The 107189-nt window shown below is 41.3% G+C and overlaps 4 protein-coding genes across 4 annotated transcripts; 3 read left to right on the forward strand and 1 right to left on the reverse strand.

Annotated features, from left to right (window-relative positions):
- The first annotated feature begins 4736 nt into the window (after window positions 1-4736).
- LOC131680980 (complex I assembly factor ACAD9, mitochondrial) lies at window positions 4737-6984 on the forward strand. Its single transcript, XM_058961690.1, has 4 exons — window positions 4737-5719; window positions 5781-5943; window positions 6007-6331; window positions 6394-6984. The coding sequence occupies exons 1-4, from the start codon at window positions 4849-4851 to the stop codon at window positions 6916-6918; spliced, it is 1884 nt and encodes a 627-aa protein (XP_058817673.1). The 5' UTR covers window positions 4737-4848; the 3' UTR covers window positions 6919-6984.
- An 8079-nt stretch (window positions 6985-15063) lies between these two features.
- LOC131680984 (BTB/POZ domain-containing protein 9) lies at window positions 15064-18060 on the reverse strand. The gene is made up of 4 exons (XM_058961694.1): window positions 17903-18060; window positions 16593-17519; window positions 15698-16527; window positions 15064-15642 (listed from the first exon to the last, which is right to left on the reverse strand). The coding sequence occupies exons 2-4, from the start codon at window positions 17419-17421 to the stop codon at window positions 15415-15417; spliced, it is 1887 nt and encodes a 628-aa protein (XP_058817677.1). The 5' UTR covers window positions 17422-17519; window positions 17903-18060; the 3' UTR covers window positions 15064-15414.
- An 11138-nt stretch (window positions 18061-29198) lies between these two features.
- On the forward strand, window positions 29199-82749 carry LOC131680992 (TATA box-binding protein-like 1). Its single transcript, XM_058961702.1, has 4 exons — window positions 29199-29846; window positions 72684-74161; window positions 74221-74473; window positions 82036-82749. The coding sequence occupies exons 2-4, from the start codon at window positions 73076-73078 to the stop codon at window positions 82470-82472; spliced, it is 1776 nt and encodes a 591-aa protein (XP_058817685.1). The 5' UTR covers window positions 29199-29846; window positions 72684-73075; the 3' UTR covers window positions 82473-82749.
- Window positions 82750-88406: 5657 nt separating this feature from the next.
- Window positions 88407-93851, forward strand: LOC131676084 (uncharacterized). The gene has a single exon (XM_058955212.1). The coding sequence runs from the start codon at window positions 88407-88409 to the stop codon at window positions 93849-93851; it is 5445 nt and encodes a 1814-aa protein (XP_058811195.1).
- Window positions 93852-107189: the final 13338 nt, after the last annotated feature.

Here is a 107189-nt window from a genome sequence, read left to right on the forward strand (position 1 = left end):
GCTCGTACTAATGTATTCGACTAGGTAGAATAAATAGAGAGACTACGGCAATTTAAAGACCTGTTTCCCTTTCAGTAGATAGAATATTTATACGGTTTTACTCGACCGAAACTAATCATAATTCATACACCATAGACAAAAATATTGCGAATGAATAAATTGAGTTCCTGAAGCAAATTGCTTTATATATCAAAAGAAAATATCCAGTAGATATAAAAATTTACCCTTCTGTTTGGGAATAATTCAGCAGTACAATCTTATAGTTTACAATCTTGCCTAAAATAAAAGCACTCAGGGAGCCGGAAGCGATATACGAAGAATAAGTAGAATCATAATAACCTTGTATGGAGAAAAGAACTTAGTTTGGCTTTCTTTCATTTACAATCTTGATTAAAAACAGTATACGGAGTGACGTTTTTGTTTATTCTTATATATTATTATGCTTATTCTTTATATATAGTCATGAATTGTTATGCGCCCGCTCCAAGTAGCATGCTAGCATGTTTAGATCTCGTACCGAGGGTATCCATTTTCGCCGCTACAAAGCGGCATGGTCACCGATACAGATAGCAGACGTTTATCAAAGCTGCGTACGCTGGTACACGTTTCGCTCGCAGTAATCTCGTAATTTGCACTACCATATAGTAGGGCCCTCCACTGAAAGAATGCAGAAAAGGAAAGCTATCGTTACCTGAATCCAAGGAGGATGCGTGGCATTTAACGAATAAAACATGCGACCGAAATTTAATAATATATTTTCAGTACAATAAAACACTATCAGTAGTAATCTTAGTCAGTCTTTTCACTACATAATCTTCCTGTTCGTGCTATAAAACATCTAGATCAATCTCTTGTAGTTTCACCACGTATTACACATAATAGTCAAATATTTTAAAAAAGCTTTTAACGTGGTTTTCACAGTGAAAAACGATATATTATTCTTTCTAGAGTGACATTATCAGGCACTATTTCAACCGCACATCGCTCATCAACCATTTGATATTTTTTGCTGACATGGTATTCAGTAATATTTACCATCACCAGCTTACTCGGTCAAACAACAAAATATACTCCACAAGCGCTTCCGGAACTCGTTCATGCTTCGATTGTGATAAACATTTTTCAATGCATGTTTTAACTGGAGAAAATAGACTTGAAATGAACAAATTTTATTTACTGCATTTAATAATGTAAACAAACTGAATTTTTCATCTCTTTCCGTCTGCTAATGGAGTGTATGATGACACACGAAAGAAAAATTGATAGGAGAAAAAGAGATGCTCGATTTGTTTTGCTCTGATTTAGACATATACACAGGGTTGAACATAAGTTCCACAGCGATCCACAACGTCAAAACGGAACGGAATCGGAACGGAATTTCAGCTTATCTGAGACTAAGACTTCAGAAACCACAAATTATATCGAGATGTCTAGTTAATGAAATTGTAAACATCTTCTCGGAAATCCTCAGCGAAGTAAGTGTTTTAAACTTAAATGAATTACTTTCTACTAAAACCTTCGATTTCAGGATAATATGAAAAATAGTCCAGCAAGTGCTGACCGTTATGACCAGCATGTAAGGACCAAATAATACACCCTGTGCAATACTGAATTTCTAGTTTCCCAGTTCTTTGAGCAGTTTCCCCGAGGCATGGCATATTACGTCGTTTTATGCTGTTTTCGTTTTTTAATTCGGTTCGGGGTAAATTCGTCCAAAAAAAGAGATTATAACTACTAGAGGGAGCGAAGCGCTACTGTTTCCATGTGGTCTCGCTCTAGCATATTGTATCCCATTACTTTGACAGGTGTGTACCCGGGACAATATGTGTCAAACTAATGGGCCTAGCATATGTAGGAGCGAGATGATGAATTATCAGTGTTAACAGCGACATGCGACCTCTAGTAGTTATTATCTCTTTTGTTCGAAACCTTCATTTTCGTAAATATGAGAGCGAACCTACTCTGATTTTGTCCTGATGTGCTTTTAATAGCCACCACTTGCACTACAGAATTGTGTCTAAGCTCCCAAGCGGTATCTCAGGCATCGGAGAACACTGGTAATATGACCTGAGCTTCGGTCGGATGATGATGAAAACATTGAAGCAAACAACGATCTGATCTGCTGTGTCACTTCACAAACAATTTGTAACCCAAAAGAAACGGCGGTCTAAAAATAGCTTTGCTTTAGGCAGTTTATAAGGCTCTCAAAATGCGTGTCCCAGACGGGGACTCGCCAAAACTCCAACTCCTGGTAAGGGAGTCTTGGAGCGAGCACTCAAGGCTTCTTTTATTCACTGAGTCCCAGGGCGTTGTTTCTGCGGAGGAGATTTCGGACGTGTAACCACTTCACGAAAACGAAATAAATACCTTCTACGTTTTATTGTGTTAAATCGGTGGTGGCTACACAATGGGATGGCGGGGTAGTCTGGATCAGCGGCACCGATTGTTCATCTTAACCACGCCATCATGATGAATTTTATGAAGGCAGCTGACCTAGACGGCGGGTTCTGGAAATATGTGAAAGTACAAATTAAATATTTTCCTTATGTTCCAGATGAAATCACTCTTACCTCCTCCATTAGATGTCGGTGAACCCCACATCGGAACAACTCATGGAGTACAGAATATTACCACCAGTGGCACCACTGCCTCCGTCCGATCTATCAATATCTATAACGCCCCTTTATTTCATTCAATCGTCAAGTTTGAGTGGTGTTTGCGATCCTCAGTTTCCGTATGCGTTGACAACGATTGATGAGGTGCACACTAATGGAATTTTTGTTTTTAACAGTGCACTACATCGGTGTAGTCGCTGCTATAAGTTTGGGCAGATTTCGATTACTTTTATCGTGGATCGGAATAAGGATAATACAGGCGGTTAGTTAGTTAGTAAGCCTCACTTGGTACTTGTAGCCACTATTCAGAGCATCCTATTTGCAGAATCACGCATTAATACATTAATGCTATCACCCTTATTCTTGTTTACGACGAATGCGAGATTCGCTCGAAAGCGGTTCGAACTAATAGTAAGCCAGTTTGATTTTACTATTATAAACGAGAATACGAACCACTTTCGTTCGAATATCGCATTCGTCGTAAACAACAATAAGGAATCTTTGAGGAGCTTTTTTTTTGCTTAGATTTTACTTATAAAGTTGCTCTGTATAATTTTCTCAAAATTCTTCAAAAGGTCCTTTGTGCAAATAAGAGCCTGTCTTTAGCCAAAGATGTTTATTCTATTCATCGCACATATTGAACGATCTTAGGGGTGCCCCGAGCTATAACAAATTATCGAAGTTTGATCAAATGAAATTAATCTGGCGGTATGAACATTCCATGTCTTATGTAAAGATACTTCATTATTAATATAAATAAAAATAGCAATGCATATTAACAGGGAAGTTTTATTCACAAGGACTAAGATTTTGAGCAGTTCATTCAATTCACTTGGTCATGCACAGAGGTGCAAGTCAAGACAGCACAACCATCATGTGCTATCGGTTGAGATAACTAAATATCATTCACGGCTGACCGTTGATCGACATCCTTGTTATTGAAAATCTGCACAGAATTGGTGATAGAACATTCAATTGGATGATTCGCTTAGGTGGAAAACAATTATTGTCCAACCGCTGGTCTCGTTTGTCCCACATGTCTCAAACCTTGGTCATTCATTCTTGTTGGAAACTAGCCGTATACACTGTTCTTTGTTAATGAAGATTCTCCAACAACTGTTTTTTCGAACGTTGAGCAAATCTGGAAGGTCTTATGTTACCGGTGAGTGTTATGATGCCTGCATAGTTTTGGTTTGCCAAAGATTGTTTTGCAGTGGAAAACACTAGTGTTATGAATCGAACCGTGTTTTTGGTTTACATTTTGCATCCTTTGCCGCATGCCACGTCCTTATTGCTAGGAGTTATCAAGACAAGCGCCCTCACTTTGCGTCCGCTGCTGGTAGTCGTGCTGTATCGTTGTCTGACGCAGCTACTCGGCGGTGATTTGTATCACTACTGAAACGAAACAATTAAGCACTTATATTGGATTTATTCAAAGCAAACTTACCTATGCCACTTCGGCATTTTGTGAACTGGCAGGCTAGAATTTCACAAGATTCCGGCCAATTTAATTTGGTTTATTATTGTTGTCACAATATTTTCCTCTGTGTAACCGGGGGTTACAGTTATTAGGAAAATATAACAACTCATTTATCAGTGCTCCGAGTTTCCTGCATTTTGCTTCAAATTTCAAATTTGACAGTTCCAGTTACCTCAGTCACTGAGGGGTAGTCAGATTTGTGATACAGTTTCGGAATGCAAGTGTCTCGTCGTGTCGTTGGTTAGAAGCTGACTCAGTTTTGCTTTAAACAAAAATTACATTAATGTTAGGTTTGTTCCGCAGCACACGAAAGTTGCTCCGGACAAACAGGAGCAAAAAATAGTTACTTCTTTTTACTCCAGTTTGCTACCAGCACAATTTTCTCCCGAGTACTCCAGTTCCTGGTGCTGGAACAAACCCATTGACTTCCTGTACGGATGGCATTAGATGGGTGAAAAGAATTCGATACTTTAGTATTGCTTCGGTAACGTGTAACAGCTCCATCATTGCGCCATCTGCACGCCGACACACGGTTGGATCTCTCAGTTCGTGACACTGAAATAAAATTCTTTAATTAAATTTAAAGTGAGCTAACCTCACGGGCGTCAGTTTCATAACAGAGGTAACATGACAGCTGAAAATGTGTCACCTCAGTTTTGTTTTGAAACCCGCATGATGACCGAAAGTGCTTTACTTTGATTGAATAACGAAAATTTGAGTCGGAAGGGAAAATAATACTAATTTATTGCAGCTATGTTGTCGGTTATAAGAACCGGTTTAGCAGCACGACTACGAGGCAACCTTCCGTCATCATCCCGATGGAAATCAACGTTGACCTCGCAAAAACAGACCGAAGATTATGGGAGTTCTGATGGAGACATCAAAATTAATACAAAACCGGAACACCAGCGACTGGATAAACGGGAACCACTGATGAAAAATATGTTCGTTGGGGTAGTTGATACGGATCTACTAGTGTATCCGGAATCTTTGAATCGTGACGAACAATCCCGCCTTGTTTCGGAACGGAAGCATTTAGAACAGCTACTGAAAAATGATGAAGCGGCGAATTTAGAAACATTGACCAAACGTGCCGGTATTTTTGGTCTACAATCCCCTCTTAACTATGGTGGAAAACAGTTGATTGAAACGGAGCTCGCTTACTTCAATGAAATTATTTCCAAAGATTTCCCCACGGCGTTGATTGTTGGACAGCATAATGCAATCATACAGCTGTTGAATAAGTTCACCAGTGACCGGTTGAAAGATAAATGTTTGGAGGAGCTAAGCAGTGGACAGAAAATAGTCAGTAGTGCTATGTTAGAACTGAAGGCCCCGAATGGAACAATGTTTAGCACATTGGCTAATTTAGGTACGACTAACAAAAGTTGGTTACTTAACGGTAGCAAATCGTTTGTGCTGAACGGCGACAAATCGGGTTACTTGTTGGTGTTTGCGTCGACTAAAACTATTGAACATATGAACGAAAATGATACGACAGTAACCGCTTTCCTGGTGGATGCACATGCAAATGGCGTTAAACGTACGAGCCTGGACGAGACGTTGGGATTGAATGGTGTTAAACAAGCAACGTTTACTTTCGAAAATGTCGAACTGACCGACGGTAAGATGTACTTGATGTTGGCATCGATAACTGATAGATGATTGCTGTTTTTTCTCCGCAGATGACATCGTGGGAACCGAAGGAAAAGGTGCCCAAATACTGGTAGAATTGCTGAAGTCTACTCGTATTCAGACCAGTGTTCTTGGTGTACAGATGATGAAGAAAGTCCTGAATAAAGTAACCAAATATTGCATCGAGACGAAATGTGGTGACGGGCATCTCATGTGAGTTCCATCTATATCGACTTACGTGATAGATGTCTAAATTTTATCTATTTGCCATAATAGGGAAATTGAGAATATTCGGGAGGAGTTGTCACGATCACTGTGCTCCATATACGCGGCAGAAAGTATGATCTACCTAACTTTAGGTCTGCTAGATGACTTTAATGGTCAGGATACCGACATGGAGGTGGCCATAACGAAAATTTTCACTACGGAAAAATTGCTTCAGCTGACTTTGATGCCACTTCGATTTATCGGTCCCCAGGCTCTTGTCAAGGGTAACGAATTCGAGTCCGTGCTACGAGATTCAATTCAATTTGCCAACCATGCGGAAACGCTCGATTCGATCAAACTCTTCGTTGCCCTTACAGGGGCGCAACATGCTGGAGTAAATTAAAACCCAAAGAGTAATTTCTTGCTACTTAAATTCTCAATATTATTATATTCTAGATGGCTTCTTATAAAACAATCAAAAAGGATCGCAACCCAGCGATGAATCCGTCACATGTTTGGTCGAAACTCTTCGAGAAAAACACTATCGACACACCGAAGAAATTCATCAATCTAGAACATTATTTTCACCCATCGCTGGAACCTACCGCAAATCGAATCGAATTGTCCATTGCGCGCCTCAAATTGGCAACTGAATGTTGCTTGTCACGACATGGCATTGAATTGATCAAGCGCCACATAGAGCTAGTTCGGTTGGCCGACATTGCAGCCCTCATCTATGCGATGGTAGCGACCGCCAGCCGTGCATCCCGTTCGTACTGTATAGGACTGGCTCATGGCGATCAGGAGATTCATTTGGCGCATGCGTTCTGCTTGGAGGCGAGCGAAACTGTGAAACGGTTGGCCAAGGAACTGGAACGGGGTCAATTTATAACGAACGATTCCAATTACGATGCGATGGCACGGTATTTCTTCCGCCAGAAGGAGTATTTTTTTGAGCACCCGCTAACGAAAAATTATTAGGTGATATGTATAGAAAGTATATAGTACTAATAGAAAGTTTTAAAAAACTTTTGAAGGATATAAATGTGACATTTCCTTAATGTTTCATCCAATCAGTTATTGAAAAATTCGTTCGCATTCTCAGTCTACAAAGAAAAATGTTCTTTTGAATTGCCCTAACTGTTAAAAAAATACTGGGGTGTTGCAGCCATCATTCGCCGTTGACATACAATTGAGCTTCTTTGGGAGTATAAACATATTGCCACATGGGCGTGATATCCACAAAAGTTATGATTCATTTTAGTCCTCATCAGTAAAAATCAACTTCTGTACCATCGGGACATTAGTCCCGAAAAGTTGTTTCAATGTACACGTTTCTTAGTTTTAGTTTTTAGCTAGCGGCGCAGTCAGCAGCTACTGACGCGGTCAATCCGAAACACAATATATCAGACTTAACCGTCAGTTAGTTTGTGCACTAATTGCATAAATCCAGGGGTTTAGTCGAATTTAGGTCCTTAGTAAGTATGAACATGCTACAGAGTCATCTAGGGAATGTCCGCAAACTAGATTCGCCGAGAACCAATAAGTTGCCTAGCTTCATCCCTTTCGGTAACGCTGTGCGGAAACCTGGAAGCAGCGAACCTCATGTAGCACCTTATAAATCCAAAGCTCGTCGACGAGCTTTCTGATGGTGAGAAACGACAGATTTTTTGGCGGAAATATTTTCAGATGCTTGCGAAGCGAATGTGAACGTGGAGTACAAGCGCTAGAGGTCAATCCAGGAGAGAACACGCAAAAGGGAGAGAAGCAAAATGTTACCGTAATGACATCGAACGACGAGTTTGACACCATGTCAGGTTTGTCAGTTGAACCTAGCTTATTCCGACAGAGAGAAAATTTCCCGAAGTCGAGCCATCAGCCAAGTTTCGAGGTCGGTTTGGTGATTCCAGTGGAGCAAGCCGTTCGGTTCGCTGGTGCTCCGACGACCGAAGCGGGTGGTGTGTAGTCGCGATCTACACAGCCTAGTCCCCGACGGTGAATCCTGCTTTCGCCGACGGAGAGTTCCCCGGTGGAAGAATTTCTTGTAACACCGATTCTTCTTCTGTTTTCGCTATATTTTCCTCGGGCCTACCGGTAGGGTGCCGTGGTCAGTCCGGCGGCTGAGGGTGAAGCGTGGCGTCCGGTTCGCTGTCGCCCCAGCGACCCATACCCGGCACTCTTTCGAGGTCTACTAGACTAATCCCCAGCGGTAGATCTAGCCTACTCCGGCAGAGTTTCCCGGTGGTGACTGTTCTTCCGAAACTGTCGCTCGCAGTCATGATCTGCGTCACCACTTTGTTGATCGCATTCCACGTGATTACGTCACTTATCATTTTGTGTACAACATTATCCTGGTTGATGTCCGACCCTCCCGTTTTAAGCATCTCCCAGCGTAACGTTTCGAACCTCCAACATTTGAAGACCACGTGCTCCGGTGTCTCCTCGATGTTCTCACACTCCGGGCACAACGGAGGCGTTGCGTGTCCGATCCGATAAAAAGGACAGGAGCTGTGTCAGGTGGATGCTCACCTCAACGTGCTTTCTATTGAACCACGTCGACATGTTTATGATCAGCCGGTAGGTCTACCTTTTTCCGTAGCCACCTTGCCATCAAATCGACGCACACCCTCTTCCTCAAGTTTCTCGGATTGTATCACTCAATATCCTCCACCAGGGTGATGCAGATGGAGATTATTCCGGTGATAACGCATACGACTTCCGACGATATTTTTCTGTACGCGCTCGCGACTCCTACGGTCATCAGCCGGAACGTCCTGATCAGCTTTTCGCGGTTCCGCTTGGTTTTCAGCGCCGCACTCCTGGCAGGAACGCCATATCGCAATACCGTTGAGGAAACAAGAGATAGCAGACGTCTCGTGCAGCTTTTCGTATTGCCGACGATTAGCATGATCCTCCCCATTGCGTTCGTTGTCTTCGCTGACTTTTCGCAGGCGTGGAACCGGTCTTCGATTAGTTTTCCGAGTTTTCTGAGTATATCCAGCAGACATAGACCTGTACGAGGCGGGATCGCTCGGTAATTTCCCTGGTTTTAGCAGCATCATCAGCTTCTGTATATTTCACATTTCAGAGAAGTTGCCATAATGTAAACACTTCTGCAGCACCATCTTGTACATGTCCGGATATAGCAAGATCACAGCGTCCAGTGCCATGTTTGGTATTCCATCCGTACGGGGGACTTGACACCGTCTACTGCATGACACCAGTTTCTTTGCGGCATTGTGGCGTCACAATCCTTCTTGTTAGATCAGTCCCATCAACATTCTCGGTCTCACTGTCCGGCCGAAGTGCCTCAAGGAAGAGGTCAGTCACTTACTAGCTAGCCGGTCGTGCTTCTCCGCGCTGAAGCAGGGTTCCTTAGCTGATATTGTAGCGAATCGCCTGGTGGTTGCTATGGATAAACTTCTCTCACACTCTTCAGTCCAAGTTCTCCGTCAGTGAAGGACAGAGAATCCCCAACAAACAACGTAAGCTGAACAAGCCTTTGGTACAAGAGGTATTTAAAGTCCTTTTCCGGGACAGTTTCCTGCCACCATAACTGTGATTGTTTAGAGCGCGTGCGACAGTGCAGAGTACTGTCGAAAAGTGCCGGCCCGTGGTCCGGGTATTCAATAAAGTGGTGCTGGATGCCGAAGTGGGACAGCGAAGTGACAAGGAGTTTTCGCTTCCCCGGCCAACCATTAAAGATCATAAGCATCCGGCCCTCTCGTTGTAGAGGATAATCCGAACGAGCCTTGCTCTCCTCTACAGCTAATAGCCAAGGAGAGTGAAGCAGGAAGGACAACGGTTCCCTCTGGGAAGGGCACTGCAGTCACTTCCGGGATTGCTTTCGGCGAGGAAATTGATCCGGCGATAGTTTGCCAACGTCGCTAGAGAGGTTCCAACAAACGAGTGAAGCTCACCTCCCTAGCTAAACGCTAAGGACCGCTTCCGTAGCAGTCAACGACATGCCGGGAGAACTCGGCACTTGTAGTCCGGGCCGGTCGGATGAAACCTTTGCCATCCCGCCAACAGCAGCAGATCGACAAGCTGCGTAGAGTGCACAGAGCAACAAGAGCATTTGGAGGAAATAAAAGTCGGTAAATTTAGCTTTGTTTACCTTTTTGTTGTATTACGAAAATCCGAAATTCTTGTAGAGGCACCTAGGCCGCCCAGATAAGAAGCATCCGCCGGGCAAACAAGAATCCGAGTAGTGGGCAAACTGTTACTTACCATTGAGTGACCTAAAATTTCTCACGGAATTTCACGAAGAATTTCACGCGGAATTTAACGTGGAAATCCTCACTGAATTTCACGCGAAATTTAGCGATGAATGCTCCCCGGAATTTCACATGGAATTTCTCACGGAATTTCACGTGAAATTTCGCGAGGAATTTCCCACGGAATTTCACGTTGAATTTCTCACAGAATTTCACGCGGAATTTAACGTGGAAATCCTCTCGGAATTTCACGCGAAATTTCGCGAGGAATGTCCCACGGAATTTCACATGGAATTTCTCACGGAATTTCTCATGAAATTTCGCGCGAAATTTCGCAAGGAATGTCCCACGGAATTTTACGCGGAATTTAACGTGGAATTTCACGAGGAATTTCACGTGAAATTTTACGTTGAATTTCTCACGGAATTTCACACGGAATTTTGCAAGTAATTTTACGTGCAATTTCGCGCGGATTTTCACACGGAATTTCTCATGGAATCTCGCGTGGAATTTCATGCAAAATTTTGGACAGAATTTCGCGAGGAATTTCGAACGGTATTTCGCGCAGAATATCACACGGAGCTCTATGCGGAGTTACACGTGGAATTTGACGAGAAAGTTCGCACGGAATTGCATGCGAAATTTCTCACGAAATTGCGAGGAATTTCACGTGGAATTTCGCGCGGAATTTCACGAGAAATTTTGCATGGAATTGCACGCGGAATTTCTCACGGAATTAACGAGGAATTTCGCGCGGAATATCACGTGAAATTTCGCGAGGAATTTCTCACGGAATTTCACGCAGAATTTCGCGGGAAATTTAACACGGAATTTCGGGAGGAATTTCACGTGGAATTTCGCGAGTAATTTCACGTGGAATTTCGCACGGAATTTCGCGCGAAATTTCACGTGGAACTTCTCGCGGAATTTCGCGCAGATTTTCACACGGAATTTCACTAGAAATGTCGGGCGGCATTCCACGTGGAATTTCGTACGGAGTTTCATGTGGAGTTTCATACGGAATTTTGCGTGGAATATCGCATGGAGTTTAACGCGGAATTTCACACATAATTTCACGCGGAATTTCGCGAGTGATTTCGTACGGAATTTCGCGCAGAATTTCATGCGGTACGGAATTTTGCACGGAAATTCATGTGCGCAGAATTTCACGCGGAATTTCGTGTGGAATATCACACGGAACTCTATGCGGAGTTTTACACGGAATTCTACGCAGAATTTCATGCGGAGTTTCGTACGGAATTTGGCACAGAATTCACGCGGAATTTCGTACGGAATTTCATGCGGAGTTACGTACGCAATTTCGCGCGTGCTAAAGTCTTGATCTGCTTTTTTAAATAAGTGAGATTAAGTCATGATATTAATCAGGATAGGAGTGTTATTCCCAGGTACACTAAATTATTGTTTGAAAGTAGAACTGAAAAAGAGAGACAAAGCAGACAGCAAAAAGGAGCATAACTGAGACTCTACCAAAGGTGCAAGAAGATTGCGCCACGGTCTTAGTCCAGAATAAACAACAGTCCAGAATAAACAACACTCAAAAATATGTAAACGTTATGCCTATTGATTTACGTATAGATTTTTGCAATTAGCGGAGGCAGATAGACACTATATTTGCTGGCACATAAACCTAATGTGTGTACAAGACATATTAGTCTTACATTCACATTCAAATCTGATTCTATAACAATACGCACATATAACTTATGCGTGCACATACATAGTTTATGCAGATGATACATAGAAGGTGTGTGTGCGCGTGATAACATTAGCATTTCTTCTTCATATGGATTTTAAGTGGTTTGAAGCAAATAGAATTAACGTTTGGTTGTTTTCAGTGAACAAACAAAACAAAGACTTATTTCAACAAAAATAGCGAATAGTATTTCAAATTTATTCCACTCGTTTTCTCAGTTTCACAGGAATCGGGAACGGAAATGTGGTCATGGCCAGTAAAGCAGGCTGCCTTTTTAAAGTTGTAGCAAAGATCGTAGAGTAATCGGGATAAATCATCATCGAGAAGTTAACCCTATGCCATACCATGAAAATTAAAATCTCATCGATGCCGGGAGGAGTTCCGTAATACAGTCGTGATTCGCTGGTTGGACACTTTTTAACTGGACCACTTTTTAGTAGGACCTCCGCTAGTTGGACCATTGTCCAACTAAAAAGCATCTGAACGTCAAAATCTCATGTCAAATTTACTTTGACAATTAATCTGACAATATTTAGAGATGTGAACAGATAAATTTACACTGCCAACATCTCCTTTGGAGAGTTTTTGTCATTTGTCAGTCGGTCCAACTAGCGAATCAAATTCGTTAGTCGGACAAGGCTGTGGCCCAACCAGCGAATCGCGACTGTATCACAAAGTGGCTGGTTTTCAACCTAGGTCTAACCACAGATAACAGACGTTTAGGCTCGATTTGAATCGTGTGACGTCGAATAAATAAGACGTCTGAAACACGTTTGGCAAACGTTTGTAGATGGCGCAGTGATCGATACAAAGCAGTTAGAGTGCAGCTGTCAAACACGTGTAGCAAACGGTTGCGCAGATGGCAATAGTGAAACACGGATTTCCAACGCTTATTAATTTGAAAGTTTACACAGGTTTTTGAAGAAATTTTGTTCTAGCCTAAACATCTGTTATCTGTGGTCTAACCAATCCAGCACTAAGTTGAATCTATTGTTGAAATGTCAATTGATTTTTGGTGTTCCTGGAAGCGTTGGAAACTTTTTGTCTCTTCTGAATTTAGCAGGTGCTTTGCTTCGGATTTATGGCAGAGCTTCCTGGTATATTTAGTGGCCTTTGGCAAGAGAAAAAAATATTGTTACGAAGACTCATGCAAACGATTCTTGTCGAAGAATACGCAAAGAAGTCTCGCCAAAAGGTCACCCGACACTAGTTTGAAGGTCCGGTTCGATTGTTACTCAATATCTTGGCTCACTAGAGCCAGGGGTCATTGAACCAGACAATCCCGTCCTTCAGTAGATCCACGCATGTTAAGTTCGAATCGATAACTACACTATCGATCTCAACTTTGTGAGCGGGTATGTAAACGCGTTAGATCTTCATGAAAGTCTTGTCGCCAGTAACGTCATTTGTTTGCTCTAGACAACATATCACAATTCTGAGCTTATCTAGGCGAACTTTCGAGATATCTGGCACAGTTGAATATTTCTGCGTCCTGCGGAATATTAGAATATTTCTCGGATTATCTTTGATCCGAAAGAAGATCGGATACGGTCGAACCCAGTGCAATGTTGATTTGGAAATGGAAGCTCGGATTTTTTGTGACGAATCTTGTTCGACATCCATGTTAGGATCATTTGGGTCAATTGAGGAGTACGCTTAATATACGGTAGAGTGGCAATATTTATGGTCTTTCTGAAATATCAAATCGAACATACCTCAAAAGTATTGGTACCTCGAAAAAAGTCCCCATGCAAAATTTGAGCGCAATCGAAAAACAATATCATGATGTCGAGATCTGGTGTAATGTTGAAAAATGTCTTTGTGGTACAAGGAATATTTTTGAATTGAGATGGGGCTTCTTGAGTTTGGAAATGCAGTTTTTTGTATGCCAAATGTTTTAGAAATCAACGAAATGTCAAAATCTTGTGTCAATTCGAAAAATTAACAAGTTTTTTGATTTTTTTTGTAAAATCTCAGTCTAAAAATTAAAAGTATGATAGCATATACTAGATCCTAGTTTCATGCAGTTCTAAGACATTTGGCATAGAACATAAATTAAAAGCAGCCTTTTCAAACCCCAATATCAACTCAATTCCAGAATTTTCCAAGTTGTATAATGGCTACCTTAAAACAAAATTCAGAATGGCAGTAGTTCTCTCGTTTCATTACATCCTAAGACATTTGGCGTCAAAAAATCGAATTCGATTTTGGAATATTCTAAGGGACCTTTTGAGTTTTTGAAGTGAATATTTTTGCACTTCGGCTGCTTTGCGCAACCCCTTAATCGCGTCCGATTGAGCTAAACTTTTTTTTGTTGAGGTGCGTCAGGTTATTAAATTCGATAATCACCTATTTTCCATACATGCCACTGGCACTCTAATATACATTCGTCTGAATAGATGCTCCCTCCGTCGCCTTCGAACACCTAGCGTCAACTGATTTCCTAAATATTTGAAAGATTTGTGGCTGGAATTTACATGAAATGAACAACAGTCAAACATGAATTATGTAGGGAGTAGATGGGCCATTTCCATGTACACAAATTATCATTTGAAGATCGAATTGAAAAAGAAAGCCAAAGTAAACACCAAAAGGGCGCAAAACTGAAACTCCGCCAAGGGCGCCAGAAGACCACGCTACGGCTTTGGCGGTATTTTCCGTGCTTGTCCAAAGAGCAGCAAGAATCGTAGCGCTATTCGGCGCACGATTCGTCGCATTGTATTTCTTATGGGATTAATGACAGTTTATAAAAAAAGGTGGTGCAATTTTGTGTAAAAACCTTATTGTAAATAAATCATACGAAAACCTGAAAGTTTAAAGTAAACAATTAGCACACATTAAACTTGGATAATACATATTTTTCGACGTTTTTCAGCATTTATTACCAAATGCACTAATTAAATTCGTCGCCTCAAAATGATTTAACGGCGCGTTTCCAATGACACGTACAATATTTTACACGGAATCTCACGTGGAATTTCCCGTGGATTTTTACGCGGAATGTCGAACAGAATTTTATGCGGAGTTTCGTACGGAATTTAATACAAGTGAAATTCAACGTCAAACTGAATATTTCGCTTAAATATAGCTGATTTTTACAGCCTTATAAAATTTAAAAAGGTTCAACGAAGCGGTCAGTTCTTCCCACTTTTATTTTCGGGACTTCTTCTTTCATACAACAAAAATACTGGCAAGTAGGATAGGTAATGCGAACCAAACACTTTATTATGAAAATCCCTTATTAAATATGCATATTTTATTTCTATACCTCCGGAATTAAACAATACCGAAACAATCTATTCGCAAAGATAAATAAACTATACAATTGTGATGTACATACTTGCAATCTAATGGCAAGCGAGGCTGAAGCAAATATTTAGTAAACTTTCTCCCAGTTAAACCTTACAAGTTTTTGAACTTCCAGCCGAACTTTAAATTGCAGAAGCCAACTGAAGATTGTATTTATTGATCGAAAGCCGTTTCCCGTGTATCCCGAATGGGCTTCCAACGAAACCGTTTGAAACAGAAAAGAACCCACGAGGGTTCCTAATCCACCAGCTCTCTGGTAGAGACCGTACTCTCCCGACTTGTACTGGGATGTGGTTCCGTTGATTCCGGACTCGTGGCTGCTGATGGTGACAATGTAATGGCACCGCCTGCCGTCGATTGCAAGGAGCTTCCTGCCAGCCCTAGCAGAAGCATCCCGTCGCGGACTTCATTTTTTACATACTTTGGATCCTGCGACGGACACTCGAAGTGAACACAGTGGAAAATCTAGAAAAGATGAAATGTTGACGAATTTTTACTTTCAAAGTATTTAAGAATGTACCTCATTTGCTGTGTTGTGAGTTCCCACTATTTTGATGTACACGACTATTTTAGGGTCAAAAGTAAAATGCTGCCAAGACTTCAACAAGTCATTTTTCTTATCAACCACCATATCCCACTGTTTTAAATTGGTTGATGTTTCGATGTAAAAGCTGTAGGATCGTTCATCACAATCCCATAGCAGTAGCCGTAGCGAACCAATCCAGTAAGGTTGTCCTAGCTGAACTAAGATTACTCCACTGCCAAGCTGATGACAGGTGTATCCCGAATCCCAGTCATAGTTTTTCACGTCGCCATTCAATAGTACATTCCGTGTACGGCTAACGCCTTCCACCACAGTGGCACTACGATCCACCGTTGCCACGTTATAGTTCGGCGCGACTATACCATTCACCACTGGAGTTGTTTTTTCAGTGAACATCGCCTCTAAAGCGACTACATGAAATATATTGTTGACCGTGTTATGAGTTCCAACCAGCCGAATGTAGCGAACGGCACGCGATGGAAAGTACAAAAATTGCCACGATCTGCAGAAATAGTCAGTATGGTCTACCACCCGTTCCCAGTTCGCTTGATCAACCGAAACTTCCACGTAGTACGAGTATGACCTCGTGTCTCGGTCCCACAGTAAAATTCTGATGTGATTAATGATGAACATTTTCCCAAGCTGAACGATGATTCCCTGCGTAACACCCGTATCGCTGATCGAATGCCGCGTGTAGCCTTTGTCCATATCGTACGAGTTGGTGTCCCCGTCTAGCAGTGCAGGTCTGTACTCGCCTTGAATGGTTCGCGAGCTGAACTCTTTACAGGCGACGTTCTCTTCTGGCCCTGAAAAAATATTTAAGGTTGTTAATTATAATGAAAATCCTTGAAGTCCGCCAAATTCCACTTACACAGTGCTCCTCTGTACGGCAGCTGCGTAGACGCTGTTTTATCGGCAATGGCATCCAACAGATGGTCCGGATCCAGAATACCGGACGGGCGCACAACATGCAGCAACTGTTCCAGTGTCATTAGCGAGAAACGAACCTTCGACACGACTGCCTCGACATTGATGCCCTCCCCGTTCAATTTGCACCACTCGTCGACGGCCTGGAAAATCTGCACTTCGGGAGCGAAAAATGAATCCCTCATCAGCAGACTGCAAATCGATTCCTGCGATAGGTTCTTGAAGGTTTCGTGCTGCAGTATCTCGCCCGCATTTCGATCGAGAAACGAATGGCACACGTTGATAAGTCCGTCCAGGCCAAAAAGCTTGGCAGCATCGAGAATCGCGCAGACGTTACTCAGAGACAGAACTTGTCGGAGGTAGTCTGAGATGGCGATTTCCAAGTCCGTAAATCCGTACTGATTGGCCAAACCCAACGTGTCCAGTATGTTTTCTTCCTTCATCTGAGCAAGAGACATGTTTCCCGAGTAGATATATTTCAGCAGGGCTTTAAAAGCCTTCAATGGGATTTTGAGATGAATTTCATCTTGATGCGTTTCCGACAGACCCCCGTAAAGCAAAGCCCGAAAGTATTCACTTCGGGCTGCCAGGATGACGCGGTGCGCCGGTAGTTTTTCATTCTCGACTATGAACGTTACGTCGGAATAATCGGGCGACATGCAGAGTTGCGCCATTTGCTCACTGAAGCGTGCTGTTAGTGCTATCTCTTCGCTTGCTGGTTTGTTTGTTGTCGACGGGTGCGGTCCAGACATCTTATGACTTTGGCTGCTCATTTCAGGTGCCGATGGCTCGTTGACGCAGCACAGGTGGCAACACAGCACATCCAGAGGCTTGGCGGCAGCTATGGCGTATGGAAATTTAGTCAGCGTGTCTGGAATGATAAAAAGAAAGTTTTTTATCTGTCATCCTCTAAAATGGACTTGATATCGCTTGAAGGTATTCCTATGCAGAGCTAAAAAACTAGTATCTGACACCGCCCTCCTACAGATCAAACCGGAAGTTATTGGTTTAATTTTATCTTTCTATAAAAGACGGGTGTACTGAATACTGTATAATACTAGAAGACCTAGTAATATGACACCAGAATTTGTTGCCCATGATTACAAAATCTACCAGACTACCATTGCCCATATCGGCCTATGGCTATAGCGTTGCCTTTCTCTTTTTGCATAAAAACTCTACCTTCTGGACAAACCATACTAAACCGTCTTAAACGGCCGAGGTTGGGAAACAAGCGGCTCAAATTGTACTTACCAACAATCACTAAGGTCTGCTCCTATGTTTTTCGACAGTTTCGGTTCTGGCGGTCACTGGTTCTTTAAAAAATCCGGTTTTTTCTGCTTAAAAAATAAAAATCATCACCCGCATCACCAGACACAAACTACGTATATACCAAAACGACCAAAACAAGAACTAAGAAGAGAGCTGAGCATATGCGCATTTCTCTTGGAATTCTTAACGAAAATACCTTGTTGACGTTTGCCTGATGATGCGTTTTTGCACTTAACGAAAACGCCTAAACATCGAAAGAAATTTAATTAAGAGTACTTATTCAAAAGGTTCTAAGAAAAAAACAACCATCAATTGGCCTGCGTTAAGCCAAACCGAACTGAGCGCCATCATTTTTTTCTGATGTTTTTCATGCCAAAATTCATTTTTGAATAACTTACCACTAACATAGAAATTTTATGAACACTTATATCCTTTCATTTGCTATTTGAGTTACCAGAAATAAATAAATGTGGGTGTTTCTAGAACAACATCAGATGCAATAGCGTGTTTAGAGAATGTATCTCAAAATGGCGCTTGGTCCTCTTTGGCTTAACACAGGCCAATTGAGAAAAAACAACGGGACTCGCGGATACGATAAAAGTTAATGTCAAATGCAGCAAATTCATTTAAAACAAATATTTGATACTGAATGGAAGGCTATGCAATGAGAGATGGAAGATGAAATATGCCCAAAAAACAAAAAAAAATATCTATCCGCGAATCCTATCCCTGAGAAGAACGAAGACTATGGGCATTTTATGTTACACCCTACACACAGAAAAAAAATGTTGGTAAAAATAAGAGTTTTTCACTCTTAGCAAAAAACAACCAACCCATACTCTTAGTTTAAAAATAAAACTTTTGTTTTAGGTACTATTCTTCATTTGCTTAAAAGGAAAACTTTTACTTTGATTATTATTCTTGATTAATTTAAAAGTTTTACTTTCAACCTAATAGTTGGCGTTGGTTGTTTTTTGCTAAGAGCGGAACACTCTTACTTTTACCAATATTTTTTTCTGTGTGTAGGGGCGGATCACTTGTGATGCATTTTTAAAAATCAGCGAAATTAAATGCATTTATTTCCATCAAAATAGAAATTCATAGTGTATTTTGCGTTGCGTGCAATGTTTTTGCGTTGCGTGTAATGTTGTTTGCGTTGCGTGTAAGACGTCAAAACCCTACAGAAAAACTAGTCCTACATTTAACAAAACCTCGAACAAAGTGGATCAGCGTAGGACGTTTGTTAAACAAACTTTTCTGCGAGGCAGTGCAAAGCTGATGCAAAAATGGAAATTAAATGCATTTTTTTCAATTTGATGCAAATTTGTTACACATTCTTAGAGTGATCTGCCCCTAGGTTACACCTATACTTAAATAAAATCCCTATTTTAAAACATTTTTTTAAGATGAAACGATTCTGCCAATATAGCCTAACGATTTTGAGCTACAGCTGAATAATACTAAAGCTATGAAATGTTTAGTTTTAATGTAATTTATATTATGATTGCAATTGTAGTTGAAATTGAAAATCTAAATAGTGAACTTGCGCATCCCCCAAGAAGAAAATTAGATAGTTTATTCTTTGAAATCATTTCAGAAGAACCATAAAAACACGTTTTGTGGTCTGCTTTAATACCAGATCTATCGCTAGAAGGGTTACTGACGATTATGTTTACGTTTCATCGAACTGCTTCTCCGAGGGTTTTGTCACACAATTCTGCATCGGCAATTACCCCAACACTCGAAGGGGAGATCTAACTGAAATTATTGTGTTCACCACTGGCAATGTGTCCATTCCGAACTTCTTTTGTCCAACGTAATTCATGCTAAAATGGGAGTGCTCTACCACTATGAAAACATTCCTCTAGAATAACCGGACGGTTTCAAAAATGTGCAAAACTCAGTTCAATATCGTTAGGACAGAAAGAAAAATACTTCAGTCGAGATTCGCTCGTTTGGCCACAACCTCTGTACAACTAGCGAATCAAATTCGCTAAATGGACAGAGGTTGTTGCATCTGTTCAAATTTATAATTGTTGACAATTTGATTGTCAAAGTGAATTTGACGCGAGATTTTGGCATTAGAATGCTTGTTGCCGCGCAAATGAGTTAATTATACAATGTCAGCAGTGCATAAGAAATGCATCACTGCTACGCGTAGGGAAGGTTGATGTTGATCTTAAAAACCCGAAAATGAAATGAAAAGAACACAGAAAAAGGGATCACTGTCTATTTACCAACCTCCCGCGCCTAATATACATAAGCGTACCATACGCAGTCCGATTAGCTAGCTTTGGTTTTTCCTTCTCACTTACTCTGCGGTTATGATAGTAATAAAATCTTAGAAAGCGGTACAAATGTAACCGCATATTTTGTGAGCCCTTGCGGGACTGGACTAGGATTGAATAGCAGGAATCCGTATTGTGGTTAAATACGTCAGTCTTGAAGAGGCAGGGCCAAATATATAAGTAAACAAATAGGAATTGCGCCCTGCTAAGGCCATAGGAAATCTACACCGTATCTCAGGAGAATAGGGACAAACTTAAGGACTAAAAGGGACAAATTTTCCCGTAGCGATATATGAATCGCGCGGGCAACATGTAGCTTTAAGATAACTTTTGTAAATATTTTCTGAATAAATTAAGTTTCAAAGTTCTAAAACTCCAGACGTCCTTCTAAGAAAGAAAACCTAACCACGGAAGCAGGACCACAGCCCAAGGAACATTAGGAGAGATAGAAAGTCCACGGCCTCGCTCTGGTAAGCAAAGTGTTGGGAAAACATTCCCGTTGTTTCATGGTGGCTCCGCAGAGAGGAGCACTGGAGAGTGATAGTTGAAATCTATCACTGAACACTGAAACTTCCGGACAGTCGAAACCTGGCCGATAACCAGAAATAGTGTGATAAGTATAAACGGTGTACAGCATAGAAAACATTCTCCCAGGATTAAGTGCGATTAGGGAGGTTGCGCGGATGAAGTGGCAGCTTCTGAGGATACAAATGTAAACTAAAGTTCTAATACAGTGTTACAAATACAAGATCCATAGAAAGTAAACATACATACCAAGTGTATAGTGACTAGTAGAAAGTATAAGAGACGCAGCAGACACCTTAGACAAGGGGAATTTGCTGAACCTTTTGACAGCACGCATATTAACACTGATAGACGTGGGTGCGGGGAATCTACATTTGATGCAGTCTGACATTTGTAGTAGTGTTGTGATGTAAAACGTTGGATAACTATCCGTGAAAACGCAAAAGTTGAGTAGTGTTTCTTCACGGAAAACTGGAGACAAAAGTTATGTTTTACTGCAACTAGTTAATAGGAAGGAAGAACACAGTCGGTCTCGCGCCGGCACCTACAGATTAGAAGAACACAGTCGGTCTCGCGCCGGCACCTGCAGATTGGAAGAACACCGTCGGTATCGCACCGGCACCTGCGGACTACGAAGAACACCGTCGGTCCAACACAGAAAAGGAAACAAGTAAGCTAATTTTAAGAGCGTAGCTATGGAGTATAATTTTGTACAAAATCCAAATGGCAAATGTCGCCTATGTGTTAAAGCTAATGATGTAGACAATATGGTGGCCTGCGACGATTGCGATCGCTGGTTCCACCTGAGTTGCGTAGGGTTGAAACATAAGCCAAAGAAGAGCGAGCTTTGGCTTTGTACACTGAAAGAAATCCAAACGTTAATTCTATTTGCTTCAAACCGCTTAAAATTCATATGAAGAAGAAATGCTATTGTTATCACGCGCACACATACCTTCTATGTGTCAACTGTATAAACTATGTATGCACACACATAAGTTATATGTGCATATTATTATAGAATGGGGTTTTATGTGCCTAATAGTTATGAAATGTGAATGTAAGATTAATATTTCTTGTGAATACACACATTAGGTTTATGTGCCAGCAAATAGTGTCTATATGCCTCCGTTAATTGCAAAAATCTATGTGTAAAATCAATAGGCATAACGTTTACTTTTTTTTGAGTGTAGGAAGTGCCAGGCTATTAGAGACTCTCTCGCGGAGAAAGAGAGGCAATTAAGAAAATTTAAAGAGAGAAGTCAATTAGAAAATCCCCAAGCGGAAATTTTTGACTTATTAATTCAAAAAATTAATAAAATCAACGTCGGTAACCAGACTACCGCAAATAAGTACGCCCTAAGGCAGTCCCTAATGGACTTGCCTTATTTTGATGGGTCCTGTAAGATGTGGCCCAGATTTAAACAAACCTTCTACGAAACAACTCGTGAAGGGGAATTCATTGATTTAGAAAACCTGCATCGATTGCAAAGATGCTTGAAGGGAGGCGCACTACAAGCAGTTAACGCGCTGCTTTTAGACTCGCGCAACGTTAACAAAATTATCCAAAAATTAGAGGATCAGTTCGGAAGCATCGAACTGATATATTCAGGCCTTTTACGAGACGTGTTAGAAATTAGAAATCCACGTTTCGAACAACCACAAACCATGGTAGACGTATCTCGAATTGGTAACCTTGTCACCAATATGGACTGTTTGGGACGTAAGGAATATCTCAATGACCAACGTTTAGTTCGTGATTTAGTCAGCAGGTTACCACAGGGACTGCACTTAAAATGGCTAACTCACGTTAATGAGGAAAGGGCGCTTTCAACCACTGCAAATCCCTTTGTCGCTCCAACGGTAAGCGATTTATTTGATTGGTTACAGCCCCAGCAAAAGCTAGCTACCATGTTGATAGCTGAGCGGGGATTACAAGACGATAAACCCGTTAGAATAGAAAAATCTAACAGGATTAATTATCACGCTACAAGCTACCAAAAGTGCTTGTTATGCGAGCTTGACCACAGGATAATAGATTGTGGTAAATTTAGAGAACTCTCTCCCGACCAACGGAGGAAGATCGTTAAGGAGAAGAATTTATGCTTCTCGTGCTGCAGACCGAATCACTCGGTAAAGAATTGTAGAACCACTAAAATTTGTAACATAGAAGGGTGCAAAAGTAGACATCACCAACTGTTACATGTTATAGCACAGGAAAAAAGGTCTGATGAAAGCGACAATGAAAATATAAATTACCACCATTCTTGTAAAATAATCCATTATCAAATAATTCCCGTCACTCTTAAGAACGGACCGCATGAAGTAGAAACCTTTGCCTTCATGGATACAGGGTCCTCAGTAAGTCTGGTACAAAGTGACATAGTAGAAAAACTACATTTAAAAGGAATTGAACGTCCTATGACATTAGCATGGACGAATGGTAAGACTCAAAAAGAAAAATCGAGTCAAGAAATTCGTATGAAAATAAGAGGTCAGTTTGATAAAACTTATTCGTTAAATGGCTTGAGAACGATAAAGCAATTATCGTTACCTACTCAAACTCAAGCGCGAAACAAACTGATTAACAAATACTCTTACTTAGAAAGTACAGGGTTACCGCATTATGAAAATGCAACTCCTACATTATTACTTGGATTGCCACATGCGTACTTAATGACTGGATTAGAGAAAAAATCCAGAGGGTTCAATGAACCGGTAGCTAAGAAAACTAAATTAGGTTGGGTTCTTCATGGCGCAACACAACGTGGAAAGTTTTCGCCAAAGCATGATGTAGGTCCAAAAAGGGAAAACAAAAAAGAAATGATCCTAAGTCATTTCTGTATTGAATCTGTCAGGGTCAAAGAACCTGAGAAGCCGTTCATCTCAAAGGGCGATGAACAGGCAGAGAAAACAAAGTATGACGATACTTCAGGTCGTTTTCTAAGGTTGGAACAAGGGTTAGGTAGAAAGCCCTACCGACAAACAAAACAGAAAGAATATTTTAAAAACAAATATTCAAATTTTGAAATGAAACAAGTCGTGTCGGGCGTTGACCCGCAGACTTATACTTTATCGACAACACGTGTTTTGCCAACACGCCCTAAAAATGTTAGGAATAAGAATAAGGCACATGAAAGATTGAATTGCCATAAAATTGAAGACAACAAACAAAAGACCAAAGGGCGAGAGAAAACAAAGACAGACATCGCCGTAAATAAACAAATTTGGCTGGGTATTAGAAATTCCAGAACTAGATCACATACCAGATCAGCAGTAAAATTAGTGGGATCGGATTTCAATCCTCCAAACAAAAATCAGCCGGAACTTATCAGGAATAAAAACCAGGCGCTTAAGCAGCTACCTTTTCCGCAAAACATAAATAACGAAGGGTACAAGAAACACTTTATCGAAACGTTGAATGAAATAAAAGAACCTTATGTCTACCGCACACGCAAGCGGGTATACATTGGGAAAACTAAACATATGGTGGAAAGAATACTACCACCAAACCCTAGGAAAATGAAGAGCATAACTAGGCCTCGTACAAGGGCCAAAGCACTTCCAAGTAGGTGCGCTGATACTCTTCGTATCAGTAGATCAAGTACCAACCTGACGTTTAATGAACAGTTTCGAAGAACTTGTAGTTAAATAGAATAACGTCATGATTTACACCCGTAAGAATAATACTAAGATTTTTGCGCGGTAAAGCGATAATTTGAGTAAACCACTAGGATGATTTACGGGCCCTGGAATGTTGCCGCGCAAATGAGTTAATTATACAATGTCAGCAGTGCATAAGAAATGCATCACTGCTACGCGTAGGCAAGGTTGATGTTGATCTTAAAAACCCGAAAATGAAATGAAAAGAACACAGAAAAAGGGATCACTGTCTATTTACCAACCTTCCGCGCCTAATATACATAAGCGTACCATACGCAGTCCGATTAGCTAGCTTTGGTTTTTCCTTCTCACTTACTCTGCGGTTATGATAGTAATAAAATCTTAGAAAGCGGTACAAATGTAACCGCATATTTTGTGAGCCCTTGCGGGACTGGACTAGGATTGAATAGCAGGAATCCGTATTGTGGTTAAATACGTCAGTCTTGAAGAGGCAGGGCCAAATATATAAGTAAACAAATAGGAATTGCGCCCTTCTAAGGCCATAGAAAATCTACACCGTATCTCAGGAGAATAGGGAAAAACTTAAGGACTAAAAGGGACAAATTTTCCCGTAGCGATATATGAATCGCGCGGGCAACATGTAGCTTTAAGATAACTTTTGTAAATATTTTCTGAATAAATTAAGTTTCAAAGTTCTAAAACTCCAGACGTCCTTCTAAGAAAGAAAACCTAACCACGGAAGCAGGACCACAGCCCAAGGAACATTAGGAGAGATAGAAAGTACACGGCCTCGCTCTGGTAAGCAAAGTGTTGGGAAAACATTCCCGTTGTTTCAATGCTTTTTAGTTGGACAATCCAACTAAAAAGCAGCCCAGTTATGCCACAGTAGTGTTTATTATTTTCAATGGTTGGCCTGTTTCCATGGTTGTTCTAAGGCGTAACGACGCTAGAATTCAAAGAGCAAACCAAAGTTTACTGAAGCTTGGTTCATCGGTCCACGGTGTGCGAACCATACATCATCACTGCTTTGTATGGTACCTAGTTAGTAATTCCTAGGACATGTCCTGGTTTTTCACTAACCGTCCTGTTGTCCTGGGAAGTCAAGGAAAACGCTTTATTTGCCCTGGTTGTTGTCCTGTAAGCCTAAAATATTTTTCTTTGCTGAGTCTTCGCTCTATTTTCTCTGATTCAGATCGCAGTTACGACCGATCGCAACCATAACTGCAACGTAAACTCTCAAGCAAAAAACGACAAACAAAGTTTTACACACTCGAATCCCTCAATTGTACCATCCGATATCTTTTTTAATCTCTCAACTTTCTTCTCTTACGTGGAAATTGAAAAGATAAAGAATGAGGCGTTCGTACTTAGCATATGAATGACCTGTTTAATCAGTTTTCAAGGAAATTTAGCAGCCGAACAAATCGAAATGGTTCCAGTTGTGGAACAATCTCTGGCCGCTATCAATGTCGATGAAACAATGATAACTAATGCTCATTCCCATCTTAAATTGCCTTCCAATCCGGGATCCGCAGAATTCCTTTTGGTGCCTCTGAGAAAACAAATTGAAGACGATTTGGTGACTTTGCTTCTGCTTGAGATCTCTTTCCATTGGCATTTTTTCGTCTTATTGGAAATTCGCGAACATTTTTCTAATCCATGAAAAGGGAAATGACGAAACATCAATAACTATCGTGGAATAATTTCATTGAGTTCCCTCTCTAGCTGGTGATTATGGAACCACTGAACGCTGAACAGCGACTAACCTGCCAAGTCTAACATCCTACTTAACAGGGAATATGGCTGTTATTATTTACACCAACCTATCCGCTATTTTTCATTCAACAATTGATAAAATGGAAAAATTTGTAATCAACGGCAGTTTTTGCTCTCAGACCGAGAAATAATGATTGCCATTGGAGAATGCCAGTTATTTATTTTTAAATCAGGAATGGCGTACACTGAGCAAAATTTGCTTTGAATTTCCATAAAAACGTCTTATGACTTTCAGACATAAGGATTTTAAATGGATTTTATAAGTTTGTCTTATGATTTGGAGGGGAAATTTTCCAAATCCATCTCTTATTATTTTCATAATACAGTCTTATGAAATTTATGAAAATGTCCGAATGAACGCCATAGGTGCCCATTTATGAAAATTGCTGATATTTATAAGCAGAAAATATAGTAGAAATAATGATTTCCATAGAACAGTCTTATGAAATTCATTACAATGTTCGAATGAATGTCATAAGTTTTTTTTATGGATATTATTATACATTTATATAAAAAATAGAACATGGCTGACATTTCTCGAGCATTTTTAGTAGACAAAAAATCAACAGTAAAAATCAACCTTTAGAGGATTACAGGTTTTACACCAACCGACATAACCCCAAAATGAGCCAGATGAACTTCGTTTAACAATTTTCGGTGGTTTGTTTACATGGGAGTACGTGAGTTTGAAATTAACAGATGGGAACCCGTTGTACTCGAACTCGCGCAACTGACAAAGTAAACAAACCACCGAGAATTGTAAAACATGAACGTCATTAATAATGAGTTCATTAGTGTGGTCATCTTGTTGAACTAAATTCGGGACAAATGAACCGCCAAGTGTAAATCCCTTCAGAAGATTGAAGAGAAAACTCACTAAATGGTAAAATTTGTACATAATGAGCAACGATTCGTCAATATTTCGTGTGAAACTGGGCTTAGACAACTGAATGATAATGATTGTTACTTCTCAAATGATTTTGATAATCATAAAATACGCGTCAGACACTAATTATATGCACAACTTATTTCATTTCAAATAATCGGATATCTTCTGTAAAAATCATAACCATGTAAACTGATTTAATGCTCATAGTAATTTATTCAATAACATAAAAAACAATTATTTAAAATTTTGTAGCAATTTGACAAAAATCTTACTTCTTTTGTTTGAAACAGCGGTAATCAAAAAGTTCTGGCCTGAAACTATTAGCTTCTGGTTGGCCGTGCAGGCCAGTACTGAATTCATAAGAAACAATTATGAACTTTTCACAAAAGTGACGTTTACGAAAAACAAAATACAATTTTATAGATTCAATAACAGATTTCATATGGGTTTCATAAGAAAAACTTATGAAATTCTTAAACGCATGTATTGGAGCGAAGTCATAAGACTGTTTTATGAAATACATTGTCTGTACGTCTATGGAGTGCATGAATAAAGATAAATGAATTCATAAGCCTGCCTATGACATTCTAAAGCGTTCAATGGCATCGTCAGAAGGCTGGTTCATATGTCGAGACTTATGAAATTCCCAGATGCTTTTTGCTCGGTGTAGGAAAGTTACTTGAGACCGTTGATGTTTCTATTTTACTCCAATGACGTGTGTTTACTGCGGATAACCTCTCGCCGGTCCTGCACAGATGATTTCAGAATATTTCGTTAAATTGCCGATTTTTCTAACTGGTATGTAACAAGAACTGCGTGTGTGTAAATCCGAAAAAAGAGCTCGGTGATCGAATTCACATGAGACTTTTTGGCTGAGCTATGCCTGCCAGACCAGTAATTTTACTGCCGAATCTCTGCCTGCCAGAACCAAGAACTTCTTAGCAGCCGAAAACCTGGGCAGAAGGCACAATCGATTAAGAGGTGATAGAGGGTGGTAGTCCCTTTTGGACTGTCCTGGTTTTTCACTAGCTTGATATGGTCACCCTAAGCTAGTAATCTTGCGTTTATCTTTGGCTGAACTGCTCTATACTAGAAATGCATTTAGTAACTATTTCGCGACCTTCTCCCTCCGTTTACCACGCTCTTTGGACCGTACTACAGCCATCTTCCAGTATGTCAGTTCTAATCATGCCATGGAACGTATTCATTGTGAGAAGACTTTTCGGGGGTTACACCAATCTGCCGAATTAAATAAGCAGATAAACGATTGTCATAAGTAGTTAGTAGTGGCTCTTGACACTACTTACTACTTATATTTTATACTTTGATATTGTTGTAAATTGTAGTTGTAAATAGCTGGATTACTGAAACAAGTTCTCATTAACCTATTTAAATCTCAGGTTTCAATCAGAGCAAACATAAAATTAAATATGGAGACTAATTTTTGAAAGACTGATGGTAATACAATTTTTTAGAAAGACAACTTAAATTTCTTTGGACATGACTGTTTCTGGTACCAGCAAATCAGAGACTCTCTGTAGTGATTGTAATGGTCTTTTTTAATTTTTTTCTGACTAATATGTAGTCACATTTTCATTTCTAAACAGCATTCACTTAGCAAGAGATTACTAAGTAAGGTAAGTTATGAAATTTTTGAACCATAGTACTCTATGGTTGCAGTTGAAAATCGAAATAGTGAACTTGCGCCTTTCGGTTTTCTCCTATTTTCAGCTTGTGCAACTAAAGCGCACCTGGTGTAGATGATGCGATCTAACATGTACATAAGATGCGCATTAGTTGCGCACTCTGCAAATAGGAAAAAAAAGCGAAAGGCACAAGTTCAATATTTCGATTTTTAACTGTAACCAGAATACTCAAGTGAGAGCAAGGATGTCAAAATACAGATACTATTTCTCCGTGTAACCTTTATATGCCTCATTCTTACAACCTTTCGTCTACAGTCTTGAGATTTGACGAAACCGCACCCTTTGACAGCCGCAAGATCGCGGCTGTCAAAATAAAAACACAAAATTTAATCAGCCTGGATGTGTGCGTGTTGCAGTTGAGTGAGTGTACGTAACGATTCGATAATTCGGTCTCTTTCGCTCCACTTTGCGCTGCGATTCAATCCTGCTCTGGTACGAATCGAGACGGGAGACGGTGTTCAGTTTCTGTTCGTTCGTCGCTGTGCTTCTCCGCGCTGCTGGCTGTGCTGACACGCACATTCATGCATAGATTTTTCCTCATTCGTTTTTTCAAAAATGGCCGAGTAGGTAGTGCTCAGTGATAGCTCTCCATTCGTTTATATTAAAAATCGAAGTGCTCCTTGAAGTTTCCCATTCTAGCTAGTGTGTGAACATTTTGGTGATATTCAGCGGGCTCTGGTCGAAAATCTATATCCAACAGTCCAGAAGCTGCCCGCCCGTGTGCCTGTTGGCCGTGTGCCGAAAAAATATATCCGAGCGGAAATCCAGAGAAAGAGGAAAGCTCGTGACCCTACCCACAATCTTTTTTTATCTTGAAGAAAAAAGGGAAAAGAATTTTCCTTTTTGGATCAGCAGTCTACTACTAGTATTGCTAGCCACCAGCGCTCCGCGTAGAAAGAAGACGACAACGACGACGGAAGGAAAGAAAAAGTGTAAAGTACTAGACTGAGAAGAAGTTCCTCGATAGCTAGATTGTCCTCGTGTGTAGAAATCAGCGAAAGAAGTTTTCAGGGAGAATCATCGGTGGTAAATCGCCGTGGACGATCGGTTGCAGCGAAACCGGAAGCCATCTCTCTCGTCACCACTATTATTGTTCTGTTGAGGAAAACCGAGCAGAAATTGTAAGTACGGGCTGAAACTGCTTCTTCTCCTATATATTTCCAATAGTAGGGTCCCCATTCATTGGATTGCTACGACATAAGCAAAAGCAAAAAGTCCCGTACCATTGGTATAGAATGAATCAGCGGGGTTGTCTGTCAAATTTCGTGTGTACGAGGAGACGTGGGGAGGGGCTACCAAGGGGTAGCCATTTCAAAGGTGTTCCGTTTTGCGGAGGGGGGCAGCGATGCCAGACGGTGGTAATACTCTTTTCGTTGAAACTATTCAGTGAGCTATTTTCAGTGGAAAGAGCTGTTAAACTGCAGCTTTGAATATTCCTTCCGTCCCATGTAGGGCATCAGTCGCTAATTACGTCACAGCGGAGTAATCTATCGCTTTTTTCAAAGAATTTGAAGCTATCGAAAATAGGTTCGCGAAGTTTGAGATGAGTAACTGTTCATCATTAGGTTCTTATTTTTATCGTATTTCTGAGAACCTGATATACTTGGTATGCTAACAAGTCGTTTTATCAGTAGAAAAGTTAAAGACCTAGGCACAAGCAACAACAATGCAATAGCTTGTTCGCTCGGTTGAAGGTGTTGAAATATGTCATTGTTATCATTCTTTTAGTTTAAAGCAGTGCATGAGGATTTTTCAAAATAAACCCTTGTGCATACATATAAGCCCTATAATATCAAAGTAAATATTCGGATGGAGAATAATCGGCAATGAACCGCATTTTGACTAGGTTAGGTATATTGGGTACGATCGACGGTACAGTTATTCCCCTACACATTCATGAACAAACTCTTCGTTGGTTTTGTTCTTGGCTCGATGGCAGGCAACTTCAAATCAACATTTTTTCTTTATCCGGTATCCTACAAGGAAGCCTTTCGACCCAGTAATGTTCTCCGCTATTTTAATCACGTGAATGTCAAGTTACAAGCGCCTTTCGGCGGATACGGGATTCAAAGGTTGCTGAATTTCCTCTGAAAAAACTTGGTAGCTTTAGTACGTGGTGTGATCTAAATAGAACGGTTTTAAGCCCAAGCAAATACTCCTTTGTCCCATTCGAACGAAAGCGGCATCCGATCACATTCTGGTACCATTTGTTTGACAAGAGCATTTCTAGACGCTCGCCGTGAATGTATACTGTTTTAAATCACATTATTGTGTGTTGGTCCGCTGGACATTAAAATTTTGTTCTGCTGGGTAGAATTCCTACTAACTAGAATGGGGTTGATAGAATCCCAACTGGCGAAATAGATTTTATTTGCCGAACTACGAAAATCAATACGAACACCTCGACACACTCAACATCCGGAGGGGCTGCTGTCATTCATCTAGAGTGAAGTGCTCTACAAAGATCAAACCCACATTCGAGTATACTCCTTGCGACTACTATTCAGTAGAAACTTCTATGCTTTCCACACCGTTATTGCTTGCTCATTTGACTTTCACTTGACGAGAATTATGATTAATGTAAAGTTTTTGTCTATCCTTAAATGTAACTAGTCTAAGTAATCGCCATTGAGTACGAGAGGTCTGTTAAGGACGATTCAGACGATACAGCAGCTTCCGTCAACGTCAACGGAACGTCACCGTTCCGTCAGGATAAGTTACATGCAGTTAAATGGAGGCATTCACACACAACATCAACGGCACGGAACGTTTTGACGTACGGCATATGTGAACGGGCACAAGAGAAAAGTATTAAACTTATCCTGACGGAACGGTGACGTTCCTTTGACGTTGACGGAAGCTGATGTATCGTCTGAATCGTACTTAATACTTTTCTCTTGTGCCGGTCAAACGTGCCGTACGTCAAAACGTTCCGTGTCGTTGATGTTGCGTGGGAATGTTTCCATTTAACTGCATGTAACTAATCTTGACGTTCCGTACCGGGGACGGAAGCCTGATATATGGTGTACTTTAGTGTAGATACAACAAATAAACGAATTCAACGTTGGTATATTACATGTCATCAGCACAACGAAGATGTGACTGAACTGACCACAACGAACATAGTGATGTCAAGTTTCATACAAGATTGGTTTACTTTACGCCAAAGCGTCCTATGAAATATCGAGGCTTTCGCGACAATTGTGGTCCCATCAATGCGGTGGTCACACCACCACCACCGAGAACCTCGGATGAAGAATGAGCAAGAGCAGAGTTGTTTATACCCCTTTGGACAAAGTGAGAACTAAGACAACTGTAAAAAATCACCAGAAAACACAGATACGATAACCTGTGGGTAGGTTACTCATGGAAGCCTTCTCGCAGTGTAACTCTGGCGTAGTCTATTGTCGGAGATCTAGACTAGACAAATTTTAACTTTAATGGTCTACAAGAAGAATCACAAACTCGAGTGCATGACAGCAATCATCAATAGCGATAATAAGGTACTCTCCCGAGTTCTGTTTAGCAGACTGCGCCCGTTGGCTAAACTTATGTCGGCGAATACAAAGGCGGGTGTCGAGAAGAACGACTATGGATGGACCAAATATTTACCCTCCACCACGTTATACAAATATACGCTACAAATGGCGAACTCATAATTTTGTTTGTGGATTTCAAGGCAGCGTACGATTCAGTGACATGAGACGAACTGTGGCATATAATGTTTGAACAAAGCAAATGGTACTATCATCATTAGAGCTTGCTTGCTTTCTGGCTTCTCGGAAGACATCAGTACCAATAAAATCGAACGCAGAGCAGCGGAAGAAAAAAAGTACAAGGTAGCTGGTAAAGAACGAGAGAGACCGAACGATGTTGATTCCGAGGTGTAAATTGATGGGATGCGGTACGAGGTTATCGACGAGCTCATGTATTCTGGAACACTAATGACATGTGATAACAATGTTGGTCGCGATGTGGAAAGGCTGGGCTGTGGTTGAGAATCTGACTAAGGTTCCCGTAGTTAGTTTAAGATCCGAAGCTCGTTGAGGCTCTCTGCGGCAATAAGGCGTGGTCGTTGTCGAACCTTCGGTGTATTTCAGAGACGAATTCTGCTTGCAATAGAAAATGGCGGAGACGCATGGACCACGCTGTGCTGTGCAAAACATGCTGACATCGAAAGGCTGGTAAAGTACCGTAGACTACAGTGGGCTGGACACGTATTGCGAATGCTGGAGAGAGACCAGCTAGAGTTATTTTCAGCAAAGTGCCTGGAAGGGGTCGTCGACTTCGAGGCACATCCTGAACTAGCTGACTGTTTGCAATCGAGAAAGATGCGCATGCGACGGGCGTTCAAGGCCCAAGAACGAGTCCAAGTCTAAAACATTCAGAACACCGATTTGTTCGGCCACAATGATAGTTATTCTACTCCATAGATACGAAAATGATGCCGTTGTTCATCCTAACACGTCTTATACACCAGTATGCTTAGCGAAGCATTGCGTCTAGGACTGTAACCTACATACCTAATTAAACAATGCATGAGCCGTTTCTGATCAGCTGGTTATTTCTTGTTTATCTTGCTTGACGTTAAGTGATTAAGAGTGGTCGCGGAGACGTTAGACAAAATCGTCGATTCGATCCAACATCAAATAAATCGGACCAACGTAACATGTTCATCGAAGGATTTTTTTCTGTTCGTTTAGAGCAAAATAAACTGTTCTCCGATATTTTTCACAACATCCCCGTACACACCTAACGATCGCGCAAGCATTGGACTGGCTAAGCGGATTAAACTAGTACTACAATAAAACATCAATGGGCGATACAACAATCTAATGTCGTTTCGTTTTCTCTTGAGGCAGAAGCTAACTCAGTTTCGGATCTAACTGCTGTCTAACCGTTTGTTTGAACTGGCTGGAACCTAGGTTATGCGCCACAACTGAAAACCGGGTTGGGTTTTAACCTGAAGTATATTTCGGGTTCGCTCACACCATCGCTGTTTTACGAGAACCCAACTTAGTTTCATTAAAAACGTTTGTTTGAAGCAGCTAAGCTGGGTTATTTCCTAAGACGGCGCCGGTGTTTGGGTGGTCAGCGTGACCACCACTCATTCCAATTTGCCTGGGTTCAATTCCAGCCGAGGTCGTTGAGATTTTTCTGAGGTGAAAGAATCTGTGGTCACGTCTTCCTTCGGAAGGGAAGTAAAGCCGTTGGTCCCCGGTCTGTGAGTTTGGTGAATCGATATCTAGTCCAGATAGTGAAGTCACCTCTCTGGCGTCATTAACCCTTTCATGCCCAACTTTTTTCTAGTGCATGTAGGGTTTCAAAACTATTTTTCCTTTAAAACGGTGTGGTCAAGAAACTCGAAAACCCCTTTTTCATAAAGGTAGGTGCTTTCCTTGCAGTGCTAGAAGCTGCTCAATTTTTACCTTCCAATGCTTACTACAATTCTCCTAGAATATTTACAATAGTCCAACTGCATGGAAAACGTAGCCAAAAATAGTCTAAATTGACAAGTTTTATCAGTTTTCACTAATATTGCAACATAACGAAGTTATATGAAATATTCATTTTCCGTCGTCAACGTAAACTGTTCCTGGCAGCACTGCTCCATCGGAGTTCAATTAGATTAATTGCAATAACTTCAGTTCAAGAGCTGATCCTTGTAACTGTACTCAAATGAAAGCCAATAGTCACATTTATTAGCCTTACTTGTTTTTGTGAGCAAATCTTGCCTTAATCAAAAGTTATAGCTGTTTAAAAACGTTGTTGTCCACAAACAACATGGGCATGAATGGGTTAAAGAAGAAGTGATCCAACTTCTATACTCTTACTAACAAAAATATCCTCCTCCCGTGATACTTGTGGAGCGCAGTAGTATATACGGCCTCTAGCAAAAGCAAGTATCGGACTAACCATTCCTTCCCTTTCCTTCCGCGATCTACGTTCGGGCCTGGCCGGTGCCGGTATTGATCAATACTTTAGGAATACCAGGAGTTGCACATTGAAAGATGTTTCGCTATTCCCAAGCATAATTATCTACTTATTCTCTGTGCAACTTCAGCTAGTCCAGATCGATAACGGAGTAGCAGCCAGGGGTGGTCGCCCCCGCTCAAGCTAAGCTGGGTTATTTCCTAGGTTCTCAACCGATAACGACATAAGCGACCTCGAACTTTAGGTGTGGTAAGAAGTGCATAATGCATCAAAACCATAATGACTATGTGCCTACAAGTGCTGTAATGTTCCAGTCATTGATATCCGCATCGAATGTCAGTTTTTCTTATCAGTGGTACGTTGATATCTGCTCGGCGCAGATGCCACCAACCTACATAAGAACCTGTTACAAGGCATCTGAGTTCTGTTATGGCCAATTTCTTCACACACGCTTAAATTTTAAACCGGGTTTAACGCACCGTTGAGCCTAGTTTAAATGTTAGGCAGGCGTGAGGAAATCGAACTCTACTATCGGGTTGGTTTATGGTTCATGGCAACGCCAACGGCCATCATCCGTAATAGGTCATGAATGATCAGGTTCTGGAACTACGAGAGATAGTTCCAGAACCTGATCATTCGGGGTGATGGATCCTAGATCTTCACTAGTGAACAATCTCTACAATCTACTGTAGAAAGTTAGCAACAATCCATTGGAAAGTAAAAACTAGCCCCAACAGTTTTCATAATTAGGTTTATCCAGATACTTTGAGACAGACATGCATAAAAACGTGGTACGTCGGTACCTAGCTACTGGCACATCATGTGACAGAGATCAATCCATTGAGTTAGTGCTTGTTCTAGTGCACGATGAGTTAGCAGGTAGCATGACCCACGTTGGACGAGAGGTCTCGCTAGCAGGCTATACTTGAGCTGGGACGAAGCGCTACTGTGAGTAACAATGTCCCATCGTTTTTTTTCAGCAACATGACCCATATCTATACTGTGCTATCCTTTCTCTAAAATGGATAATCACCGACGTGGAAACGTTTTCTTTCTTCGACAACACTGCGTACTAGTCATTACAGAAGCTTTTCCTGTAGCATTGGGAGCAGCTTTATTGCAGTTTTCAAGTAAGTCCGATGATGATTATCATGTCGTATGCTATGTTAGTAAGAGCCTAACCACCACTAAGAAGCGATACTGCCAAACAGCGAAAGAGAGCATTGGTATACTGCCGTTCTACGCATAATTGTCCCATGTTGCTTTTTGGTCATTTTCACTTTTTTTAATCAAACAGTCCTTTTTGATGTATATTTTCAGAAAACACATCCAAATCATAAAGTTTGTTCGAAGACTTCGTGGAAAAATACCAAGTCTGTTTGTCCCATTGTTGATATTCTACGCATAATTGTCCCACTAACAAAAATCCCAACAAAGCGCGCAATAAAAAAATAATTACGTAGCGTTTAGTTAAGAAGTACATTACGCTAGATGTCGGGCACTGAAAAAATTGATGGAAAAATACAGGATCATTAAAAAAGAGATGGCAGTGGCAATATTAATCACAGCAGTGAGAACAATCCTGTAAAGCTCTTCATTATTATCGTCGCTTGCATAATATGGCGAACGCATCTAGGATAACTAGCCTATATTCGCAATGTTTCTATTATCACGCTACCCATTTGAAGCCGTTGGTTAGTGCAGCGTTTGCTATCTTTGTTCAACAAAGATGATCAACTGGTAGGGCGACAATTGGGGCACTCGATTGGAACTTAAGTTGCGATCAAACACTAGCATTTCATCGTTTTTAGGCCATTTTTGTTATTAGATTGGTTCTTAAGAACGAAACAAGGTTGTGAATGCCAAATTAATGCACTCCATCGAGTGTAGGCAGAGTAATTAATGATCTTGTGAGGTACGCTTCTAAATAGAGTAAAAATAGGTACTTTACCCTATTTCCAATTTTGATGAAGCAACAAATCTCCCGAGTAACAGAAAAACTCACGACATACACTTTTGTAAAAAAATGAGTTATGAGCATCATTTACATAGATTGTTATGGGACTGATATGCGTAGAACTTTCCGGTTTCCGATCGATTTCTCGGCATAACAGTCCCACTTAACATTTTTCTTAAAAACTAACGTTAATTGAATCTCTATAATAAAAAACTGGACTGATTATATTGAAAACGATTGCCATGAACGTAATTTTAGACAATAAAGCTTTATTTGTTACACCGTTTTCCTCCAGATTGCTAATTCAATTTTCATCTTCAATCGCGTTTTTCTCAGTTGCCAGTTTTGCAACATGGGACAATTGGGCGTAGAACGGCAGAGCAGCAGACATTGCATTTATCGCTCCTATGAGTAAATGCGTTCGGATAATTTGCTGCTGCGACAATAAAAACTCACATTTTCACATGAAAAGTTATTGACACTAACACAACTTCTCCGGATAAATACAACGTGTTATTTCTCCGGATAAAAAACCGCCGGAGAATGAGCGAATCCTTTTTGCGCTCGCTGCCTTGCTATCGCTATTCCAAAACGCGAAAAAAACAAGTCCGTCGTACTTCTTTGCCGCGTTTCTTTGAAATTAAGTGTATATTTTGACGCTTTCATTGGTTTTCACGAAATTTAAATATTATCACCTTCTCCGGTGAGAAGGAAAAAATCAACTAAATTTTATCCGGGAAATTATTCTCACGCTATTTGTGGAGACGGAGAATTTTGCGACTTATCTCGGAAAAGTTGGACATCGGATAAGCCTCTTCTCGCGTGAGTGAGAGAGAATTACAATGCCTGGTCAGCAGACACAATCCGTTTAATACATCACTCATCCAATTTCAACAGCCGAGCCAATCAACGCGCAGCTCCAGTTTCGCGACGTTGATGGGAGGAAAGTTATTCAGCGCCATGGTGGCCAGATAGAATTCCTCAATATCGGTAAGGTCACTAAAAGTTTATCGGTAGTTATCGGTAGGCCGGGTTATTGTCCCAAAAACGTAGTGTTGACATAAAATTGTAAAACACTGAAAACATAGATCTCAGACCAAATCCAACCCAAAAATGAATGTTGAGTAGGATGTCTCCAAAATCAATAAAAATCGGTAGTTTTCGGTAGGGATAACAAAATATCGGTAGTTTTCCCTTGGTCATCTGTGAATCGGTAGGAAAGACCAAAATCGGTAGGACTACCGATAAATCGGTAGATCTGGCCACCCTGTTCAGCGCATGCATGAAATCCAATGCTGTACATAATGATCGAACTCTCCTATCATTCCTTAAATGCGCTCTCCTAATTGCCAGCACGAGTAGAGCTATTTAACAAAATCACCGCTGCTCACGTTTTCCCTAAAAGCTTTTTCAGTTATTGCATATCAAAGTCTAAGAACTTTCATCCAACGGAACCGAAGGATTTCAGATCTATTAGTGTACTACGCATAATTGTCTCATGTATATACTGCCCATAATCGCAACTCAGTCCCATGTTCTATGGGATTCCCTATCTACATGGGACTGACTTGCGATTATAGGCAGTATAGGGAATCCCATTGAATATGGGACAATTAGGCATATAACTGCAGTATTAGTGGTCTATTTTTTTACCTTGCTCAATTTACAGAACGTCTCAACTCTTCAGAACCACATATGTTGGCTGCAAAGCAGAGTGGTAATCACAAGCGACATAGTACAACCGCTGCTCGCGCCAAAGTGCCACACAATGCTATTTTCGAGCTTGTTGGTTATATGTGCTCGGTTATTGCTTCTGGTGGATTTCTCACTAGCTCTCAATCCAGTGATACCATCTGTCCTGTACTTCATAACAAGCTGCATAGTGAACTTAGGTTTTCAGAAGGTGCATACAACCTAGTGAAATCGTTCCTCGGTTATCGGAACCAGATGGTAAAGTCTCTGCTGGTTTTTCAATGTCAGTACCAGTTGTATGCAGATGATTTGCAAATTTGAACTATTAATTACAACAATGAACAGGGATCTCTTAGTGATAGTTCGCAATTCACCAGCATGCATCGAACGCTAGGAGAATCGTGCTGCTAGAAGACGTTTCTCTGTAAAGGGCGAACACGAAATTATTGCGACACATTCAACAGGGCATAACTTTTTTGCCATTGGGTAAAAATCAACCAAATTTTGCACACTTTCTCATTGATGTGTATTGTTTACATGCTGTCAAACTCGAAGTCGTGTTTTTCGATTCAACGAAAATGGAGGTGAACCAACGCGAGTCGAGAGAACAAATTCTTTCCAAACACCTGGAATTTCCTGACCTGTCGCACCGGCAGTTGGGAAAAATGTTGAACATTCACCATTCAACCGTCTCCAGAGTGTTGAAGCGGATGACGTTGGACCACGGCAAAGGAGCTGGAAGAAAACCGGGACCGGAGAACAAAAAGACGGAGGGAAAGGTGAAGCGGATGATTAAAGCAAATCCCAACGTCTCAAGCCGTGTTTTGGCTAAAAAGATCGGCATATCGCAGAGCTACGTCCAGAATGCAAAGAAGAGAGCTGGACTACATACATACAAGGTACAGAACTTCCCAAACCGCGTTGAGCGGCAACAATCGACGGCTAAAACTCGGGCACGGAAGCTCTACGAGAAGATGCTGACAAAATATGGCTGCTGTGTGATGGACGACGAAACGTATATAAAAGCCGATTTTAAGCAAATTCCGGGGTTGGAGTTTTTCACCGGCAAGAGCAAGTTCTATGTGGACGACAAATTTAGGAAGAAGAAAATGTCGAAGTTCGCCTCCAAATATTTCATTTGGCAAGCCATCTACTATTGTGGACTGAGGAGTGAGCCTTTCGTGACAAAGGGCACAGTAAATGGCGAGATCTTCAAATCTGTGTGTCTCGAGAAGCACCTTTTGCCGTTCTTGCAGCAGCACGACGAAGCTCCGCTATTTTGGCCAGATTTGGCATCATGCCACTATTCTAAAAGTGTCCTGGATTGGTATGAGGCCAATTCTGTCCATTTTGTTCCAAAGGACATGAATCCGCCAAACTGTCCGGAGCTGCGCCCGGTGGAGCAGTACTGGGCAATGATGAAGCGGGAACTTCGGAAGAGCAAGAAGACAGTCAAAGACCAGAAGGACATGTTAAGAAAATGAAAAAAAAAACTGAGAAACTGATATCGGATGACACTGTAAAGACTTTGATGGAGGGCATCAAGCGAAAATGCGTTCAATTTTACACTCAAGGCTCCATCAATTAACTTTTCTTTTGATATGTATAAAACTACCCTAAAATTTTGGTTTGATTTTAAACATTATAAGAAAATTGGCATGACATTTTCGGTGTCGCAATAATTTCGTGTTCGCCCTTTAGAATCGTCTACCGCTTACAGTGAAGAGCCTTCAGCGACGAGCTTCAATGAAGCGGTGCTACCGCGGACCAGGCAGTAACAAACACCAGCTCAACAACGATGACGACATGGACGTGAACGAAAACGTGAGATAAGACAACAGACAACGCACCTAGTGTTTCACCACCAAGGAAGAGGATCTCAACACGTAGCAGCCAGCTGCGTCAACAAGACCAGACGGATAGGCTGTAACGCTATTTTTTTAAATTTTTGCATCTTGTAAAAATACGAAAGATCCACGGCTCAGTTGTGCTAACGCATTGAGCGGTGTCAAATATATTTGAAGAAAAAAAAAGAAAGCGATGAAGAGGATAAGCAACTAAATTAAAACCTTTCTAACTTCTATGTTTGTTGTGCACCTTGTTTTCCATGATATAGTATCTATTAAGCTGTTTGCACATAAGGCGCCAGGACACGCCATAAAAATATTCATTATGGGTTTTGTTTACTTATTCCAACGTTGCTGTTGCCGCATTGGAATAGCTAGAGCAAAATGCGTAGTGAATATTTTGTGACGTGTGACCTGTCGCTCCGTGTGTGTGCAGATTTATTCTTTTCTTGACCTAGATCAATTTTTAGAGCTAGTTAGAGCTACTGGAGCCAGAGCTTCGAATTTTCAGGTTGTTTTGAACTTGAAGGAAAAACAAATCTCAAGTCATGCCCTACTATGTTCAATTCGCAGTTATTCGTTTACGTCATTCATTCAAACAGCCGAGCTGTTCAATCATTTTCCATTCATTTTCGATTTCATTTACCTTGTGAATATCTCTGTACTGGGATATTGACTAGGTTTTTCAAGCAAAACTACTCTGAACATACTTCTTGCTGTTCATGTAAGCTTGAAAACGCAAAATATGTCAATATTTAACCTAAACTGGCCTCTACAGAGCAGATGACAACTTTGGTTAATGAATGAAAAAGCAACAATTTGAAATGAAGACGTACGGTTTGGTTATGAAAATCCCGCCAACTTGAAAGTGAATGATTAAGGGAGGCTTTGAATTTGAATCATGGTTGAGCTGAAAGTTGGCATTTGAAAATGAAAATTTGCACCACTGACTGGAGCTACTTCGTGTCAACTCATCGTGCTAGCTCGAGCAAGAAGGTTAGCTAGCACGAGTGGTGCCAGTTTTTATTTTTTTATAGGATGATATAAATAGGCTATGTGGATCAAAATAAGGTTAATTTCTACAAAATTTTGTACAGCAGATTCACCAAGCTACCAGTTCTGCAATCCCAAAAAACACCTCTAACAGCGATCGTAGGTCACTACGCTGGTGGTCAGGCGTAAAATTATAAAGAGCCAAAATCGAAAGAAAAGCTATTCATGCCCCCAAACAATACAACTCGCGATGTGAATAAAACTTTGAGGAATTCCCTATCAGCATTTTTGTGAAAGAATCAGTCTCTCACGGGGCGCTGTGAAAGAAGATGATTGTTGAGCGAAAATTTCAAAAAAAAAACCTTGTGTGGCAGTACACCCACAAGGCATAATAACCAGGTCCTTGAACTGATAGTAAATGTTTTCGGCGAGTGCTTTGCGTCACTATCTGTTCATAGAACTACACATGATCACGTTCATTCTCTGCTATGAATTCCACCCAAGTTAGCTAAGAAATAAATAACCAACCTGTTATTTTAAATTTTGGAATTTCCAATTTAGAGCGAATAACACCTCGAGAAGATTTTAAAAAGTTGTTTACATCATACCGAGGTTTTTTGTAACTTTTTTTGTGTATCCATTATGTCGAGGCCGATCAACGACAGCACCAAAAACATGTTATCATCCAGTTCACCGGTTTCGTGCTTGCTGAACCTTTCTTTTTCAATGGTGCGTATGGGATCCAAGTTCCTTTGTAATAGACGTAAATGATAGACTTAGGATCCGATTTTTTTCACCTGCTATGTCAGTAAGCTCCTGCAAAGAATATAGTCAATCGTGCTTCAATAATGCTAGAGTTGGTATTCCAATTTGTGACAATTAATGACATGGGATAGAGGGGTCAATTTTAGGCAATTCTTCCGTGACATAAATCAATAGTGCCTAATGTAACAAGGCTGCTGTTGAGCTGGTCTCATTATACACATTAGTGTCAGGGTCATACAACCAATCGTGAGTTCAAAAGGGCCATTTTCTCTCGAATTCTTTTGGCTATATGCTGAATATTACGCTCAGCTGACAGGGACAAATCAGCATAGCATTGAGTGGACTGATCAAGTGCGATAAACTGTATACACCTACAGAACGGGTGATACCATTCAACACACAACTAACACAATGGATAAACTGTATTTACATTTTTGTTAAGAACTGATTCACACGTTTATGCTGGGGGGTGCAAAAACTAACCACTGTCCGGCACAATAAATATGTGTAAACTGTGATACATACTGACAGGACACGTTCCACCTTTTTTTATAGGTCATACTGGTGATACGCACCCGGCTTGCCTGTGCGTCTCAGTTGGCGTATTATTTTTACGGTCATGGTTGCCTTCCGTGATTACGCAGCACACATCACCTCTCTTAGCCTTTAAAAGTAAGAAGTCATACGCAAGAGTGAAACGAAAGCACTGGGTACTGCGAATCCTTTTTCTCAAATCCATTATATGTACTAGAAAACCAGGTCATGTGGCGCTGCCGTGTGCCGAAATATAAGCCCATTTAATTTGCGTCAATGTAAACATACTGTCGGCCTACTTCCATTGGACGAGAGTTTTACATGTATCGATCAATATGCCGTAGGAATGAGTATTATGACTACAGAAGTATATTTATCATCTGTTAAAAAATCGAAATTAACGATTAATGCTATAGTCAAGTTAGAAGACAATTTTGCGTGAGTGAAATGTGGCTCCCTTTTCTCATTCAGCTCACTCCAAACGAAAGGCGACCTGGACCTAAATATTATCTTGCATTTAATGTAATTTGTATTTTGGAGATGCCATATACAGTGCTAAGTGATTCGAGCTAGTTGAAAAAAATCCCCACTAAGGGCACTTCCTGATGAGACGCTGATGTTCAGGTATGCGCCGTTCGATATGAACGTTCATGCTGGATAACGTTACTAATAAATGTTTAAGGTTGAACAGAGATCAATCAGCAGTACTGTAACAACATTCTAAATAAGCTGATTGATTTTTATGAAGATCTAACACAAGGTGTGGAAAAAACTGCTTTTTTCGTTTCCGATTTTTGCCCATTCTCTGTCCAACCTTAAACAAATATCAAAGTCAATTCCGATGAAACCTTTTATTTAGGAATACGGATTGAAACTCATTGTTCAATTATTTTCTAAAAATGTTCGGTCCCAGAATAACTCATGGGACACAGCAGCCATTACTTTTTTTTTTCGAAGTCTTTCTACATCGTGATTCGATTCCTAGATAAGGCAATCTGGCAAGGCTTCTGTCAGCACCGTCACGTCTCTGCCGAGTCCGCTAGAAAGTTGTTCGCATCCGATTTGGACTTGCTTGTTGAACGGTAAAATTGCTTTACAAATCCGTCGTCGATAAGATCAAAACTGTTAAACTCTTCAAACTAATTTTAGAGTGTTTTTATTAATATCAGTTTTTTTCCTTTTAATATCAGTGATAGTTATATGTGGAGAGTATCAGTATTGCACGACATTACGAGCGTAAGCTCATCCTTCTACTCCCGCTCTGAGTGCATGAAATTTTAATTTATGAGGAAGGTGCGATGTGTGTACAACCTCAAAAATGGCGGGGGTGGTGCGTTAACGTTTTCTTTGTTGCCCATCAAATAAATTGAGCAGATTCTGTTGGTGCTTGAAATTTGGATTGTCGACCAAACCGAGCAGATCTATCGACAAAGTAGCGAATCGGTTTTTTTATTCTGTGCCGCCATCGTTGTAGACGTTTATATTTAGCATTATCATCCTACGCAAGGCCGCGCTCGCTTGCAGCAGCGGATTCGGGTTGTGAAGCGTACTTGCGGGTGTCATTTACTGGAATGGATGTCGAGCGATTATTCGAGTTATATTCTGTACATAAGGGAATTTGTCGGTATTTTGAGCGAGAACAACCTGCGAAGAAGTCACTTTTATTGATTTGATAGGTTGAAGTCAATAATAATTGCCTTGAATTTATCAAATCCATTAACATGACGTCATCTCAGGTAGCTTCTGAGTTATTGAGCTTTTTCGCGTTCAAAATACGTATGATAATGCATATACATTAAATTGTATAATGTACATGTTCATTTTAGTAATACAAAGACAGAGCAGCCGATTTCCTAATTCTCGCATACTTATCAAAATGGTCCTATGTGTAAATGAGAGACTCTTTTTGTTTACTTTCTCTTTCCAATATTACGGCTTCGGCATTAATCTTTCACCTAATTTTGCAGTACATATCGGAAGAGTATGATTTCGATTAGCATATTATGCAAAGAGTAAAGCAGTACACGCACACGCGACGCGAGTTACTAGCGAAAAAGAAAGTAAACAAAGTGAGGCTTACATTTGTACATAGAACCTGTTCAATAAGTTTGTTGGCATTCTTCCCAGAGAGTGGAGTAAAGAATTTTCAATGCCAAATCAAAAATAAAAATAAACTAGGTAGATACATGGAAAAATCTAAATAATTGAACGATTAGGAATTACATCCAATTAACTTCGTTTAAACTGGGCTCATCATTCATGAACACAGTGCTTATATATATACCCAGCAGTGTGCTAGAGAGTATCTACCTATATACTCTGCTATGTGTAGTGTGTTTATGAGGAAAAGCTCCCCAATCCATTGGCTTCTGTCCATGGATTAACGCTTAAGAATGCAAAAAACACAAAAATAACACTTCACGGACCGCACGAGAATGCTAATCTCTGAAAGTAATAGTTCACATAAATGTTTTTTCTATGGTAGCACAACTTCCCCCCGTTTGATTCCCCTGAATTCATATAGGGGAATTATGGTTAATACCGACACCTTAAGCTTAACACTTTTTCTAAGTTGCCACAAAACCAATAAAATTATAATTTTAATGCACAATTCTTTTTCAGAAAATTCTTAACAAGACTTAATTTTTTCAACGCTTTAAAAAATTAATTTCATTAAAAATTATTGGTTGTAAAACTTGGAAAACAAAGTGACTTTTTGTAGGCACTGCGGGTAAACCGACACCCTATAGAGGGTAAGATCGACACCCCTTTAATTTATTTTCTCTCCACTTTATTAAAATCTTTATTTTTATTACAAATTAGATATATGCGTGATTAATAAAGTGTGAGTATGTATGATGCAAATATGTGCTTTTTATTGCTTCATCATGTAGTGAGGGGAAGAGAGTTCAAAAGCGTAGTACTATAAATAAGAGTATTTTATGCTATAGGATTATTTATTGATATGAGTATTTCCAAATAATCCTTGCGCACATCATTGCAACCTCCAGTGTCAATTTATTTCGTAAAAGAAGATTTGCCAGCGTTCTACGTTCTGCTAATTGGATTCATTCACTTATAAGTGACACACACTTCTTAGTAAAACTATCTTTTTCAGATTTGATTTTTCGGGCTCTGATCATCATCGATCTATTGGGGTATACATAATATCATTGTCTCATTGTGATAAAGTTCGTCTATGACAAACCAAGAGAACACTAAAAATTCGGTTTGAGGAGCTTTTTGCAGAAATAGCAAAAGCTTCGATAGAATCAGATAAGCAAAAATTCCAATTATTGATTTTTAAAGAGACTTACAAGAAATAAACACAATAAAAGTATTTCTGTGTATTTCTGCTAATGCTATAGTGTTCTAATAGGCTAATTGAAGTGTCACAAAAATCCCCAGTATCAGCAAAAAAGTGCAACAACGTCAAACTATATTTATATAAAACATTAAACATTTCTATTGTTATATACGATAGTTTTTCGTTTCAGCACGGTTCGCCTTTTTTCACTACATTGCTGTAGGTTTACATTATAGGTACGTTTTCTTTTTAGAACTCTATTTCGTCTTTGTCGAAGGATATTCTGTACATGCCAACCTTCAGGTAGGTTGTTCTAGTGTCCTCGATTTTCAAAATTATTTAACGATTAGAAGAAGGTCTGTTCGGTTTATTGCACCTTATGTTGCGATTGCCAGGTGGGTTGTTGGTTATCGAATTAACTGCCTGTCAGCATAACTTGCATACTTTGCCACTTCGCGATTGTAATTCTGAACTCTGCTAGAGATTTTTTTTTTTTTTGTTTAGATGACATTTTTTGACTGAGGTTTTAACCTTAGCCTTTTTATTTCGGGTTAGAAAAATCTCTAAACCTGTGTGCGGGGTTAGGAATCGAACCCAGGTGAACTGCAAGGCAATCGATTCACCAACTACGCTATGTCCTCCCCGCTATGATGTAAATTGCGATCCTTACTGATTAAGGGTGGCATAAAGTTATTTGACATAATAATGAACTTTAGTAAATACAGGTATACCTTGTGCATGCTCCTACGCTTCGTTTAAATCAGAAAAATCAGCAAGAATAATCGATTTTTGGAGACAAAAAGATCGATTGTAAGAAAATCGTATCTTTTTAAATGGGAATTTTGAAAAAAATCGATTTTACCAGATCGATTTTTTTAAGTTAACAAAATTGATGTTGCCAAAAATCGGGCTGAAAAGATCGGATGCAAAAATCGGTGTTTCGAGACAAAAAGATCGATCACCCATTCCTAATTCGCCCTACTTGACAAACAGTTCAAAACGAAGTGCAAGTCTATTGGGGGTGTTCGCATCCAAAAACAATCAAATCAACAGCAAATCACTTCAAGCTGTATTTATTGCTTTGCACACCGCTGTAGACGTCCCATGTTTTATATTTTCAATACTTACAATACTGATATCAACGATATATCACATCAAGATAAAATTATTTATCCTTGAATTTAATATTTATTAAACATTGGTTGTAAAAAAATTAAATTTAATTTTTTTGTATTTAAATTTAAATAAAAATGTCGTGTAATGGAACGTCGCAATCCCCAATTTAAACATATTGAGCGCAGCAATGGTTCATTCCTAGGACATCCCGTCTCAGGTTCATTTCGTGACCTGAAAACAAAGAATATCACTTTAAATTTGCCTATGACAAAATGTTAAAAATGCTCACGTTCTATATCTTCTTAAACACTTAAATGTAGTACTTCTACTTGATCCACTTTTGCTCCAAGTGCTGAGCATTTGCCAGTTGTTAAATAAACAACTTTTTTGTGTCTGGGCTATTTTGACATTTGTAAAAGAAGGTGAACGCATTCAAATTCAATAGTGCTAATGCAACAGATAGAAATTTTGGTTTGAAGGCAATTTCTTTTGAGTAATTTTCAAAAAAAATCCGAAATTCTCGGCAGCCGGCTGCCCAGAGAAATTATTACATGATAACGCTATTAGCACATTTACTAACAACTCTCCCCTTCCCGTGATACATGTGGAGATGCAGAGGATTCCTCGGTCTCTAGTAGCAACATGTATCGGACTAACATTCCTTCCTTTCCCAGAAGATCTGCATTCGAACGTAGCCGGCGTCGGTATTGATCAGCATGCAGGCATCAATATAGATTGTACAATGTGGCTCAACATGTTATTTCCAAGCATGTTGTTCCAATGAACATTTTGCAACCTAATTCGGTTCTGGTCAATAACGGAGTAGCAACTACGGGCGATCTCTTATGCTTATGCTTATGCTAATTTCTTTTGAGTAAATTTCAAAGACAGATTACTTTGATCGTGAACAGCAAGAAAGCAGTACCGATAATGACAAGGACGGGAACGATAATGCGCGAGAAGGTAGACTGAATGACCCCCAAGCGGCTTCACCGCCAAGGAGAAGGATCTCAACACGCAGCAGCAAACTGATCTGGCACACCGACATTCTTAACATTTTTTTTATTTTCACTTATTGTAAAAAAATTAAAAGACCCACGGCTCAGTTGTGCTAACACATTGAGTCGTTTCAAATTAATCTTTAGATTAAAAAGACATTATTTTCAAGTGAGTGGTAAATTACTAGAAAATCAGTACCTACTAAATAACTTCAATTTGCAGTGAGACGTGCTAGTGCAAAATCAGTTGAATTAGACGGGACATTTTTTTATTATGTGCGCAAATTCGGAGTATCACATACAAAAATGTGGGAAGGAACGAGAAACGAGCCGGGCTGTCAACGTACAAGGTTACAGTTACATCTAATCCAAATGACGAGCAAAAGACCACGGCCAAAGCAAAAACATGTAATTTGTATACACTATTGTTGACCAATGCGTAATGGACGATAAAACATACGTCAAGATGGATTTCAAGCAACTCCCACGTTATGAGCAATGCACAGCAAACCAGATAAGGAAACGTTCAATATAAGTTTAAGCGGAAAAAATTGCCAAAGTTTCCGAAAAAAAAAATACTTAGTTTTGCAGGCGATTTGCACACGTAGGCCGAATAGCGAAATTTCCGTGACAGCTGTCAAAAAATAGGGAAGAGAATAGCAGAAGCTCTCTTCAAGATCGTAATGGATTGTTAAAATCAAATCAAAGATTGTCTGATATTGTTGGGATGGCAACCCTGTGTGACTCAACGACCCTAGCGGTGGCTCATCATCTGACACAGCTGTGACCTAGATAGACGTCATCCGCACCGATTGGAGTCATGAGTCAGATTGTCTCGCACCAAATCAATACAATATCTCCATCGTTTTGTTGTATACTGCACATCATGGGAATAAAGTTTTAATCAATATTGGCGCTTGTTATACGTTTTCATACGATGTTACAACAACGTGGCGAGGAGGATTTTGTCGGTTTCGCGATATTTAGCGGTGGTTTCATTTTGTTCGTCGACGGCGTTCCAAGAGAAAAAATTGAGGTTAGATACCATGTCTACACGTGGTGCCGCAGCACTGATCGAAATCCTCACTCAGCAGCACAGACTCATCAGTCAGGTATCTCAGCAGATGACTGCAACCTACCTACCTATGCTTCAAGGAAATCTCCCGAGATGACGTAGTACTCGATTTGCCTTCGAGCAACATAACCGAGCGGTAGTAAGGTCCTCAAGAGGACTGCAAAAGTCTAGTCAACCTCAAGAAGGACAACGTACTGGTCGATAACCAAACCAGACCAAACCAAAACGTCAACCATTGGCTGTAAGGAATGAGCAAAGTACCGAACAGCTACGTACTCCGTGTTGGTCATATGGAGGAATGCACTATTCTAAGGATTGTCATTACAAATATCATTATTGCCAGGAGTTGGGAAAAAGACCTCAAAGTGGGCTACTGTGTCCGCTTCTCAGGAAAATATGCAGCCTAGAAGTCCAAGATCAGTACGAAGAAAATCAAAACAATCAAGGTCGCCAGCAACGGAAGGAAGTACAAAATCGACTAGCAATCGAACAACGTTCTGATTGGAAAACCGAAAACCAGTCGACTTACTTGTAAAGCAGTGACAGCGTCTGGGGAACCCCTGGAACCGAGCATCCGAGCTCTGGTGTGACGTGACCATCCAAGGCGTATCAAAAAGAGATTTGTGTCATGTTGCAAATCACGGGAATAATCTGTACGTTTTGGGTGCCGACTGGAGGGAAAGTGTTGGTCTGTGGGATGTACCCATTAGCTCATATCTGTAGCACAGTGTGCACTCAATCAATCATCAATCAAAGTATGTCGATCAGCAGAATGGGTATCTGTGCCAAAACGCAAATCAAGCCGGCGCTCTGGGACAACCCAAAGTCTATATTCCGAACAAAGCGACCCGTCGCCTACAGCATGGAAGGTGCTGTAGAGAAGAAAATTCAGCGTCTCAACAACCTTGGCGTCCTTAAACCAGTGCAATTCTCCGACTGGGCTGCACTAATCATACGCATCTGCGCTGATTTTTCGACTGGGTTAAACAGTGTTCTTGAAGCAAGCCAGTACTCGCTGCCACTTACGGAAGACATATTTGCAAAGATGGCCGGATGCAACATCTTCAGCCATGTAGATCTATCCGATACCTATCTCCAGGTGGAAGTTGACCCAGCTTGCCAGGATCTCCTCACAATCAATACCCATAAACGACTTTTCCACCCGTCTGTCACCGGGAATGAAATCAGCACCAGGAGCCTTTCAACAGCGAATGGACACGACGCTCTGCGCGCTGAATGCTACCAGCGGTTATTTTGATCACAATATATACGCGAACGGAGTAGAGCTTCCATTTCCCGACGGTATTCAGCTTCCCGGGATTCGGGAAATAAATAATAAATTTCCCGGGAAATCCCGGGATCCCGGGAATACAGAAGAAAAATAAAAAGGTGAATGTTTCTCTTGAAAACAAAAGAATAAATTGAAAAGTTTTCAAACCCGTTTGATTGCATGTATATCTGCCCTAAAGCAGTTGTCAGAAGATGGCGATTTGGTGGCTTACACATCATTCAATCATTTGATAACTCGTCAATAAGTTTACGCAAAACTTTTACTTGGCTATATGTATAGCCTAAATTTTGGTAATTACGATTACGATTGGGACGATATACTAAACGCAGCTGCTGGAGTTACTGTCCAAAATTGGAATTCGTTGTTCTGATACGATGGAATGTGATCAATTTAATGCAAAGCACCTTTTTGGTAATTTTGAATGAAAAGATTGAGCTGCTTCAGGGTAGCCTACAGTTACTTCCGATCAAATGAGAAAATGTTATATATGGAATCCATTTCCGTCACAGTAGGATCAACATCATTTCGAATTAAGTGTGAATCAAAATCAAGCAGATAATGGACGAACTGTGCAGCGATGGATGAAGCCTACCATCGATTTCCTGTTACGGGCAAGTATCTGGATTGCTTGATCGAAACCCTTCAAAAATTCTGCCTGCATCCTTGAAAGCATTCAAAGAGTTTGGATGCGCATGATATTGGACAGATACAACGTTATGTATTTCTTTTCATACATCCCAAAATTTACAGATATTACAGTTACAGTATAACAAATAAGACGAAATATGCATTCGATGAACCGATCAAATATTTCTGCAGACGTTCTAGAACCATTCCTTATTTTAAATAGCGTTTGCGTTAAGCATGATATCACTACAAACCATCCCAAGTTTTGAAACAAACACACATCGATTTTTTAAAAAAGTAACGCAATTCGATTGCAAGCCCTTTCATTCAAGATCTAACTATTAAAATAAACTATTAAAAGAATTGTTAAAAATCTGATCAATCCGTTCATCGGTGGCAGAGGTATCGTGCGCATCACTAACGCTACTGTAAGGAAATGGTTCGGTATAAAAGCCGGCAAATTAATCCATTTTTGAATGAAAAATTGAATGAATGCAACATTCTTTAGCAGTGTTTTAAGTATGGCGTCAACTATATACCTAAAAAATCACGAAAACATATCAGTGAGCCTAAAGATATATAGTCCATTGATCTACAAATTAGTTGGAAAAGCACAATCTGCATTCACTACTGACTCCAAATGTTTGCCGGTAAAGATATTTCCTACAGAATTTCATTTGGAGAATCTAAATCTTATGGAAAAAATTAAAAATCTTTTCCCGGGATTCCCGAATCCCGGGAATGAGAAAAAACAATTTCCCGGGAATCGGGAATCCCGGGAAATCCAAAAATCCCGGGATTCCCGGGAAATAAATTCCCGGGATGGAAGCTCTAGAACGGAGGTCTTAGTGGAATGTACGTAATGTTTCAAAGGTTTTCTTCCATTTAATTCCACTATGGTTTTATAGTTAAATGCACTTGCACTTCACTATTTAACAGATACCGGTATTTCGATTACTACTTGTAATCTTCTTCAGTGTTTGTATCAGTCTATAGGAAATTACGGGATTGTAAAGTCGTTTTAACTAGGGAACCGGGGAGAATGTGGTCGGTGGGTATCTAGATGCATGAAGCTGACCGTTTTTTGCATGTAGGTAAAATTTCGAAGAGCCATGGATATCCGTCACCTTGGTCTCGATTTAATAAGGAAGGAGACGAATGTTTGAAAATTTACAGGCTTTCAGCTACGTCTAATTTCCAAGGATTAGAGACTTGACGCTGAATTTTAATATCTTCTATAGTTAAGTTATGTTTTTCTGAAAAAGCGTGTTCCGCTACCTTGGATTTGAAGTGGAATGGTAAATCTTTATCAGATTCTCTAGAATTTTTTTTTTATTTTTATTAACGTGACTTTAAATTTTAATTCATTCGTCACGCAGATTCTCTAGAAGCTTTTGCTATTTCCGCAATATGCTCTTTGAATCGAATTTCTAATGTTCTCCTGGTTTGTCCAATATAAACTTTATCACAATGTGAACATAATATTTTGTATATCCCCGATTTGCTCAGTGTTTCTATCCGATCCTTTGTGGATCCTAGTATTGATGTTAGCTGGTAATTTTTACTACGGAAAACTAGATCTACACCAACCTTTTTTAATTTTGTCCAGGGTGGATAAGCCGTACTCTGGTTGAAATCTACCGCTATCCTTTTTAAATTTTCAGTTGTTGGAGTTAAGGTTGTGAGGTTTTGCTTATGAAGTATTCTAGATTTTTTTATTATTTATTGATTTGATGGTTTGCTCTGGATATCCGTTGAGCTTATTTGTTTCGAAAATGAATTCAGTTTCTTTAGTTTTTGCTTCTTCCCCTAATGGTATAGTAAGCATTCTATGGATCATGTGGTGAAAAGCGGCCATTTTTTGCTGACATGAATGGTTTGAAGTATTTGGTATAATTCTCTCAGTATTTGTAGGTTTCCTATATATTTCGAAAGTCAAGGCCCCCCCCCCTCTCTTTTTACAAGCACATCCAAGAAGGGCAAATTGTTATCTTTCTCTTCTTAATGTGCAAAATTAATATTTTTATGGATGTTGTTAATGGTTTCCAACATCCGTTTGACGTTTGATAATACAGAAGATATCGTCAACGTATCGCCATCAGCGTTCTGGTAGCTAACCTTTTTCTTTTAAACATTCTTCTAAGTTTGCTATAAAAAGTTCACAAAGAAATGGAGAGAGTGGGTTACCCATCGGAGCACCCGTGGTTTGTTTATAGAACACACCCCGGTTATTTTGATGACGTTCTGGTCGATGGAAGACCGGAAGAGGAGCACGAACAAAATCTTCAACAAGTGCTAAGTCGACTTCAGGAGTACGGTGAAATTAAAAAAGTGCAGTCGTTCAATGCGACATTAACAGACCTGACCCTAGCAAGACGTCAGCCATTGCCACTATGCCCCTTCCGCACGATGTCCTCCTTCTTGGGATCTTGAACTATTACGCAAAAAAGATTCCGTAGGTGCGAAACCTACTTTTTCTCATAAACCAGTTACTGAAGGCTAGGAAGGGGGAGATGTTTTGTCGGCAACCCTATTGGACCCAACGACCCCAGCGGTGGCTCATCATCTGACATAGCTGTCACATCGATTGACGTCGCTTGCGCCGAGTGGAGCCACAAGTTAAATTGTCCTACGTTTAATCAGTCCAGAAGCTCCATCGTTTTGTTTTATGCTGTACATCAGTGATTCTCACTGGGGTCCGTGAAGTGTGCATATTGAAATTTAATGTCTGTTTCCTAACAAACTGAAAATAACATACTGATAGCATACAAAATTGATGTTTATCCCTGGGGTCCGCAGCAACCCAGAGTGATTTCTGAAGGGGTCCGTGGTTCTAAAAAGGTTGAGAGCCGCTGTTATAGACAAATAAATTATTTCTCTGATTTCTATTTGCAATGATAATACGATGCATATAGTGCCACCTAGCGATGAAAATGCGAATTAGTGAACTTTCTCCATATAAATTGTCAAAAAATCCAATAAAAACTTCAGGCACGTTGGTCCGGTAGCTAGACCTGTCCTATTTACTTAAAATTTGGAGCAAGTACTCCTGGTGGGACTAGGAATCGAGTCAGGGGCTGATTGAGTTTTCACAAATTCGTTATCATTCTGGGCAGTCTACTGCACACATGATCAAAAAAACTAGCTCGTGCACTAAAAACATGCAAACGCTATTCTGATGCGATCAATCGAACGGAAACACGCGATCACGCCAAAGCGCACGTGCAGACGAACGCTCATATTTCGATGATGATCTTGGTTTTACGTTACCCTTGTTCAAGGCACCATAGTATTGTCCTTCAGGTTAAGAATGTGTAGAACCCGCCAGCGCTAGGCCCATGAAGTGGAGAAGGATTTTTCAAATCCTCGAATAGTAACATATCACCGAAAATCCGGATTCCCAGGGAGAAGATGATCTCCTTACAACTCCTTCTAGGAGGGTCCAGAAGTAGAAGAGTTATTAAATCCAAAACACCCAAATCAGCTAGCAAGTTTCATAGCTATGGGGAATATCAGTTAAAAAGGGTTAAAAAACAGAAGTCAATTCTCAGAACTTCCTTGCTATATCGTCAATTTCATCTTCTCGAAAGTTATGTTTGGTGATGTTCCAAAATATCATCAAGTACGGTAATAACCCTATTTTGATTCTAGTAGTGAGAGTGCCGCATTATGTCATTAATTATTTGGTCTCCACTTGATGTAATGTGTATGAATTGGCATCAATATCTCTGATTCGTTAGAACCCGTGTAATAATATAAATGGGCTGTAAATGGAGAAATACTCGTGTTTAAACTAAACATAAACTCGAATCGAGTACCGCGATTAACACCCTACCATTTGACCAATGATTTGAAATGAGTAGGATGGTAGTAGCAACATGGCGAAAATAGGCTTATTATCCTATTCTGCATTGAAATAAATAGTTGGAGTTCCATGGATTAAATTTGAATAATTGGCTAATAATGATTATCTTGAGTTCATACATGAATCCTGTCCAATTGCCGTCGAAAATTCGTAATTCCAGTTATATTTAGAAATGCATCATTGCGACGAAGGAACATTCAAATATTCTACTTGCACCAACCAAACAGTAAATACACAAAAAGTGAACCGCAATAATTTAGTCATTCTCCACCAAACTCCGGCACTATGTGCCAACTCGCGATGATCTATTCCCAATTGCGCGGCCGCACGGGCACGCCACACATCCGTACACCCCGAGAACGAATGACGGTGATAACAACTATATTTTAATTTATTGTACATCGCCTCGCTATTCGCTGGCATGCCACAATCCAACCACCACTCATAACATTGAACGAACAAAACTGGAAGTTCTAATATTTCACGTCATCATTATGTGTGCGCCTTCCTGTGGACTATGGCCCATTCCACAGATGAACAGTAGACATTTTCTGTTGTTCACACACACGAAAAAAAACCGCTCCGCAGAAATCAAGCGAAATATCGCGAAATGATGTAAGGTGCTAATTTGTTTACCGGAGCCAGAATGCTCGCTCAAGAAGAAAAAAAATATGATGTGGAAAAACTAGAAGCAGGTTCGTCGCAACTTTGTTCTTCGAGCTTTTCTTCTTGGTTCTTGAATCGGTCTAATTTTCACATCGTTTGTTGAAATATTAAACCACCCTGATATACAACAACTCCACATACTACACATTCATTTAGTGTCTGACACATTTTTAGAAAACTGCAGTGGATGCCTCTCTTACGTCGAGCAATCGAGCTTTGTATTCCGACTGAACAGCGCAAGATAGCCTTCGCTCAGAATATCCGTTCGGAAACCGGACCAAGAGACAATGTTCCCCTCGACTAAACAGCACGATACACATATGTATGTATACACAAATGTTGCTGCCAAACAATGTGATATGCATTATGCGCTAGAAGTTTAATATACTATAACGAGCGCTCCTATTTCAGATAGCAACATTTTCTCCTCGGATATTCCTCTAGGGGCACTTGGGCAGCAACCGTTTAGTGTGCTATATGGGAACAACAGCAGCAGCATCGTTTTTTTGTTGGTTAGAATTTCATTCTGCTGACCGCTTGTGACCATTACGCCGCATAGTCTTCCATCCGGTTTGTATGATTGATTGAAAAAGTATTTAAAACTAGACAAAACTTAAATTCTGACATTAGTGGAGAAAAAAAACGGAATTTAAGACAATGTTTGCTCCGGCATAGTCTGGCGGGTGAATGGGCAATAGTGAGTCTAGCTGGGACTAGATTGGTCGGTGGATACAAATTAGTTTTAGATGATACACATTTGGAGCAACATCATATGCTATTTTAAGCTATTGTCAACTGATATTCGACAGTTTTCACGACCCAACCGCGGTACGGTTTGGTAATTGTAATTCAGTTGTCACACGGTAACCAATGCATTACAATTATCACATCGCAACGCGGGTGGTGTCGTGAAGACTGTTGAATTTTGAATTGGTTAAGGTAAGTAACTGGTTGGGAAGGTCAAACTACTGAAGGGGGTCAATCGAAGTTACCTGGAAGTGATTTGGTGTATGATTTTTCGTCTCTAATTGCATCCTCGGAGCGACTCCAAACCTACATAAATCTGCCAGTGAATGATATCTGTTACAAAACCGTATACAAACTTATGATACGCAACAATATTAATTAAAACTTTATTCTTATGCGGCAATTCTCAACCTTTTTCGTACCACGGACCCCTTAGTAATCACCCTGGGTTGTTGCGGACTTCCACGGTTAAACATCGATTTTGTATACTACCAATATATCATTTTCAGTCTGTTAGGAAACAAGACTTGAAATTTAGATATCCACTCGAACCCCAGGTTGAGAATCCCTGCCGTAGAACATGTAACTGACACGCGATTATGGGTAGTAATCTGCTACTACAACGCCTAGTTCGGAAGCAGGAAAAGCGACTATTAATAAGAGGATCTGAGAGAAGCGACAAACGGGGCAGCCAAATTGCGAAAGTCATGGAAGAATGTAACGCTATTATACTTAACAACGGAAGCTTCACCTATATCAGAGGCCAATACTCTTCCGTTTTGGACATATCTTTCTGCTCCGCGGAGCTCGCTGGGGCCTGTAGTTGGTCCGTTCTCGCAGACACCGGAAATAGCGACCAATTCAAATAACGTGCGACCGCATACCACCAACCACGACTCGCCGTCAGCGCTGGCTATACGATCAGGCGAACTGGGTCGCCTACGAAGAGGCAGTCTCGGACTCTCTCGCACCAGGCCGCGAAGACACACCCGACCAACTAATGGCTAAACTCGTTCAAGCCGCGGAGCGCAGTATTCCTCGTACAAGTGGCAAACCTCCACACCGAGCCACCCACTGGTGGAACCCGGAGGTCAGGCAAGCCATCAAAGACCGCCGCAAAGCACCCCGGATGCTGTAAGAGACCCCCGCTAACCACCCCATGAAAGAACAAAGGGCTGCAGAGCTTCGTAGATCACGAAACCGGGCCAGGAAGGCCATCGAGGCTGCGAAGATCAAGAACTGGAACGCGCTTCTCCAAGGGATATCTCCCGATGTTCCCACGACAGGGCTTTGGAGGAGAGCTAACGCTCTCAGCGAAAAAAGAAGGTAAGTCGGCTTCTCCCTCGAAGTCAACGGAACCACAACAGTCGAACACCGAGTAATTGCCAAAGAACTCGGCAAACACTTCAGCTCGTTATTCTCAGACGCTGTCCTCCCTCCAACCTTTCTAGCACGATGCAGTAGACTCGGAAGAGCGCCCATATCCTTCCCACCGGACTCAGGACAAGACTTCAGCAGAGCGTTCTCTGGGATAGAATTAACAGCGGCACTCACTACCCCCCACGGCAACGGACTAGATGATGTCGGCTACAGCTAGAAGAGTGCTATTGGAATGTTTGAACCGCATCTGGAATGACCAACCCATCCCATCTTCTTGGAAAACGGCCCTTGTAATCCCCATACCAAAGAAGGGCAACACTCCTCGTACGGCGAAAGACTTCCAGCCGATTAGCCTGCTCCCTTGCGTAGCAAAAACTGGAGCGGATGGTCAACAAACGGCTTATGACCTACCTCGAAGAAAACTCCCATCTTGACCAGCGCCAATTCGCATTTCGCAAGGGACCTGCATGCCGACATAGCTATATTGGACATCGCCAAGGCCTACAACACAGTCTACCGCGAGGGGGTTCTCCGTCAACTAGCCAATTGGGGAGTCACCGGAAACCTTGGAAACTACATCAAAGACTACCTCAACAATCGTGTCTTCCGAGTGGGAGTCGGTAGCCTACAATCCAGAACGTATGTGGAAGAAAACGGTATCCCACAGGGATCCGTCCTCGCCGTCACTTTATTCCTCGTCAGCATGAACTCCCTCTTTGCATCTCTACCGGGGGGAATTTATGTTTTCGTCTACGCCGACGACATCATAATCGTCGTAGTGGGAGGATCGACCGCTCGAGTGCGGATAAAGCTCCAAGCCGCAGTAAACGCCATCAGAAAATGGGCTGAAACAGTGGGGTTCAACATAGCCGCCGCCAAATGCTCAGTATCACACTGTTGCAATTCCTATCATCTAGACCGGTCAGGCTCAGAAATACACCTATCCCTTTCTGCAGAGAACCAAAAATACTCGGTATCAAGCTGGACCGCCGTTTAACTTTAGTATTGCACTTCGGGACTGTCAAACGAGACTGTGAAAGCAGGAAACGCCTCATTCGAACCATCAGTGACCGGCATCCGACATGGAACAGGAGAACTGCTCTGAACGTCAGCAGTGCGCTCATCAACAGCAAAATATTCTACGGTATTGAAATAACCAGCTACAATATGGAAGGGCTTATGAGGATCCTTGCTTCCCTGTACAACGTTACGACTCGGTTGGCCTCTAACCTACTGCCGAGCACTCCCGCCGAAGCAGCCTGTGTCGAAGCTGGCATTCCCCCCTTTCGGTGTGGCCGCTAGCATCATACTCAACCTATCCAGGTCACTGGGAGCAGGCTCTCCCCCCGAAGTCGCTCAGGCCAAATTCCTAGAGCTGATGAACCAACGATTCCCGAACCACGTCCGTATCTACACTGACTCTTCTAAGCTGCAAGGAAAAGTTGAAGTCGGCGTCTGCGGAATAGGAGCTGGTCTGGCCTACCGCCTCCCTACAAGCTGCTCCGTTTCCTTGGCAGAAGCTGCTGCCATCAGTCTCGCGATTGCAAGGAGACCAGAGGGAATACCGAATATCATTCTGACGGACTCTATGTCGGTCATATCCGCCCTGGAAACGGGAACATCACGCCACCCTTACATACAGGGCATAGAGGACACCTGCGATCCATTGACTACTATATGCCGGGAATGAGGAAGCCGGCAGCTTGTGGAAGACAGGCCCGAAGATTGCTGACCAAATTGGTCCCATCGACGGATATCATCTCCTACTTTAAAGCAGAAACCATGGCTTACTTTATTAACCACTGGAGGAGCCAACCGGGCCACCTCCAAAAAATCAAGGGAGCACCGGAACGATGGACCGACCGGAGTAACATACTCGAACAGAGAGCCCTCTCCCGCCTACGAGTGGGGCATAACTCACGCACATACGATCACTCGAACTGACCCCCCCCCCCCCCCCCCCCCGTCTGCCAGGTATGTCAAACCAGACTCACCGTGGAACATCTTCTGGTAGATTGCCTAGAATTTCAAAACCTCAGAAACCTTCATCAACTACCGTCTTCAATCCGAGACATTCTGGCCAACGACCCGTCAAGTGAGGAGACAATTATCTCGTTCTTGAGAGATGCCGAACTGGGAATTCCGGAACACGGTTCCCAGGACGAAATTTATTTTTTATGATAATTGTGGAATGCGGCACATCAAAAAACATCAATTCGATGATCTATGAAGAATGCAATCATATACGAAGGCATCCGTACACATGTGGACAATTGATGACCAGTTCCGGGAATTCCGGAACACGGTTCACAGGACAAATTTTATTTTTATGATAATCGTGGCATGCGGCACATCAAAAAACATAAACTCGATAAACTATGAAGAATGTAATCATATACGAAGGTATCCGGACACATGTAGACACTTGATGACCAGTTCCGGTAATTCCAGAACATGGTTCCCAGGTCATATTTTATTTTTATAATAATCATAGCATGCGGCACATCAAAAAACATCAACTCGATGAGCTATGAAGAATGTAATCATATAATAAGGCATCCGGACACATTCGGACACTGGATGGCCGGTTCTGGGATATCCGGTACACGGTTCCCAGGTCAAAATTTATTTTTAAAATTGTGGCATGCAGCACATCAAAAACATCAACTCGATGATCTGTGAAGATTGCAATCATATACGAAGGCATCCGTACACATGTAGACACTTGATGACCAGTTCTGGGAGTTCCGGAACATGGTTTCCAGGTCAAATTTTATTTTTATGATAATCATGGCATGCGGCACATCAAAAACATCAACTCGATGAGCTATGAAGAATGCAATCATATACGAAGGCATCCGTACACATGTGGACCATTGATGACCAGTTCCGATGAACCGTGTTCCGGAATTTCGTCTGGGAACCGTGTTCCGGAATTCCCGGAACTGGTCAGAAAGTGTCAAATCTATATTAAACCTTTATTGAATTAATTGCTTGTTATATTAAGTAGACGATCTGATAAGATTTGTTGAAATAAATTAGTGTTTCTGTTATAATAAAGCATATGCAATGTAAGCTCATGAATGGCCACTTTTGGGAACCGCTCCCAGGAACTGGCCAATTCGTATTACTCATATATGAAGTGCAATTATTATGTAAGAAGGTCATTTCTAACAAATTATTGTCGAAAAATGTTGAATTCTAGCGTTGTTTTGAAAATATTTATGAAAAACTGAAAATGGCCGAAAGTTGGTACCCCACTGCAGTCTGGATTTACTCCGGAGTCGTAGCTCCGAATACAATTTTTAAAGCATTTTCGAAAATTGGAATAATTTCCGGTTCTTTGGCAAAAAACTGCATCAAAATCGATTAAACAGAAAAAAAAGTTATGGCCAATTGAACGTCGATTTTGGTGTATCCAGGATGGCTTGGTAGTTTGAAGGTTAATATAACATTCATTAATAGCTCCAAACACTGGGCCTTATAAAGGGTTAACAGCTTCAGTTTATTGTAACAATTTTAACCTTAACGCCTTCGGTTTATTAAAAAGAACGAAAAAAATTATGTTCCCATTTTGTCAGCCGAAGCACACCAAGGGACTGATAAATCGGGTCTGCACTGTACCCATATCATTAGTGTTATAGAGAATTTTTCCCAACCAGAAGTCGTCATCTTGGATTAAAAAATGGCGACATTGCGTAAGTACTCGTCAAAACAGGCTATGTGTCAAACTGTTTAGAACTTTGAGCGGCCCGGGGTATACATTTTTTCCGCTCATTTCCAATGCGTTCTTTCTCGATTAGAATCGATTGTCGATTAACGATCGAGTTGACCTTTGACATCCTAACATTTATCCAAAAAGAAACCTTTCGTGACTGGCGTGGCGGAAGTTGTTGGTGTACTTTGAGCTCTCCTCATAAAAATCACTAAAGAGAAGAGTAACTAAAACTGTATAATCACGCCAAACCATCCTTTTAATTTATTTTATTCAGGTAATTATGATAATCAGAGACCTAAGCTTTAGTAGAGTTTGGAGCTTGTTTATGTGCTGTCTAAACCAAACGATGGATTTTCTCGATTATAATGTGTATTTAAATTCTCTAAATGCAAGTTTTTTGCCAAGTATCTTATAAATCTTTTGAACTACTAGTGTAGCGACCCGGCTATTGGAAGAATCAAAACAAAAGGAAATAAACCAACACTTTCTTCGAATTGTCGACCGCGCGGATAGCTCAGCTAGGCTGCCCGGCGGTGAGGTACACGGCAGACGGGTTGCTGATGAGAACTGTTTAGAAACTCGCTGCACGTTGTCGATGCATAGCGCGCTATTACCGAAAACGGATGGTGTATCGACCGCGCATACAGGAAGCGAATTCCAAATGCGGAAAAGAATCGATTCAATTGTTTCACACTCTGGATTTTCAATATGTTTCCTGTGGGCGTACGGGATTTTGATTGTTATGTTGTGCTTAGGACACATATTTTATATGGTTTTGTTCAGATTTTTGATTCATTATACAAATTAGAAAGAAAAAACCTGTTTTAATCCATCTAGTTGTGCAATTGTGCCTTTCTTATTCTATCCAAATTATGATTCCATGGCTGTTTATTTTCAATATAATTCTGAAACAGTCTAATACATAGCTATTACACGCAGAAAAAAAAATCAGTAATAATGAACAAATTTTGGTTTTAATTAACAATTTTCCCGTTTGATATAGTGATAAACAAGAATCAGGTTTGGTTCAATCAATACTGTTGCTTGAAATTACCAACAAATTCATTTGGTGGCTTTTCAATTTAAAAAAAAAATCGTTTGATACAACAAAATCATGATAAGTTTCACCGAACAAAGTAGTTCGAAGAAACAAAAAAATCTTTAGTATTAACCATAGGAGGGAACAACTCAAATTTAGTTGAAATATATTGAAGGTTTTCGGTGGGAAGGGGGGGCGGGGTGGCTTCTCTAATCTTCCTGCCATCACATCACATGATTTGGTATTCTTAGTATGTATAACAAACATAACAATGTGACAAAAGGTGCAAAAAGCGCAATAAAATCCTGTCAATCCTATTTTGCATTGGATTGTCTGCTCTAAAGATACATATCACCAAGGGGCCGATTTCCTATTTATTTATTCCTTTTAGATTATTTCCTTTTTTCTGCGAGACATTGTTCATGAATGGCTCCCAAACAAACAATATTCCATAACGAATATCACGTAACATCGATGTCAGAGCAGTGGGATCAAGGCCAAGTTACCTCCGGGTCGTCCTAAACTGAGAAGCAACATCTATTTAGGTACCGAGAACAGATGTCCAGTGTAAACGTAAAAGTTGAGAAAAAAATTTACGGTGCATTCAAAGAATATTATGATGATTCCTACCGTTGGTCCATTTAGTGTGTGGGTTTTACTGAATTGACAGTGGACCACACAATTGATGCCCAAGTAACTATCACAATTATACTGGGTTATGCCAATATGATGACCGTAGTGGTCAAGCAAAGATTAGTTCAAATAGCAAAACAAGTATTTTAAACTTGTTTGTTCGACACCTGGGTGTCTGTTCTCAGTGATTTAGCTGTAATTAATCTTCCCAATTGAATCGAATAAGCAGATAGTATAGCCGACGGGAGAGGCATTTAACAAGGTTAGGAAAACTAGGAGTGAGGACGAGAGGACGTCTGATGAGGAGGATCACACCTAACAATACCCACTATATTAACCCTTAAATGCATGGAACTCATTTTTCCTTGGTACTCATTTTCTGGTTGGATACAATCTATACCTCTTGTTAAAGGCTTTATGTCACGGAATCGAGGTATGTTGCCAAATGGCAACAGTATGCATTTAAGGGTTAAACAAGCATAGTGGCGTTACAACAGAATAATTAAATTCGTTACAACAATCATTTAAGCAATCATTAGTACACTCTAGAACAGAAAGAATAACTGGTAGACTAGCTGGAGGGAATTTAGTATTCGTGGACATTACGGTTGACAGCGCTCTCTGATTTACTAATAGTCGATTGATCCGCTTCAGACCTAGGGGACCCAAGAGGAGATCAGGAAGAAGACATCAATGCAAAGATTTAATTGCATCACTGATGACTTAGCATGCGTTGTTAGGAGCAGGATAACAAAAGCAAATCTTAATTTCAGGAACTGTACGAAATGGCGCTGGGCCTGTGGCCTTCGACTGGCATGGTCCATTATCATTGGTTCGGAAGTCTTCTTGACTGGTTTTGGTAGATATGTGCTCCTACTTGCAAGTCGATCAATCCGTTTGAGTGCGGGACATGTGGATCCTACTAGTTGTCGACTCTTTTGACCGTGGGTATGAGGCTAGTTCAGGAAAGGTGTGCAGGACTGGCACCTAAGAGATTGTTAATTAATCAGAACTTTCTCTTACGATTATTTAACTCGACCAAGCATACCGGCTCTCAGAAATGATAAGCAGCTCTTTCGGGTCGGAGTGGTCTGTTCGAGTCGAACCAGGCGGACAATCGGTTCGAGCAAACTTTGTAAGGAAAACTGGATTATGTTCTTATGTCCTTTATAGGAAGAAATTCTTTTTGTGAAACCATAAAATGCCTTCACTCGTCTACTCAGGATAATAACAATAGAAAAAATGAGGGTTTGCCTGGTCCATAATGTAATGAATACGACTCATTGACACTCAATTTGGTTCGGCAATTCCCAACAGCCGTGTAGTCAATAAATTTAGAAACTAATTTCTCAGTAAAGTAAGATTTGTTTGCAGATTTTCAGTGAAACATTTTTAGAGTCTCAGCTATAAAACGTCACTTTTACTGAGATCCCAGCAAAAAAAAATTGTTTGCTGAGATCTCAGCTGTTGAGATTTCGGCAAGAGATGCGAAACAAGCTGAGATTCGGCAGAAAAAGTTACGTGTGCAGGGATAATCGATTTCTGATTTAAGATAGAGATGAAATAGCACAGTTGTAGGAAGAAGTATTTGCGAGTAAGGACTAATACTGCTAGTAGACTAGGAGACAAAAAGGAGATTAGGAAGAGACAGAGGCGGAATCAATGCGAAATTTGCCAATAAAGCGTAGACTCCAAGGCGATGCTAGCATGATTTTCCCGTAGGATTACACAGATTAGATGACACGACGTTACAAGCTCTAAATTTGTGCGAAGTAGTATGGATGTATGTATTAGACTGCCCAGAAAAATAATAAATTTTTAAAAACTCAATCTGCCCTGAGTCGGTTTCTAGTCCCATCAGGAGTACTTGCTTCAAATTTGAAGCAAATCGGGTAAGTCTAGCTACCGGACCAACGCTCCTAAAGTGTGTATGTGATTTTTCGACAATTTACCGCTAGGTGGTACTGCATGCGTCGTATTATCACTGCAAGTGAAAATAAGACATAATTTAATTGTCTAAAACTTTGTCGAAGACTGCTAGTCAATCCGGCTTTGTTAAAAGAAGTTATTGAACTTTGAACGAAGTGATGTCTGAGTCAGTTTTGCATGGGCACATGGTTTTGTATCAGTACTCGATTCCTATGAACTAAACATTTTTCTGAAATAACGGTTAGGTTTAGCTCAATAGTATGTTCAGAAGAATTATAGTAAATAATACGAGTCATATTTTAGTTAGAAATTTTTAGTTCAATCTGTAACCGCATAGAGGGCGCTAACACTAACTTTTCATAGAAGAGAGATAGAATATCAACATGTTCGGAAGAATTATTGCAAGATGCTCGTTCTACAACTTTGTAGAAGACACCTAATTTCTATCTCTCTCCGTTGAAAAGTTAGTGTTGGCGCCCTCTATGCGCCAACATGTGGAACTAAAATATTCTAACCGAAACATGACTCGTATTATTTACTATTATTCTTCTGAACATACTATTGAGCTAAATCTAACCGTTATTTCACAACAATATTTAGTTCGTGGGAATCGAGTACTGATACACAACCAGTGATGTACCAAATCGGGTTTTTATGATTTTGGGGAAAAAGCCCAAGGTTTTTTCCCGGTTAAAACGGTTTTTTTCGCGGGAAGATTGGGTTTTTTGCAATTTTTTGATATTTTAGTAATTGAACATTAATGTTTTGTTATCCAAACATTTTTATTGAGCATTATTGTCATAAAGTTTTGCATGTATATGAATTCTGAATGGTTTTTCTCGTTTGAATCATTGTTATAGCGGTAATCCAACATTTCTTTACAAATATTGTGGTTAAATAAGTGATAAAACTTTTCAACACGTTTTGGGCTAAGTCGATTGCGTTTCTTACTGTGAATCCACCTAAACGTACCAAACATTTTTTCTACTTTTTCTGATTTAGTTGATGCCGAAATAGGGTTGCCACCTCTGGAGATACTTTGACCCGGAGATTTTCACTGACCTGGGGAGTGGTGGATTTTGAGTGGAACTAGGCAGAAATTGAAATCAAAGCGTTTGCTCGATATTTTAGAGCACTTTAATCGCTTTTTATTACTACGGTAAAGTAAAGCTGTAAAAGTTCACGTTTCAGAACGGGTTTGTCAGTTTAATCTGGTGTAGTAGTTCACTACCGCTATACGCATAACTGTCCCATGTGCTATGGAATTTCCTATGCACATGGGACAATTATGCATAAAGCGGCAGTTCGCTTCCCCGACTAAGTGCCAAGAACACAAAAGAACCAGCTACTCTCGCTGTGGAGGATAAGTCGAACGAGCATTGCTCTCCTCCATAACTAACAGGAAAAGGAGAGCAAAGAAGGCAAGGGCTGCGCCACCACATGGGAAGCACTATGTGGTGTCTATTATTCATCACCAGAGGTCGCAACAAAGGGGCAAAACTCACCTCCCTAGCCAACAGTTAAAGGTCGATGCAGGAGTAGCAACAACACCAAAAGAACTTGTTTGATGTTAACCTAGTCAGTTGCATTAGAACAAATCTGTCATAGTAATAGTTAACATCGACTTTTTAAATATTTTGTAAAGAATCAATTAATTAAAAAAATGAAATTATGCTTCTTTCCATCAAACCCGGAGAAATTGATGTAAAATCCGGAGGCCCGGAGATCGCCCTCGAAAACCGGAGTCTCCGGATCAAACCCGGAGGGGTGGCAACCCTATGCCGAAAGAATTTGGATTGCGATTTGTGAGAGTTCTGATTACTGTTCATACTAAAGACGAATGTCGAGGCCACTCCCTTTTTTGCATATTACTCACTTTTAATTTTCACCGAACTAAATAGGTATTTTCTAAATTTTGTGTGAATACTTAACTTATTTCGCTAAAAGTATAGCAACCCCTAAAATGAGTAACAAGCAGAATAAAAGTAGTTTTGGTATCACACGATTATTCTAATTTTCACTAGTCAGAGTAACAATGACTATTGTTCCCAGTATTATATAAAACAAGTTGGAATATGGAATGGACCGAAATTAATGTCGCAGGAAAAGAAATTGCTTCGTAAAACCCGTTATAAATATACTAGAATGTGAAAATTGGATTTGAACTTCAAGTTTCAAAATCGGACAGAATCTTTTCGATTATGTCCTATAGAATAAAAACCGTAAAGAAGTATATCCGGTTCTTGCAAAGGACTTTTCCTTATCCAACTTTTAATCTTGAATGTAACGATGTACGGAATTTCCTGTGAGCGAATTATACTGGAGGTTCATACTTGCCGACTTTTTCGGGTGAGAATATTCTAAGCGATTCTCATGCTCAAGGATCTCTGTCTGATTTTTACGCTTGATGTTTATATTCGATTTTTACATACTAAGATATCTGGAGTGGGTTCTACAAAGTATGTTTTATCCTTGCGACTTTTATTTTCGGTCTCTCAAATGTAAATGCAAGATTCTTTAACCCTCCAGAAGTCGCGCCCACTGAACGAGCAGCCGCTAGTGCCCTAAGACGATTTCGCTAGATTTTCAGAGCAGCGTGCACTCGGTGCACTAGCGCGACTACCGAAAAGTTAAAAAACATTAAATGAATATCATACATTCGATAAAACGAAAAAACTCATATTTCGTCCGGGTTAAAATGATTTGGGAAAAAAACCCGGTTAAAACCCAAAAATAAAAAGAAGATGGAATTTTTCCCACCGGTACATCACTGTACACAACCATGCACTGCTAGGCCCCATGCAAAGCTAACTCGGACATCACTTCGTTGAAAGTTCTTATTCTTCTTTAGCAAAGATGGATTGACTAGCAGTCTTCGACAAAGTTATAGACAATTAAATTATCTTATTTTCACTTACAGTGATGATACGATGCCTACAGTGCCGTCTGACGGTGAAAATGTGAGGTGGCGGTTTTTCTTCTTGTAAATTGTCTAAAAATCCCAGGAGCGTTGGTCCGGTAGCTAGACTTGTCTGATTTGAAATTTGGAACAAGTACTCCTGGTGAGACTAGAAATCAGGTCAGGGGTGGTTTTTCTTCTCATTCTAGTACGTATCTATGAATGCAAGCCTGTATGTATGTATGCCTGTATGCATGGATGTGTATAGGAGTAATGTAAGCAACATGGAAGGACAGCCTCTGAGCCGCCAAAACGCTCATGGGAAACCGGGTCCGCGGTCATAGATGTAACCATAAAGCACTGCACACACTGTCAAGGGCAACGGTGAGACGGTAGGTGTACAGTTAATGCACATAGGTTGCATAAATGGGTTGTTAAGACAGCCCGATTCGATTGCACACTGATAAATAACAATAACAATTCTACTTGTTGTAATTTTGATGTTCGACTTTGCTCGGGTTGCCAGAGTATTACTGGTTGATTTTCATGAAGATTTTTCTCTTGGTGTGAGAAAGCACGGTTTTCCAAGATGACCGCTTTTCTAAGCTTTCTCAGTTGAACCAAAAGAACCATAACCCGTAAGTCTAGCAAATTATCAAGGCCATCCAATCGCATACACGCCTACAACAATAAAAAAAACATCAGGGCAGCATGGACGAACTGAAATTGGCCCCTATGCAGCCGTAGGCGATGTAGCTAATCGCTCTATACCGAAAAAGTAGGTCTTCACGCGAAGTAAAAATTGCGTACAGAAGATCCATCAAATGATTATTTATGTTTATTTTCACATTGTAAACATTAAAAAAGCCCACAGCTCAGGCAAGCTGTCAAATACACGTAATTTAATTACAAAAATTTCCGGAATCCTGAATGATGTTTGTTTGAATATCTGCTCACATCCTACTAGGGCAGATGACCAAACAGATGTGCTAGCAGGTATAGTTGTGCTAGTGGGGTTTCGCCACGGTTACCGGCAAATAGGCATTAACTACATTTGCGTTAGTGGATCACACTTAATTCTTAAGGTTAAGATTTTTCATTCCCTAAATTTCCCGAAAAGTGAGGGAAATAATTATTTCTTGTTTTAATTTGTGATTGAGATGACAATAATAATTAGGGGAACCCGGGCCTATTCGGACCTACTTAAGCAAATCGCCCTTTTAGGTGGATAGATGTGAGAAAATTTATCGGTCAAAGGTCCTAATTGTTAGTTTGAAATCTCAGCTTCATTTTGATGCTATAAAAGGTTCATTTTCACCACTCAATGGCAGCGCTAGGCGACGATTTGCAAACCTCTACGTTTTTCCATCCTTTTACAATGTAGGGGTAATTCGGACCTCCCTACGGGGCAATTCAGACCGTGATTTTTCTTTAATTTTTTTTGCAATGGAATTATGTTTAACTATAAAATATTTATAAGAGAGACTCCTTAAGAAGCAAAAAAATAAATTCCTTTACAAAAACTTAATCTGGTATGTCACAGCTGTCGATTGGCGAGCCATGTATTTTCTTTGCTGTGGCATGTGCAATGGTGTGCGCAGCCGCAAGCCGCTGAACGATGGTTGACGGAATAGGGGTCCGAATATCCCCCCGTTCGCTCATTTCGCACAAATGTGGTGAGCGTCTCGAAAATATTTGTGTCTTCACCCAAACAAAAATCATTCCATAAAATAGGAGCCTCAAGCTTTTCAAAACACTTACCTTATATTTTTTCACTTTTATTTGTTGCTTTAATCACGGTTTTTCCATTAGAATGATTTTTGTTTTGAGAATGGTATAAAACGAAACACGTTGTAGGGGAGACCGGGGCTAGTTGGCGGTGTTTTCAGTTTTCAATTTTTACCGCTTTGATGTAGGTAGATCTTGCAAAATAGAACACGCGGCATGAAAGAGCAGACTGTTGGCAACATCTCTGATTTTTTTTTCAAGTGTTTGATGCATTGTCTCCATTTTTAGAGACAAAAATATGTGACGCGGAAAACCCGCCAACTTACCCCGGCGCCGGGGTAAGTTGGCGGTATGTGAAGATACGCCAAACACTAAGCAATCAAATGTAGATTCAATTACTTCAAGGGTCCTTTTGGAACGTGCTGAAGGTCTTTTCGAGAAAACTGTACATTAACCGACATTTGCTATTATATTTCAGTTTCAATACCCCGGCATTTGGACTTTGACGTGTACTCCCTATTCAAAAGCAAATTTTCGAAATTCTTTATGCAATTGGCCGGAATTAATGTCTCCTACATTGGCGAGATACACAAGACAAAGATTTTCTTACTTTGGAGTGAATTCCAGAAATAAAATTTTTTGATGACTTTTTTTGCACTGTAAATAGTACCGCCAACTTGCCCCGCGTGCAGCACCGTCAACTTACCCCAACCGCATATTTTATTAAAAACTATTTAAAAAATAACATTTGTTTGTGGATAGATGTAATATCTATACGGATGCTGAAAGCTTTTTTCACGAGCTATCGAAAAATATAATCCTTCGGGAAATTGATTGAAAATCACCCTAAATAACGCAAAGTATTTAAAATTTAGAAAATTTACTTGGAATGCTTGAAAACACAATATCACCCACAACTTCCACCAAACAAATCGTTTTGCAACAAAAACGCGTTGGATAACGGGTTTCACATAACTTGTGGTACACAAGAAGAGGCAGCGTTATATGTCTAATAGAAACAGAGAAAAAGGGATTCCGCCAACTTACCCCAACCGCCAACTAGCCCCGGGCTCCCCTATCGCCTTTCTACAAAGAATCAAATTCAGCTTTCAAAATTAATGTTTCAGAATAGCGGTTCCACGAATATGTACGTTAGTCAGAAAGTCTTGCTACTTTCTGAGAAATCGAGGGGGTCCAAATTGCCCCCGCTGTCTTAATAGCCCCAGGTTCCATTATATTTTTATTCGTGTTTGAGAGGATTATTATTTAAGACATTTTGAAATAAGCTCAGCGGCGTAATGGTCTATGTCGTGTTAACTCGTGCTTGTGGCGGGGATACAATACAATCATAATGCGAAATCAACAAATAATTAGAGGTAGAAACCAACTTTGACCTACTTCCTTCCAATTCTAATCGTTCCCTGGTGAGCGAATATGCCAATAAATCTATTGATTTATACGCGTGCGAGGTAGAACTAGTATTGGGAAGCTCCATTAACGTAAAACGGTAAACGCTACACACAAAAATAAAACAACCCAAAGAATAGGTTCTGTTATCTTAAATTGCTTGTGAGTTTTGCGTCGCACTCGAACTTGATAGTGTTGCCAAATCCAAAAAGAGAAAATTGATTTAGTTAAGCTCTTCCGTTGAATAAGGTACTTTTTAATTGTTTGAGCCAAACTTAAACGTTCTATTGATTGAAGGGAAGAGTAACTCGTAGTAGTGTGTCACAGTCCCTAATAAGGCTAAAATAGGTACATTACTCTATATAATATTGAACAGTACGACCAAACAACTGCAAATCAAAAAAAAAAAAAGAAATAGAACCTAGCGTGAAAAGCCAGGATCAACAACCTGCCATGTTTTTCTCTTCCTTGTGTCGTACAGACGAGCGTGTAAAAATTTTCTTGTTTCGTATTACTTTCTCGATACATAGGGTAATGGGCCTATTATAACATAATCCCTATTATCATTCTACCCATCACCTTCTACACCTTTGTTCAAGGTACTTATTGAAATGGTAGAGTTAGAATTGGCGTATTCGTTTCGAAATTTTCTTTGTACGCTAACACGAGTACTTCGCCTGTTTTTAGTTCATTTTTGTTTTCATGCTAGTACCCATGTACGCAATCCATAGAGTGCTGGCCAAATAATTATCGAAGTACCGGCACCATCCCTAATACTGCCAAAATAGGCTCATCATTCTCGCTTGAATTAGTGCACCACTAAAATGTCGGGCATTACACTCTTCTGTTGTCATCGGCGAGCAGCTGTGCGTCTCGCAAATGCTCATGCACTTTAATCATAGAGTAGAAGCAGTTCTTCCGTGCCATTCTACGCCTTTTGTTCTTTTTCTCCACATATAAAACTGTTCGGACGTGATTGTGTTGTGACTAATTTTCGGATATTACCATACCCACTCATATTTATCAAACCGTTTTTTGCATGTTCGTCTGGATCCTTTGTTATCGAAGGAACCGGAACGTCAGGTGTGTTTATGGTGTACGCAAGAACGGATCGATCGTTATATTTGAATTATTTTGCAGCCTTTTATCATCGTGAAATAATTTGACTTTCTCGATTTAAAATTTCGAATTATTTGCTTCGTAAATGTTATTATTTTTTCTATTGTACTTATTCATTGTGTGGTGTGTTTTGAGGGTGAAAAAACCAGTCACTTTACTTTGTGACATGACTTGAAAATGTTGATTAGCTAATTGCAAACGTTATTATATGTTCCTGTTCGCTTTTCAAAAACCACAATAGTTCTTCGTTTTTAAGAATTTTTGGCTGATGTTAAAAAAAATCAAAGAGGACAACTGAGAGAAAAAAATGTATTCTTAACAACGGCTTTGGCTGATGAACAAAAACTAGAATTTTTCTTAGTACTCATGTTGTTTCAATTTACAATACAATATCACTATCAACTTTGCTTTTTGCTTGACAAAAATTCATTCCTACAACATCACGAAAACAACAATAAATAAAACAACGGAGACACATTTCGATATGCCGAGCTGACTCATATGCTTGATGAAAGGAAATGTGTAAATAAACATAATGACGTGATTACCATTATCGTGAAAATGAACGATATTCTGGTTCAAAAGCTCGTAAACAGTCTGCAAATAAGACGTTTTTCAGTAACATTGAAATACATTTTTTTTTCGCTTTCCTCAGTAACTGATTCTTTTGCATCTTTTCCTTCAATTTTCAGAACGCAGCTGATCCGAGTCGCAAATTCGCACCGAGTCTGCAGCAAAGTCTCCAGAAGCATAAATCACACGTGGCTGCGAGTTTGTGTTTCCAAAGAAGAAGCTTTTTTTCATCGTTTGCATCCTCAACGCAGAACCAGTGCGAGTGCAGGTGATATGTGAATAATCTGTAGCCAGAAGAAAAACGTATCCGTGCGACGACATTGGTGTGTATGTGTATATCAAGCATTGTATCAGTGCGCGACGGTACCACATCGTGGCGAATAGGTGAACGAAAGAAAGTGTTCTTTGGTGAAGTGAGGACTATAGCTTGAGAAGTGCAAGATAGAACTAAGTGCGGTTAGAGGAGAGGGAAGAAAAGAAAAGCAACCGCTCGCAAGAGCACCAATCTTTTATGTATTGCAGTAACCAGAGTAGTATGGCTACTCTGTTACAGCAGAAGAGTTTTATGAAAAATTTGACCAACGGAGCAAACAACGTGGTCGTCGTAAATGGCACCGACGATAACCAGACGACGGCAATGGTGGCAACGGGTGCTACGATGGCCGCCGTCCCAGGAACTGCCTCCCGAATGCTGCTGCCGCACGAAACGTTGGTCCTGCCAGCATCCCATCAGCAGCCGCTGATTCATCAACAAACAACGGTGAATAGCACCTTCACCACAACGCATTCGCCTGCCTCCAATTCGAGCAATAGCTTTAACAGTCAGTTCATTAACCATCTCCAGAATACGCATCATCTGTCAACACAGCAGCTGTTTGGCAACAGCAGTCAACGCGTCGCAACAACTACAACGCCCACCACTACCTTCCAGAGTCAGTACACAAATGCCGATGTCAATGCAATTTTTCGCCCGGCAGCAGCATCATCCACCGCTAACACTAGTATCGTAACAATGCAATCGTTTGCGTCATCTCATCAACAGCTGCCACATTTAGCGACCAGCTCTAGTTCCTTAGTCTATATAAATGGGGCCCAACAAAACTCGGTGATGGTACCAAAGCAGGAACCTAGTGAACAACATCATTCTCAAACGCACCACTATCTACAACAGACTGTATCCGAGAGCCAGACTGCCAACACGATTACAACCACCGACGCCATACGTAGTGCTGTGGCTTCCGGTGGTTGTGGAGATCGTGACACCGGTACCGTTGTTGCCGGGACAGAAGAACAACCAGTAACTGCCACAGCGACTGACGCCCCGGACACAGCAACTGAAGCTACCACCGACCATGTAGAAGAACAGCAACAGGAACAGGAGGCAGAATCGGAAATCGACATTATAATCAATAATGTGGTGTGTTCGTTCAGCGTGCGCTGTCATCTGAATTTGCGCGATATCGCGCTCAAAGGTTTCAATGTGGAGTTCCGTCGGGAAAACGGAATGGTCACCATGAAACTAAGACGTCCTTACACAACCGCCTCTATTTGGTCTTCAGGAAAGATTACCTGTACTGGTGCTACATCAGAAGATCAGGTAAATCGACCGTCGCATTGTCGGGACCCGATTCTAACTCCTTTTTCTGTCGATCACAGGCAAAAGTTGCGGCCAGACGTTACTCGCGTTGCCTTCAAAAACTAGGTTTTAATGTTAGATTTAGAAATTTTCGCATCGTCAACGTACTGGGGACGTGCAGCATGCCCTGGGGCATTATGATCGTAAACTTTTCCGAGCGGTACAAGAAGGATGCCAGTTACGAGCCGGAACTGCATCCGGGCGTTACCTACAAGCTGCTCAACCCGAAGGCGACGCTGAAGATCTTCTCCACCGGCAGCATCACGGTGACGGGTGAGTAGAATTGATGTTGGAAATGCTGGGGAACTTCTAAATGTCTAGCGTGCTATGAATGGCATGTCTGCTTCTGCTCTGAACCCTTCAAGTGGTCCTATGCTATATTTGTCCTTGGTGGAGAAACATTTTGGGTTAAAAAACTATTTTTTTCTCCACTAAGGAGAAAATTATTTTTTGAACCAATTTTGCGCGTAAAGGACGCAAAACCTATAACTAAATTAATTATTGGAGAGGCATTTCGAGTTCCTCTCATCAGAATCCGACACTAACTTAGCTAAGAGACTAAGCTAGCGCCGGATTGATGCTAGCTCCAAAAAACGAAAACACGATTTGTGCTTCTGAGCAAACATCTAGTCCTACGTTATGATCCGTAAGAAAAGAGGTTCTGATTTAAGATGATGAGAATTAAATAATGGTGATGATTTCTTCTCTGTTTGTAGTTTTTTGTTATTCAGAAAATGGATATTTTTGAAAGTTTCAGCTACATCCATGGCACGGTAGTTAGTGATCGTCTACCCTTCCGATTCTGTGTTCGGGAGTGGTGATAGTATCCGCATCTATCTGCAAATGACAACCTAACAACGAACGTGCTAGTCTGTCAGTTAACGCACCTCTCCAACCGAAGTGGAATCAGTTTGCCGGTGTAATCAGGTCGTCAGTAGTTAAATTCATCAGTGCCCCATTAACTTACCCAGGATAATGGCTGCTGTTATGACATCTTCGGTACTAAACTACCACGATGATATGATTAAACGGCAAGGAGGAATTGACGTCAATATATGGACTTCATATCCTTCAAAGTCGGAGTGCTCCCAAATGCCGCGATACAGCTCCTAATACAGATACATAGCCGCAAGGTATATTGCTTCGGTAATATATAGTGCTGCCTTCAGAAGAAGCATGCAATCCGCTGATTCTATACGGCCAATCGACGACCTTGTCGATAACTTCGCAGCGATTGGCAATGTAGCAAATTTCATACTACTTTAGTTATAGGTTTTGTGCTCTTGACGCATAAAACGGTTTTACTCAATTTTCTCCTTAGTAAAGAAAAATTGTTCATCACCCAATATTTTTGCTTGAATGACCATCTGGTTAAAGCCCCCAATAAACACATTACAATTACAATATAGCATAATGCCGACATATCAAGCTACACCGCCATTGTGAAAAAGTGACGATGTGTAACGCATACTGGGACGCAACGCAGCTCGTTCTATGGAAGTCCTGAATCCTCTCGCCAAAGTCGAATCTTTAACGCCAGTGTTCAACATTCGTCCTGGTCCTGTGTGGAGAAAGTGCCCTCAAAACCGTCATCTCCAACAAGTATTATCTATTTTGCAACCATATAACGGCTGATGCGAACTACTTTTCTAGCTAATCGTCTGGCTCTCGACGCAGGCTACCACCATCGCTACACAACGCAGCCAATATGCGATGCCTTGAATCCCCCTCCACACTCGAGCCCGTGATCGTCTACCGCTATGTTTTATTATGTTTTACCGACATTTAATTAGCAAGGGATTGGAAGGTGTAAAATATTTTTCAATATTAAGAGCCATAGTACTCAAGGGCGACTTAACCTTTTGTCTGCTACCGCAGGAGTCAGAATATTTTGGCATTTGAAACGCGAGTCACCTGAGTCTGCGGCATGTCCTGGACGAGCGTAAAGTAACTTTGTACTTTATGCTGTCGGAACCGCTAAGATTGTGTACCCAGGAGTGATATAGAAACATACTGTACTAGAGGAGACGGATTCCTGCTATGTTATCTGCTACTACTACACTCGTAGCCACTCCGTCCTCGAACAGCATCGAGGTTTACTACGAGACCGTTGGTGGCGTGAATTCAAACGCGTGGACCGTGGAACATGCGTTTCCCGAGCGACTGTCCTCTAATCGGAGGAAAAAGAACTCCTTCGTCCGATTCACGCACACCCTGGACTAATGATTATTTACCAAATTCCTCGATTGATTCTTCCGCATTCACTAAATTATATACGAGAGCTGATGGCAGCAGAACGGCAGAACCGATCAGCGGGGAATTCTTTTTCGCAAGGAGTCGCGAGAACACGAACACGCGCACTTCAGCTTATTTATTAGCTTCAACTTATTCGTTAGTGCGTGGTAATCTTTTTTTTCTAATCTATTTAACTACGAACTCGTCCGACTGACGGAACTTTGACTTCCGACTAACGACGATTTCCGGCTAATTCTGTGGTTGTGTCCGGACGGTCCCTTGAAATACAACTAAACTTGGTGGGCCTTGCAGCTCGAACGTCTAGACTAACGGCCCTGACAAAAGACTTTTATTACTAAACAATGTAGTTTTCTGCGCATTTTCAAGAGAGGCTTGGAAACCGCGAAGATCCAAAAACTAAAACATCTATTATTATCCTAGAAGTTGGAGGCTGTGGCGGCATTAACTAAGTTCATTACGGGAAATGTTGCTATTACGCAAGCCCGTGACCCGGTTGTTCCTTTGGGAGCGCGACGGCATTGTTTTGCTTGCGTAAGTGCAACACAAAACTACCGTTGAACTGGTTTGCCAAAGGTGGATAAACACCTTCCAATGAAATGTACCTTGCTAATAAAATGTACCTTGTTAATGAAATGTACCAGGACTGAAAACCATGAGCACTGCGCTTGTTCAATAGAGAAATTGGCGCTTGTTGCAATCGTTTTGTGTGCTATATCATAAAATCAAGTAGAATTTTAATATGCTGAACACGCAAATTTGTTGTGATTTAAAAGACAGTAACAGATATGTCATCTACCTTAGTTTACCCTACAGTTGCGTTTGTTATAAGACAGCACAACTCCGATGATCTGATGTTTAACGCTGTGACTGCTACGCCCCCAACAGCCACAAGGCCGGATGCCTTGGTGGTGTACTTATTGCTGTTGCCGATGGGCTAGCTCCGAGAAAGTGTAGTGTGCAAAGATGCCGGTCACACTTCTGTGTTTTCCTCCTGATAGAAGTCGTGATTCCAGCCTGTTCGACCTTTCCTTAGTTTCTTTCATAGCCTCTATTGCCGCCCGAACGATAATATATTTATTCTAGGTGATTTAAACTGGATTGACGTGGAGTCCGTGGTGAATTTCTACGACTGGATACCAAACCTTCTGCGCTTATCATCAACGCCAGTTGTATGTTAGCCCTAAAATGCATACTTTTGCCATTTTGCATGTCTCCCATGGCGTAACAGATTCCAACTGCCGGCCTATGAAACAGTTGTCGATTAATACAAGACATCACAAGATTTGTGTTTTGCTGTATCTTATAATTATGATCTGAATATTTTGGGCTCGGATTGGATTGAGTTATTCGGGCTGTGAAATGTTCCCTTGAATTCAATCTGTCGTAAAATTACCGATTCATCAACGAGCAATTTTCAAGTACTAAAGGCACAGTTTCCGACGGTCTTCCCTAGGTACAAGACACTTTGCATTGCACTAACACGAAAGTGTAGCTCACAATGAACTAGTGCCACTTTAGAACCGGTAAATTCTCATATCTGTTGATCATTCCGATTGGACAGCTCTAATCGTGTTAGTGCGGAAACCGAATGGAGCCGTACGTATTTGTGCTGATTTCTCCAAGTGACTGAATATGATCTTGGAGCGTAACCACTACCCGCTCTCTCTACCTGAGGACATCTTTGCGAAGATGGTATGTTGCAAACTGTACAGCCACATCGATCTGTCATATGCTTTCTTTCAGGTCGAAGTTGATTCACGGAATTAGCATCACCATCAACACACACAAAGAGTTGTTCCCGTACACCCGCCTCATTCAGGGTAGCAAAGCAGTGTCGGGGGTATTCCAACATTTGGCAGACACAATGATCTTAGTGACCCCTGTCACTACCTGGATGATCTCCTAGGTACACGGGAAAAGCATTTGCATCAAACTCGGGGACTACGATTTACGGTGAAGATTGGAAAATACAGCTTTCGTATGTCTTTAATGACATATCTGGGATCAAACCTGATCCGGACAAAGCTTCAACTGTGGCAATCATGCCACCGTCTCGAGACGTTCCATCGTTGCGCTCATATCTAAATACTATATTAAGTACCTTCCAGAAATGCGTAAGCTTTGATTCTCGATGGACGAACTGCTCAAGGCTGGCGTAGGGCAGTTCTGAAGTACTCCCGCACTCATTCAACCAATCTCGAAAAATTCTTTAGTACACTGTAATCTAAAATTGCATATTATGGTCTCAGCGGATACGTCCACAGCACGGAATTGGTGTACGCGACGCCCACAAATTGCCAAATGCAACAATCGTGTGTGTGTGTATCGCATAGCCTCACTGCAGCTGAAACAAACTAACAGTCAGATTGAAAAGGAAGGGACTTGTGGTCATTTTGGCCGCCACATGCTTTCATTGCATGATCTTTGGCCGGAAGGTCACGCGCAAAGCAGATCGTGAACCATTGTCGTCGATTTTTGGGGAGCAAAAAGTTTTTTCCGGATGGCACCACGTGCAGGTACAGGTTTTGAGTACACAGACGTTCCTTCGTGGCTAATCGACATCCAGTGCGGAACGCAAACAGAAGATCGTGCAGTATATGCAGCCCCACTGTCAACTGCCTACCACCCGGTCTAATACCGTCGACTCGCAGCTGCAGGAGTTTCATCAGCACAGAGACAACCTTTCATTATTTTTAAACTGTCTCATGTGTGCAGAACGTACGCCAATTGCAGGAAAGTTTCAGGAACGAATCCTGTGTCAGTTACACAAGGGACAACCAGGTGTGGAATGAATGCCGTCGGTGGTACGTAACTATGTGTATTGACCCGGTATCGACGAAATAAGTCACCCAGCTTGTTTGTTCGTGTGACGCTTGCGCCAAGGTAGCGAAGAGCAACTGCAGGACCAACTTGGCAAGCTGGTCAATTCCACAGCAGCCGTGGTTGCGGGTTTTGTGGGGTTAGTGGACGGATGATTCTAGATTCTACCTGATTGCGGTTGATGCGTACAAGGCTAAGAGTGATACCTAAACCTATCAAGTAGACCACAACCGCAGCAACATTTGCTATGTCCAGGGAGATTTTTTCGAGGCACGGTATGTCTGAGACACTTATCATCAACAATGCACCTTACAAGTGAGGACTTCGAGGGCTACAACAAGAACAGCATTCTCCATTTATAAACGCCAGCTTCGAATATCTTTGGAATTGTTCAAGCCCCCTACCCCGCTGTTTTGTCAACAAGCAATGAGATTAGTTTAACTTCATCATGCCTATGTTGTTTATTAACAACAACGTTTTTAAACAGCTACAACTTTCGGTTTAGGCCAGTTTTGTTCACAAAAACCAGTAAGGCTAATAAATATTACCTTTCATTTGACCACTAACAGTTACGAGTATTAGCTCTAGAACTGAAGTTATTGCAGTTAGTCTGATTGGATTCCTATGGAGCAGTGCTGCCGGGGTCGGGTTGTCGACGAAAAATGAAATTTTGATATATCTTCGTTATTTTGCAATATTAGTGAAATCTATCAAATTATACTGCCTTCGACTTCGTGTTCCACGCTATTGGACTATTGTAAATATTCTAGGAGAATTGTATTGAGACTTGAAATGTAAAAAATGAGCAGCTTCTAGCACTGCGAAGGAAGCACCTATCTTTATGAAAAAAGGTTTTCAGTGTATCTTGAAGGAAAGGAAACAATTCAAGGAAAAATAGTTTTGGAACCATATATGCACCAGAAAACAGTTAGGCATGAAAGAGTTAACAGAAAACAAGGTACAAAGGTTCGACGCTGGAAAGTCTTAGATCTGGTATGGAGTACAATCTTTTGCAAGAATACGTGGGTTTGGATACCTGATCAGGCGCTGGAACGGGTAGGCCGCGTGATGTACAACGCGTGGCTGCTAGAGAAGCAGAATCTCATCAGGGTTCACTGTAATCAATTGCGTATACGGTGTGAATAGGATATTACCAGATATTAACGCAAAGCAACAGTTAGCACATATCTCCGCGCACATTCTTTTGGATTCTTGGGGGTTTCTACCAGCAACAATAGAGACTGTTGCCCAAGAATCGGGTTGATAATCACAGCAATAGCACACTGGGAATTTATTAGGTATGATATTTGCGTTTAGAATTCGTCTCATCAGAACCCGACACTAACTTAGTTAACGGACTAAGCTAGCGCCGGATTGACGCTAGCTCCAAAAAAAACGGAGACAATTTGTGTTCATGAGCAAACCCCTAGTCAAGCGTGATGTCTCGCAAGAAAAGAAGGTTATTTTAAGCTTATGAGAACTAATGAAATTGAAACATTTGGTTTAGCTTAGGCGGCCAATGCAAGATGTACTATGCCATATTTCTCCTTAGTGGAGAGCAATTTTGGTAAAAACTATTTTTTCTCCATTAAGAAGAAAATTGTTCAAAACCATCATTGCGCGTGAAGAGCACAACACCTATAACTAAATTAATTGTGGAATTTACGTTTCGACTTCGTCTCATCAGAATTTGTTTTTTCCGGGATCTCGATCTTGGAGGGAGTTGTGGAAACTCTACCTAGTATCTGCAAACCCTTCACAAGCTACTCGTCAACAAGCGCCCAATTGCATTTGTCTCATCAGTATCCGGCACTATCTTAGCAATTAGATAGAAGCTAATCGAAAAACGTAACATCCCTTATTATGGTGAAATGAACACCTTATTCTGAAAGTACAGAAGTTGAAATATTTCGTTTTCGACTGTGCACTACCCCGGTATATAGTCGGTGCTACACTCATTCAAACTTGGGTTTAATCAATCTATCTCTTTTTTGTACTACTTCGGTTTAGCACCAGGAAAAGACGAAATGCTATTAATATGTTTTGTACTACGTTTCGATTTCGTCTCATCAGTATTTGGCATTGACTTAGTAACGATATATCAGACCATTCTTAGCGCATATGAGTTTGCATAGTTCCTGATATGGATAATGGACGGTATCACCATATAGTAGACATTTAGACGAGAACAAAATTTATTTAAAAAATGTTGTAAACTTCCAAATCGATATACACCAAAAACCGGTAACTCGTCACTGTCATCTACTCAACTATTACATGTAATTTGATAGACGTTTTCCGGTTACATAGCATCGATCTTCCTTCACTTCCTACCGTTTGTTAACCCTCAAAAAGGCAAGAGGTCTCAGAGGCTCGACTAGTAACAGTTCTCTAGTTTCAATGGACTTGTAATTTGAAATACAAATGATCGAGCGTTTTCAGGCTTTCAATTCTCTCACTGATAAAACGACAAAATAGAGGCTTTTGATTTCATTGGGTTTTATGTGTGTTTCTTCTTGGTCAAAATTTTAGCTTGCCTTTTTTAGGGTTAAAAGTCTTTTAGTCGTTCGCTTTACTTACGGATGGTAGTTGTAAATGCTTACACACTTTTGAATATAAGTTCACACGTCTGTTATTTGTGATATAACCCTTGTTCCAACGCATTCTAAAATAAGTTCTATGCTCGGGTTGAGAGATGCTGGGGCAACCGTTTGAATTTACAGAACCTAACGATTCGTTTATTCCTTTTCTCATTGTAGCCGCCAGCGTTGCCTTCGTACAGGCGGCCATCGAGCACATCTTCCCGCTGGTGTACGAGTTCCGCAAGAAGCGCACCCAGCAGGAAAAGATCGAAATGATGAAGCAGCCGGTGTTCGACTCGGAGCTGCTGATCGAGGAGGAATGTGATATCGAGCCGGCAACGAAGCTCCGGTCGGCGGACGACGGCAGCGACGAGGACGACGATGCGGACGTGTTTGACGACGATGAGGACGTCCTTAACAGCGGCACCGGCGACAACACCAAAGCAATATACACCCGTAAGAACCGCCGCCGGATGTGTAAGTCGCGCTACAGTAGCTACCGGTGCAACGGTCGGAAGCGTCCCGCCGGCAAAGCCGACAATGATCCCACCGAGGATGCGATGTACGTATCGGATGACGGCGTGGACGATATGATCGAGAGTGATGAGGATTAGGTTGTGCACGTCGCGTCGGCCGGCAAGAGGAGAAAGGATTGGGGGGATGTGTCTTAGTTTCTATGTTTTGGCTTTACTCAGTTCATTGTAGTGCTTGTTCGTTTTTTATCGTTTTCACATTTTCTATTGTTTTCTAATAGAAAAAAAAGATGGCTTCACGGGCGCGCGTATCGGCACACTGCAGATGAAAAGGGAACCTAGGCTACTGCGCTAGCGTGGACAATACTGTCTTTCTGTTTAGTCTACAAATCCTGTGAATAATAATTATGTAAGAGAATGGATAATTTATTCAGATTCGCCAGCTTTCCTTTCGAGCCAAATAATTTAACTTTGTGTACATATACATATAAATAGACACCGTACCACAGCAATATACGCAACGGTTTTAGTTTTTAGTCGGGGTTTTTATGGATGAAGTTCGTGTTCGTAAATTCATCAAAATAAAATGTATAGACATTTTGATGGATTTTCGGAAAAAAGTGTGAGACTAACTTTCGGAAAGCTCCAACAACTTTAACGTCAGGAATAGACGGAAAAGCGTTCCTACAATGACTGCAACTTCCCAAAATGGGCATTATTCTTCGCGTTTCAGCAACGTGAATATTCAAACTACAACACATATTTTCAGCGTCAGTTTAGGTTCTATATTTTATTATGTGAACTCTTTCCATGTATCAGCTGACGTCGGTTTTGTTGAGTACTAGCTTTTTATTGAAATATCACTATATTAGCGAGTGATTCATCAGTTTATTGTTGTGTATACTCAACTAAGTTGTTTGCGGAGTTTTGGCCAATTGATAGATACTACTAGGCGGTTACGGTAGAATGGTTTCTTGATTCCTTGAGTTATTTAGAGAAAATTATGCCAGTGCGGTTAGCCGGCATCCTGTTAGGAAAGTCTCATTGTACAGATTCCAAATTACTACATATTTCATTTTGCTCATGCTTTTTACAGTCAACAGATTTCTTCCATTCGACATTTTCTTTTTTAGTCCCTAGTCTTTGTGTTCATGTTTAAGTTTGTTGTTGTTAAACTAATCATTCTACAATTTTTTAGTCGACTTAAATGTGGTTTATTTAGTTTGACAATCATTCCATTTGTTGACCTAGTTCTTCAGCGGTATACATGCTCAATTGTCAATAGCCGAGCAGCAACACCTGCTCAACAAAGTGTTTTGGTTGTAAACCGCAGGCCGTTTTTGGTTTATGTGATTGGTTGCAAGGTTTATTGCGTCGATTCGAAGGCTTCGAATTTTTATGTTTCAATATTGATAAATCATTTTTCCTAAATGTACAAGTGTTTTAAGCATCGAGGGTTCCCGACGGGTTGAATTATACTCCATCCAGCAAGCTGAGTTCAATCAAACAAACGGGACACTGATAAACCAAAACGTTTTTACAGAAAGAATCAGTTACTACGTGTTATGTTCTACCATATCGTATCGATCCTTTATCAATTATGTCGAATTAACGGGGCAAGTGACGTTTTGAAAAAACGAGCAGCCGCCCTCTATCAGAACAGCAACTACACATATAATTATTCATATTATTTATGAACAAAATTTGTCTGCAATGAACCAAGTCAATATCAGCAGATTCATCAACGTTACAAAAACCTTTGACATACCCTAGGAACATATGAAACGATTAATTTAAAAATCGTATGTAAACTTAACGAATATCAAAGAGCTGTCAATTTCTAATCACGTTTCACGTCGTTATCTGCGAATGGTTTTCTTTTCTCGAATTTCTCTTTGTTCTTAATTTACGTCCACAACTTCTACTCTGAAGATTAGAAAAAGCCATAGTCGTGGAAGACGGTTACTAGAAGAGTCCGTAGTATCAATCAGCTAAAAGAAACAAAAAACTACAATCAAAAGATTGACTACACTAAGCAGAAGTAAGCGAAGGAATTTGAATTAGAGAACAAGAAAACAAAAGTGCTTTTTGTAAATTATATTATAAACATATACGATACAACTTGTAATAAGGATGAAATCTAACAACTGCTAGATGCGAGATTTGTATAAATAGCTTAGCCCAGGAAGAGTAAAAACTTATAAGAACGATAAGCAACACAATGTAAGCCTTTCCCCTCTATTACGTACCCGAAACTAATAAATTGGGCAACTGTCTTTCGAGGCTGGAAGTCAGACAACGGTTTGCAGAAGCAGTCGCTCCAATTATTCATACTAAACGTTTCTATACGCCCCTTTGTCATCCTATCAGTTCCGATAACTGTGCTAAACACACAATAAAATTAAGCAAATAACAAACATGATGTTAATCATAGCGTAAAGCATGAAACAAGCGGTAGTGTTTAATAATTCAGAATTAAATATCTAGCAAAAAAACGTAAGAGTGTAAGTGACAAACCAAAGACTTATAAGTAATTTATAATAAAAAGCAAACGAATCGAAACTTGTGAAAACCCTTAAACATACACTCACACATCCAGAAATGTAAAATCAATACTACGAATAATCAATTACTACTGGACGGAACTAAAAATACTACAGCTTTTGGCTGGCGGGAGTGTCAGGATCATGTTTCGTACAGATGTAGCCAAAACAAAAAAATCACACATACACACAAAGAAATCTCAAAAAATTGTCCCTCTGGAGGGAGGAGAAGAAGGAGGAATCTGTCTGACCTACGTTTCGTTCCATAATTCAACCACTGGAGGAAGCACAAATCTCGTGGCAAAGTGATAGATTACAGTTACTCAATTGTGTATATTTATTAAACTATTAGCGGTTAAACCATGTTTTGAGCCTGCTGAAAACGAAATGTCTTGTCTAAAGTGCCCATATCACTTTCCCTGCGTGATCGGTAAGCGACAGTTTGTGCTGCCTTAGTGGTTCGGTTCTGAAACGACCTTTCCCCCCTTGCCAGGCGGGTTTCTCTTCAACACTCTTGATATTTTCTTCCTATTTATTTAAACATATTGTTTACTTTTTCCAATCAAGCATACGCAAAGCATGTGTGTCCTCAGCTTCTTGAGTATGATCGCTCATTTCTTGAGGGAACAAGAAAACGAACGTAATGAAAGAGGAGGATATTTTTTACTGTGAGGAAAGAGTCGTTGAAGCAAAGTGCATAAAGCAACTGCTGGTCACTCAGCGTATAGGAAGCGTTTATAGTTCAGTGGCGATCCTCACACTCAAAAAATCGTAATTTAAGTGATTGAAGAAATTCGGTGTCTTTTTTGTAGCGAAAGCAACAAACAGAAAACAATGAAAGGAGCAAGTAAAACAAGAATAAAGCGAAATGGCAAAAGAACGGGAGGGAGAAACAGAGAGAAGCAAGTGAAACAAGAGTAACAAATTTTGTTGTAAGTAGGAAAACTAATAATTTTATATATTGTATTGTGTTTGTAGTAGGAGAACAAAAACTATATAAAATGCCTAAGACTAGAAGAAAAATTAAAATAAATAAAAGGAAAAATAATGAAAAAAAAATGGGATAGTGAAAATAATGGAAACATTTGATGGATCAATAAAAAATCGAAAAATATTAACTGAATGTATTCATTTCAATCAGAACGCTACTGATTGATGTTTCATTTTGATATTATTTGTGTGAATATTCAATCCGATCATGCCGACTATCCACAATACCCTCTGAAAGGTACTTCCAGTGTTCTGGACAGCGGCCGTTGGTTATTTGACGGTGAAACCCTGGATTAAAAAATGGACGATTAGCGATGGAGCCCAAATATATGCCAGATGTCAGGATCGAACAATCACAATACACCCTACAAGACGGATACATCTTCGACTTCGCTAACGCGCAGATACTTAAGCAAATAGAAAACCAGGAGAGCAGAATGACGGCTGAAATGTTTCATATCAAAATGCTGCGGGAAGATAAAACAGTAAACCTCCAGAATGAATATGGAACGTTCTGCACAACGTATGACGGGCTGATAACCAAGCTTCAGCAGTGTGTGAAAAGCAAGGAATAGGACAAATCGTTCGCCAGTCGGTAGAAGACTTGAATGAATGGAGTGTGTTTAGGACGAATTTATGTGAGTTTGGATGTTGTGAATGCATTTCTAATCATTTGTGAATTATTGTAATTTGATGTGAATAATGTTTTGAAATAAATGTTTGTAGGGGTCTGACAATGGCTGAAGCGTATTAGTCCGAAACGTTGCATAAATGGACTCTAAGAAAACTGGAGCAAGATAATTACTCCGGTGATCCTAAATATAGTTCGGAAACTCAACGTATACCCACTAGACCGGCAACAATTTTGAATTTTTTCGGAACACTGTTAAATCAAACGGTAATTGGCTTTACATACCATTTGTTAAATATGAGCTTTTTCCGATAACTCTAGTTTACTCAAAAGAGTTTTCAAGTTTGTATGCATGTTTGAAATATATGAAAAATTGGCAATAGAAACAATAAATTCAGTAAAAATGACAGTATCATCTTGTGCATCCCAAAATCTGTAAATATATAGCTTAAGGTGTAAGGATCAACTTTGCCGAAGCCTGCCAATTGAACCTATTTTGCAGTAAAAAGATATTCTCATATAAAGTTATGTATTGCCTCTCTTTCTCGCACATGCTTAGAATAGGAAATTTCAAAAAAAATCCGTTTGTCTTCAAAATTAAATAACTTTGTCGGGGAACCTCCAATCAATATACATTCTTCAACAAAACAGTTCGTTATAAAAAAAACTACGCCACCGTAAGTTTTGAGGTAGGCAGAATTACTGTGGAATTTTTTATTGGAATTTGATTTTTAATTTCTGATTTTCCATATATTTCACCATAGAAACTTCTAAAGTCTTGTGAGTGAACTAGAGCTATAGGAAAAATCTCATATTTGGCAGATGGTTTGTAGAGCTAATTGCCAATTGATTTAGGAGTGTTCCGAAAAAAGTTAAAAAAAGTTGCCGGTCTAATACCCACCCATAAGTATGAGGATTTCCAAATTGATTCGTATTAACGCTTGTTATTATACTGCCACCTGGTGGTGGGTCGACCGGTGAATCATCAATAAATATACCAATAAGCTAAATTTAGAAAACAATTAACACCTCTGTCGGTTTGTTTACAGCAGAAAGCAGTGCAATATCTACGACGGTTAGTAATTACCTCCATCTCCATCCCGGACCGAAGAAGTCCGTCATCCTGGCGCACCTTCTATCGGCCGGATGCAGTCGAGCTTCCATATCCATCATTCTAGAGAAATATTAGAGCAGGGATGTCAGGTAATGTTTTTTTGAAACTGCACAGCATATGTGCAAATCTGTGTGTTGCCAACACTGCAAGCACCTAGTTTTGCTCGGGTACCGGGCTTCCAAGGAAACAGCAAAAAACAAACCGCAGGAGGCGAAGGTGAAAATTTTTCCTATTTTTTTGATTCTGAAGAAATAATTCCTTCGAACAAGAAGCCAATTCGTTTTACTCTGAATAATTATAATTATAATAAAAACTAGTAATAATTATTTTCAATCCACTTTTGATGAATCCAGTACTTGTATATACTGTCCGGGAATAAGTGAAATTGGTATACTGTTCCCAGCACACCAGCTACACTGAGCCTATTCAGATTCCTGCAGGTGAGCACTGTCCCGCTGTTTGCTACCAGGAAGTAGCCTACATTTTGGTCCTTCTTCCGCAGGTGAGCACTGTCCCGCTGTTTGCTACCAGGAAGTAGCCTACATTTTGGTCCTTCTTCCGCAGGTGAGCACTGTCCCGCTGTTTGCTACCAGGAAGTAGCCTACATTTTGGTCCTTCTTCCGCAGGTGAGCACTGTCCCGCTGTTTGCTACCAGGAAGTAGCCTACATTTTGGTCCTTCGAATGCCAATTGCCAGTTTATATGGAAGAACAATTACGTCGCTCTAGCAGAAAAAACCAAGGCGCAATTCCCAAGCGGTTAGAAAGTTTTATAGTTGAAATTCCGAAGCACAGCAACATGATACGCACTCCACCAAGCCAACTGAATCCAAATGTCCAAGACGGGGAAAAAGGTGCAGACAATCAGGACAAAGTACCAGAAAATGAATCTGTTGTCTCTGACGTATCGAAAAGAGGTACATCGCGAAGCAGCATAACTGACAGCCAAATCAAGCTCTTAGATCTAGAGGAGGAAAATGAGGAGGCGGAACTGCGTGCTTCTATTGAACAAGACAGGATTGTAGCCGAACAGAAACTAGCCGAATTGCAGATTCAGCATGACCTGGCACTGAAGACGGAACAAAGGAAAGCTGCGTTTCTGAAGCGACAACGTGAGCGAAATTTGAGAAAGGTTGAGCTGCTGTCTAGATCGAGTACCTCGAGCAGATCGAGTGTGTACACTAATGCGTCTAAGCGTGTTGAAGAGTGGGTTGCTGAGGCAGAAAAGGTAAGGCCACACAACGAATATGAAGAATCATCCCACCGGATGGATCATGCATTTTCACGAGAAACCGAAGTACGGAATACGTCGACACCTGGCGTAAGAAACGCGACAGCACCCGAGCCTGGGGGGAACGAAATCTTGTCTCAGGCCTTTAAAGCGTTGCAGAGTCGAAACATGAAAGACCTGCCCTCGTTTTCGGGTGACGTAATGGAATGGACGATTTTCGAAAGCGAATTTAAAACGTCAACTAAGGAATATAAACTAACTGATCGCGATAACCTGAGACGGTTGAACAAAGCGTTGCAAGGTAAAGCGCGCAAGACTGTGGAATCACTGCTTGCATCCCCTGAGAATGTGCAGCAGATTATACGAATGTTGCAGTCAAACTTCGGACGCACCGAATGGGTGGTGGCAAATAGACTGGAAGCGCTAAGAAACCTGGAGATCGTAAAAGAAGGTAACATCGAATCTTTCCGTGCCTTTTATAATGCGGTAATTGGTACCAAGGTTGCGATGACCAACGCGAAGGCGGATAACTACCTGATGAATCCCGAACTCATCTCTCACCTGGCTGATAAACTGCCTGCTTTCAGCAAACAGATGTGGGTTCGGCATAAGGCCGCTTTGATGAAAGAAGGCGTCACTATCGAGTTTAACACTTTCTCGCGTTGGTTGGAGGATGAAATGGACAACCAACTTGCTAGTCTCAATCCTGTATTTAGCGCCAAGAAGGCCAGCTACCAGCTCAAACCGAAACCGATGGTTCTGAATGTCAACTGTCGCGAAGATGAAGGAACAAAGATTTGTCCTTTGTGCTCGGCAAATTCTCACGTTGGTCTAGACAAGTGTGAACAGTTTCATAAGCTGTCTGTTGCTCAACGTCGGTCTGCTGCTAATTCCTGCAAAGTCTGTTACATCTGCCTGAAGTCAGACCACTCCAGAAGAAACTGCAAGTCCGAGAAGAAATGTTCAATCTGCAAGAAGAATCATCACGAGTTAGTCCACTCCGACGATTCTGCGAGGAACTCGAAGTACACCCGTACGAACACGTATAATAGTCAGCAGAATGTATGCAATGTCCATGGCAAAAATATGAATACACTGCTCCGAGTAGGAAAGGTGAGGATCCAAGGTCCGAGAGGTACAGCAGAATTATTTGCACTTTTCGATGAAGGTTCGTCTCTGTCGATGATGGATGCTGCAGTTGCGGAGAATATTGGATTGCGAGGACCGATCGCTCCTGTGTCCTATCGTTGGACTAATGGTACTTTGCACAAGGAAGAACAGTCGATGATGCTGTCGTTTCGCATTTCCGGACCATCGGAGCAAGCGAAATGGTATAACGTTAGCAATATCCAAACTGTGCAGAATATCGCTCTACCTCCGGTGAAATTCGACGTTGCGAATATCAAGCGATTGTATCCTATGTTAGACGATGATAAATTAGTTGCGATCCAGGATGCCTGTCCCTGTATACTGATTGGCTCGAATAATGCGGGCCTGATTGTACCTCTGAAGACGGTGCAATATTCGCTTCAAGGCTTGCAATTGACTCGTTGTCACCTGGGATGGACGATCCATGGAGTAATAGATCCGACCATTGCTGGATCGAATAAACATCATGCATTCCTGTGCTCAGAAAATGATGACATTGAACTTACTGATCTGGTGAAGAAAATGTACAAAGTTGAAAATTTTGGGATTTCTGGTCAGATGGCGAAAATAGCCGATGAAGATCAGCGTGCACTAGATATCATGAACCGCACGATCAAACGGCGTGGGGAACGATTCGAGGTAGGCCAGATTTACAAATACAACAACTTTGACTTCCCGGATAGCAAACCACAAGCGCTACGTCGGCTCCAGATTATCGAAAAGAAAATGGACTCAAACCCCGATTTCGCTGAGCGATACTGCAACAAAATTCAAGACTACGTTGATAAGGGGTACGCTAGGAAATTGGAACCTGAAGAAATAGCTGAAACATCGAACACCTGGTACCTGCCACACTTCAGTGTGGTGAGCTCCGAGAAGTTCCGTTTGGTCATGGATGCCAAAGCAAAGTCACATGGGTTTTCTCTGAACGATCTGTTACTGAAGGGTCCCGATTTAGTTCCACCACTGATTGCGATTCTGATCCGCGCCAGAATGAAAAGGATTGCTTTCGTCGCGGATATCAAGGAAATGTTTCACCAAGTACTCATCCGTAGAGAAGATCAAGACTCCCAACGTTTCCTGTGGCGTGGTATGAACCGTATGGACCCTCCCAGCGTGTACGTTATGATGGTGATGATATTTGGCGCTGTTTCGTCTCCGTCGATGGCGCAATTCATTAAGAACTTCAACGCGAAAGAGCTTGAAGAAAAGTACCCTGGTGTTGAACGAGCTGTCGTCAAACAACATTATGTGGACGATTATTTTGATTGTGCTGACACGGAGGAAGCGGCAATCGAAATGGTTCAGCGTGTGATAAAGGTACACGAACAAGGTGGATTCAAGCTGCTAAAGTTCTCGTCGAACTCCAGAGCTGTGTTGGATTCACTCGATCCTGAAATAGTAGCGGAACAGAAACAGGATGGTATTCGTGTCCTCGGAATCAAGTGGGACCTGCAGTCCGATGAATTTGTATTTCCATTGAATTTTCCAAAACTGGATGCGTTGTATCGGACCGGAAAAGCGGTGCCTACGAAGCGGCAACTGTTGAAATTTATGATGGGCATCTTTGACCCGCTAAGTTTACTCAGTCCTGTTACGATTCAACTGAAGTTCATCTTTCAAGAACTGTGGCGGCTGCAGTCCGGATGGGATGATGAAATTCCGGACGGTCTTGTTCCCAGATGGATGGAGTGGTTAAATGAAACTGCAAAGCTAGGAGAAATACGACTGCCAAGATACTACTATCCAACGGTACCGTCATTCGATAATGTGGAATTACACGCTTTCTGTGACGCGAGTGATAAGGCCTTCGCTTGTGTGATCTACATGGTTCATCGTCGAGAGGGTAAGTCACACGTTGCTTTGGTTTATGCAAAATCAAGGGTAGCGCCCCTGAAGGCACAAACCGTGCCGCGATTGGAACTGCAAGGATGCGTTCTGGCCAGCCAAATGATCCATGTACTGCAGTCTGAGCTGACGATAGAAGTCAAGAAGATTTTCTTCTGGAGTGACTCGAAGATCTGTTTGAGTTGGCTGAAGACAAATCAAAAACTGACGGCATACGTTGGTGCTCGCGTTATGCAAATCAAAGAGAATGGTCACGGCGTAGAGTTGTGGCATTGGCTTCCGTCGCAGCTGAACGTGACCGATTTGGCTACGAAGTGGTCTAAGTTTGGCAGCATGCTAGAATGGGTTCGTGGTCCAGACTTCATTTATCGTGATAGTGTCAACTGGCCGAATTACGAACCGTTGGAGATGTCTTCTACAGAGCTTGTGAGTTTCCACTCGGAACTGGATTGCACGGAGCAGGTGTGTTGCGGTGCATTCGCTGAAGAATTGATTGATCTTCCTGATATTGCGCGGTTCTCTGACTTCAATCGATTGGTTAGATCAACCGCATACTACCTGAAGATGAGAAAACTTTTAGCATTGCCGAAATGCGAAAAACCCAAACGATTGACGATAACTATGAAAGACATAGTAGATGCTAGAAGTGCATGGTATAAGAAGGTACAGTCTGAAATTTTCGGTGCAGAGTTGCGCAGCTTGATGAAGATCGGTTTCGTGAAGAGTAGCAGTCGCCTAAGAACATATTCACCATTTCTACACGATGGAATCATCCGTATGAAAGGCCGTATTCAAGATCACAACAAACCATTCGAAGTGAACAACCCTGTCATTCTTCCTGATAACCACCCGTTCTCAACATTGCTCATCCGTATGTATCATATTGCCAATGCACATCAGGGATTAGAGACCGTCGTTAACAGTATTAAAGAACGTCACCGCATTTTGAAGATTCGTTCGCAAGTAAAGAAGTACACGATGTCCTGTGTGAAGTGTCGAGAGCTAAGAGCAAAACCAGCCGTTCCGCAGATGGGCATCTTGCCAATGGAGCGCACAACGCCGTTCGTGTATCCATTTACCTCTACGGGCATCGATTACTTCGGGCCGATGGCTGTGAAGGTCGGCCGTCGTGTCGAGAAAAGGTGGGTAGTGCTGTTTACTTGCATGACGTCAAGAGCAGTACATTTGGAGGTGGTCCCATCACTCGATACAAGCAGCTGTATAATGGCAATTCGCTGCTTCATGTCGATTCGTGGACTGCCACAGTGCATCATGACTGATAATGGGACCAACTTCACCGGTGCTAACCAAGCGTTGAAGACACTGGTGAAGACGCTGGATCATCCACAGATTGAAGAATCATTGAGTGTTAGAGGTGTTCAATGGAAGTTTATACCGCCTGGTGCTCCTCATTTTGGAGGCTGCTGGGAGCGATTGGTACGTTCCGTTAAAACTGCTCTTCGTGCGATGTTGCAGGAACGACAACCCACCGACTTGGTGCTACGTACTGCTTTGTGCGAGGCAATGAACACAGTAAACAACCGACCGTTGACGCATGTTGCAGATGACCCGTTGGATCCAGAACCGTTGACACCGAACATGTTGCTGCTAGGACGAAACAATACAATCCAATTCGACCATGATTTCGATGAACGAGACCTAAGCTGCCGTGCTGCGTATAAGCATGCTCAGATTTACGCGGATCGTTTCTGGCGTAGATGGGTTGCAGAGTATCGTCCGGAGCTGATCCGAAGTCGCAAGTGGCCTGACAGCAGAAGCTATCACGACTACAAAGTTGGTGACATCGTGATGATAGTAGATGAAAGTTTGCATCGTGGTACCTGGCCAAAAGGTGTGGTGGAAAAGGTCTATCGTGGTCCGGACGGGAAGGTTAGGACATTGTTGGTCAGAACGATGAAGTCAACCTACAAGCGTCCAGTCAGTAAGATTGTTTTGCTGCAAGCCATCAGTTCGGTTCCTGGCCTGGAGAATGTTGCCAACACTGCAAGCACCTAGTTTTGCTCGGGTACCGGGCTTCCAAGGAAACAGCAAAAAACAAACCGCAGGAGGCGAAGGTGAAAATTTTTCCTATTTTTTTGATTCTGAAGAAATAATTCCTTCGAACAAGAAGCCAATTCGTTTTACTCTGAATAATTATAATTATAATAAAAACTAGTAATAATTATTTTCAATCCACTTTTGATGAATCCAGTACTTGTATATACTGTCCGGGAATAAGTGAAATTGGTATACTGTTCCCAGCACACCAGCTACACTGAGCCTATTCAGATTCCTGCAGGTGAGCACTGTCCCGCTGTTTGCTACCAGGAAGTAGCCTACATTTTGGTCCTTCTTCCGCAGGTGAGCACTGTCCCGCTGTTTGCTACCAGGAAGTAGCCTACACTGTGCTTGGAAAATAAGTTTTGTCACAAAACAAGAAGTTGCGACCTTTTTTAAGTTCGTTGAGGCACGAAGGATGTCCTATAACAGTGCATTATGTGCCTTATTATGTTATCTATGCATTATAACAGAAAACTGAAAATTTGTAGTTCAAAAAATCTGTGCAGTTTATTGAAACAGATTACCTGTGCACCTGGCATCGCTAGAGAGATGTGAGAGCATCGAGCGCAAGCTCTGACCGTACGAAAGGGGCGGCAAGAACGATGAAGCGGAAAGCAACATGGCCAAATTCTTCCGCTTTTTGGGCCGACCAGACGGTTGAAAAATGTTTGGCCAACATAGATATCGCCACGAGGAAACGGAAGGAAGTCGATGTCGGCCTCGCGCAAGCAGCAAACTAAAAACAGCAGCTGAAGGTGCTCGTCAAGGATGTCTTTCCTTCAAAGCGCAACGTTCCTGGAAGAATTCGTTGCAGGTCGTTGGCAATGATCCTTAGCTGGCAGGAGTATAACTAAATTTAAGCAGCACTATTTTGTAAATTTTGACAACTGTCAGAACCCAGCCGGTTGCCAAATTTTCTTCCTGCCGGACGTGGTTGTGATTATGGTCAACGAGGCGTATCTGATGCTAGGTGGCAATGACACGGCCGGTCCCAGGAAGGTAATGAGCAGAGTTGTAAAGTAAATCTTCCACACAAAGCTCCTAAAAATGGCCTTCTTGTGGCTGATAATCAGTGAGAAGGATATGTCAGCTAGTTTTTCTTCGCAATTTGCAGTCAACGGGGAGGTGCACGGTACGAATTGCTTACAGGAAGTTGCGGCCTTCATTAGGAACTCGAAGAACGATGTTTTGGTCGCTGAAGGAAATGGAGCATTTGAAGATCCCAGTCGTCCTAAGGAACCTGCCCCATCTACACCCACTTGAAAATTTCTGGGCGAACCTGAAGCGGAATATCTATTCGAACAATTGCATGGTGAAACCCGAAAAGGAACTGATCATTAAGGCGACAAAAGAGTTCAAGTGTATGCCAACATTGTTCTTTTCGATGGCTATGGCCAAAGTCATGGCTATCTATCGTAAGGTCGCCCGGCAGGGAGCGTTCCTTTATTTAAATCATTCATTCGTGCAGAAATCAATGAAAATTTGTTGTGTTTGGATATCGATAAAATCGATTTTTTTCGACCATCCGAAAATAAATTGTCTGTTTTCTAATGCAAGTTTTAATTGGAATTGATCGGTCAGCAACCCGGTCAGCGTGGCAAGCAGAAAGTTAGCAAAAGTTGAGCAAAGCGAAATTGATGCTGGCAGAGTTTCTGCGAGCATTTTACGCGATTTGTGCGAGAATTCTGGCAACGAATTCGCTCAAATGCAACAACCGTTTCTGACAGAAGCGGTTAAACCAACCGATGCTGCTCACTTTTATCCAGAATCGAGCCAGAAATGTACGGCCAAGATCTCTGCACGCTTCCTGCCTCATCTTTGTCAGATGTTTTGCTCGATTCGTGCTAAATTCTACCAGGTAGGAATTGCCAGGATCTTTGCACAGTTCATGACCGAGTTCAGCCAAGGTTTAGCTCGGTTTCTATCAAAATTTACCAGAAAACGCGAGCGAAACCGAGTTCGCCCTAGCTCAACTAAGGGTGTTTACAGAGTGGCGGCGAGAAGCTGAGCTGGCGCTGGAACTGACATTAGAATGCGAGATGCGAGAAACCTGCTTGCTGCAAACCAAATGGGTGATGTCAGAGTGAAAGCCGAGCGGATCGGCGCCGACTGCCCGCTTTCACTCTGACAGGCTTCATTTAATATGCTGCAAGCAGGTTTCTCGCATCTCGCACTCTAATGTCAGTACCAGCCCCAGCTCAGCTTCTCGCCGCCACTCTGTAAGCACCCTAACCCGACAGGATACGCGCAGAAATCTGACAGGACTGCCAAACCAAGACTTACAGAAATCTAGCAGAGTGGTCTCTGCCAGAAAATTTGCTCACTGGGAATCGCTATACGGGACTTGTGTGCAAACTTGAATACAATGGTGAATCACGCATGCGAACCTGTATGCGATGGTGATTTTCAACGTATTTTCATTTAAACGTTTACACAGGTTTTTCGGGAAAGTTTGTTCTAGCTTATATGTCTGTTCGCTGTGTCTAGATGAATCCATTGACTACGATCGATTTCTGTCCAGTATTGTTATTTCATTTTTTTATTCCCGAACTCTGCACTTAATGGCATTTGTTATGTGTGTATCAATTGTTGTAACGAAATCTTTAGGAAAATGCATGCATATATATATATTCGAGTGTGTAAACCCACCTATGTCTGCGATCCATGTTTATGAAGTCATCTTGGAATCAAATCTTCCGTCTGTCGTGTCGCCGAGCCGTTCTACGCTGCTCCAAGAAGCATTTCCTCATCGCCGACGATGCAGCGTCATAGTCTAATACGGATGCCTCCTGAGGAACGACACGCTAGGACGAGTTGCACCTCCACTTTCCGGGGGAGCAACCTTTGTTCTCTTGGCCCGCCGAGTTAACCGTGATCCTCAGCGGCTTCTGATTCGCGAAACTACGTTCCGCCTTCTCCCGGAGCGTAACATGTTACACCACCGGGGGTGGGCGTAGCGTAGTTGGTAAATTGCCTGTACGCAGCGCACCTGGGTTCGAGTCCCGACCCCGCACATAGGGTTAGAAATTTTCCATAAGAGATTTTTCTAACCCGAAGAGGCGAATGACCTTAAGGTAAAAACCTCTATAATCGAAATAAAAAAAATGTTACACCACCAGCCTCGCTTGAGCGCCGTCTTGCTGGTGGCGAAACAACACCCGATTAGTTTTTTCCGGATTGTTCTCGATCACGCGGTCGCGTTCATTCATACCGCATCGGATTCCCACGGCCCGCAACCCCTATCCGCACCGTTTTCGGCTGGTTCATTCCGTTTGATGCCATCGCGTGGGTGGACTTTTCTAGCCACAAATCACCATACGCACGATCGATGCCAGCTATTTTTTTTTTTTTTCAATTCGTTTATTTGATAAGGCAGGTTTGCGTTAGCTTAAGGGTGCCAATTTTGTTTTGTTTTACATTTCAAATTACTTAAAACTAGGGGCTTACATATTGATTTTTGAAATTAAACTAAGGCTAATTTATAGCTATACATATACACAAGGGGGTAGTATAATTTTCGTAAGATTAGAGGGGTCATTTAGTTTTTATGGCAATATGGTTTGACATTTTTAGCAATGAGATTATTGGAGCAAATAATGTTTAACTAAGGGGGAAAATTTTTACGACTATCTTAAAAGTAGAAATAATTAGAGGGCGTGATTAAATTTTGTAAAGATTCGGAGACATTAATTAGAGTTATTTTATGTGGTAGTAGAGTTGGGCATTTTCAACGAGATCATATAATATAATAGTTAAAACTAGAAAAGGCAAGAAGAGCTAAATGCTTCATGAAGATATTTGGGGGGGAAGGGGTGTTACTTCTGTGTATAAGAGTCAGGGGAAGTAGGGTGGACAAACATGGCAGGGGGAGAACATTATTTCAGTTTCAGACTTCGGGAGATCAACGGATGGATTACAGAATCAGGGTGGTCTTCATCAGGAAGAATCATGTACTGGGACGCCGGGTGGTCGTTCTCGAGATGGCAGGGGTTTCTCCAGACGATTTCGTAGTGCGGCTCAGATGTTGATCGGCTACATTTCGAGTTGTGCGTGTGATGTTCGTGCTTTAGGTCCCGTGTTTGTTGGCTCATTCGACAGGGATGTTTTGTGTCGCCTTGGAGTCGCATCAAACCATCGTGGGTGTATGGTACAGGTGGAAGAGAGTGCTTCTGAGAATGATAAGGAAAAAGGGGCAGTTAAAGTTGGATATTGATGGTTTTTATGAAGGTGTATATAAGGGACATATAGAGGACATCGCGGCTTGCCACCACATCTCGAACCGGGACGTTGGGTGGTCTTCCTCGGGCCCGGAGGGTGTCCATAAGCCGAGACCTGGCGGAACTGTACTCGGTGCACGCCCAGACTATGTGCTCTATATCGTGATAACCGTCGCCACAAGCGCAGATACCACTCTCCACGAGCCCAATACGTCGGAGATGTGCATCCAGCGTGTAATGGTTCGCCATGAGTCGGGACATCACACGAATGAAGTCACGACCCACATCCATCCCCTTGAACCAAGGTTTCGTCGATACCTTAGGGACTATCGAATGTAGCCACCTTCCTAGCTCCCCATTGCTCCACGAGGTTTGCCAACTTTCGAGGGTTCTCTGATGAGTAATACTGAAAAATTCGTGGAAGCAAATTGGTCTTTCAAAAACGTCACCTTCAATGGCACCCACCTTAGCTAAGGAGTCCGCCTTCTCATTGCCCGGAATGGAGCAATGAGAAGGGACCCACACCAAGGTAATCTGGAAAGATTTGTCAGATAAAGCACTCAGTAGCTCCCGTATTTTCCCCAAAAAATACGAGGAATGCTTTCCATGTTTCATCGAGCGAATAGCGTCAATAGAACTCAGACTATCCGAGACTATGAAGTAATGGTCTGCGGGTAATGTGTCAATGACTCCAAGGGTATACTGAATAGCAGCTAGTTCTGCGGCGTAAACTGAAGCAGGGTCACTGAGTTTGTAGGAGGCGGTGAACTTTTGATTGAAAATACCGAAGCCAGTGGACCCTTCGAGGTTTGATCCGTCAGTATAAAACATCTTAGAACAGTCGACTTCTCGGAATTTATTATAAAAAATATTTGGAACCACTTGTGGGCGTATATGGTCCGGAATTCCAATAATCTCATCTTTCATGGATGTGTCGAAGAAAACAGTAGATTCAGAAGTATTTATGAAATGCACACGGTTGGGATTGTAAGAAGAAGGATTAATATTTTGCGCCATGTAGTCAAAGTACAGGGACATAAAACGGGTCTGAGAATTGAGCTCAACAAGCCTTTCGAAATTTTCAATCACCAACGGGTTCAAGATATCGCATCGAATGAGCAATCGATATGAGAGTTCCCAAAATCGATTTTTCAGCGGGAGAACGCCCGACAGGACTTCGAGACTCATCGTATGGGTCGACTGCATGCACCCTAAGGCGATACGCAAACAACGATACTGAATTCTTTCGAGTTTGATTAAATGTATGTTCGCGGCGGATCGAAAGCAGAAGCATCCGTATTCCAGTACCGACAGTATCGTTGTTTGATACAACCTAATTAGGTCTCCTGGGTGGGCACCCCACCACGTTCCGGTTATTGTACGAAGAAAGTTGATCCTTTGCTGGCATTTCTGTTTCAGATACCGAATATGGCATCCCCAAGTACCTTTCGAGTCGAACCAGACCCCTAGATATTTTACTGTGAAGACCTGAGCTATAGTTTGACCCATTAATAGAAGCTGTAGTTGTGCTGGTTCACGCTTCCTAGAAAATACAACTAGCTCAGTTTTCTCCGTGGAGAATTCGATACCCAGCTTAATAGCCCATGCAGACAAATTGTCCAAGGTATTCTGTAATGGTCCTTGTAGATCGACAGCTTTGGGTCCCGTAACAGACACCACGCCATCGTCTGCAAGTTGTCTTAACGTGCAGGAATTGTCAAGACATTCATCAATGTCGTTGACGTAGAAATTGTATAACAGGGGGCTTAGACATGAGCCCTGGGGAAGGCCCATGTAGCTAAATCGTGATGTCGATAAGTCACCATGCGAAAAATGCATGTGCTTTTCCGACAACAAGTTTAGTAAAAAGTTGTTTAAAGTCGCTGAAAGACCATGCTGGTGCAGCTTCTCTGAAAGAATGTTGATAGAAACTGAATCAAAAGCCCCCTTTATATCTAGGAACACTGATGCCATCTGCTCTTTACTAGCATAGGCCATTTGAATATCGGTTGAGAGCAACGCAAGACAATCGTTCGTCCCTTTGCCTTTGCGAAAGCCAAATTGTGTATCTGACAGTAAGCCATTTGCTTCGACCCAATTGTCGAGGCGGGATAGGATCATTTTCTCGAACAACTTCCGGATACAAGATAGCATTGCGATCGGTCGATACGAATTGTGGTCGGAGGCTGGTTTTCCTGGTTTTTGGATGGCGATGACCTTCACTTGCCTCCAATCGTGTGGGACAATGTTAGCCTCAAGAAACTTATTGAATAAGTTCAACAAGCGTCTCTTGGCAGAGTCTGGCAGATTCTTCAACAAGTTGAATTTGATTCTGTCTGGCCCTGGAGCTTTATTGTTACACGACAAGAGAGCAAGTGAGAACTCCACCATCGAAAAAGGTGTTTCGTTCGCGTTATCGTGACGGGACGCGGCGCGGTAGATCTTCTGTGCCGGGGCGGAATGCGGACAAACCTTCTTGGCGAAATCGAATATCCAACGGTTTGAATATTCCACGCTCTCATTAGTACTGTTTCGATTTCGCATACGTCGGGCTGTTCCCCAAAGAGTGCTCATCGATGTTTCTCTCGTTAATCCGTCGACGAACCGGCGCCAATAACCGCGTTTTTTGGCTTTCATCAAACTCTTCATTCGCTTGTCTAACGTCGCGTACTGTCGAAAACTAGCGGGTAACCCGTCGTTCCGGAAGGTCTTAAACGCGGCGGCCTTCTCTGCGTACACGTCTGAGCACTCTTTATCCCACCAGGGATTGGGAGAACGTTTTTGTATGTTCGCGCCGGGTACTGGCTTAGTCTGAGCTTGATTCGCACTGTCGAGAATCAAGCCAGCCAAAAAGCTGTACTCTTCCTCCGGAGGAAGTTCTTGAGTAGATTCGATGTTGTCGGATATCGCGGCAGCATAGCTCTTCCAATCGATATTTCGTGTGAGGTCATACGAAATATTGATTGTTTCCAATGGCCTTGAGCCGTTATTGATTGAGACTACGATCGGCAGATGGTCGCTACCGTGGGGATCAGGGATTACCTTCCACGCGCATTCTAACTTTAGCGAGGTCGAGCAAAGGGATAAATCTAATGCGCTTGGGCGCGCTGGTGGGGGAGGAATCCGTGTCATTTCACCCGTGTTTAGAATTGTCATGTTGAAGTTGTCGCAAATATTGTGAATTAAAGAGGAACGGTTATCATCATAAAGGCAACCCCATTCCGTACCGTGAGAGTTAAAGTCGCCTAAAACTAGTCGCGGTGCAGGCAGGGATTCTATGATGTCATGTAGCCGGCGATGACCAATCGCGGTGTTGGGGGGAATATATATGGAAGCTATGCAAAGATCTTTGCCTTTGGTTGTTACTTGACAAGCGACAACTTCAATACCTGTTATCGAGGGAAGGTTAATTCTGTAGAAGGAATAGCGCTTTTTGATCCCCAAAAGCACTCCTCCATAGGGGGTGTCTCGATCCAGGCGAATAATATTAAAGTCGTGGAAGTTGAGATCTATGTCGGAAGTTAACCAAGTTTCACATAATGCAAATGCATCGCAACTCAAATTATTTATTAAAATTTTGAAGGAATCGATTTTCGGGATGATACTTCTGCAATTCCACTGTAGAACAGTGATCAAATCCGTGACCTCGTTCGATGAGTTAGCCATCGAAGGATACAATCGCTGAAAGGAGGGGCCATTTAGCAGTCAACTGCTTCAAAAATGTTCTTACTGTAGGGAGAAAAGCTAACAACAGACTTTTAATAGGATCAGTTATATTGAAAGTTTTTATTATCCAGTCCACAATGTCCGAGAGTTTGATAATTCCAGTGCCGCGATTATTCTCGAACTGAAACAGAGGAACACTTGGGATTTTTGATGTTCCGGGAAGTGCTGGGAACTCCTTCTCTGAGTTTAATCCTCCGAGACCAGGAGCTAATTGCTTCGGTTTGGTTGCAACACTTCCAATAGATGTGACTTTCTGAGTCCCGTCAAGGGATACCTTCTGGCCTTTACAACGAACTTTAGGAGAGGAAATGTTCCTCCTCTTCCTATAACTTCTAGGCGCCCTAGTAGATGTTCCCTCTTGTGGGTCATCAGCCTCGCCCTCGTTAGGAGGCAAGTGAGCATAGATGTTTGTTGAGGTTGGTGGTGTAGCTTTCTTTAGCATTTCTGCAAAAGAACGTTCGGATCGTCCAGCAAGGGAACGTTTTAGTTTATCCCCGCGTAGTTTGTACGCGGGACATGCCGAGATATCATGCAGATTCTCTGCACAGTAAGGACACTTCTCAGCATTCTTACTGCACGAATCATCTAGATGATTCTCCCCGCATTTTCCACAGCGGGCCTTATTGCTACAATGGGTGGCTGTGTGACCCAATTGTTTACACTTTGTGCAATTCATGACCCGCGGCACAAACAGACGCACAGGCAGACGAACCTTGTGCAAGAGGACGTAATTTGGCAAAGCGGTACCAGCGAAGGTCAACCGATAAGAGTTTGATTGGGGGTACGTTTTTGAACCATCCCCCGCAACTACTACTGAGTGCAAACGCTTGCACTCGAGTATTTTCACTGGCTGAAGTAAGCGGTCTCTGAAACGGCCAACCCCGTACTGCAGCAGATCCTCGCATGTCAAACTGTCATCGGTGACAACGCCTTCAGACTGTACTTTCACAGCTGGAATATACACGTGATAGTCCTTCGTAAAGTGCTCGCAGCAAGCAATATCGTTTGCCTGCTTTGAGTTAGTCAGCACGACCCTCAGCCTGTCTGAGCGGACCTTTTTTATTTCGATCACAGCCGAGAACCGTTCCGTCAGGTCTTTTGAAATCTGTAATAGATTCAGCGATTTTGTTTTGGGCCGAAAGAAGACCACAAAGGGACCGGTCGAGAGCTCTGGATATTGTTTGGGTCGGGGGAGAGCCTTAGGAGTCGACTCGATCTCCATTTGGCCATCCGGGGAGGAAGCCATCGACACCGTCAACGCACGGGGTCAGCACCCGCGCAGACGGGAAAAAGCCGTAAATGTATCAAAAAGGTAGATTTCACTTATCTGTATACTCGTTTCCCACGACGCACCAGTCCAGCTTAAATAGCTGGTTATTGTTCAATCCTCGCTTTACGAACAAAAGGTTGAGGAATGTGGCCTAACGGTTAACACACGCACAAAAGAAAATAAAAGTCCAAACCTCGAAGAGGCAGAGAATGGCAAAATAACCTTGAAAGCGGATTACTGCACTGTTCTTTTTCCAACAGACCGAAAACAAAACACTTCTATCTCGATCGAGCGATGCGTAGAGACTGAGATGCCAGCTATATTTGCAGGAGAAAATTCGGCTCTTAGCAGGATCGGGAATACGCACGTGGTCGCACTTTTCCGAACGATCGACTTGATCTTCTCGACCGTAGAACTGACTGCAGCAGTATTTTCTCCTATACCTTCCTGGCAACAGTTCCTATTTTCCGACCGCAGCTCGACTGAGCTAATGTCACCTCCGGCGCTCAGCATATCCAAAAACGATCTCCTCATTTGTCGCATCCGTCACGATAGCTCGACCGTCAATGAAAAGGACCCTTTGTTTTTCTCTCCGTGTCTTTCTGCTTTCGCATTGTGACAACTGCACTGAGAAACAAAAATATGCATCGCTAGCATACTTTCCATTCCCGTCTGTTTACTTCTGCTGTGATTTTTATGCATTTTCATGCATATACTTATAGTAAGCATTCAATGAGTGGATAGACCAAATATGTCCAATGCATAAAATTTTCAGCAAAGGAAACGAGAGGCAGATAGAAAAGTATACTATCGATGCCTAAATAAAATTCAGCGTGTTGGTTGTAAAACGTTTTGCCTCATTGTTCAAACACTGGATCGATTTTGTTTATCATGAGCAGTCTTCCCAAATGAACATCGAACACCACGTTCGCTCTAGTTCTGTGCTCATCTTATACCCACATTTCGTGTGCAAACTCGAACGCGCTAATGCGTACCAAAACACGTGCACGTGTTCGTCTGTACATCCGAACCCCGTGTACGTACGCGGTGTTCGTACATACAGGATCTTGACACTAGTTTTCTCTTTTTCTCACTCATCATCACTAGCGTTGACTCATACTGTTTAGTGCTTACCTTTCTTGTGTACGTACACGGTGTTTAAACTTAAGTTTGTACCTCGTTCGCTTGGGTTCGGTTTTCAATGCAAACTTGTACACAAAGGCGCAAAGCATGTTTGAGGTTGAACGCGTGCACGAAATTTTGTACACGGGTGCCAACGTGTCGATGTTCATGGGAAGACTGATCATGAGTGTACAGTAGAGTGACAGGAAAAAATGACCCCTATCGGCCCACCCTTGAGTCGATTTCTAGTCCCACCAGGAGTACTTGTTCCAAATTTGAAGCAAATCGGACAAGTCTAGCTACCGGACCAACATGCCTGAAGTTTGTATGAGATTTTTCAACAATTTACATGGAGAAAAGTCACTAGCTCACATTTTCGCCGCTAGGATGCTGTTCGCATCGTATTATCACTGTAAGTGAAAATAAGAAAGATAATTTAATTGTCTACAACTTTGTCGAAGACTGCTAGTGAATCCGGCTTTGTTAAAAGAAGTTATTAAACTTTTAGCGAAGTGATGTCTGAGTCAGTTTTCCATAGGGCCTACCCTGTAAACGAAATGGCGGCTAGGCGTGTTAAAATACATGCTGGCGAGCGGTAGGCTATTGAAACATTGTTCTAGGCAACCCGCCGTAACTCGCCAGCAACACACTCTGATAGTGTGGGTATCAGTGCATGGTTGTGCATCAGTACTCGATTCGCACGAACTAATCATTTTTGTGAAATAACCATTAGATTTAGCTCAATAGTATGTTCAGAAGAATTGTAGTAAATAATAGGAGTCATGCTTTGGTTAGAAAATTTTAGTTCCACATTGTACCGCATAGAGGGCGCCAACACTAACTTTTCAACGGAGAGAGATAGAAATTAGGTGTCTTCCACAAAGTTGTAGAACAGGCATTTTGCAATAAGTCTCCCGAACATCTCGATATTCTATCTCACTTCTATGAAAAGTTAGTGTTGGCGCCCTCTATGCGGTCACAGTTGGAACTAAAATTTTCCAACCAAAACATAACTCGTATTATGTGGTATAATTCTTCTGAACATACTATTGAGCTAAACCTAACTGTTATTTCACAAAAATGTATAGTTCGTGGGAATCGAGTACTGATACACAACTTTGCACTGCTAGGCCCCATGGAAAACTGACTCAGACATCACTTCGTTAAAAGTTTAATAACTACTTTTAACAAAGCCGGATTGACTAGCAGTCTTCGACAAAGTTGTAGACAATTAAATTATTTTTCTTATTTTCACTTACAGTGATAATACGATGCATACAGTGCCACCCAGCGGCAAAAATGCGAGTTAGTGGGTTTTCTCCATGTAAATTGTCGAAAAATCTCATACAAACTTCAGGCACGTTGGTCCGGTAGCTAGACTTGTCCGATTTGCTTCAAATTTGGTGAAAGAGCTCCTGGTGGGACTAGGAATCGAATCAGGGGTTGGCTGATTGAGTTTTCAAAAATTCATTATTTTTTTGGGCAGTCTAGTGTACAGGCATAATCTCATTTACTCCAAGGGCCCTATTCTCACAGTCACGTCACCTAGTGACTAGAAGGAAATTTTGTTCTAGTCACTAGGTGACGTGACTGTGAGAATAGGGCCCCAAATTTGCGTATTTTTAACTTAACTGTAACACACTCTCACAGTAGGCAAATTTAACACCTTGCTAAGCTTCGCCTGATTGACTTCGCGGCTTTTACGTCTACAATTTGAAACGAATCTAAACAGACAAGCCACTGTCCGCAGAAGTACGTTCTATTTGGACATGCTGTGGTCAATAAATTGTGCCCAGTTAATGCCTTGTGATAAAACAAAAATAAAGCTATTGTTACGTAATTGCTGGCTGCAAAACCTGCCATGGCTGTAATACCTGGCAACTGATGAAGAAAATTGTGTCGTTTGAACCTTGCGCTCTATGGATTCAAAGAGGGCTTGCGTCCCCACTTCGATTAATATTCGGTGGTGTTTACTTTCGGCGGTAACCATCTACAGTCCACAAGACTGACGATTTTCGTTCGTCAGATGGAATCCGGACAAAACTGTCTACATGCCTTCACGAGCCCTATTCTCACAGTCACGTCACCTAGTGATTAGAAGAAAATTTGCTTCTAGTCACCAAGTGACGTGACTGTGAGAATAGGGCCCCATAATCCATACTGCTGGTATCGCGACTTGCAGTTCCAGTCGCAGTATCGCAAACTGCTTCGGTGGATCAACTTTAGGTCGGGCCGTAACTAACGAGCACATCATTGCTTGGCAGCACAACCACCAAATACGTGTAAGTAAATCGATCGGTAATTGTTCGAGTGAACAGTTCCAAAAAAACCAAGGTATTTGCACGCATTCTACGTCGGGTAGCTACTCCGTCCGTTGTCGTCTCTGCGTCGGTTGACTCTTCCCATTTATATATGATCCGCTAAACTGCCCGTACATGCATAAGAGTCCCATATTGAAAAACAGCAAGCCAAGAAAAACGCTGTTCAACATTTACATTTTTCATTGAGCCTTATGGATGGGACAACCATGTTTTGGTATTTTTTTCGATATTTTCTGAACAAACCTGGTAAACTGATTTGTGCATTATGATTCAGTGGTGATACAGAATACAGTCCAACAGATATCTCATTTTCGACAAAAATTCATATGGGACTCTTATGCTTATATGGGCAGTAAACGCCTTGCTTACTTCGCATGAGTTCTGCAAACTAATGAATGATCCAACAGTGATAAGTGTATGAAATGTCTCATCTTACTATCAGGTGAATTAAGTCGGTTTTTAATTTAAAAATCAGAAATTAATAATTGAAGTTTAAAAACAATATGAGTGTACTCGTAAGGATACCTGCTATCAATGGATATGAAAAACTGAAACATTTTTGCCATATTAAAGATCCCTATTGCAAAAACATATGAATCTATGAAAAGCAGCAAAATCTGCGAATGTGGCAACCCTT

The sequence above is a fragment of the Topomyia yanbarensis genome, chromosome 1, assembly GCF_030247195.1.
Source record: "Topomyia yanbarensis strain Yona2022 chromosome 1, ASM3024719v1, whole genome shotgun sequence".
In the NCBI taxonomy this organism is placed as follows: Eukaryota; Metazoa; Arthropoda; class Insecta; order Diptera; family Culicidae; genus Topomyia; species Topomyia yanbarensis.

Bases quoted from the DNA above. Each gene is read 5' to 3' on its own strand.
- LOC131680984 (XM_058961694.1), bottom strand. From the start codon at position 17,421: ATGAGCAGCCAAAGTCATAAGATGTCTGGACCGCACCCGTCGACAACA. The intron at 16,528-16,592 runs GTAAGTGGAATT...ATATTTTTTCAG, and splicing joins GCCGTACAGAGGAGCACTGT to GGCCAGAAGAGAACGTCGCC. The intron at 15,643-15,697 runs GTACATTCTTAA...CATCTTTTCTAG, and splicing joins CTCACAACACAGCAAATGAG to ATTTTCCACTGTGTTCACTT.
- LOC131676084 (XM_058955212.1), top strand. From the start codon at position 88,407: ATGATACGCACTCCACCAAGCCAACTGAATCCAAATGTCCAAGACGGG.
- LOC131680992 (XM_058961702.1), top strand. From the start codon at position 73,076: ATGTATTGCAGTAACCAGAGTAGTATGGCTACTCTGTTACAGCAGAAG. The intron at 74,162-74,220 runs GTAAATCGACCG...TGTCGATCACAG, and splicing joins GTGCTACATCAGAAGATCAG to GCAAAAGTTGCGGCCAGACG. The intron at 74,474-82,035 runs GTGAGTAGAATT...TTCTCATTGTAG, and splicing joins CGGCAGCATCACGGTGACGG to CCGCCAGCGTTGCCTTCGTA.
- LOC131680980 (XM_058961690.1), top strand. From the start codon at position 4,849: ATGTTGTCGGTTATAAGAACCGGTTTAGCAGCACGACTACGAGGCAAC. The intron at 5,720-5,780 runs GTAAGATGTACT...TTTTCTCCGCAG, and splicing joins AAATGTCGAACTGACCGACG to ATGACATCGTGGGAACCGAA. The intron at 6,332-6,393 runs GTAAATTAAAAC...ATTATATTCTAG, and splicing joins CAGGGGCGCAACATGCTGGA to ATGGCTTCTTATAAAACAAT.